The sequence below is a fragment of the Muntiacus reevesi genome, chromosome 3, assembly GCF_963930625.1.
Source record: "Muntiacus reevesi chromosome 3, mMunRee1.1, whole genome shotgun sequence".
Lineage (NCBI taxonomy): Eukaryota > Metazoa > Chordata > Mammalia > Artiodactyla > Cervidae > Muntiacus > Muntiacus reevesi.
This window is the reverse complement of record NC_089251.1, coordinates 239,313,092-239,457,270: the sequence shown is the minus strand read 5'-3', so window position 1 is coordinate 239,457,270 and position 144,179 is coordinate 239,313,092. Positions and strand designations below refer to the sequence as shown.

The window sequence follows — 144,179 nt, the reverse complement described above, 5'->3', positions numbered from 1 at the left end:
TAACTTTTCATTTTCTGGAAAAAATAGGAGGGTAAATTATCAAGTTAAATGTTAATTGAGAGAGAGAGTGTGTGTATATGTGTGTAGGAGATAAAAATAATAGAGTGGAAAGAAATCTTTATCCTAAGTCAAGTAAAAATATGTGTCTCAAAAATAAGCCTTATGAATAAATGTAGTATTGTATAGTTTGAAAACCATATTTCCATTTTCTTTATCTTGTCAACAATCCTGCGAGGGAAGTGAGACCATAAAATTTACACATTTGCAGTTGAGCCTGAAAAAGTTCAAGTATTTTGCCTAATACTGCGCAGATTTTTATGTCACTAGGACTGGAACCTAGGGTTCTTTCTGTGTTCTAAAAGAGATGTTGATCTCGATGCAAATTTTCAATGGAAAATTTCTTTAATAGCATTAAACAAAGGGGGGTTTTTTGTTTGTTTTGAGAGACTAGCTTAAGAAGCTTGAGCAAATACACATGAATTATTTTACATTTGTAAATAATGTTTGACACTTAAAAACACATGGGTCTACAACTGTCAGGAAATAAAAAGTTTAATTAAACAGAAATCTATGGGGTTTCGGTGGATGATTTGTCCAGCAGCCACTCTCACTTCTAATAAGAGAACCCCCCAATTTCCCACCTCTCACCTGCCCTCAGTCCACCTGATTTGGGTGAGTTGACTCCCTCTCTTTCTCTAAAGGTGGCACCTAGCCCATGTTCTTTTCTCTAAAGGTGGCACCTAGCCCATGTTCTTTTCTCTAAAGGTGGCAAGTTTGATCTTTTGAAGCAACTTATTCTCTTGGTCTCTGTGACTCATCAGGGTTGGGCACTTGACCCAGTCAAAGGTCATCAGAGCTGATCCTGGGGTTTTTGCTGGTGCCCTTGGGGATGAAGTGTACTCATTCTCACTCTTCCTGAACCTGGCGGGTGAAAGCCAGGTCCTGCAGGACCACACCATGTGCAGACAGCCTGAGCAAGAAGGAAGCCAGTGCAGAAGAAAACTCAGCCAATGAGAGAGGAAAAGGGTCCAGAATCATATTTCAGGACTTGAATCCAGATGTGCCCAAAGCTCCTCTAACTCCCACAGTTTTTACTTTGTGAGCCTATTATTGCTCCTTTGAGGCTTCCCCGGTGGCTTGCTCAGTAGTAAGCAGTCCACCTGCAGTGTAGGAGACATGGGGGAAAATCACACGGACAGAGGAGCCTCCGGGGCTACAGTTCATAGGGTCTCAAAGAGTCACACGCAGCTTAGCGACTAAACAACAACAATTGCACCTTTTGTCTTGAGTCCTTCTAATTCAGGATTCTGTCGCTTACAATGCAGAGAGCTCCAAAATGCACATGGTGTCAACAGAGCCATATGATTTCCTCTGGAGTCGTCTTCTAGGAGCACTTGTTAACATACTTCACAGAGACCATTCTGTGTGAACTGAGTGACTTGGGGACATTTACACATCATAAAGTCAGCTATCCCATTTCTAAAGTTGCTCTTTTTTTTCTATTTCACATAAAAAGTGAGGAATCATTCTTCTCAGAGGGAAGGTTTCAGTCAGGAGTCCTGCAGCATCTGTGTGTACCCACCTCTGCAGGTGTGTTGAAACAGCTGTGTCAGCAGTTTCCCTCCCTAGTCCATAAGCTCCTTCAGTCCAGGGACTGTGTTTTATTCTTACTCATTCCCACCATGCAGTTTCTTTTTTTTTTTTTTTTTTTTTTTTATTTTATTAGTTGGAGGCCAATTACTTCACAACATTTCAGTGGGTTTTGTCATACATTGACACGAATCAGCCATAGAGTTACACGTATTCCCCATCCCGATCCCCCCTCCCTCCTCCCTCTCCACCCGACTCCTCAGGGTCCTCCCAGTGCACCAGGCCCGAGCACTTGTCTCATGCATCTCACCTGGGCTAGTGATCTGTTTCACCATAGATAATATACATGCCGTTCTTTCGAAACATCCAATGAATACTTGTTAAGAAAATGAATGATTCCAACTTCAACATTTTAAATCATCAAATTTACTGTCACAGTTCCTGAGATTCTCCATCTCGAGGCATCCTTTAACAGTGTTACTACATGATTATTCACATAAAACACACTGAGCATGTCCCTAATCTATCATAGTAATCAGTGAGCACAGGTGAATAACAAAATTCTCACGCTGAAGCTTCTACCCCTAAGAGAGAGAGCTAATCAGGCTGCAAACTTCTATCTACGTGCCCGAACCTACCCATGTCAGAGGACCTGCAGCCTTGCTTTCATATGACTGTGACTTCTTCATCTGCTGTGCTCTTAAATATAAATAAATAAATAAGGGGCTAGAGGAAGTAAATGAGTAGTATCTACCTGAAGGCTGGGAAACTGACACTCTTAAAACAGTGAGAATAAATCAACAACCAATATTTATCTAAGTGCTTACAATTATCTAGCTCATGCAGAGCACCTGCCTTGGTGTTAACCAGCATTTAACTACAGGGTGTGTGGCTGCCAGGCTCTACCTACTGCTAGGAATTATTTTAGATTCTAACGTCTGTGTTTGCATTATCAGCCCTTCTATTTGACTGCCTCCTGAGCCTACCATAGCCCATTCTAGCCCACTCACTCTGTGAGGCTGCCCGGCACAGGAGCACAGCACCGTGTGAAGTCCATTCATGTCCCATGGGACAGTCCACCTCATCACACCTGCTCCACTTGAAGCTGAACAAATGGGTCCAGGTGTGCACTGATCCATAGCAACAGGGACCAAAGCCAGGGCCACCTGCCTGTTGGGTAGCAGAGGGAAAGATTTTTCTAGAAGACTACACATTGCCAGTTTGCAGCAAATTAATATCTCTAGATGGAAGAATTTTTTGCCCAGGGAAGTAAAGGTAATATTCTTTTCCAGATAGAGATATACACAATGACAACTTGTGTTGCTAGAGGTACCTTATTGCAAGAAAAATACGAATGCAGTTGCCCTGGAAAAGACTTTAAAATATAGTTAACACTAGTTATCTACCATATAAAAAATAAACTCAGAATGGATTAGAGACCTAAATGTAAGACCAGAAACCATGAAACTCCTAGAAGAAAACATAAGTAGAACACTCTTTAACATAAATTGTAGCAATATTTTTTGGATTTGTCTCCTTTAGGAGACAAAATAAAAGCAACAATAAATAAACGGGATTTAGTTAAACTTGGGGTTTTCCAGGTAGTGCTAGTGGTAAAGAACCCACTTGCCAATGCAGGGGACATATGAGACACGGGTTCGATCCCTGAGCTGGAAAGATCCCCTGGAGGAGGGCATGGCAACCCACTCCAGTATTAGCTGGAGAATCCCATGGACAGAGGAGTCTGGTGGGCTACAGTGCATAGGGTCACAAAGAGTTAGATACGATTGAAGCAACTTAGCACGCATGCACAATTAAACTTAAAAGTTTTGCACAGCAAAGGAAACCATCAACAAAATGAAAGGATGACCTACTAAATGGAAGAAAATATTTGCAAATGATGTAGCTAATAAGGGGTTAATATACAAAATATTTAAATAGCTCATACAACTTGACAGCAAAAAAAAAAAAAAAAAAAAAAACACACACAACCAACAACCCAAATAAAAAGTGTTCAGAAGACCTGAATAACATTTTTCCAAAGAAGACATACAGAAGGCCAACAGGCACATGAAAAGATGCTCAACATCATGAATCATCAGAAAAACACAAATCAAAATCACAATGAGATATCACTTCACACCCCTCAGAACGTGCTCGGTCCCTTAGCCTGACTCTTTGTGGCCCCATAGACTGCAGCCCACCAGGCTCCGCTATCCATGGGAATTTCCAGGCAAGAATACTGCAGTGGGTTGTCATTTCCTCTTCCAGGGGATTTTCCTAACCCAGGGATCAAACTCATGTCTCCTGCATCTCTTGCATTGGCAAGTGGATCCTTTACCAGTGAGCCACCTGGAAAGCCATATATATACATATATACGTATATATATATATATATACACACAATATATACAATGGAACACTACTCAGCCATACAAAAGAGTGAAATTTTGCCATTTGAAAAACCGGAATGGACATGAAAGATGTTACATTAAATGAAGTAAGTCAGAAAGATATCATTTCTATGTGGAATCTAAAAAATAAAACTAGTGGATATAACACGGAGAAGGCAATGTCTCCCCACTCCAGTACTCTTGCCTGGAAAATCCCATGGACGGAGGAGCCTGGTAGGCTGCAGTCCATGGGGTCGTGAAGAGTCAGATATGACTGAGCGACTTCACTTTCACTTTTCACTTTTATGCATTGCAGAAGGAAATGGCAACCCACTCCAGTGATCTTGCCTGGAGAATCCCAAGGACGGGGTCGCACAGAGTTGGACACGACTGAAGTGACTTAGCAGCAGTAGCAGTGTATCCACTGCTAACAAAAAAGAAAGAAACACAGATATATAGACAAACTTGGGGAAAGGGATTGAGAATAGGGGTGAGGGATTACAGTTATTTACAATTACTGTGTATAAATTAAGCTATAAGGATATGTTGTACAACACAGGGAATGTAGGCAAAAATTTTAAATAACTATAAATGGAATGTAACCTTTAAAATTGTGAATCACTATGCTGTACATTTGAAACATACAATATTATGTATCAACTATACTTCAATAAAAATTGTTTTTAAAAAGAATACTTAGTGTTACTTATTGTAAGTAAATATGATAAAAATGGCTTAGCTACATGCATACAACTGAGTAGATCTATAGTAAATTATAATTTTCTTCCACAGAACCAAATTTTGTATACTTAAAATAACTGCTCTGTTTTTCCATTCCTTAGGCTTAAACATAGTAACACAATTAACATTTCCCTATGGTCCATGGGGTTGATAGAGTTAGACAGACACAACCTAGTGATAAACAACAATGGAATTTGTACTCTCACCAACTGTACCACTGCTGCCCTTTTCATTTGGGTCAGTTTTGAGAATCATTACTCATAAGTCCTGTATCCTCCATTTTTATTATTTGTCTCACACTTGGCAGTGAAAAATTTCTGATGTGAGCACTCCTGCTGTCTCTGGTTCTTCATTTTAGCACTTTTTTTTCCCAAGTTGCTTAATTAGGTTTCAGATTAGAAATGCTGCAGCATTACAAAAAGGATTGCCTCTTTTGTTATCAAAGAAACAATCATTTCTCTCAGAGATATTTTATTGCAATTTATTACATGGTTTTGTCCAATTTGTTTTCATCATTATTTAATACACAAACTACTGTGTACAAAAGACCACATCAGAAAATTTAGAATTATAAGGCTATGCAAACTATTTAAGCACTGATGAAACTTACAAACTACCAGGTGATCTAAGTAAGATATTTAACAATTATGCTACATGTATACACATAACAAACACCAAGAGAGAGCAAATCAGCTTTCCCACTAAATCCTTTACTGTAAGAAGAAAGCTCAGGAATCACAAATATTCTCATCGCAAATTTACCACATGTATGATCTTGGTCACATTCTTTGACCGCTTGAAACCTCAATTTCTATATTTTTTAAATGAAGACAATTCCAGCACTTAACTCAAGAGTTGTGAGAATCAAATGGGAAAAAAAAAATCCATGTGAGGCACAATACAGTACCAATCCCTGCGCCCATTAAATGTAAGCCATTCCATTTTTATGGTTATATATTTGTATACCCAAATATCAGAGAGGTGAAAGGACAGAGAGACAAACCAATGAAAAATTAAGATGTAAATTGTTCGGATAGGAGACTAACGATGTTGGGTAAGACCCTGAAAATGTCACTTCTGGTGATGGGGAAGGGAGGAAATAGGCCCTGAAAATGACCATTTGAATTTCCTGCCACTTCAGTGGGATGAAGCATCAAAATCTAAATAGGTTTGTAGAACATAAGGAAACATGGTATTTCCTAAATGCCTAGGCTGTGGACTTGCAATTTAGACTTACTCATATAGTCAAGGCTGATGCCATGGAGAGCTAACTCCCTACACTTCTAGGTTGCATGGTCTGGCCACTCAGCAGCCACTCAGAAAAGTAGATTCCCACACCTTGAATATTGCATTGTTTGTTTCTGAGTCCAGAGAAGGGAAACCTGATCCAGGTAAACATCAGGCAAGAGAAAGAAAGGGATGTGCATGGGACTCTGAGAAAATACACAAGGTTAATAGCAAATGGATCCCAAAACTTGTCCCAACTACCGAAGCTGGAAAACTGAATAGAAAACAGTGGATTATAGAAGTTTGGTGTGAAGAAACAAGTAAGGGTTTGAAAGAAGAAAGAGAAAGTTAAGCAAGAAACACAGAGATTTCTGTAGTAATTCCTCAAATTGGTACACAGATTGAAGCAGGACTCTGAGTTCTCTTCTCTAGTACCTAAGGGACCAAAACCTTAAAAAGGAATGCTGAATTTTACAGCCAAAAGATGTGAACCCAATCAAGATCCCCAGCCTCATAAAAGATTCTGACAAATTTGCTAAAGACATGACTCATTGCATAAATATGATGACTTAAATCTTTCTATATGATCACCCAACTCAAAACTGCAAGCAAGCACCCCATCAACATTTTACTCCCTTCTGCTAAGTTTAATTTTAACTTCTTTACATAGCATTGATCATCTTCTGACATGTTATAATTTACTAACTAACTTATTATTTATTGCCTATATCATCTCCATCCCTAAAACATAAGCCTTATGAAAGTGGAGGTCTTCATTTTTCTTCCTGATTGATATGTTTTAAGCACCAAGAACATTTCCTGGCAAATAATAGATCCTCAATAATATTTGTTGAATAAATGAATCCTTGAACTGTTCACCTCTATCTTCTGCACTGATCCTACACAAGAGTCTAGAACTTTGATATGATGGGTGGAGGTGCTCTAGTAATTATTAAGTTGAAATTATTATCAGCCTGTAATTTTTCATATACTTGGATATAGATGAAAATCATATATGAAACATAAATTTTATATTTCAAATCTGTATCAGTCAGTTCAGTTCAGTCGCTCAGTCATGTCTGACTCTTTGTGACCCCATGGACTGCAACACCCCAGGCTTCCCTGTCTCTATTTCCACTTCCATCAGCCTATGCATATCATCATCTTTCTCCCAGGTTTACAACAATAACATGCCATGTTTCTCCCTGACTTTCCTCTTGGCTTCTTTCTAGTAGATGCAGTTCCTTAAGAAAGCAGCCCCTTGCTTTCTTTCCAGCTTCTCCTTCATCCGCATCTCCCAATTCCTCCCACATTCCTTGACCTTCACATTGTTTTCAATGACCCTTCTTTTCTGCCCAAAGCACTTTGCAAAGTTTCATTAACCTATTTATCTTTGCAAACTTAGAGTAATTATTTTCTGAAGTATAAACACAGTAATTTCAACCGTGATTAATTTGACTAAAAAAACAATTCTTCTCATCTCGTTTCTCCACTAATTAAGTGAACTTTCAAACTGCAATGGACTTTTTTTATCAGCTAAATTCACCTCTTAAAATCAATAAACTAAATAAAAATACATCTTACATAAAACAAGCTTTTCAAAGGCCTAAACCCTCTACTTAGACATATAGTCTACAAATACTTTGCTATCTTATTGTGTTAGCATTAAATAATGCTAGGGACAAAGAGCAAAAATGTAAGCTCAAATAAATATTTTTAAAAATAGTATATTAAATAAAAAATTTAATTCTTTTCCTATTGATCTAATCTTGCATAGATTGGCGTGTAGTTACTTGCATGCACTAAATTTCAGAAGGTAGAATGAGGAATTGTATAAGGGAATTGTCTAAGAGCTTGCTTATAATTAGCAATAGACATAAAGTCTCATGGAAAAAATAATAATGTATTTTTCCCTCTAGCTTAGCTGAATCCACAGCATGACAGTGTCACACTAACAAAGTTTGTGTAGGAAAAAAAAATCGTCTGTTGCTTAGTCACAAATCCACAGAGCAGAAAAGCATGTGTGCATATGGGTAAATACAGTATCCAGAGATCTTTCCTGAGAGAAGCAGAGCGTATCTCCAAGACCTGACCTTATCTGCTTTGCATCTGTCCTTTCCCAGTGAAATCTCCTGGTAAATAATGGACATTTACAAGAGTCTAAGAATATTTAGTCATCTGAATGGATGACACATTCTCACTTCTGACAATATGTATGCTAGTATGAAAGGTAACATTGAAAGGTTATAGTGAAGTTAATGCCTTGCATTTAAATATAGGTCCCCACAAGTTGTTACCAGGAGAGGTGAAGTACATTTGCTTACTTTCTAAAAATAGAGTAGATTCTTATATTAGATGGCAAAGCTTTTCTCATTACTGGTTTTCTAAATGAAAGAGGTAAACAATATGCCAATTTATACACAGTGACAAAATACCATCCTAGGAAAAACAGGTAATTATTGAATACCTACTTCCTGCCAAGCACTGTGTTAAGTAACAAAGAAAAGGATATAAAGAAGTAGAGTTCTTGCTCTCATGGGACTCACAGTCTGTCTAGGAGAGGTCTGAAGAGGAAGACACACCACAACTAAGCCACCATTGATAGTGCAGTATGAAAACTACTATCAGAGACTATGAAATAATAAAGTACAACCATATAATACAACGCTACCCATAATCTGGGAAAAGCAGAAGAGGGTATACAATTCATTTATGGGGAGAGCAGGACAGGATATCAGGTTTATTATCCTGAGTCTCCATGAATAAACAGCAATTGTCCAGGTGTTAGAAGGCAAATGGGGATGAAAAGAGCAACAATGAAACGCAATTTCAAACTGAGGGAATAGCAGTTAAAAAGGCACAGTGGCCCAAGACAGCTTCAGATAATTGTAATCACATAGCTGTATAGCTACAACATGGAGGGTAATCTATATTTGGAAATCACCTGGAAGCAGAGAATGTCTTCCTCCATTATTCTTTTATAATAACGATAAAAATATTTTAATATTACTGAACTGAAGCACACTTAAGTAATATTTTGACAGTTGTTACATCTGGAATATTTGAGCCCATGAGATAAAATCATATTGTCTACTGAACAGACTTGAAACTGACAATTATCCTGTTTTTCAGACTGACTTTTACCACCATGTAATTTTTGCTTTTCTGTACCAATTTTTCTCAGTTAACAAATGTGAAAAAATATCTACACTTCTCAACTTCTAGAGGTGTTATAAAGAAAAAAATATGTAATAAATGTAAAAATATTTCATTATTTTCTTTCAGAACAAAGAAATTATTTCATTCTGTAATTTACAACACCTTGTATATTAAGCACTGGGCAAAGTGAACTTGTGTCAATATTTACCACCAGGAGATTCTGATATAAAATGGACTACAGAAGTATAAAAGGATAGCAAATATAATGTAAATTAGTCTAAGTTTTCACAAAATAGCAATTAGTAAAAATAAATGCAAGCAGAGTGGTAGGTAACTATACTATTAAGGTGACTAAAGATAGAGGCACAGAAGTTGAGCATCAGTATGAATGAGGATGTCTTCTTTTCAAAGAAGACATGTTCCAGAATCTCTTTGAATAGCAGAAGCAATCTATTCTAAACCCAACTAAAAGGGAACAACTGAGGGAATAATAAATATGAAGGTACATATTTAGTGTATTTTTAATATTTTAAACATATTTTTAATTGCACTGGTAATGCACACATATATAATTGTACATGCTTCAAACAGAAAAGAAATACACACAGCAAATCCGGAAATTTCCATACATTTACCCTTCATTCCCTTCCTCCCCTAAAAATGACAGCTGTTAAACCCTTGAAATTTGTCTTGTACTGTATGTATTTGGTATTTTACTTTAGGGATTGGTGCTTCTTTCCTCCAGTACATTTTTATATCTTTATGTTGTATTCAACTTTCTAAAATATGTCTTTATTTTCTTTCAAACTGTCCAATGATTTCCCCTGCTTTATCTATTATATACTTTATGAGCACTTTTTATTATATTATTCCCCCAAGGTATCCTACTCTCACCTCATAGATGCGTCTAGGATATTAAATATATTCTTTATATATTTATCTTAGCTCCATGTATTGTCCTGAATTTTTCAGATTTACAAGAGTTTTGCTTGGTCCAGGCCCAGGGAACCACCATTCCAAATTGTAAGGTAGCAGAGGAAGGCAATGAAAGAGAGATATCTAGGAAAATTTAAAAGAAAAATGCTAAATCAGGTTTGCATGTTTGGAGAATAATTGTTACTCATTGACAGACCTAGTGGAGCAATTAAAACATTAGCAATGATTATGTGAATCAGATAAGACAAATAATTCCATGATAATGTATGAATTCTGTCTGTAAAATCTGGAATAATTTATAGTCATTCAATATAATTTATATTCAGTAAGAATGATGTAATTCTACTATAATTATAATTCTGTCTGTTGATTTGTTACAGAACTTCATTGCTTTTCTTTTTCTTCCCCCAGATTTTATCCCATGATAATTCCCCCTCAATGTCCTAAGAATAGGGTTTATACTTTAATGTGTATGCACACACATACACACACATACACACACAGCTTAGAATCAGCTAAAATAAAAATCAGTTCCCCAGAAAACACTACCAGGAACTCTCCTGAGCAAATGGATACCCAAAAGTGGACATCAGAATGAACATACTTATAAGTGACATTATTAGTGGAAAAATTAGTATGGCACGCTAGGGACTGGCAGTTAATAAACATTACCAGTTGGTGCTAGTGGTAAAGAGCCTGACTGCCAATGCAGGAGACATAACAGATGCGGGTTCAATCCCTGGGTTGGAAAGAGGCCTTGGAGGAGGGCATGGCAACCATTCCAGTATTCTGGCCTGGAGAATCCCATGGACAGAGAAGCCTGGCAGGCTACAGTCCATGGGGTCGCAAAGACTCAGACATGACTGAAGCGATTTAGCACGCAGTGAGGGGATAAATTTGTGACAAGAGAAAAAAATAAAAGTTCCTCAAAAAGAGAACTATCTCACGGCAGAAAATGTATACGACAAAATGGTAAATTGTTTTGAATATTCCCTGAATGTGTGAGTAGCAGCGGTCTAAATTAGTGGGAGTTCATTTCCTTTCTGCTCCTCCAGCACTTGGTACATATTTGTATCATAACAGTTATCTTACTAGATTACAATTGCCTGTATGGTTAAGATATGCAAAGTGCTAGCTGATATGCTTTTACTTTCTTCCACATTTTACTGTTTCATCTGTAAAATGTATGTAGTAATACTTTCTATGGGTGTGTTAAATGAATATATGTAAAATGCATAGAACAACATCTGGCACAAAGTACTAAATAAATTTTGGGTTTTGTTATTGTTATTATTCAATTTCTTCACTATTACCTGAGGCTCTTCTCCCAGCCACTCCCTAACATTCTGGTCAGATATCAAAACTATCATTCCCTATGTGGAACTGTCATGGGAAACAGAAAAAAGAATCATCAGATACTTGTGTTTTAAATTTATAAGGTGTTAATCTAAGTGTATGAGTTGAACTGCATCCACATATCTTCAGAAAAAAAAAAAAAAAGACTGTTGAAATCCTAAACTCAAGGGGCTCAAAATATGCCCTTATTTGGAAATAAGGTCTTTATGAAAAAGAAAGTAAAGTGTTGGTCATTCATTTGTGTCTGATTCTTTGTGACTATAGCCCACCAGGCTCCTCCACTCATGGGATTCTCCAGGCAAGAATACTGGAGTGGGTTGCCATTCCCTTCTCCAGGGGATCTTTCCAACCCAGGGATCGAACTCAGGTCCCCTGCATTGCAGGTGGATTTTTTACCATCCAAGCCAGCAGGAAGCCCAGGGTCTTTACAGAGATAAGCAAATTAAAATGAAATCATTATAGTCGACCCTAATACAAAATGACTTGTAACATTATAAAAAGGAGAAATTTGGACATGGAGACAGGTGTGCAGAGGGAAGACGATAGAAAGAGATGCAGGGAGAACACTACGGAAAGACGGAGACAAGGACTAGAGTTCCAGTGTCACACACCAAGGAACATCTGGGCTACCAAAAGCTGAAACACAGGGGGAGGACGCTAGTGTTCAGAAGATGCAAGATCCCGCTAACACCTTGACTTGGGACTTCAAACCTCCAGAACTGTGAAATAATGAGTGTCTGTGGCTCTGAGCGGATTAACCAGTGTGATCCTTTGTTGTAGCAGCAAAGTATCACATCATGTATAAGACAGAAGGTTTCTGAGGAAAATTTGGGGATCCAGTTTACTACTGGCGCAGAAGGAAGAGATTCAAGCTACACTCTTTGGGGGCTGGAAAGGAAGTCTGTGAGGACGCGAGACCCAAACCAACTGGGGTCTCTGATAAGGACCTCCTACATAGTTTGCCTTCCCCAGGAGCAGCTAAAAGGCAGAAAGATAAGAAGCTGAACTTTTCTAATATGGCAGGGACTGCGCCTCATTTTTCTGAAGCCCACAGAGCTTATTCTGCTCCGTGGGATGGAAACAGGAGAAGAGAGATGGCCGTGTGGGGTGCCTGGGACATGGGACCTATGTCAGCTAAGTGGCCCTGGAAAGTTGCTGCTTGCTTTTCTTCCCTCCTCCCCTAAGTACAGGAGCAAAAGTTACCCGAGAGAAAGAGCTGGCAAAACCTGAGGTAGCTAATGGTCATGAAGAGGGGATGCTGCCATGCAAAACCGAATCGATGGAGCCTCTGGGGCCAGACGGGAGTATAGGCCCATTTGGCAGGTGTCTGAGTGAAGGGGCGATGACCTCCCAGAACCATACAAGATTCTCAGTCCAGGCGCCCAGTCGTGTCCGACTCTTTGCGACCCCGTGGACTGCAGCTCGAACAACCCACTAAACAGCCACATAGAGAAGTGGGAGGCCGGGGATCATATTCCAGACTGCGATCAGTCCCCGTGAGAAGAGCGGAAGCCTGAAATCACTAGAAAAATCCCCAAGTGACTCAGTGCACCTGAAACTGACAGGTTTATTTTTCTGCCGTTAGGCAAAATGGGGGCTAGAATTAAAAAACTAAGTAAACAACACTCCTTGAGCACATAGTAAAAAAAAAAAACGGCATCCGTTATATTTCTCTCTTCATTATACATAAGTTCCTTGATGACAAGCGCTGTGCTTTCATCTTTGTCTTTTCAAAGCTAACATAGAGCCTGACGTATATTAAGGTGTTCCCTAATATGAACATATTCAGTTAATGAAAAACTAATAAAATTATAGTTGCTTTCTCTAAATTAAATTGAAAAGTCAAATGAAATGAACAGCACTTTGATTAGTTAAGAAATCTCTTAATAAACTGATAAAGCCATTTTGCTTATGTATTGCGTGCTTCAATATCCTTATAAGCCATGTTTTCTTAAGTGCAATATCTTAAAGACATGGATTATAATAATATATAAACTTTGATTATATTATCACATGTAAGATGAATTTCACCTCTTCCTCCTGTCATATACATAGAACTCATAATCCATAGATCTAAATTACATAAGCCTCACTGAAGTTAAAAATACTTTCCCAGATACTACTACTTATAAATGTTTTACAAAAAAGCAACACAAAATGACTGAAGTTAAAAATACTTTCCCAGATATTATTACTTATGAATGTTTTACAAAAAAGCAACACAAAATGACCAGTGAATGACTATTACCTTGTTCTTTAAGGAGACAGATTATTCACTCAGAAAGAATTCATCCAGGGGGAAGATAAAGTTTTCAGAAGACTAGAGCAGACCACAAGAGAGATTTTGCAAAACTCTACATGTAGTCCATAAACCTGATTTTCAAACAGAAATTTGGAGGGTTTTTAATTGTATTCATTTATGGTTGAATCAATATTGTAAACTTATAAAATTTAGAAAAGTATACAATATCAGAAAACTGTGCATACTCCCACAATTTAGTATGCAAAAGAATATTTTTTATATATTCATGTGTAGGGCATAATAAGTATGATAAAGAATAATGGGGATGTTTTTCCTTTTGTTCAATTTTGTGTGTCTGCCAGTAGATGGCGGTACCATGTCGAGTGCTGTCAGCTTTTTTTCTTTTTTTTTTTCCCCCCTCAAAGCTGTTTTCTGATATATGTTGGGTACCATAGAGTGAATCTCAGAACAGGAAGCGGAGGCATAAGCAGAGAGGATTCTGGAAAGGTTTCTTTGTTTTCTTGTTCAGAGAGAAAGCAAAGGGGAAAAGGAAAAAAAAATTGTAGTTAATATGTAAACCTCTGTGGCCAAAAATCTGAATAACTGCAGGGGAAGCCTCTTTATACTCTAACCATCTTGGATGCGGGCTTTGTTATGCTGTGATCCATAAGGCTCTGTTTCATCAGGTAAGCTGGCAAAACATTCAATTATCTGAAACATAGAATTTAACAGCCAGATCATTGCTCTTATTTTAAATCATCTTCATGCTGCTATTTTTAACCTAATGTTGTTTTAATGTCAATTACAAGGACCAAAGGCATTGTTTGATGTGTAAACTGCTTACTATTCCTTTATCTCAAAGGAAGAGCCTCTGTCTAGAAATGGTGACTTATGGTACAGACTAGGCATTACTGAGCTTGTATTTTTGAAACATGTAGATGCTTATGATTCATTGTAGTCAAGAGAAAATATTTTTTATTACACAAAGCTAACCTAATTGATTTTGTGGCTATACTTTATCTATTTAAATGTCTAGTGTGTGCCTAGTATTTTTTGAACATAAATGTATAGTGACATTGGGACTATCATTCTCGTGCTTTAGTCTTTTTGTAACAGCTTTGGGAGGCCATGCGTATAGGGAATAATAACAATATAGAGGTATATAGCTGTTTGAAAAACATTATCATTTGTCTGTAAAATAATCTATTCTCACCAATACTAACCCATTAAAATGAGATTTAACCTTCTAGTAATAAAACTATCCCTAAATACTCCACTATGTGTTATTTGTTTAACATACACATTTTACATTATTTACCACTTTATTTATTGATTTAAAGGGTATTGTACCCTCTTGATGAGTTATAAGCTTCATATATTTCTGTATTTTTTCTGTGTATATTTTAATAACTGGTTATTATTATCATTATTGTCACTATCAAGGAGGGCTACTTAGACAAAAAACAATTATTTATTTTACAATCTATATTTCCTGCAGTTTCTTTAAAATATTTTATAGAATAATCATAAAGATTGCATTCAATTAGCAATCACATAGAATAGAAAATTATTGGTAGAAAATCTATAGGTATGCATTTAATGAAGAGTTTTAAAAATCATAGAGGTTTTTTAAAAATACAACAGGTGGTGTAATGTAGCATATGGAGACAAAGATAAAAGTGTATATGCTTAGAGGATTATGCATGAAAACATTTCATCACAATCAGTCCAAGCAGTGAGTGCCCTGTATGGAATAAAGACCTCTGGTTTCAACATGGGTTTCTAGTTAGTGCTGGTCAAACCAGTCTAAAAATAGAACTTGTGGCCTCTGCTTTAAAAACAACTATAATCTCTAATGATATGGAAAAATACTGATTTCTCATCCAAGATTTTACCTTGGCTAGCAATAATACTCCCCCTAAAAAATTACAAAATAGTGGTTGCCTCAGAGAAAGTCCCTAGGTCTTGTATGTTTTTGAGCTCCTACCATTGGCTATAAAGAAAACTGTTTCTTTGAAAAGGGTTCCCAGAAATGGATACTAATTGCCTTGAGCATATTGTATACTCCAAGCTTCACTACAGGTGACTGAATGTAACTTTGTTCTGTGTAAACACCAGAGCTAGTCTTTCTGAACTGTTTTACATTTATGAATGGATGGTTATATTTTGTTCCTATTAGCAATATTTTTATTAGTATAGTTGCAAGAATCTCTTAATTCTTTCTATATATGTAGTAACCACGCGAAGAGCAAATGCATACAGAGTTCTTCACCAAATGTGCTCTTTGAAAATTGTTAGAAATCAAACATGTTTTGATTAAATGATATATCAAATACATTTGGTATCTTATTCTTAAAAAGAACTAGTAGTGACTTCATTTGATTGATAGGTCAAAAATAATACTGTAATGTACTGGTGTGGTAGAGAAAAATAGGTTGAGCACTGAGCTGGAAGTCTGGACTTCTGATTCAAATTCTGCTACTAATGAGTTTGGTTGCCTCAGAAGGGACACTTGTAAAAGATGGAAATGGAAATCAAGGATATATAAGGACACTTTTCATTCATTGTTCTAATTTATCTGGATTTTCACCAATTGATTTCTCAGCTTAGCTGCAATCTGATATATCTCTGATTTTCACTGAGTTTTATATTACCATTAATCTTGTGCTAAGCATGAGGATAGAGAAATAGAGATGTTTAAAGGTGCTTAGCCAGTTCCTTCTGTGGTGGGAACAACCAGAAAGCAACATGAAGTGGTTAAAAGCAATGGCTAGCGGAATGAATCTTATGTGTGTGTGTGTGTGTACGCGCTTGATTCATATACATGATTGTGTGTCCTTAGTTGCTTCAGTCGTGTCCAGCTCTCTGCAGTCCCATGGACTGCAGCCTGCCAGGCTCCTCCGTCCATGGGATTTTTCAGGCAAGAATACTGGAATGGGTTGCCATTTCCTACTTCGGGGATCTTCCTGACCCAAGGATCGAACTTGTGTCTCTTTCGTCTCCTGTATTGACAGGTGGATTCTCTACCACTGAGCTACCTGGGAAGTCCCAAATGAATCCTAGGTCCACTATTAACTAACAAAGATATAATAGAGGCTCAGAACGTTTCAATCTTTGTTAGTTAATAGTGGTCCTAGGATTCATTCGGGACTTCCCAGGTGGCTCAGTGGAACGATGATGCCGACATTGCAGGATTGTGTAAATAAATATTGTCTGTACAGTGTTTATTACATATCCTGGGGCACAATTAAGTGCCAAGCCATCCCTCCTTCCCTGTTCACCAATGCTTGCCAAAAGGAACAGGTATTATTTTTTAATGCTGGCGATGGTAGTGCATCTTCTACCACAACAGGAAGAATACAGTGAAATTGCCAAGAAATTCCATAGTTGAGAAGGGAATAGTTCTTATCCTGGAAGCATGCCCTTGCTGAAACAACAAAATGTGTTCTCTATAATAATATCAATTAGTGTTAACATCCTGGTCATTTCCTGAATTGCTCATAGAACTCTCATACCTTCTAGAAGACCACTCTTTTGCCAATGATACATTACCATGGACCCCACTTCTAAGGCTTTTTTCTTTTTAACAAAATAGGGGCAAAAGGCTTTATTTCGTTTGTGCTTTAATCAATATAACTATTAGACAGAAGGCTTCTGTGAAGAGTCACAAAAAAAAAACCTATGTTTAACCAAGAATTAATTTCCACTATGACCATCAAGTTAAAGAACCTAAATCCCAGAAATGACTGCATGTGTGGGCTATGTGATCAACTCAAACTATCTACTGCTTAAATAGAATTGATGGTGCAATAAAAGGTGGAAAGTCAAACTGTGCCTGACAAAACTGTTGATATACAGCAAAATCTCTGCTTCCCTACAAAGGATTTTTTTCTACAAACAGCTTCATGCTCTTGACAGCTGTGTGCTCCTGGGATCTTAGGGAGCTAGAGCTGGGAGGTCTTTTCAGCACCCCAGGCCTCGCAATCCTTCCCTTCAACCACCCTAGGCCTCTTTAAACTGACTCAAATAACTGTGATGTCAGTTTCATCTTCATGGCAGCCAAGATGACTTAATGGGCTCATGATTAGACAGCTCTGAGATGGCCTTGAGTTTGAGAGTCTTCAAGACACGAGGGGAAAGCTTCTCAATTAGACAGTGCCCTGCTTAGTCCATCTTCCTGATTCCAGCTCATTCCCAGCTCTTCTGATTCCTTATTTTTAGGGATTAAATAAAAGCACCCATAAGTGTAAGCATATAAAAACAAACATTTTTTTTTCCACTGAGGAATGAAATGTGACTAGATGGTGAAATGTCTTTGATTGAGTGGCTGTGCAGATTGCTTTCTTTCTCATTATCATTCATGTATAGGAACACTGTGAACTCACTGAAGATTGGGAATGTTTACCTTGTCATCTAAAATATATTATTCATTTTACCTTAATATTGATGATTGTTTTACCAGTTTTCTAAAACTTGAGCATTAATTTATCCACCTACTCCTGAAATAAGGACTTCCCTATAGCTCAAACGGTAAAGAATCTGCCTGCAATGCAGGAGACCAGGGTTCAATCCCTGGGTGGGGAAGATCCTCTGGAGAAGGGAATGGCAATACACTCCAGTGTTTTTGCCTGGAGAATCCCATGGACAGAGAAGCCTGGTGAGTTACAGTCTGTGGGGTCACAGAGTCAGACATGACTGAGCAACTAACACATACACATAACTCCTGAAATATAATTCAGGATATTAACAGTACACTTCTGTACTAGGGATCTATTTTAAATTTTTATTAACTTTAATCCTAAATTATCTTTACTTCCACTTGTATTTTACACCATAAACACCTTTAATGGCAATCCAGTGTAGAACCTGGTATCCAAACTACAAGTTCTTGAGGTAGGTTGTTCTTTGAGGTAGTTATAAAAGCTGGGAAGGATAAAAGCCAATTGTATTGCCTCTTGGGTTGCAAGTTCATATATTTATCTTTGATTAGAAAGCTACACTTTAGTTCAGCTTTATTTGATAATATTTTTCACACTGGGGTGAAGTTAATACATTCTTTGCATGCATTTTAATGGGTTTATGTGTAGAGTTAAGAGCAGAATAGTGTTAATTTTCTGTTAATTTTACCTGAAAGTAAGTTAATAAAGAAAATCTTACTTTCTTGCTAGCAAAGATGTGCTTGCTGGCCTGTCTGACGGGTACCAGCTCTGTGGATATCTGAAATCTGAATCTATGTTCAGACATCTAATTAGCCACAATAGAAGATTTCTTTAAATTTTATATGAATACCTACTCAACTGCATAACAGAAGTTTTAATATGCCTCCTATTTATTGAGTGATTCTTATAATACTCCACCTCTTTTTTCCAAGCTTTGAAGTAAAAAAGGACTTTATAGAGAGAACTTTAAAGAAAGTTCTGCTAAAGATAAATGAATAGAGAGTAACTGCAAAGTAACTTATAAGCATGCTTACAAATTAAATCTACCTATTAAACACAAATACAGTGCATATAAACATATGCTAGGTGGTAGCTGTATTAGGGAATTCTCAGGGGTTGTTTCAGTTCAGAATACCTTTTAAAAGTCTGGAGTTATTTCTGTAATAGTTGAATTAGGTTTTCATGCTTTTGCAGATTGCATATAGGGAGCCCTGCATGTGATTAAGCTCTGAGCTGGAGGAAAGAGAAAGAAATGATGGTTATTAAATTTTTAAACAGTAGTTTAATATTGTTTTATTCAATGGGTGATTTCAAAGATGGGAAGTCACTCCTTAAATAACCTTGGCCATTTTCTGCCAAGAAGCTCACTTTTGGGAAATTTAATCTCCTAATATTCAGAAGATACTCTATTCTTACTTGGGTCGTACAGAACATTTTGTCCTTTTCTTTTTCCAAGAGCTTGAACTGGAATAATTCACTAAATCCCAGCTCCTGTTATTAAGTGACACTGCACTTCTGAACCAAACCCCAAATATTCATGCAGAGCTTATTAATAGGACACATTTTATGGGCTCAAGCCTCTGTTTGAGAACCAATCACCTGTTTGTTAGCTTCTCTGTGTCCTTGCTGCTTTTGCTTGTAGCATTTACTTTTCTTTATGTAAGTTGCTTTTGCTATATCCAAAGCATTCTGACGAGACTGAGTACACTCAGAGTGGTAGGGCCGTAGACAAAGTATTCTGAGCAATTTCTTTTCATGGAACTTACACCATGGATGGACATAAACTTAAGAATGAATTCTCCAAGAAATAAGCCCAAATTCCTACATACATGAAGCAGGTGAGAGAAATGAATAAAGCAAGTCAGGTTGGGACTAAAAAACTCCACAGCCCATGTACTTTCTAAAGAGCGGATGCTCCTAAGGGCCAGACTATCAGACTATTGAGTCTGATGATTTTTTCCAAAGAAGCTTAAAATCTAGATTTCTTTTTTGAGAAACGTCCCTCTTGTTAAATGTTGTCATCTATTTCAAACTGTTTACAATATTGGATAGATTCCACAAAGCATACCTACAGGCCAAGCATGCATACAGGATATGGCCAAGGGATTTTTGGCCAGGTATTTTTTCCTTTTGCCAATCCAACCAGTATTTTTACCAAAAGGGTAAATAACCTTCATGGAGAAGAAACAGCTTGACTGTATTTGGAGGAAGTGTCACACAGGCACTAGTATTTCCTGTCTGCGCCTCCAGGCTTAACTAACTGCCCACCGTTTTTCTCTTTCATTTCAAATCCTTGGATGTTCTACATATTCCCTCCCATAATTCTGTTTTTACTGCTGCTAATTACATCACTGAATTTTATCTACTTAGATTCTTTTACTCCCCTTTTTTTGTTGCTATTAATACTTCACTTGCTATGGATATCTTGTTACGGCTATGCTAGTTGATGAAGTATGTAATATCCTCATTTCTATACTGTTCTGAAATTACTGAAATTTGTAGGAAAAACATGTCCTTTAGCTGAGAAAAGATAAAAGATATCATTAACAGAATATGTACATGTCCTTGAGTCAACATGGTCTCAAAGTTCTAAAATATCTTATTAAAGTATCTTTAGTCATAGTCATTAATGATTACAACTCAAGTAAATCCATTCTTCATATTAGTTTTCAACAATTTTATTGGGCTCTACTATCAATCTTAATATATCAATTCCAAAAATTAAAGTACATTATTGTATTAGCATTGGAAGAACAGACAAAAGTATAATACACAAATATATTGCATTCTTTTTCACTGAAGTAAAACTTGGTGGTATTAGATAAGAATAAAAATCAAATACGTATGTCTGGAATGAGAACTTCTTCACCAGTACATGGAAAATTAGAAAGAAAAAGCAAAATGAAAACTGAAAAAAAAAGAAGTCAGATTTTTTAAACCTCAGTAATAATAATAACAGGAGGAGGAAAAAAACAGTTTAAAGGAAATAGATATGCAAACATCTGAGAGAAAATGGAAACAGATAAAATATGATGAGCTTATTCAGAGAGTGGGGCACAGCTCTGGCTACACACTGGAATCACCTGGGAAGCTTCAAAAAGAGCAAAGCTAAAAAATTTTTTTAAAAAGAGTAAAGCTTGCTCCACCTTGCTGCTGCCGCCAAGTCACTTCAGTCGTGTCCGACTCTGTGTGACCCCACAGACGGCAGCCCACCAGGTTCCCCCGTCCCTGGTATTCTCTAGGCAAGAACATTGGAGTGGGTTGCCATTTCCTTCTCCAATGCAGGAAAGTGAAAAGTGAAAGTAAGTCGCTCAGTCATGTCCAACTCTTAGTGACCCCATGGATGCAGCCTACCAGGCTCCTCCGTCCATGGGATTTTCCAGGCAAGAGTACTGGAGTGGGGTGCCATTGCCTTCTCCACCTTAGGCCAATTCAATTAGATGTGCGGGGCTGAGCCTGGGCATCAGTGTTTAAAAGTCCTGCAAGCATAGTTCAAATACGCAGTCAGGTTTGAAAAGCAATTGGCTAAAGGAAGATGGAGAAAAACAAGAAAAGCTAATGAAAGTTTGGCTAGAGAAGTGAAAGACAACTGAGAAATGACTTTTAGAATAATTTCAAAATTCTAACAAGTGGGCACGTGTTAAGTAAAAAGACTATGCAAATACTTAACGTAACAAAAAAGTGCATTCGTGTCCATTTCCGCTTCGGTTGAAAAGGCTGGTATTTATTCTATATGTTTAAGCAGTTTTATATTTCAAATTGGTAATTTCCTACCCTTACCTCTATTAGAAAGTTGACTCAGCTGCTGGTTATGATATATTTTTCAAACTAACAATACAATTGTGCACACTTAGACATAAGCATCCATGAAGTTCAATTTGTACAACCAGAGATTTGCCCTCTTTTTATTCTGTACCCTGTAAAATGTTCCTTTGAAAATTAAATCTTAAAATCAAATAAGAGTGGTCATTGAAAGATATTCTTCAAATGGCCAGTTCATTCAGCTGGAAACAAAACATTGATTTCGAATTATTGAAACTTCAATTGTGGCAGATTTAGAGGTAAAGCAGATCTGTAAACCAACAAGTTATTTAAAGCCAAAATTCACTTAAAAATGTATTGTCAGAAAGTGGCATTTCTGAGGAAGAAGTGAATTAACCTAATAGTTAAGTGGAATTAATAATGAACTGATTTTCCTAAAACAAATTCTATTATGAAGGTGAGTCAGCCTTTTCAACATTTTCTGGGTTAACATCACAGTTGCTTTTCCATGCTGAGTTCCCACAATCCTTTCCACAACTAGGGAGAGTCTGTGTTAGCCTCTATAAAAGCAATCCTCTCCACCCTTCAGAGCAGATTATATCCTAAAGTCTTTCCTGTGGAGAAACATCCTTTAATATTACTACTTAACTATGCTTTCTTCATGGCTTCTACCATTTTGTCAACCAGGTCACGAAAATTATCATCCTATATGAAAGAGCTGTTAAATCTCATGATGAGAATACATGTATTTTGAAACAGGAGACTAGTGATTGCATGGTGAACAGAAGTAACACTATATTATATCTGAGACTCAGTTTATGGTAGACGCCGATGAAACGGTGCTTGGGTTCTCAAACTGGGATTAGATCACTGATTTTTTTTAAAAAATGACATCCTACCTTTATATTCAAAGTACTTAGATAGTCTACAATAAAAATATAAATAACAAACCAGTAAAATATTAATAAGAATGAAAGCCCGAACCAAAAAGAAATATTTTTTAATGAAGGGTAAGGACACCTTAAATGAGTCAGTGTAGAGAGCAAAAAATTTACGGTTGATGTGTCCATTTCCTCCACCAACACAGTGACAACTGTGAGAAATGACTTGATTCTTTGGGGAAAAGAATTCTAATTTGTTATTCAAAAGCATTAAGTATATTTTGAAAAGGGGAAGGGTAATACTTAGGAGTAAATGAAAAGTGGCAGAGACATCCAAATCATGATGCAGATCTCTATGCAAATTAGCACGAGTTAAAATACGCCCTGGACACTGCAGGAGTAAGCTCTCTCATACATTTGTTAAACTTGTTTACTCTGTGTCTCAAAATTATCCTGAGTCATCGTTAAGACACATTTCTTTTAAATACCCGTTAAATGTACTATAACTGTATTACGTTTTAAACAATACTCTGTGAGACAGATGTAACCATAAAATAATACTCACTTTCTCCAATAATCCAGACCCCTCAGGAAAGCTGAATTTGGGAAACTTTATGCATAACAAAATACTTTCTATTTATTCTCAATTTCTTCCTGAATAAAAAGTTTGAAAACTAAATATTTAAGACATAAAAAGGCACACTTGGTTTGAAAACTCTGAACTTTTTTTTCCCCAACATTTGATAGATATTTTATGTTTTCTTGGATTTTTTTAAAATTGAAGTATAATTGACGTACAACGTTGTGTTAGTTTCTGGTGTATAGTAAAGTAATTTATATATATGTATATGCAATTTTTCTTTTTCATTATAGATTATTATAAGATACTGAATATAGTTCCCTATGCTATATAGTAGGCGTTTGTTGTTTTTTTCATATATAGTAGTTTGTATCTGCAACTCCTAAATTTATCCCTCCCCTCCCCTTTCCCTTTAGGTATACATAAGTGTGTTTTCTGTGTCTGTGAACTTTCTATTCAAGTTTTTGGTAACCTAGAACCTCCCTAAAAAAAATGTCTATTATTTTTTTAAAAGGGAAAAGACATTTGAAGAATAAATGAATTCAATGCCCAACTTTGCACAGGCAGTTTTATCAGAATCCTAAATTATCCATGCCCTTGAATAGTTAGTTCAAGTTCTATACATGGAACACTGTAGAAATGCCACAAATTCCAGTTCTGTCCTTCCTAGCATCTCCTCTGTTCAATGCTTTTTTTTTTCTCCTTATGATTGCTGCCCTCTCTAGCCAGAGTCTTGCCAGATCCTGCATCCTGGGAAGGGCCGGGCAGGCTATGCCTGTCTTGACTCTAATTAGCATATTGATTGCTGCAATCTCTAAAGAAAATTTTGCAACAAATGTAATTTTCTCTTGCCTGTGGCATTCTGGTTTCCTTTAGCCCCCAGAGAATTGAGCTCTAAACAGTATCCCTCCTGTGTTTACATGCAGAGACCTTCCACTGTGTGATCCTGCTGCAATTAAGTGGTAATGTGGGTGCGTGCTCAGTCACTTCAGTCATGTCTGACCCTTTGCAACTCAATGGACTGTAGCCTGCTAGGCTCCTCAGTCCATGGGATTCTCCAGGCAAGAGTACTGAAGGAGGTTGCTATGCCCTCCTCCAGGGGATCTTTCAAATGCGGGTATCGAATGTGTCCTGCTTTACAGAGGGATTCTTTACCACTGACCAACAGGGAAACCCAAATAAATGGTAACATCTACACCTAACTCAGGCAGCACACGCAAGTCTTTGCTCTATTTTGGTACCAATGATGTGCTAAGTGGCTGAAGGAAAAACATAGACTCTCTATGTTTTCACATTTTCTTCAATGACTGATCGTATTTCACTGAAACCTAGACTCGAGGTTCTGTTAGTTTTTTTTTTTTTTTAATTGTTATTTGTATAGAAGATTTTTGATATCACCAATTTAGGAAGAAATTATGTGTACAGAATTGAGTATCTAAATAGACAGGATATGAGAGACAATTCTTTTTGGCAACCAACCCTCCAGCTTTACTCTTCTCAAAGTATTCATAATATTGATTCATCAAAAAAACACAGCTCAAATTTGAACAAGCACATAGCCCATAAAGCATTCTGAATATGAAGACAGACTCTCAAAGATATAACACAGCCAACCCCAGTTACATCATTAGTCAATGACCCTTTGAGTTCAGAGTATAAGGTAACTGTTGCACCCTCAGATTACTGTCTCTCAGAAGGGATGAATGTTGGAATACACCAAGCACAGAGTTCTAGTGCTTTAGAGATAAAAGAGGCACTACATATCAACTAGTCACTTCCCCCCTTCCTTCTGCATCACAGATGCGGACACTCAACATCAAAACCCTGAACATTCAACATGTCACAGCAAGTGACGTCACAGACAAACCTGGAACTTACAGATCACCTGAATCACAGGTTACATCCCCCTCATTCTGTTTTCTTCTGTCTCTCTTAGGGGCAGGCCATGTCTTCTATTGTATTACACTCTCCTCTGCATCTCCTCTCCATCTTCAAGGTGATCAGACTCCACAACATTGTAACCATCTAGCTGGGATGGGGTGGGGGTAGGATGGGGATGCTTAAAAGAAAAGCTGCTCAGGTGTCTGGGTTCTGGCTGGGGAAGAACCACAGCAGAACTGCAGCCACACCTAAATAAGTGTGCGCCAGTGGAGTTTACCACTAGCGCTAATCTGAAGGCAGCTTTGACAGCCTCCCTGCTCCATGATAGATAACTCTCAAGTCCTCTGTAGGTTAAACCTCAAAGGATGCAGGTTACATGTGAAGTAAGCACCACCATCTTGAAGTGATGCAAGTTGTACCTCAAGTTCCCTTAGGTTGCCAAGTGAAAAAGGCAATCGACTCTTAACGCTGGATTGTGAAAACACTGTGCTGTCATTTTGATTACAGTTAGTAAACAGTCTGTGGTTGCCTGGAAAGAAACAGCCTAAAGCACAAGGCACCAGCAAGCAGCAGGAGAGATGGAGCTGGGGGTAACTTGCAGGGCTCTCCATTACGGCTGAAGCAAAACTGACGTTACGGTAGGAGAGGACCAAGGGCTGTTTACCGGGCTGAGAACTTTATTTGCTTTCTGTTTGCCCTGATACCAATTTACTTCAAAATAGAAAGCTTCCTATAATTCTGGTGATATTCTGATTTAGATGTTTAAATGTGTTTAAATGTCACTTTCCATGTTTCTCTCTCTCACACACACACACACACATGCACACACAACGTTCACTTTTGTTTCTTGGTCCAAAATCCTAGGAATTAAAGACAAAAACAACAATCTAACCAAGTAAAACAGAAAAATGATACAGAGAGAGTGTGCCTCTCCCTTTTAGAGCATCTCAGAACAGGGGATTGCCCGCTTTCTTAATTCATTTGTTAGTAGGTTTGATCACTTGGTGGAGGGAAAAGGAATAGGGGAAAGGTATATACTGAACCAGCACTCACCACTACAGATATGAAATGAACATATGTACTTTGAAAATTCCTAGATACTAATGTTAAAAAAAGACAAAAGAAACAAGTGAAATTAATGTTACTAATGCTGATTTTTAAAAAATTTTTTTAATTTTTATTTTTTTGACTTTTTAAAAATTTAAGCCAATACCCCCAAAATATTATCATTTCACATTTGGCACTAGCTATATTTTAAGGGCTCAATTCCTACATGTGACCAGAGCTAACACACTGGATACGGCATTAGCAGAATTTGTTTTAGGTAATTATATTCAGAAGATATCTAATAATATCCTGCTGACTGTGGTAGATAAGCAAGAAAATCTTTATCTTCAAGAAATTTAAAATGTAGAAGCAAGAAGGCACATCCTTAATAAAAGCAGAAGCCAGAGTATTATAATTATTATAAGAATTTTAAAGACAATATGTGTAAGCTGTTGGAGCTCGGAGGAAGGCAAAACAACTTTTGACTCAGAATTTAGGTATGATGAGCCTTGCAGTATAGTTAGAATTTTAACAGGCAGTCAGTCATTGGTGGTGAGTGATATTTCAGGCAGAGGGAAGGTTTCTGAAAGTCAGAGGCCAGAGACAGGGGACTTTCGGGGAATGGCAAACAGAAATGTTTGACTAGGGAGGAGCACACATGTAGGAGAGTATGTAAGATGAAGCTGGAGAAACAAATTAATAAATTATATTTTAGGGAGAGCCTCTGATTCTTACTTTTTCTAAGAAAGAAAAGACACTGGATTTGGTGGCATGATTACTAGCCATGTGACTTTGGGCATGTTACTTATCCTCTCTGAATCCTATTGTTTCCTTATCTGCAAAATGAGGACAATAATCACCTTAATCTCACAGAGTTACTGTCAAGATAAAAATGAGGTAAACAGTGCCCCGCACAGAGCAAGTCAGTGTCCTCTATTATCATTACTATTTCTTCTCTAAGATATTTCGAAGTGTGGAATTCTTTGAGTAAAATATTCCTTCCTCACTTTGCTTTGTATTAAAGAGGGTCTGATAAACTCAGCATGTTGTCGTTTAGTCGCTGAGTCGTGTCCGACTCTTTGAGACCCCATGGACTGTAGCCCAGGCTCCTCTGTCCATGGGATTTCACAGGCAAGAAAATTCGAGTGCTGCCATTTCCTTCTCCAGGGAATCTTCCTGACCCAGGGATGAATTGAACCCGTGTCTCCTGCACTGGCAGCAGATTCTTTACCCCTGAGCCACCCGCTAAGTCCCTTCAGTCGTGTCCGACTCTGTGCGACCCCATAGACGGCAGCCCACCAGGCTCCCCCATCCCTGGGATTCTCCAGGCAAGAACACTGGAGTGGGTTGCCATTTCCTTCTCCAGTGCATGAAAGTGAAAAGTGACAGTGAAATCGCTCAGTCGTGTCCGACTCTTAGCGACCCCATGGACTGCAGCCTACCAGGTTTCTCCTTCCATGGGATTTTCCAGGCAAGAGTACTGGAGTGGGGTGCCATCGCAAGCCCAAACTCAGCATACTTAGTCAATAATCTTTGAGGTAAACAGGTTCTGAATATATGTATGTGATCTAGAAGAAATACGACTACATAATCAGAAAACATTGTGCCTATAGAGAATTTGGCTTTTGTTGCTTTTCTATGTTTTATCATCTTCATGGCTGTATAACACAAAACTACGTTGCTTTATTTACCTAACCAATCCCAAATGAGTGGATATTTCAGTTTTTTTCCAGACTTTGCTATTATAAAATATGCTGTGTTAAATAGAATACAAGACTTTCTATACAGTAGTTGTAGGCTGAATTTGAAATAGCAAATCTAAGTAAAAAGTTTAAATCTTTATAAGAAACTAACATTAAATAACTCATTTATTCAAAAAATGTCTGTTGAGCACCCACCATGTGCCATGCACTGTTCGAAGCACTTGGGATTTACTGGTGAACAAAAAGGAACAAGAAAGGAATATTCCAGCCCCTATAAATCTTATGCTCTACAGAGGAAAAATAGAAAGTGAATAATAGACATTATAAATCAGTTAATTATATAGTACATAATAAGGTGATAAGTGCTTTGGAAACAATAAAGTGGGGTAAGGAGATGGAGAGGGAAGCACAGAAGGTCTCTTTGAAAAGGTAAACTTTTGACCAAGACTTGCAGATGAGAAAGTTAGGTTATCTAGAGGAGAGAACACTACTAGGAGAGTGAACAGTATATCTGTGTTTGACAGGTGCAGAGGACAGCCAGTAGCCAGTGTGACTAGAGGGGAATGAGAAAAAAGGAGAGCAAAGAGTTCAGGATGAGCTCAGCAAGGTAACTGGGAAGCCATTCATAAGATCTCAGAGGCAATTATAAGGAGTTTGGCCTTTTCTCTGGGTAGCTCCTGCAGGCTCCTGCACAGAGAAATAACTCGATTTGTTTTCTCTTTTCCCCAAATCACTCTGACTGCTGGGTGAAAATAGGCTCCATGGGAGTCAGGCCGGAATCAGGGAGATGCTTACAAAGCTACTGCAGGCTTCTATGAAATATTGCCATAAATCATTTTAAGCTTCCAGGTTCAGAAGAATTACACCACAGGACATTAAACAAATGAACAATGAGACTGAAGAAGCCATGACTCTTATCTTTGAGAAATCCTAAAAATGAGAGCAGTATGACGGGTGCATATGCTTCTAAGTTCAACAACAACAAAAAGCAGAACAAACAAAAAAAAACAAAAAATTTCTATAAGCCAGTCATTGTCAAAATGTGATTCCTGGGCTAACATCATCAGCATCCTCTGTGTGCTTATTAGAAACACAAAATTTGGGGCTACACCTGTATCTACAAGCAACTCTGGGGTGGAACCTGGCAAGCTGTGTTTTACTAAAAGTCCCACAGAGTGATCCTGATGCTAAATTTTGAGGACCACTGTCAAAAACTCTAATGGCAAAACTAGACAGCAGAAGGAGCCTTTTTAGTTTTAGAATACTGGACTTCCAAGTTCCAATAAATCTTTTAAATCATGTATTTAGAGAAATTTAACTTTTATTTATGGAGAAGGAAATGGCAACCCATTCCAGTATTCTTGCCTGGGAATCCTACAGACAGAGAAGCCTGGTGGGCTACAGTCCATATGATCACAAAAGAGTCAGATACCACTTGGTGACTGAAAAACAACAGCTCTTTGTTTTTATTATATTCTATCTTTTATAAAAAAAAAAAATGAAGTAAAATGGTACATTATTTTTTCAAAATCCATGAGCAACTGGCAGTTGAAGACGATGAAAATGGAGAAAATGTAGGATGATTAAACCTGTTCAAGATTGTGTGTTAATGAAGTCACTGTTGTAGAATGTACATTTAACTCCTGCGTCTCAGACTCAACATTTTTAGAGTAAGGCAGAAATGAACTTAATACAACTCAAAGAAAGAAATTCCAGATTTTAAGTTAACTGAGACCCTCATTTAGTCTTCTACTGGTCAAATTTGATTCAGGAGAATCTGAAGTACCCAGAGAAGTAGATGTATGTTTTTCCTTTCTAGACAAAATTCCCAGTATATTACTTCATAACATCTTGGTGATTTGACCATTTGAAGTTATTTACCTGATAACAGTTTCAAGTCCTAAAACCAAAGGAGCAGCTGGTAGGATAGGGCTGTTACAGACACTGAAGTGCCAACCAGCAATCCCGTCCAGATGGAAGGCTGCCCCCTCCCCTTGGGGAAACGCTGCCAGGCACCTGAGGACAATAGTTGTGAATTCCTCAGTGAGTGGCTTTGGATTTACTTCAGCCCCTGCACAAAGAGCTAACTGAGTCCCCAGAGTTTTACAGTCGAATGCCTGCCAGAGATGGTTTTGATCTGGAAAATTCTGAAGCAGGTACATTATGTCAACATAAAGGAGGATAAAATGGATTGAAAGGAAAAAACCTGCATAAATGGCTAAAAATAGCTAAGTGAAGTGAAAACCAAGTCAGTCATGTCTGACTCTTTGCCACCCCATGGACTGTAGCCGCCAGGCTCCTCTGTGCAAGGAATTCTCCAGGCCAGAATACTGGAGTGGTTGATATTTCCTTCTTCAGGGGATCTTCTTGAGTGAGGGATTGAACTTGGGTCTCCTGCTTGCCAGGCAGATTCTTTACTGTCCCATGAGTCACCAGGAAAGCCCCCAAAATAGCTAAAGGATAAACTAAAGAAGCAAAATAAAGGTTAAAAACAATGGAGCTGGAATAAGACAAAAATTAAACACTGGACTAGAAAAAATTAAAGGATAAATCAATTGTTAGGATAAACTAACACAAAAGGAAATATAAACACACTCATCTCTAGAAAATTCAACTGTTGGTATTAATATTACAATTAATAATATTAACAGTAAAAATAGAAATGAGCTAAGAAAAATAAAATTAAAACAAATTTGTCCAAAGTTCCTCAGCTGGTGACACCGATCCTTTTTATTTTTTTTTAATTTTTTTTTTTTGTGTGTGCAATAGAGTTTATTAAAGTATAAAAGCGATAGAGAAAGCTTATGACATAGACATCAGAAGGGGGTCGAAAGAGTACCCGCTTGCTAGTATTAGCAATGGAGTTATATACTCTCCAATGAATCCAAAGAATGTCTGGAGGTTGTAAAGACCTCACCAGACCTACTCCCATAATTTACATTTGAAGATAACGGGATTAACCAGAAGGTTTAATCCAGAGACCATCCTCAGGCAGGATACATTATTGTTATATAATCCTAAGGAATGTAGAGGGGGGAAAGTTTGTCCTTTCTTCCTCGTTGAGAATTCCGGACCCCTCTCTCCTTGGGAACCCCTAGACTTCTTATCAACCTACCTAGGAAATGGCTCTCCCATTTCCCCCTTTTCTTTTGGGAGAATTATGTTGCCAAGGGAAAGGGGCGTTGTTTTCATTCCGTAACTATTTCCCGCTGTTTGGGCATGTGGTCCCTAAATTGTTGAGGCAACATATTCTCCTAACCCTCATTTTGAGGGTCTCTGATCCAGGGGCCCGAAGTAACAGTTGGAGGAGGCTGTGGCACTTGTAGGAGCTTGGACAGCCATTTTTAACTTAGAGCTTTTAGATGGTTAGAAAACCCCATTATACAGTTACAGACACAAGGCAAAATAGTCATTAAACCAAGTTAAAATCAAAATGAAAAGTCACATTATGTCCATAGTTACATCAGTCCACCTTAAGGTTGTTAGATGTTGTCAATTTAAGAGGTATCACATGTGATTGTTGTTGAAGGTATTTGCAGATTTGAAGAAAGTCTTTTCCTTGAAGTGGGATGTCTACCATGGGAAGCCTTTCACTGATGAAGAGGGGAGTGCTCCAAAGACCCAGCAGTTAGACTGATTGTGGAATTCAGTGTAGGAATGAGCCCAGGACAGGAAGGCATTGTCTTGAGGATCAAACGGCAGACTCAGGATTTTTGGAGTCAGCAGAAGTAGGCTCACATAGATTATCTGGCCCATCTTTTGGCTCATCCAGACAGTCCCATTATAGAAGCGGATCAGGAAGAAGGTGGGCCAGGGGCTTCAGTAAGCACAGAGTAAGTTGCCCCAGTATCTAAAAGGAAATCGACAGATTGGCCCCCCACAGTTATTAATACCCAGGATTCTTTAGGTGTAATTAAGATGGGAACTTGTGTGGGGTCCCCCGGGCACCTTTAGTCCTGATTGTATTGAGAGTCTGACCCCTGAAACCTATGCCTCTGGGGGCAGTCTCTTCCAGTGTGGTCCTTTGCAGACTGGACATGGAGCTGGTGGTGGCTTGGATGCCTGAGGGCAATCCCGCTTGAGGTGCCCCTCCTTTCCACAGTAATAACAAGCCCATCCCTTTTCACCTGGGTTCCTCAGGGCATTTTTTTCTCAGGCTATTTAAGAAGGTTCTCATAGCCATTGTGCAGGCTTCCTGTTTCTTTGTCTTTTTCTGCCTTTCTTTCTTTTTCCTCATATTCTCTACCAAAATAGACTGTCTGAGACACTTGTAACAGATTAACTGTTGGTATTAATATTACAATTAATAATATTAACAGTAAAAATAGAAATGAGCTAAGAAAAATAAAATTAAAACAAATTTGTCCAAAGTTCCTCAGCTGGTGACACCCACCCTTTTTAGAGTAAAACTTCTGTCACACTCTTTGAACAACGACTTCCTCATCCACGGTATAGAGAAATTCCCCTTAATTTCTGAACTGCTAAAATTCTTTTAAGATAATTATTCCCCTTAATTTCTGAACTGCTAAAATTCTTTTAAGGTAATTTCAAAGGCAGACTATCCATTTTGGGGGGATCTGTAGGTCTAATATTAAGTAATCTGAAAGTATAGTTTCTAAATCATCTTATCTCATCACCATCTTAATGGAATTCACTGAGTTCAACTATTTTAACCATTAGTATAAGTCTTATTAGATTAAACCTTGTATGGGTTTTCTGTGAAATTAAATTTAAGACATCTGCTAAGCATGTTATTTAGTGTCCCTTGATAGCAAAACTTCTTCCCTCAGTTTGGTTCTTGGAGAAAGTTTGTCGTTTTATACATAGTGTTTAAGAATTTTTTGTTTGTTTATTTTGTTTCTTAAAGTAAAAATCAGATACATGTGACTCTGTGTACTTCCACTTTTTCTTACCTATGGGGAACATCAGGGCTAAATTCCAGCCTTGTATAAAGTGACCATCTCATATTCATAGTAATCTCTACTCTTTTCTTTCGGATATCTATGTGCCATTTCCATCAAATTAATCTAAGGAACCGGTTTAAAATGCAGATCCCTGGGTCTTGCCCAAGATCAGCTTTTTCAGAATCTCCAGAGATTGAACCCAGAAGTCTACAGACTTCATAAGTAGTCCAAGTGATTCTTATGCTCACTTAAGTTCAGACCTGATTTAAAGAATCTTCATTCTCTTCTTAACTCAAGTAGTCCTATTTTATCTTACAATTAATCTATCAACCATGGTCTACTTTCAATGATGAGTGAGATAGAGATCTTATTAAGACATAATACAACTCAAAGTATTGGACCTAAATTGGAGTATGAAACCATATGTAGAAATTACTATTTCCCATATGTCCTTGAGACTGAAAAAAATCTCTCCCATTTGGAGCCCAGGCCATGAGATATGTTTTGTCTGATCTATGAATCAGTGATTTTCACAAGGGGAGGGTGAAGAAGGAGAACTCGAGCAAATCAGAACTCGCTGGCATGCTTTTTCAAACTCTACTCTTCTGTTCCTCCTTAAGTTCTTAGTTCCCCTTTGATATTTAGTCCTCCCAACTTCACCCCCGCACCAGAGAAAAGGCTGCAAATAATTTAGAATATCTAAATTTGATATTTTAGTTATTTAATACCATGCTCATTATAAGTCAGGATGGAGTTCAAGGTATTGAAAACTCAGTTATTTATGTGCTATGAAGGAGCGAAGTAGTGTTTATTAGCCTGTGACTATAGTAGAAGGAACTAACATTTATTTAAGGACTATAAATTTAACAATTTAATGCTTGAATGCAATTTAATGCTTCAAGCTCTGATGATGGGTATTATTAAAGTAATAATAACTATAATACTGTTATTCCTACTATTGCTACTTCTATTATTACTAAAACCTCCAGTTTTTATGGAAAACCTACTTTATACTAGCTATTGTACAAGTGACTCTTGTGAAAATCACCAGTGTGTGTGTGTGTGTGAAGAAGATCATTTAATTCTAACAACAACCCTCTTTCCAAGGGTATTAGAGTTTCCATTAACAGAGTGGAAACTAAAAATTGGACTGGTCAGGTAACATGTTCAATGTCAAACAGCTAACAAATGGCAGGGCCAGGTCTGTGTTGCTACCCAGCGAAAGAGAGGAGAGACAAAGGCCAGATCATAAAGGTACCTGCATACTTTCCTAAGTGACTATAACTCAGTGAGAAGCACTGACAAATTTTAATAAGGATAAGATACATATTTTAAAAAGATCACTCTGATGACAGATTAAAGAAGAGATTGGTTGCTTAGGAGTGAGTTCTCCTCTGGAGATGAAGATTAAAAAATAAAAACCAACTATGTATTAAATAAAAAGGAGACATTTAATGGGACTTTTTTTTTTTTTTACAGTAAATTGTAAAAAGAGATTAATTCATGAGGATACAGACTGGTTTGCCATGTAAGATTTGTATATGTGAAATGAAATATTTCTTAAAACAGTAATTGCTGATTTAATTCAGGGATACTGATTGGGTATCCCTGGTGGCTCAGATGGTAAATAATCTGCCTGCAATGTGGGAGACTTGGGTTCGATCCCTGTGTTGGGAAGATTCCCCTGGAGAAGGAAATGGCAACCCACTCCAGTACTCTTGCCTGGAAAATCCCATGGACAGAAGAGCCTGGTTGGCTATAGTCCATGGGGTCGCAAAGAGTCAGACACAACTGAGTGACTAACACTTTAACTTTCATATATCATCCTTTTAAATAATCATTGGTTTAACGAGACTTAGCCATTGCTAATGGTTATAGCCGGAAGGAATATGACATCAGATTGATATATATTATGCCTTGGTTTAACATGCTGGTTTTTTCACCTCTGCTTATCTAAAATTTATTCTTAGAAGCCATTGAATAAAGTTTATTGGTCTTATCTTAGCAAATAAAATGGAATTTTAGGTGGAGAGGAAAAGGAACTAGGATAATAACACATAACCTCCATGTGTACCATAAACTCAAAGGGTCTACCTCTTTGATCTTTCTGGTATTTGAAGAAAAGAAGCAAAGGGGCAGTAAAGAGAGGAGAGGAGGGAAGGAAGTAGGAGGTGAAGAGCAGGCAGATGCCCTGGAGCTCCAGTCTGTCTTCGGAAGGACTGGAATCAAGGTTGCCACTGAAGGAGGTGAGTCCCATGCCCACTGCAGGATCCTGACAATGGTTCCTGGTCCCATCATTCCTTGAGCACACAAGGGCATGCTGCTCACAAGGCTCAAACAACATGTTTTGTGTCAATCCTGACTTCTTGATCTTGAACTATAAGTAAATAAAGTGCATACAAAATCCAGATCCAGAAACAGAGTACCCATATCAATCCAAATGCCAAAGGTGCTGGATTCGCTTCACCTGTGTTTTCTTTCTTCACAGATCATGGAGCAAGGAAGGTAATGTCAAGCCACATCAGAGTTCATCAGGGATGAGATACCTGTCAAGGATTTGTGGCAGAGTGGCATACTGGAATAAAAACACAGAATCTCTTATAAGGGTCGTATAAGAACAAATGAGATAATTCCCAGAATTGGCCTGGAGTTTTTCCGGAAAAAGGTGCTGTGACTATCTAAGGTACCTAAACTTCTAGTGGGTCTAAATCGTGTTTGTGCAAAGTAAACTAAAATCTAGTAAACTAACAATGGCAACAGTTTCGGGACAAAGAGGAGGCAGAAGAGGGATTTCCTGCCTCCTTGCTAGTTTGTTTCTCCTAAAGAGAAAAACACTCAAGAGACATGGCAGAGATGACCTCAGGGAGTGGAAAGATCACAAAGGCTATTGATGTAAGTAAAGAGAAACTAAACCAGCATTTTCTTTTTCTCTCAAGAGATACATTCATCTCATGTATTCAGCAAATTACCCAGGATTGTATTTAGTTGAACTTTATTATTTGGTAATTGGTTCTGTAGGTCATCTATTTGTATAGGATAAAGGACATCCAAATATGTAGTCAGAATTGGATTGTAAGCTGGCTCCTGGACTGGCCAAGTTTTTGAACCTAGTGAGGAGTGTTTATTTGTTTGGTGTATCAGCTGCAACTAATGAGAAAAGCTGTCTAAAATTATCTAAGTCAAGAAGGATGTTTATTGAACCTAACAAGCAGTGCAGAGGCTGTTTGGGTCCAGGAGGTGAGGGATCCATCAAGAGCCCAAGGGCAGATCTGTCTCTGTGATCCGCCACCCTCACTGTGTCAGCTGTGCCCTCACAGTGGCATCCCTTCTGGTTTTAAGTGACAGCAGTAGGACCATCTATCATACCCTGATGCAACAATGTCCATGGGACAGAGAATTCTCTCTCCCCCTCAGTCTTTTTTGAGTGAAGAAACCTTTTACAGATGCCAGGCTGGCAGACTTGCCCTCATCTTGTACTGGCCAGAACTGGACCAAATGCCTAATCCTTAACCAATGACAGGCAAGGGGTTTGAAGGAGGATTTGAAGTGGAATGGTTGTTGGGGAGACGAACACAAAATTTACTTCAGTCTGAAAACACACAGTAGGCAAACTGAGGAGCTGATAAAACCAATGACGCTGATTTTTTTTATTACAATGTTGGCTTAATTGTCATTATTAGTTAGCAGTTGTCTCTCTGAGCATATATCTATCTAATAATGACAAAGTCACAGGCAACATCATCTCCTAAATGATAATAATTATTTCCAAGACAAAAACAGTTCTGAAGCCAGAGATGAACTTTGCTTTCAGATTCAGCTATTTTTTTCAGATGCCTGACATTAAGTCCAGGTAGGAAAAGACAAAAATAGTTCTTCTATTTAATAAATAATAATAATATTTATGTATGGACAATCATGTGTTTATCTGACAAGAAAGGAACAATAGTAGAGAAAGTCTAGATTTAATTTGTATTTGGCCATAGTACGGTGATATCCACACTACAGAGTTACTTTCTCAATAGATTTGTCCAAGTCATTAGTAATACTGAATTGCTTGACATCACACTAAGAACAAGAAATATGTTACATAGATGAAGTAGCAAACTCAGACTTTTAATTTACCTTTAAATAGCTCCCAAATATTTAACATACATATGAACAAGTATCTATTAGATGTGGGTTTTATGTTTATTAATTCATTCCTGTTTGTTTTGTATTTTAAAGCAAAGTTGAGGACTCTGTTGCTGTGCTTCTTAGGTGGTACCATCCTACTCCTAACATAATACATACATAACAACATCTACACATAATAACCTCCTAATAATGTAGCTGACTCATCTTAATTCCAATTCTGAAGACATGAACTAAAATTCTTCTCATTTTGCAGGCTTGGGGCCCAGGCTTAATCCCAAACTATCTGTATTTAAATCCTGACTGCTTATTACTTTTGTAACTTGGACAAGTTATCCAACCTACCTACACCTAGGTTTTCCGATCTGTAAAATGGGGAAAATAGTAATAGTAATACCGTCATAGGGTTAAAATAACAATTAAATAAGTTCATAAATTAAATAAGTGTACATAAATTACATGACAGAATATCTGAGACATAGTGATTATTCAATTGAGTTTTATCTATTATTATTATTTTATCCTCAAAGTCACTTGGTTAGGTAGGCACAACAACAAAGCAATAATTTCAAAACTTTTAAAACATAGACAATAATATTTTATTCAGCCTTGGCGAGTGCCCAGTGATTATTATTATAATGTGTTGAATGCTGTGTGTATGCCTTTGATAAAATATGCTCTTGGTCACACATGCCACCTGAGGATACATGTAAATGTTAGACAATCAAGAGCCCTAAATGAAAATTCCTTTGGAATAAATAATAACTTTCTTTAGTAGGAAAATAGTTAATTGGTCCATTCTATCTTTTAGATTATGCCCTGCCTATTTCTTTTGTTGATACCAAGAAAACACAGACAGCATCCTATTCTCAGTAATGAAACCAGTCCTTCCCTGACAACTCTCTCTCTTGTCATCAAGAACATGAAAATATATTCAGATGTTGTTTTTTTCTTCCCTGATCGCTCAAGTTGTATGACACAGAACAACTTTCCTTCCTTGAAGATGGCAAATTTACAGCCTCTGACATAATTCAGTTTCCATGGGAATAGACCAGAACTAATTGATTCTGTCTGTAACATAATTATAAAAATCCCTACAGAGAGAAACAGAGAGAGACTATTGATACTAACAGGCTATAGACCAATACAATTCACCAAACTGTCTTCTGTTCTGGAAAATTAGGCAAGATGAGAATTCACGGGCTAAATGACTAATGGAAAAAATACTTTTGTTTCTGCTGCAGTAGTGCTACAGCATATCCCAAATATTTACTGTGCCATTTTTCTCAGATTCTGATTAATTAACAATTATTAATTTTGTATTTGCTGTATTTGTTGGTTTTACATATTTTCAGCAGCTTATGTTAGTATCACAGCATACAGATATGTGAACCTGGAAAACTGAACTGGGTTACATGAATCTATTTTTCTGTATTTATATACAGCTTACATCTTTAACATAAAATCACACAAGAGTAAGATTCAAGATTTAAAAAAATGTCAACAATACTAGGAAAAATCAGTCAAGAACAGAATGTATGGAAAATGTGTCGCCTTAGGGCAACAATCTGTGTTTGTCAATAGACAGGCACTTCAGTGAAGATTACTTTCCTTCTCTGTGCCTGTTCCTCATTTATTTTAAAGGCAGGGAACTGGACTATTGTCACATCCAATGCATACCTTTTAATTAGCTTCTTAGAAATTCCTCTTTTGGCATTTATATAACTGTTATAATTTCACTAATACCTCTGTGTTCCCTCTCCTTAAAAAATGGTATTCGCAAGAGTCCTGCCTCTTCATGTTTCCAATTTTTTTCCTAAATAATGTACTGTGTATTCTTCAGCTTTAACTGGTGACTCCTTAATCAACATTTACCCAGCCCAGACAGCTTTCTTGAGTCTCAGATACATATACACCCAGTTGTCTCACAGGCATCTCAAAGTAAATTAAACTCAAGCAGCATTTATTCCTACAAACCTCAACTTCTCTGTTGGGTTAAACTTGAGGCTTAAACCAGAAATCTGGAGATGAACTTAACCTTGTAACTCTTCTTTACCCTTTGTATCAAATCATCATAAAATCTCATTGGTTTTCTCTTCCTAATTGTGTCTTCAGGACAAACCTCCAGCCATGGTTTGTTTTCCCTCTAACTTATTGAAAACCTTCTATCTTCCAGGCAGTTGCTCACCTTTCAGTGAATTTTCTCATTTAAAGGTTAACATCAACTCTATGAAGTATGTGCTGTCATTGCTATCATTATCTTCATAGGGAACCTGGAGAGTATGAGGAATAAAAAAAAAATTTTTTTTTATCACATTGCTAGAACATAGTGGACCCAGGGCTTGAATGCAGTCCTGACCGCCAAGTCCACACCCTTAAGTAGTAAAGCTACAATAAAATTCTCTTGCCCTTTGCTTTAAACCACTGGTGTCCATCTGCTTCCTTGTAGGGAGGCTGTTCTCAAAGGGTGGTTTTCAGACATGGAAGTGTTCCTGAGTCCACTGCAGGGTGTCTGTGAGGTCTAAACTATTTTCTTTAAAAAGTACCAAATTGTCATTTGCCTTTTTTCACTGCTCTGACATTTGCACCTATAGTGCTAAAGTCAGGGAAGTAGAACTGCTAACGCCTGAGCAGGAATCAAGGTAGTGGCACCAAATCATAGGAAGAATCTTTGTTTTCTTCACCACCATTTTTGGTAAGAAAAAAAATGCAGTTCACATAAGAACATCTTTGATGAGGCAGTAAAAATTATTAGTTTTATTAAATCTTGACCCTAAAGAACACATATTTTTAATATTATGTATGATGATAGGGAAAGAATACAGGAAGCATTTCCACTGTGGACTGAGCGCTACAGCTGTCTCAAGGAAAAGAGTTGTGTGACTGTGTCAGTCAGGAGCCGAATGCACAGTGCTTTTTCATGGAACACCATTTCCACTTGAAAGAAAGAACTGACAAACTATGGCTATTCAGACTCGGGTATTTGGCAGATATTTTCTCAAAAATGAATAAAGGAAAAACCTGTCATTTCAGGGAAGGCAAATGATAGCATTTGTTGTCGATGTTAAAATTGGAGCTTTCAAGGGGAAATTGAAATTCTGGAACTTTTACCTGAAGCTGGGAGAACTGATTTATCTAAAAAGACCCTGATGCTGGGAAAGAGAAGGGGACGACAGAGGATGAGATGGTTGGATGGCATCACTGACTCAATGAACATGAGTTTGAGTAAACTCAGGGAGTTGGTGATGAACAGGGAGGCCTGGCATGCTGCAGTTCATGGGGTCGCAAAGAGTCAAACATGACTGAGCAACTGAACTGAACTGAACTGGGAGCTTGACAGTCTCCCAATATATTATGATCTTCTCTAGAGACCAATGGTGATATTAACAAATGCTATTTTTGAATGTTACATAATAAAATTTGTCAAAATTTGGAAAATCTGCATAGCAATGTGCTGATATTTTCCAAATGATCTATGCATGATGGTACAAAATCCATCCAAAGGGCAAGATCAATCAAAAGTTCACTGATAGACAGTTTCAGATTCCACATTGAAACTAATTTAAGAAACTACCATTTGTAGAGTTTTAATGTGTATCAAAGAAAAATATTCACAATTGCTTCATAAAGAAATTGAAATACTCCCTATTTTCCAGCTACATATTTGTGAGGGGATTTTCTTCTTGTACTTTAATCAAAACAACATATCTCAACAGACTGAATTCTTAAGCAGATATGAGAATCTAGCTATATTTCATTAAGTCAGACAGTAAAGAGATTTGCCCAAATGTAAAACAAGTTCATTCTTCTCACTCAATTCTTTTCATTTTGAAACATGATTGGTATATTAAGTCATTTTCATTAAAAATCTATTTTATATATAAACATTTTAGTTAATCAAGACAAGTTTTAAAATTTTCTATTCTAATTTTTAGTACAGTAAATATGGATAGATAAATCTCTTCTTAAACAAAAGCTCTTTGAAGTCATCTATAATTTTAAGAGCATTAAGGGATCCTGAAACCAAAATGTTTAAAAACCATGGCTCTAGGATCGCTCCCTATCTGTCCATCCTTCATACTGCCACCATCTTTCCAATCTTAAAGTGATCATGCATGTCCTACCTACAGCCTTCCTGAGCGTGCCGAATGAGGCCTTTGGTGATCTGTATCCTGCCTAAATTCCATTCCTTCATTTTTCCACTCCCTTTTAGGCAGGTTGATTTCCACCCATAATGAACTTCTTATAGTTCTTCCCAAATAATCCATGCTCTGTTATTTCTGGGTCCTTATACGCGCTTCCCCCTGCCTACCTAATAGGTCTCTACTGATATGGCTTCTTCCCAACCTAACCCCATCTACCACCACCACTACAACTAGCTGGTCAAATTCCAAACAGTCTACAAAACTTACCCTAATATCACTTCCTTAGGAAAACTTGTCTTAACCATGCCCTTCCCTGGGTAGAATAAACTGCTCCCTTTAATGCAGCTCAGATAATAACCAGTTATATAAGATTATATTATAACTATTAGTATAAAATCTGTCTCTCCCAATGGACAGTCAGTTCCTTAAGGGCAGAGACACAGTGTTGATACAGAGTGGTCCCTCAATAAATATTTCCTAAATAAATGACCCTAAGTTTCCTTCCAGGTTTGAAATTCTGTCATCCATCCCTGTAATAAGATATTTTGAACCACAGTCTTTCTTGATTACCAGAAGGATGCATTTGTTTTATTGACACACATTAACAAACATAGACACTTGAGTTTTTAATCAAAGAGATCAACTCCTCAGATCTTTTCTGCTTTTTTGTCCTTGCAAGGACAGTTCTGGAGAAAATTTGGTATGTTAAATTTGATGTGTTTTAATAAATTATAATGCACATATACTCATTAATAATATATATTTCACACCAAGGCATCAGCAGGAATTAATTTTTTAAAGTCTGTCCTAATAGGAATATAAAATTATGTAAGAGCTCAGTGTAATAAGCTCACAAAGAACAAGAAAGAATAGAAAAAAATTAAAATAGAACAACTAGAGAACTATGAGAGGTTTCTAAACAGCAACACTATAGATGAAGCCCCAAGAAACTCTGTTCACTATAATCTTTAATGTCTCAGCCTATCCAAATACTGAGCAAACCCTAGGTCTCCTAGCAGACAAAAAGCTGAGAGTCTAGAATTGGACTGTCTTCTCAGGATTTAGAGACACCAGCATGGTAATTTCAAAGAGACGTCTTTACTTCCTTTTGGTCAAGACTCAAGATCTTTATTCTGGCCCCTGATAAGTGAACGAAGGTAAAGAATTATTTATTTTTTAAAATAAATGTTCATGATTTTGTGATGGTACCTTGTTTTGTGTCATCTCAGAGAAATCGAAGTCATTTATAAAGATTACTGGAAGATTTCTACATTAGATATGTTTAAAATCATTTCATTTTAAAACTTAGGAGCCAGGAGACTCCAATTAAATGAGTAAAATTAGTTATTTCCTTATGGAAAAGTGTTGCCACATATATGATAAGGTGTTTCGATGACAATGAGGTTGCTTCCTTGTATGTGCTCAGTTGTGTCCAACTCTTTGCAACCCCATGGACTGGGGGCCCTAGCAGGCTCCTCTGTCCATGAAATTCTCCAGGAAAGAATACTGGAGTGGGTTACCATTTCCTACTCCAGGGGAGCTTCCCAACACAGGGATCAAACCCGCGTCTCTTATGTCTCCTGCATTGGCAGGCAGGTTCTTTAAAGAGGTTGAGGAAGATTAAATGACAAACTCAATACCACAAACCCAGTACTCACAGACTCATTGCTAATCTAGGTCTCTGAAACCAACTGCTGCAAGGTTTTCATTCCAGTGTCAATAAAGAAACCAAGATCAGTTCAAGTAAATGTTTAACTACAAAAGTAACCTTTCTTGTCCCTTAAGAGAGCAGCCAAGTTCCACAGAAATTTTTAAAGATATTTTTCTCATGCTTTGTCATTTTCATTTAGCACTTGGTTCTCCCTTATTCATTCAATTCAGGACAGGTGATAAGAGACAGGTGGATTACACATCCCTGGTTATTTAAGGCTTTCAGTTAAAGGCAGACTCCTTCCCCGCTAAAAAGTACAAAAGTTGTGATTATTCCACAGCTGTCTAGAGTTGAAATGACTATGTCACCATTGAATTTAACATAAAATGGCTGAAACCATTAACTCTACTTTGTGCCATCTACCATGAATTTAGAAGGCACAAAATAGATGATTGATTTTTAAGTAAAACAGAATAACTGTCCCCAAACCTTCTGATCCATATACCACTTGATGGAGCATAAGAAAGAGCCTTGTCCCATCACAAATCAGAAGTTCTTTTTTTCAGAACTAGTAGGGGATATGGCACAGTTTTTTTGACAAGTCTGATAACTTATAGCTTATCTGGAATATACCTTCATAATAGCAGGAAATATAATGATGGTATCATACAATGAATATGAATTCAATGGAAAGACATAGGTTTTAAAATATTTTTTGTCACTGGGACAGACCTGGGAAGCAGTAATTCAGATATACACAAAAAACACACAGTATTCTGTATCATTTTTCTTATGTCACTATAAGATATAAAATATCTCCTTCTCTGGAAACTCACTATCTCCATGCAACAAACTGCCAAGAATTAGAATGCCATTTAGGGATAAACTACTATGGTGACTACAGTAAGTGTGGGGGCAGAGGAAGGTGGGTATCTGGGGATAGGGAAATGTCACAGCTGACTTCCATGATTATTCTGATGCCATGGTTGTAGATCGTTCTATAAGATGACTGATGTACTCATTGCATTTCATTGTTATTGTTTCTATTTTCTATATGGATTTTTAAAATGAGATTCTTGGCACAAGGCAAAATAAAATAACTGCCAACTCATGTTTCAAATTGTATGTAGCTGATTTCCTGTATTTCTGACAGTTTTGTCACATTTCCAGCAGATAGAATTTCTTCCCTCCCCTGGGAAATTGAGCAAGTCCACTCCACATGTCTGTCTGTCCTCCATTCCTCTTCCACCCATGGGGTAGGCGTGTGTGAATGCGCCCCTGTACTCTGCACATCCCAGTCCCTTCCTGAAGCTCCACAGTCAGCTGGAGTTCCAGCAAGTTAGGATCTTATTTAAAGAACAGTGGCTTGAATTGCAAAGATGCTTGAAACCACAACAGAGGAAAGGGTTGAAGGAACTAAAGATAATCAGATTACAATCACTGACACTAACACAGTGCTTGCTAATTCTGGAAACGAGTCTAAATATTTAATGCAAATTAATGTATTAATTCCTTACTAACCTGGGGGATCAGTTCTCATATTACTCCCATTTTATAGATGAAGACTGGAGCACTGAGGGGTTACATTTGTAAAGTCATGCCGCTCAACAGTGATGGAGCCAGGGTTTAGAACAGAAGGAATCTGGCTCCACAGTCCATTACCTTTACTACCCTACATCAAATGAAAGATTCAGGAAGAAGATGAAAACTGTCCTGGAATACTTAAAGAGGAGCAGACAGGAAAAGTAAATACATTCTGCATTGCTTCAGAAGATACCTCAGGAGGAAACTAAGTGAAAAGCTAAAAGGAAACAGCTTTGACTTCTCTGTCGATGCTGACAGTCAGATCTTGCCTTAGAACCAGTGTTTAATGATGCTGGTAATTAGAACAGTGGTTGGGTTACACAAAATTCTTTTCCTACCCTGAGATTTTATGAGTTGGTGGTATACCACTGTATTGTCACTAAGATATTTTTCTTTGGAGTGTTAGTAAGATATGATAAAAGGAGGAAGGAGATTAATAATGGGCCCCTAAGTAATTTTATCGACACGCATTCTTGGCACTAATCTTTACCAAATGTTTACTCTACTTTGGTGTAAAGGTATCAGAACAGACATTTGATAGACATATAAAGTTGTCTTATTGAAAATTAGATTGGATGATATTTCTAAGTTAAAATTTGTAGTGCAGCATGAAAAGCACTAGTGTTTATATTAAAATAATTAATACAAGAAATATTAACACCTTGGTTGATTTTCTTAATCTCTCTCATCCTCTTGCTTTCCTAACCCTCATGCATTTTTTTTTAATTGCAGGCTATTCTTATGCAAGAAGCTAAACGTAATTAAATGTGCAGGATGAAAAGATGGCACAGGCACTGTTGGTACCCCCAGGACCTGAAAGCTTCCGCCTTTTTACTAGAGAATCTCTTGCTGCTATCGAAAAACGTGCTGCAGAAGAGAAAGCCAAGAAACCCAAGAGAGAACAAGACAATGATGAAGAGAACGAACCAAAGCCAAACAGTGACTTGGAGGCTGGAAAGAATCTTCCATTCATTTACGGAGACATCCCTCCAGGGATGGTGTCAGAGCCGCTGGAGGACTTGGACCCCTACTATGTCAACAAGAAAGTGAGAGTTGATTTTATCCTTCCCATAAGTCTTTACCTTGGAACTTTAATATACTTTTCTGGGGCTCATGGATACACTGCACCATAAGTTTTCTACTGTTTAATATTTTACAATACTTATTTCCGCTTATTTTTAAGTACCATATAATCAGCAGAGACATAAGAAATGAAGTCAAGATCTGGCCAAAGTGAAGTGATACAGAGATGAACCATTTCTACAATTTCACAGTCACTGATATTGACAAAATTAAAATTGACACCAATAAAGCAAAACATATGTTATTGGTGATATATTTAAACACATAGTAGACAACAGAATAACAGCTATGTGAAATAAGAGTTACAGGGTATATATCCTTATTTTTTAGTTCTTTGACTTGAGGTTTCTTCATGACAGATTTGTATTCTAGGGGGTAATAAATAATCTTTTATTTAGCATCCTCCTATAGGAAGACAGAAAAAATGTTCACCCAAAGATACATTTTTTGGGTCCAGTAACCTGATTGGGAGTTTCTCTTAAACTTAATCTGTGACAGGTTAGATTTCAGAACACCTATATATTGTTAAAACACCACTCTGAGAAAAAAATATCAAGAACAGAAGACAAAAAAAAGAGAAGCTCAAGTTTTTCCATCTATATATGATTTAAATCAACAATTATGACTATGTCTTTCTAATACTATAATAACCATATAATTCTGTCAGAATCAGCTAGTTTTTGATGTTAAACCAACTGTGCAGTGTTTTATAGGAAGTATAAAAAATAGATGATAGATCCTGTGTTCTCTAATTAGCTATTTTGGCAGCTTACAACCATGATTTATATTTCACATTCACAGACATAAAAACTGGCCCATGTAGAAACTAAAGAAACATTAATATCACTAAGAGTTATTGGCTTACAGATTAAAGGAAAAATTGAGCACTTTTATTAGTCAGAGTCAGCCCTTTTAAAAGGAATGGCTAAAGAAACTATTCTTTAAGCAGCATACAACTTATAAGATCAATGATGGCTAAAGGAACTGACAACCATTCAGGCCTGGAACTAGCCCTATTGCTCTGAAGGAGTGCTTCTGAAACTATGTACATATAGAGGATAATATTAAAATACAGATTATGATTCCATAGACCTGGGGTGCGGCCATGGAGCCAGCATTTCTAGCAAGCTTGTGAGTGAGGCTACTGCTGCTGGTACATGGGCCCGCTGGGAGTAGTAAGCATTAAAACGCATTATTTAACGTTACACAGCCAATTAAAATAAATAGTTCCTTTCTGTTTCCTTTTAAACTAGCTTCATGAAAGGTGGCATATAATATATATTCATATAGTTCTAAAAGTAATTTATTCCAGTACTTTACTATAGAATTGGTAAAGACAATTTTGAAATTTAGTAACTGTACTATTACACATGATGATGAAAGTGAGATATTCCCCAAGAAACTAGAAGAAAATTCTCCTCTGGAAATTATTGATTCAAACTATGTATTTGCAAAGATGCCTTCAAGAGATGGCGGTATGACTTATACTCTAACATGATTAAAAGTATTTGCTACTTAAAGAAAGGAAGTCACCTTAAGACAGGGAATTGGTAAAATTAAGGATGGGCAAAACAGAATAATGAAGAAAAATATTATATTTTCTCCGGGAGATAGATTTTCAGTTAGTAGTAGTCCTGAAAGTACTTTCCTCTCAGAAAGTCACTTCATTGGTGAGGGCCTACACTGTGCTACCTAATCGAGACATCATCAAACATCCATATTAATTAATTCAGTTTATTTGGACTCCATGCTCAACAAAGAGTATCTTATTATAATTCATCTTCCCATTGATCTGCCTAAAGGAAAGAATGTGCTGGCTATGCTACAGCAATTATTCCAACCCGTGTGACAGTGATCTATCTGGTTGTATATAAATAGATTGGCATTTTAATTTTATATCAGGCTTTCAAGCTTGGTTAACGTGAGTCTGCCGCTAGGAAACAGAATTGCTCTCTATCTGCTAACAAAGTCAGTTTTTATTGCCCTGTCTGACAACAAGAGTAGAACCCATATTTATTCATAATGGCCATGACTCATCTTAAGAGACATCTAGAGTATATGTATACTGTTGTCTGCCCTGCTTTCCGTTATGAAGAGTCTATAAGGATGAAGACTGAGGGGCTATTGAAGAAAATAGCTCTTGGGACAGCAGGAGCTGATATAAGAAGCTAATGGAGAAGCTCTGGAATTTAAAATATGATATAGAGCTTGTTAATTATATGGAACAATGCAGGTGAAAGGCGTTTTAAAATTATAAAGCATTATGAAACTTTGGTTCCATCAATTAATGTTACAATTTTACATACCTAATTGAGTCATATAAGCAAAATCACAATGTGTTTTAATGGCATTCAAATAGACTAGATAAAACTTGAGAATAGTGACAGTGATTGTAGTAACAGCTAAAATTTGCTATGTTCATACTTCGTCAGGTATTGTTTGAGTGCTGTAACTCATATAACTTATGTAATATTCAACGAAAGACAAGGCAGGTGCTAGATTTACCTCATTTTATAGATGGGGAAGTGAAGCACAGGGAGGTTAAGTAACTTGCCCAAAGTTACACTCCGTAAGTGATAAATTAGGATGTGAACCTAGGCAGTCAGGCTCCAAAACCATATACTGTGTTTATTATATAATGAAAGAAAATGTTTTTAAAAACTAGTTATATAATTTTGAATTCTCTGATAGATACGGTTCTGCTCAGAGAACTTATTCTTGCCTTAAGTAGTAAAAACTTTAGTGAACCTGTAAGATGGGCATTTACCTGGAAAAAAGAAGCAAGCACCATTCCAGAGTAGATAATATCCAGTTTAACATACTTCCAGATATAACATTCATCACCTTAGTAGCAATATATAGTACTATTTTCTCAAGTCACATCATTACTTATCACTTCTTAGAGAACAGATTTTGGAATTGGCACTATTGATCTCTTCTCTATCATTCTCTCAAATAATTTTCAGTTTTGATATATCTCTCAACAAGAGAGCCCCAAATTTCAAATGCCTTTCTTGTCATTTGTTCACCATACAGGACAACAACCTTTTATTCTTCACTTCTCAGAACTCAAGGTTTTCTTTCTGTTAGGGGTTGTTCTCTAGAAATAAACTGGGATTGTGTTCTTAAGGTCTGCTTTATTCCAGAATCAGTAAATTCACTGAAGATGCCCTAGGCATGTCATTTTTAATCCCATTAGTACTGCAAAGGCTAATCTTATGGGAAGAGGCAAGGTGTCCATGTTTAAAGAAACAGTTCATTTCTGTTCACTCTGATCTTTGAGATTTTTCAAAATAAAATCCTCTCAATGTTACATTTGGCTTTTCCAGGGATATTGTTTTTTAAAAAATGAGTAATTGCACCTTAAACTGTGGTAAACTTTGCATGTCACTTGTCATTTAATGTCTAAACAGACCCAGATTGCTTGACTATAATAATAAATGATTTAATCCTATGAATTCAAAAAATCCTTTAATGCATCTGTGTTTCAAAAGCAGGCATCCCAGTGCCCACTCTCCCTTGTGAATAATCTCAGTGCTAGTAAACAACAGCTTATTTGCCCTCATCATAGCATTTTTCCAATCTATAGATTACAGTTCATAGAAAATAGTTAGTTAGGTCTATGGTCTTGAATACAAAAAGGCAACGTGCAGAGAAGTCGCTTTCTCTACACTTTATACTTACATATAAACATTTTTTATTCATTAAATGTAAATATTATACTCACAATATTCTATTCAAACAGATCATGTTGTCAGTGAACATGAATGTCTAGGATACAGTCCTTAGTTAATTTAATCACACAAGCAACATCACAATGCATTTTAATTGCATTCAAATTGATGGTGTAAAACTTGAGAATAGTGAGAACATATTCATAACTAAATGGCTATATAGAATAGATATCTTAAAAGTAAATAGTGTCTTAAAGGTAAACTCACATTTAATTGAAACAAGAGTTTATTTGCAAACCAGGCTATTAAATGCTGGGTAAAAACAAAATGAAAGAAAAAAAGTAGCTAACTGGTTCTTTATGTTCAATGACATAACAGCTTCTAAGCAAGTCCTCAGTGGAATGAACTCTACAAATAATTGCTGCTTGACTATAATTACAAGCAGCATGCCAATGTGTGTATATTAATATACTAAGACTTACTGGAAAAGGGAAACAATTGGGGAGTGATCAAAAGGCAGTGTGATTTATCTGGAACGACATAATGGTGGAGATGATTTTGACAGCTGAGGACATTCCTGAATAGTAGGGATTTTCAACCCGTGGCTGCATAAAGAATCACCAGGCGAAAATGTCTAACATACCATTGTCTATGCCCATCCTCCAGAAATTAATTCTGTTGTTTTCTGGTGGATCCCACATAATAGCAATTTTAAGATCACCCCAGGAGATTCTAACATGTGGACAGGACTAAGAACATTTGATATAAGAGTGGGTCATTGTAGGTGGAACCTTACTGTCAGGTCTGTTATGGACCTGAACAAAAGTAAGTTTGCATTACATGACCTCTCAGGTGCCTCCTTCCTCTAGGATTCTATGACACTCATCTTGAGAATCAGAGTAAGAAGTTGATACTAAGTGGGATTGACAAGTGAATTGAATTGGCTGGAACAAAGGTGCTTTGGTGGGAAAAGAAAAGATGATTCCAGAGAGACCTAGTAGGTAACCACCATCTGAGCCACCAGGGAAGTCCCAAGAATACAGAAGTAGGCAGCCATTCCCTTCTCCAGGGGATCCTCCCAACCCAGGGATTGAACCCGCATTACAGGCAGATTCTTTACCATCTGAGCCACCAGGGAAGCCCAGCTTAAATGCTAAATTGATGACTATAGGTTTCAGGTCATAGGAATTTAGCGACAGAATGCCCTTTGAAATGATGTTGCTGCTGCTGTTAAGTCGCTTCAGTCTGTCTGACTCTGTGCGACCCCATAGACGGCAGCCCACCAGGCTCCCCCGTCCCTGGGATTCTCCAGGCAAGAACACTGCAGTGGGTTGCCATTTCCTTCTCCAATGCGTGAAAGTGAAAAGTGAAAGTGAAGTCGCTCAGTCGTGTCCGACTGGTAGCAACCCCATGGACTGCAGCCCACCAGGCTCCTCCATCCATGGGATTTTCCAGGCAAGAGGACTGGAGTCGAGTGCCATTGCCTTCTCCGTCAAATGATGCATTTCAGCCTAATTCTTAATGTGGCTGGTCCTTTTCAGTATTACAGCAGATCTATAGAAGAAGCAAAACCAGTTTATTTAGCCTGTTTGAACATTTTAAAGTAGGACAACTACCACAGGGAAAATAGCTTCATAAACTTTGGAGTTAAAAGATTTGATATAATTAAAATATTTATAAAAGATCATTTTAATAGCAGTATGTACAGAATAATCTGAAAAGTTACCAAAACTGGGGACAGATGGTAAGCCTTAAATAGAATTACAGTCCACAAAGTTAATTTACAACTTGATACAAATTTTGTGTAGGATCGTTAGTGTGTATTGGGAAGTTGATACCTGAGAGACAGATTAGATAATAGTACATTGTATCTTTATTTGTAGTTAAATGTTAATTTAGGGGAGAAAAAGTGATATCTAATATGTTTATACTTATACAAACTGGCTTAAACAAGTTCAAACAAATCAGGTAAAAATTTTTATGTGTGTAAACTCTTCATATAAGCCACATGTCTAATCTAGTAATTTTTTCTCATGTGTTCTTTTTCAGACTTTTATAGTATTGAATAAAGGGAAGGCAATTTTCCGATTCAGTGCCACCTCTGCCTTGTATATTTTAACTCCACTAAATCCTATTAGGAAAATTGCTATTAAGATTTTGGTACATTCATATCCTTTTTATGTGAATTGTCTAAATGTTGTTTCTAGTAGCTGATTTTATAAAGAATGTCATTCTTTTTATAATATATATATATGATTCTTTCCGATTAATTGGTAACTTTGTTGTTTAACCTATTGTACTCATTGATTTTCTGCTATTTATAACAAGAATTATGTAGATGACAATTATGATTCTAGGAGTAAAAATACAACTATGATAGTAAATGAAACACACTGTGTCACAGGAACAGCAACAAATCTCCTTCAAACTTTTATTAACCTCAATTAGACCATATATAACCACCATTAAAGAAGCATAGCCTACTGTGCTTAGTATTATTATCTGTATTCCAAAAGTTCAAATTTTTGTGTCTTAATTGGTTCTGTATCATCATCACCTGGACTTCCCTTCCTTCCTTCTTTTCTTCCTTCAGTAAATATTTATTAAACTGCTATGTATCTATGCATCTGATTGATAATATCTATTTAAAAATCATTGAACTTAAAACTACTTACAATGACAGTCAAAAACTATGTAAAATGACATAATAGGTGTGGATTTCAAGAAAACTCTCAAGAACTGATAATAAACTAGAAAGGTGATCTTCAGAGATGCCAAAATAGGCACCTTATACAAACTGATTCAAAACAGGTTAACATAAAAACTAAAAGAGAGACAAAAGAGACAGGGTTAACCTAGAGACAGGGAAAAGAGGACTTTTGAATTCTCCCATTCTATGGTTTGATATTGGAAAATATTTACATTTTAAAACAGAAAGATTTACTTCAAAAAATGTAATTATAAGTTTTCTTAGGGTGAAGACTGGGTTGAAATTCTAAGAGAAACAACCACAGCTAATTCTTAGAGAGGGTTTAAAAACAGTGTGTATTTAGGTATGGTATGGACAAGATACAGAAAGATAATTAAATGTCCTGATAAGTTCCTGTACTCCCAAGTGAAAATTAAAAGTTAGAAAATAAAACTAGCTCATTAGCAAAATTTATCTCTCCCTCTATTCTTATGTGGTGAATGCTAAAAGAACAAGTTCCATCACTGTAAGGCTACTAGAGTTCCTAATTACAGTAGAATCAATCAATGTAATCCTTGAATACACAGGGCTATGCATTCTCAGGCTTATTATATTCCATTCATTAACCTTTTGTCCATCAGTGGAAATTTTAAAGGGTATCTGAAGTATAACTTTTAGACTTACACTAGAAAATTCCCATTTACTTCAGAGATCTCTTCCTATTGAATTCAGTTTTGTGAGGGAATGATGCAAAATAAAAAAAACAATGAACCAAGAATACAAAGAATATACGACAGACTTTGGAGTTTCGTTTTTTTCTTTGTCATTGAATTAAATCAAATAAGTAAGATTAATTTTACAGGTTAACTTGGTTACTTTGTATTGGATTATTTGTAAATGGCCACAATATTGTACTAGCATTTATTCCTTAACTATAATCTACTTTATTCAGCATGCTTATCATGTGCACTATCTTGACCAACTGTGTATTTATGACCTTGAGTAACCCTCCAGACTGGACAAAGAATGTAGAGTAAGTAAAAATGATTTCTTAGAATGAGAAATGCACACTCAAATTCTCTAGCAATCTCTTAACTATGGTCTGACTTATGGTTTCCACTTTTTGAAGTCAAACTAAACACTTCTAAGAAATGATTATTTGCGTAATATGGAAAAAACAAGGGAAGTTTTTTTTTGAGGGGGAGACGTATTTCTCCTATGAGATAGATATTTCTTCCAACAAGTGATAGCATTTGATTAAGAAAGGTTATTAAATTATATATACTAGCTGGTAAGCTAAATAATCATTTATCATAGAAGTTAAGACTGAATCACAATTTTGCATTTTAGATAAAATACAATGATCATTTGAGCATAAATAAAATTATCTGATTCTAGTATATTACTACTATTGTTATATTCTGATAAAATTGATTTAGGTGTTTAGCTCTATATCACTAGGCAATGCAGTTATACACTATATCAGTATATTAAAAGAAACACTTAGGTGTTTAAGTTATTTTGATGTTTAGTTATATTTAGATACATAGATTATTTAGATACAGCATATGTGCTAGAAACATCACAAATCTGTAAAGGAAACAAAATGTCTTTGCAAAACCATATTCAAATAATAACAAGGCTTAAGGGGAAAACGTGATTATGGACAGATCTCTCATAACTTTTAAAACTTTGTCATTAGAATACTAATAGAAAAACATAACAATCCCAATAAAAAGACACTGGCCCAGTTAAATCTCTGTGGACATTTGTACCTAAAGTCTTAGCCAGCAACCTCTCTGCAGTCTTAGACCTGGGCCTTGTCCTTCCTCCCTTGAAATGGAGACTCTGGCAATGACATCATCAAAGTAAAACATTTGATTCAATATTTTAATACAGAGGGAAAGAACTAAGCACCGTATTTTGGGCATGTTAAACTACACTCTGCTTGCACTAAAGAAGGAACTTCTGTCAATTTTTCTGCAATAGTATTAAGGTCTTTTATTGCTTAGGATGTTTTATATAAGTGTGAATGAAAAGGTGCCCCTGATTATTTCAAAACACTAATATGCTGAGAAAAACTGTGTGTGAAGGAAAAGCTGCCCCTGATTATTTTAAAATATTAATGTGCTGAGGAAAACTGTGCTTTAATTAAAAATCTTTGCATTTTAACAGCATTATTCCCCAATTTGTCAATCACATATAAGATTATTCGTGAAAGAAACATGCCTTTTTTTTTTTTTTTTAGTGAAACAGAAGGTATTTAGCTTAAACAGTCTATTTATGTAATAGGCTAATACAATGACCAGGTATTTATTTTAGTGAAAAAGAAAATTGTATGTTCTTACTGTTATATTTTTAAAGTAATGTCCAATAGGAGATAAGCTATTATAACAAATACTGACACTTTCATTTCTGTTTTTTATAGATTTCTATGAGAATTTACAGAATCATTCTAAGCCGTCATTCATCAGTGATTTAACAAATTAAAGACTTTTTTGACAGTAGATTGAAAAAGCTCCCTAGAAATCATTTTAGTAGAGAATCCAGTTCTTATGTTGAGGCAATCCATTTAACAGAATTCTCACTTACCATTTACAATTTGGGAGTAACAAGTGGGTATACCTGTATAAAACTATTCTGTATGTATTTTTCCCTGCAGAAATTATTGACATACTAAAACATGTATGAATTTATTTATATAATGTTATTAAAAGGCAGGTAAAGGGGACACAAATATTATTTGAGTATGCAGTTTTCTTTTAAGTTATTTAGAGATGCCTATATCCATTATGAAAAGTCAACTTTACAAAACCTTTTGACTTACACTGTTTAGTTGGAAAACTTTGCACAGGTTTCCTAATCAATTATCTCTAGTCATCTGACAGCAAGGCAGCAGGAAAACAAGCAAAATATTAGTGATTACAGTAAAAGAAACAAACAACAAAAACCTTAAAAAAACAGAGTCCAATGAAAAGTCAGTTTTGACAGGAAAATACAAGTCACTGATAGCAGAAATCTTCCCTATCCAAAGAGATGGCATACCGAGGACCATATTATATAGTGAGAGTCATATTATGTAAGGCAAATCATTTCTATAGATATCAAAATTACAGGGAGAAAACACCTTGTAACAGAATCAATAGCATGATTAAGGACCTAGTGGTGTCAGAGCCAGGAAAAATCAAGGTCCCCCTTGATTCTCACTGACCCATTCAATCTAGTTTTCTAACAGGTGTATCTGAACACCTGTTCTGTGCAAAGCTGTCTTAAATGTTAAGCTCTAAGACCCTCTTCCTTGGATAGCTATCAACCCTCACCATATATTCCAAATGTCCCCACAAATTGTCTTCCTTTCCCAAAAACAGAAATAGGAGTAGGGACTGTAATCTTGCTCCTAACAACCCTGTAAATAACTTAGAATTGCCTAAGCATAAACCATAGTGCACTATCTATTAATATGATAAACAGCATACATTGGGAGCTGTCTCATGGTCTTTTGCAATGCTAGGAATCTCTCCAAACAGAAATATCATGGCGATTATATGTAAATATACAAAGATTCAAACCAAAACACAAGTAACCATAAGCTTGGCATTGGAAGTTCTCTCTCTTCCTAATAAAATCAGCTACTTCATAATAAGTAAAGACAGCAATTATACTTACTCTTCATGAAATCAACTGCATTGTTTAAAAAAGAGAAAGAACATTCCTAGGAAAACTAGACATGAAGATTCTGACATACATTTTCCTGTGATTTCTTTGCTCCCTCATAAGAGAGAAATTTCTACAGTAAAAAAAAACCAAAAATAATTTCCCTTTTTTATGTAAAAAACACTAGTAGACTGGAAAATATAGTGAATTTTAATAAAAGTAAATTCAATCTTTGTGGCTTGAGTGAAGTATTCTGAAGAACAAATTTAGATTATACTTTTTAAAAGGAATACAATGTTGAAAAACAAATACTCTCTCCCAACTATTTTTGGAAGACACAGAAATAACTTATATTGTCAACATTCAAAGGAGAGGGCTGGTAATGCTCTACCAAACAGCAAATAGAAAAGTATTTCACTATTTGGGGGATTGAAATTTTAATTTGAGCATGTTTAAATAAGAGTCCCTTGGACTGCAAGGAGATCCAACCAGTCCATCCTAAAGGAAATCAGTCCTGAATATTCATTAGAAGGACTGATGCCAAAGCTGAAACTCCAATACTTTGGCCACCTGATATGAAGAAATGACTCATTTGAAAAGACCCTGACGCTGGGAAAGACTGAAGGCGGGAGGAGAAGGGGACGACAGAGGATGAGATGGTTGGATGGCATCTCACACAATAACATGAGTTTGAGTAAACTCCGGGAGTTGGTGATGGACAGGGAGGCCTGGCGTGCTGCACTCCGTGGGGTCGCAAAGAGTCGGACACGACTGAGCGACTGAACTGAACTGAAATGATTTGGCCCAAGTGCATAGAGATAGTAACTGATGTGAGGTTAGATTCAGGAATTTTGTTGTCCCTGAATTTTGGTAGTTGTGTAGACACATACACATAGAATACTAATGAACTGTAAATTTTTGGTGAACATATGAGAGAAGCAGATTTACAGCGTTATGCCTGAATCTTAAGGATATAAAGGGGAAGTTCATTTTTGATATTAGATACATAAAATATCTTCCAAATTATTCTAATCATTAAGAAGTCTGAATGAAATGTTTTATTATAAATAAACAAATCCAATAAATGTTACCTCTAGAGCTATACTGTCTAGTGAGGGAGAAGGTAAACACATGCAGCTTGAAATCTGAAACTTGAAATGTGGCTACTTTTAATTGTTGAAGAGATAGCATTTTAGACATATTGGTTTAAATAAAATATAACATGCAAATTAAGTTTACTCATTTCTTCTTTTTATTTGGTTAGTAGAAATTTGAAAACTATATATGTAGTTTGTATTAAATTTCATTTGAACAATGTTACTCTAGAGGATCAAGCCTGATGATTATCCATAAAACACATGAAACTATTACCATCAAACCTAAATATTTAAACAAGATCAGATTATTAGTAGAAAGTATTATCTCTTCAGTTTAACCCTTTACTCATAAGCCTAAACTAGTAGATTTTTTTGTAGGTGGGAACAAGGAATTCCATCTTAGTGAACTGAAAAACCACAAAAGAATCAGATTTGCTATATTTTAACGTTTCAAATGAAATTGTTAATTTTTGTTTGGATGCTTTTCCTAGGTACACATTCACTGGAATCTATACCTTTGAGTCACTTATAAAAATCTTGGCAAGAGGGTTTTGCTTAGAAGATTTTACATTCCTTCGTGATCCATGGAACTGGCTGGATTTCAGTGTCATAGTCATGGCGTGAGTATTTTTAAAAGCATGTTAAGCTCAAAGGCATGAAACAGTTGTAGCACAACAGGTTGTTGTGACATATTTTAAATGTAGAGTTTGCTTGTTAACCAAATTAACTATATGCCTCATATATTTTGAGAATACATATTAGAATATATATTGCAAGGTAAATGTATCTGATAAATGAGCAATAAATGGAATTACTTTAATGTCATAGTCTTCTACTTCATCAAAATGAAGTTATTCATTGACTATAAATTTAATACCACCAACTGTACTTTAATTAGTTTTTCAAACAAACGTTCATATTAGTGAAAACTGTACTGAAATAAAGCAACACAATTTTATTCCTTAATGGCAGCTTTTAGCACAGGACACCCTGAAGTCTAGCATTTCTGTAAAATTCAAGGGGCTCTATATGCCAAACCAACCCACTTTTCATTCTTTATTTAGTATAAACTTTGCCAAAACTATCAGTAACTCTGATTTAATTCTACAGGTATGTAACAGAATTTGTAAACCTAGGCAATGTTTCAGCTCTTCGAACTTTCAGAGTCTTGAGAGCTCTGAAAACTATTTCTGTAATTCCAGGTAAGAAGAAACTGGTGTAAGATGGTAGGCCCCTTCTATCTCCAACTTTTCTGTTATTGTGTTTGTGTGTGAATCCCCCATTACAGATATGTGACAGAGTTTGTGGACCTGGGCAATGTGTCAGCGTTGAGAACCTTCAGAGTTCTCCGAGCGCTGAAAACAATTTCAGTCATTCCAGGTGAGAGCTAGGTTAAACACCGAGGCTGACTTTAAATACACTGTAATAATACTGAGGTTGAAAGTACACATGTAATATTAGCCTTCTTGCTTATCATGTTTGTTTTTTTTTTATCTTCAAGAATGCCAAATGAAATTACATGGTTATTTATAAAGTCAGCCTTTGAGTTTAACAGAGAATTGCATGAGGTGTCCATACAAAATACTAGTTTTGCTCTCTTTCTCACCCACTTTTTTGTGCATTTATGATGTAATGCTTTCTTTTTTACATCCTATAAAAGTTTTGCTATCATGGCTTTACTAACTGATTTAGATTTTACTGTTTACCACAGATATATTTGAAAGTGGATCTCCTCTTATAAAGGAGAAAAGATTATTACTGAATGGCATGGGATGTTAATTATCTTAAAATTCTTTTCTCCTCTAAACCACTGAAACTTGGAAAGCTAGTATTAAAAAATGGTTGGAGAGAAACAGCCTCCTGAAACACAAAATGTGAAGTGAAAAACTGCAAAATGTGAAGTGAAAAATAACTGAAAACTTGTCTTTACATGTTCATAGCAGCACATAAAACTACACATTTAAAAAAAAACAAAAACTTCCTGCCTAGATATTTATCCCTTCATTTTAAACCTCCAAAAAGCACAGTGCTCATAAATAAAATCTGCTCTTCATCCATTTCCCAAACCATCTGGCTGCCCATAAAGCTTTGGTGTCTAAACAGAGAGGCAACTGTTTGTGGGGAAAGAGAATGTATATGACTCTTAAGAAGACTCTATGGCTTGTGACACCCTTCCTCAGCTGACCTCATTCTCTCTCCACAGGTTTAAAGACCATCGTGGGGGCCCTGATCCAGTCTGTGAAGAAGCTTTCTGACGTCATGATCTTGACTGTGTTCTGTCTGAGCGTGTTTGCTCTAATTGGTCTGCAGCTGTTCATGGGCAACCTGCGGAATAAATGCTTACAATGGCCCCCAAGCGATTCTGCTTTTGAAACCAACACCACCTCTTTCTTTAATGGCACAATGAATTCAAATGGGACATTTGTTAATGTAACAATGAGCACATTTAACTGGAAGGATTACATTGACGATGACAGTAAGAAATATTGCTCCATTGTTAATCTTAGTGTTGCTGAATGAGTTTTCAGCTATAAATAGTTGAGGCTGTGGGCTTGAAGCCATCTTTGTAAATTACTTTTTTGGTGACCACTTTGGAAATAACAGATAAACAAATTCTATTTTTCCCTAATGTCAACAGGATTGATATGAAATAGTTTATTCTTTATATTAACAGGTCACTTTTATGTTCTGGATGGACAAAATGACCCTTTACTGTGTGGAAATGGATCAGATGCAGGGTAAGGAAATTTTCTTTTAAGATGTAGAACACTTCGGGAAAAAGCAAAAGCAAATAGGAAGAAAATATACATGGGTAGCCTTGCATGTGTATAATAAAGAGTGGTGCTGCCTACCTAGGAAGTACTTTCTCCATCTTTTGGGATTGGTATTTATTCTAAACTCACAGTCATTAAAATCATCCCTTTGGGTGAAGACCTTTTATCCAGAATTCCGCAGATAAGATGTACATGAATTTTTCCTTCAAGAATGAAGGTCCAGTGTCTGTCTTATCTGTAAACCCATCAGAGACAGTTAAGAATTACAGGGAAGGAAAAACAAGATAGGCACATTTTGACTGATGTTAGGATGTGTTGATGGGACAGGTTTTGCCCTTGTTGGAAAAGATCCAGGCTGTAACATGGTCATCAGGGTGCAAACCCAGTTGGAAAATGCTTTGAGAAACTCAGATACTCTTGAAATTGGATGAAACCCTGTATACAAGAGATCCACGTGACAGATGTATGTCAAAGGCATGTTCTGGTCTGCATCTGCATATTTTATAGTTCTTTTCTGTCACAGTACACAATAAGAGATGCTGTAATGTCTTAGTCATCCTGCTAGTCTCTCATACTTCACATATTTTGCCAAGAGTACTGCAAATTAATTATGTCAGGGTGCTGTACTGTGCTTAGTCGCTTGGTCGGGTCTGACTCTTTGTGACCCCATGGACTGTAGCCCACCAGGCTCCTCTGTCCATGGGGATTCTCCAGGCATGAATACTGGAGTGGGTGGCCATGCCCTCCTCCAGGGGATCTTCCCAATTGAAGGATCAAACCAAGGTTTCCCACATTGCAGGTGGATTCTTTACTGAAGTCCATAACTCAGGATATAGAGTGAAATTTTTTAAAGCCAAGGGATAGCAATAGTGACTCTTAGATCACAAAACTTACAGAGAACATATTTTGAGTCATCCCAGAAGACTGGAGAAGGAAATGGCAACCCACTCCAGTGTTCTTTCCTGGAGAATCCCAGGGATGGAGCAATATGGTGGGCTGCCGTCTATGGGGTCGCACAGAGTTGGACACGACTGAAGTGACTTAGCAGCAGCAGCAGCAGAAGATGAGAAACTGGTGTGGTCATAAAGATCTAAGAGGATTATTAAAACCATATACCAGTAACAGAGATAGAATTTGGGGGAACTTTTTTTCCATGATAGTTTTCCCAAACTTTGGTAGGAGAGGGTGGAGAACAGGAGCATAAGTTCCATAGTTCATATACATGAGTGTGTGTGCTAAGTTGCTTCAGTCGTGTCCGATCCTTTGTGACCAATGGACTGTAACTTGCCAGGCTCCTCTGTTCATGGGATTTTCCAGGCAAGAATACTAGAGTGGGTAGACATTCCCTTCTCCAACTGTTCATATGTACCTGGGTTTATATATATATATCTGGGTTCAAATCCTAACTCCACCATTTACAAACTCTTGACCTTGGAAAAGAGTGAAACTCTCTGTATTTAAGTCTATTTATTTCTAAACTGAAGAGTAATATCATCTCTCCCTTCAGGTTGTTATGGAGATCAGTTACTTAATACATATAAAGCACTTGGACTAACACCTGGTCCATCATAAACATTTATTGCACATTAGCTATTGTTTTTATTATTATAGTTAATGTAAAAGCCTAGATAAAATTTTGGATAAGGTTGGTTAATGTATACTTTATCTCTATTAAACCATAGTAATCACTTCCCTTTATTGAGTGTCTGTATAGGTCAGGTAATTTACACGGTAAAATTGATGGTCACTCTATTGTTAAACATCAAATAAAATTCTAAAGAAATCTACTCCATTTTAAGACTCCCTATAAGGCTATAGTAATGAAGACAATATGTTATTGGGAAATACTAGATATAGATCAATGAAAGAGAACAGAGATTCAAAAAAACAGACTACAAAAACGTAGTCAACTAATTTTTGACAAAGAAAATGCAATTCAATACAGACAGGGAAGTGCTTTCAAGAAAGAATGCTAAAAGAATTGGAGACTCATGTGGAATGAACTTAGATATAGCTTTATACCATACACAAAAACCAATCATAAACCTAAATGTAAAACACAGAAAACTATAAAAATTCTTTAAGAAGACATAGAATAAAAGCTACATGACTTCAGATTTTGTGATGAGCTTTGAAATATAACCCCCACAGCAAATACCTGAAAGAAATAATTTATAAGTTGGATTTAAAAGCTTCTGCTCTGCAAAGACACTGTAAAGGAAGTGAAAAGACAAGACACAGAGTAGGGAAATATTTGCAAAATACAAATCTGATAAATGATGTGTACCCCAATACACAAAGCACCCTTAAAATAAAAAAAAATAACCCAATTTTAAAATGGGCAAACTGAACAGACACCTACAAAAGAATATAACACAGATGGCTAATATGGATATATAAGGATGCTCAACATCACTTGTCATTAGGGAGTTGAAAGGTAAAGCAATAATGAGTTACTATTATATATCCATTAGAATGACTAAAATTACAACAACAACAACAAATCTGACAATATCAACTGCTGGTGAAGATGCAAAACAACAGGAATTCTCATTCATTCACTGCTGGCTAGAATGCAAAAGAGTACAGTCACTTAAAAGACAATTTGGCAGTTTCTTACAAAATAAACACAGTCTTACCATATAACTCAGTAATTACTCCACTAATTATTTAGCTAACTAATTTGAAAATTTATATCCACACAAAAGCCTGATGTAAATATCTATTTATACCATCTATATTCACAATCACAAGAAACCAGAAGCAATCAAGTTGTCCCTAAAGAGCTGAAAAGCTGAAGAGATAAACAAACTGTGGCATATTCATACAATGAAATATCATTGAGTAATAAAAAGAAATAAGCTATCAAGCCATAAAAATATTGATGAACCTTAAATGAATCTTAATAAGTAAAAAAAAAAAAAGGCAATCTGAAAAAGCTACATTCTATATAATTCCAATTGCATGATATTCTGGAAAAGATACATAATAGAGATGATAAAAAGATTAATGTTTTCTATGGGTTCAGGGTAGGGGCTTGACTGGGTGATGTATAGGGGATTTTTTAGGGTGGTGAAATTATTCTGTATGATTCTGAAATGGTAAATATTAAGTATTTGTCAAATTTCCAAAACTTTACAGCACAAAGACTTAATACTATATGCAAAATTTTTTTTAATCGTGTGAGGACGAGAGATCTCAAGTTGAAACACAGAATGTGACAAAGTATCTAAATACATTTAAATAATAAACTGAAGGAAGGGAATAGGTACTAATCTAAGTAACTTTGGAAATGAATGGAGCCTATAAAACTAAAGGCAAAAGGAACTATATTCTTTATCAAGAACTATACTCTTCTTGATAAAGCTGTTTCCCATCACAGTATGGATTAACAATCCAGAAACAATTATGCATGTACACTGGCACTGAATAATTAAGTATATAGATAGTAGATGACAGAACTCAGGTTTCTCACTTTCGGAGTAAGGGGTTACAGATAAGAAAAGGGAGGAGTCTGGAATGATCCAGTAATAATGAAATAAAGTTGGAGAAATGGCTATGACCTCATGTTTAGCTTAACCTAGGCAGAGGTGGCTATTTGTATAGTATTAGAAACCAAGATCTGGGTGCCATGTTTATTGCCAAGACAATGTCATTGCTTCTGGGCCCTCAGTTGGCAGGGCGAGGAGAAAAATGTGTATACACAAGCACAGACACACATTTACCATGATTTCTAATGCCATCTTCAATAAAAGAGCAAAGGCTCCTTGGAGAAATGATTGATTCTAGGACTGGGGCAGGAAATATAAAAGATGAGCCTGGACCATGTCATGGTGCCAGAATGTAAGAAAGTGTGGAAAAACAAACAAAAACAAAATACATACCACCATGGGTTATGGCAAAGAGATACAGGAGTCACCTGAAAATCTCCCAACGGCCAAAAGTGGAACAATGCAAGCAAAACTATACGATGATATTATACATATAATTGCATTATAATTCAAAGTATAAAATGAATATCCATGAGTATATACTCACAAAACAGATTGAATAATAGATAAATAAATGATAATAGATAAATCTCATGTAGAATTCCAAATAAATTTCTGCACATAACTCTACTCTTAAGAAGGTAGATCACAACTCCCTGCTCTGTATGTGTAGGCAACACATAATGACTATTTTAAAGAGAACAGGATAGAAAAAGAAGGAAAAAAAGAGTAAATTTACAATGGAGAAACCGGACAAACACTATCTCAAGTCAGGTGATGAAAGTTATCAACAGTGATGTTATATTGATAGCATGTACTCTTGATATGATATAAGGATAATGATAATTTACACCTGTGGTCTTCCTCCCCCAAAATCCATAACCTCAATATCTATCATGAGAAAAACATCAGACAAATCCCAACTGAAGGAAATTCTTCAAAATACCTGACCAGTATTTCTCAAAAATGTCAAGGTAATCAAAAACAAGGGCAAATCTGATAAGCTGTCACAGCCAAGAGGAGCCTTAGAGCGACATGTTGACTAAATGAAATGTGGCCTCCTGGGTGGGATCATGGAATGTAAAAAGGATATTAAGGAAAAACTGAGAAAATAAGAATGAATGATGGACTTTGGTTAATAATAATGTATCAATATTGATTAAAACATACCAACGTAAGATGTTAGTAATACCAGAAACCAGGCATAGGACATATGGGAAGTTTCTGTACTCTGTAATTTTTCTGCACATCTAAAATTATTCAAAGTGGCTAATGAAGTAACTCATTAAGCAGTTCCCTATCTTTTGGCTGTTTTCTGGGTTTTCATTTTTAATCATTGATTGCTGCCACTTTGAAAAGAGAGGTGTCAGAGGCAAAAATGTGTGATTTCTGCTCTGCCATGGTAAACGTCTATAAATAGGACTCCAGTGCACCTAAGTTTTCTATTGGTTTTCCTGATAAATTTTATCTGATAGCAGTTTCACTGTGAGCAATTACCTAAAGCGTTCTGGATATGAAAGCAAGAAAATTCATCACAGACAGCAACTCTGGGTTTTGACCATTCCTATAAATCAATATGGATTCAAATAGCTATAACTGCTCTGCTGAACCCAGCTCCATTCCTCTCTCTTGCAGCCAATGTCCAGAAGGATACATCTGTGTGAAGGCTGGTCGAAACCCCAACTATGGCTACACAAGCTTTGACACTTTTAGCTGGGCTTTCTTGTCTCTATTTCGACTCATGACTCAAGACTACTGGGAGAACCTTTATCAACTGGTAAATGTCTTTGTCCTTTTGGGTTGCAATAACAAAATGCCGTAACAGAAATATATTTCTCACAGTTATGGAGGCTGAGGAGTCCAAGATCAATATACCAGCATGAGTGCATTCTGGCAAGAGCCCTCTTCCTGGCTCATAAGCTGACACCTTTTTGCTGTGTCATCACCTGGAGGAAGGGAGTAGGGATCTCTCTGGAGGCTCTTTCTATTAGGCACTAATCCCATTCATGAGGGTCCCACTCTCATGACCTAAGCACCTCTCAGAGGCCATACCTCCTAATACCATCACATTGTGCATTAGGATTTTAACACATGATTTGGTAGGACACTCACATCCAGAGCACAGCAGTAAGGTTCAAAATAACATGCATAGAATTTAAATTTATGAGCATATATGAAATCACAAGTATAGGCATTTGTCTATAATACTCTAAAATACTGAGAAGGGTCCATCTTAAAGTGAGTGTGCCTAGGATCCCAACTGTTCATTCAGTCAGTACACGTATTTTGAGATTCTTTGTTGAGAAGCATTCTGCTAGGGTCTATGGAGGATGCAGAGAATGTTCATGACTTGAGCTTATAATATAGTTGTGGATGTAACAAGAACATGTAAAAAGATTTTAAAATTCAATTATATAAAAATTTCAAATTCAACTTAAGGTTAATTGGCACTAGGAGGCAAGAAAGATGTTATCTATAGATAATGTGGAAAGACAGTGTGGACTGAGTAGTAACTCCACTGAAAGGAATTAAAAGTGTTCTTACTTGTAATATTTCCCTGCATTATAGACTCTAAGAAAAAGCATTTTAGTAGTCCTCAAATGTATATCCAATATGTACAAATTTAAAATGTGTATGCTTACATCAAATGAAACTACAATCAACTCTCAAATAATTTTACGTGTGTTTGTGTGTGCATTTTAAAATAAAAAATAATCTTGGTCAAATACATTGAATGCTAATAAGCATCCGTCTTCTGACTATCTAATGTTAGTAAGCAGATCTTTATTTGGGGACATTTTATAAAATATTGTTGAGATTGATCTTTTTCTTCCCCCTAGACATTACGTGCTGCTGGAAAAACATACATGATATTTTTTGTGCTGGTGATTTTCTTGGGCTCATTTTATCTGGTGAATTTGATCCTGGCTGTGGTGGCCATGGCCTATGAAGAACAGAATCAGGCAACGCTGGAAGAGGCTGAACAGAAAGAAGCTGAATTTCAGCAGATGCTTGAACAGATTAAAAAGCAACAAGAAGAAGCTCAGGTACTAAGTGACAATAAGCAAAGCTGCTTTATTATTATTATGATCACTGTTATTGTTATTTAGTTTAAAGTAGGCATATTGTACCACAGAGGTAAAATTGGTACTGGCTATTCACATGGTACACTGGCATTGTCACTAGAAAAGAGAAAGCTATTGGAACTTGAAATTGTTTCCTAAGTTAGGGTCAAAGTAACTTTTTAGATATTATATATGAGGAAACTGAGGGCTTCCCTTATAGCTCAGTTGGTAAAGAATCTGCCTGCAATGCAGGAGACCCCAGTTCTATCCCTGGGTTGGGAAGATTTGCTAGAGAAGGGATAGATACCCACTCCAGTATTCTTGGGCTTCCCTTGTGTTCAGCTGGTAAAGAATCCACCTGCAATGTGGGAGACCTGGGTTTGATTCCTGGGCCGGGAAGATCCCTTGGAGAAGGGAAAGGTTACCCACTCCAGTATCCTGGCCTGGAGAATTCCATGGACTGTAGATGGGGTCACAAAGAGTCAGATAGGACTGAGTACTTTCATGTTCACTTTCATGAGGAAATTAGCTCAGGTAGAAAACATATTCAGGATGAGGTTAACTATGCAATTATCTTATGAAATCTCAGGGAAGGACTTTATTTTCAGTTTAATACAAAAAAAAAAGATACACAACTGGTATTTCCAAATATTCCTATTTCACCCCTAATTACACTTGAAGTTTTATTCTGTATTGATTGATCTCAAATTTTGAACTCAACACTTCATGTCTACCTACACTTAATCATTCTTCAGGATTTCTATAGCACAATAGGGTATCAGGATATTTGGAAGGCATCTGGTATTAGAGGCCGACTTTAAATTTTCGTTAATATTAAAGGCTGTTTGGGCTAGGGGCATAGAGAATGGGGCATTCATGTCTTGAAGAAAAAAGAGAGAAGAACAATATTTGATTACAAGAAAAAACATAAATTGAAAGATGAAAGTCATGGAAAGACAAATCAAAATTCAATTCATGTCAGTGAGAATTATATCCTTTACATCTTCACCAACTTTGGTATGGTCAGTCTTATTGACCATTCTCTGTGTGTGTTAGTTGCTCAGTCATGTTAGACTCTTTGCAACCCACAGACTGAAGCCTGCTAGGCTCCTCTGTCCATGGAACTCTCCAGGCAAGAATACTGGAGGGGGTTGCCATTCTCTTCTTCAAGGGATCTTTCTGATCCACGGATCAAATCAGGACTCCTGCATTGCAGGCAGATTCTGTACTATCTGAGCTACTTGGGAAGCCAGTTGACCATTCTACTAAGTAGTATTTCGTTTCTGTCTTATTTTGCATTTTCTTAACAATTAGTTAAGCTGAGCATCTTTCCATGTTCTTATTTTCTATCTGTATGGATTCTTTTGTAAAGTGGATATTCAAAACTACCTTCCCCATATTTTTAGCTAGGTTGTTTTCTTATTGTTGAGATTGAATAATTTTTATGTATAAAAAAAATAAGTCCTTCATGTAACTATTCCTTGCATATATTTCCTCCCAATCTTTAATTTGTCTTTCATCCTCCTAACTACTTTTTAGGCAAAAGTTTTAAATTTTGATGAAGTACAGTTTATCAAGATTTTTTTTTCTGTTTCTTTGATCATGCTTTTGGTGTAGCATCTAAGATATTTTTGCCAAGTCTTCATTACAAATATTTTCTCCTAATTTTTCTTCTGCAAGTTTTATGTTTTATATTTAGGTCAAAGACCCATTTTAAGCTAATTTTTCTGTAAGGTGGTGTCATTTATGAGCTGAGCCTTTTTAAAAATTTCTTGTTGTTTGTTGTGCTAGTCGCTCACTCATATCTGACTCTTTGTGACCCCATGAACTGTAGCCCACCATGCTCCTCTGTCAAAGTAATTCTTCAGGCAACAGTATTGGAGTGGATAGTTAGTCCAATCTCCAGGCGTTCTTCCCAAGCCAGGGATTGAACCCAGGTCTCCTGCACTGCAGGCAGATTCTTTACCATCTGAGTCACCAAGGAAGCCCTTTTTTGCATATGAATACCTAATTATTCCAGCATCACTCGTTGAACAAAATATTTTTTTACCACTAAACAGCCTTTGAAACTTTGGCAAAATCAATTGTCCATATGTGATTTCTGGATTCTATTTTATTCAATTGATTTCTCTTTACACCAAAACCACACTCTCTTAATCACTGTAACTACTGAGTGAGTTTTGAAATCAGATAGTGGTAACTCCCTAACTTTATTTTTCTCTCTCAAGACTGTATTGACTATTCTTAGTCAAATATATTTTTAAAATGTGTAGCTGCATATGAGTTTTAGAATTAGCTTGTTAATTTCAGTTAGTTTCTACTGTTATGTCTTCAAGTTTATCATCTTTTCTTATGCATCATCAGATTTGTCTTTGTCCCACCCAGGGTATTTTCATCTCAGACATTATAGCTTTCATCTTGAAAAGCTTGATCAGAATTTCTTTTACTTCTCCCACATAGGTAACATACTAAACACACACAATACAGTTCTAATAAATGTTTATAGAGTTCTAAAGTCCTTGTCTGCTAATTCTAACATCTGTGTCAGATCTTGATCAACTTTAATCATTTCTGTTCATTATTGATTATATATTCCTGATTTTTTTACATTTATGGCAAACTTTGATTAAATTCCAGACACTTGAAACTTAATCTTTTGGGGTTCTGGATATTTTTGTATTCCTATAAAAATTCTTGATCTTAGTTTGGGAACATAGTTAAATTACTTATAAACAGTTTGATCCTTTTCCATCTTCAAATCTTTGAAGATGTGTTAGGTATAACTTAGAACTTAGTCTAAGGCTAATTATTCCCTACTGCTATGTGAAAACCCTTCTGAAAACTCAACTCAATGCCCCCATTCATAATTTCTTCAAAACCATTGTTACATGTATCTAGGCTGCTTAGTGGCTTGTTTTAGGAGGAAGAGTGAATCAGATCTGTTACTATATCTTGACCAGAAGTAGAAATCCAAATAATTTTTGTGCATAGTGATTTTTTTTAAATGGATGTTCCCGAACATTAGAGGCATTATTTGAATGTCAGAATATCCTTGGAATTTGTGTGTTTAAAATTTAAATTTTTAATGATTCTGAGTTACTCTGAAGATGCACGACATACAGCAATAGGTACTTTTTACTGAGGTTTTTTTTTTTGGTGAGACAGATTTGACAATGAATTGCTTATCTGGTTACTCAGACCAAACATATACTTAGTAGTTGTTGAACATGCTGACTCTATTTTTCTGTTAACGCTGGGTACAGAGTAGTATCATGGCTACAGTTTATTGATCTATAAAAAAAGTCATAAACAAATTTGATGATAACTTGAGTGTAACTTATAAAGTATACCTCATGCTTGCCAGGAATTTCTCCTATATTTCAAGTGTTCAAGAGTTTATTCCAGATTGTTACAAATTCCACATTTGTAAGATGATGAAATGATAGCTATTTACAGGGCAAAGAATTTTTTCATTTCAAAGCTAAAAATAAAAGGTATAGGAAATAATATATATGTGTATACACACATAGACAGATACTACATACTAGTTGTATTTTAAAGCATTGGGTTATTCTATCATCATTTACAAAAACAGACAAAGCAATGTGCATGAGAATAAACCGACCTACAGTATAGGAATAAGAATGTATTCTGAAATGCAGCCATTTTAGGGTAAAATATTACATCAGTTAAAAGAGTATAATCTTTAAAATTTAGCAGTAAAAGTACACTATTGTCTAGCAGAAGTTAAAAGAATCTAATTATCTATATCCTAATTAGGTTAGCCAAAATGTCAGTTCTTTTCACTTGAAAGTTAGTTATTGGAGTCCAGAGATCAAATCATGATTTGATTCAGCTTTAAGTTCATTTACACAAAAGTTTAAACTGATTGCAGGGTAACTTATCCCAGTGTTTTAATATTGACAGGGATGGCACGAGTGCTGAGGTAATTTTACTTCCTTATTGACAATGCAGGTAACAGTGACCAGTAAATAGCCCGTGTTGACGGAGAGGTGGGAGGTGGGGACAGAAAGAGAGGGAGACAGTACACCCATGAGATCACTGGAGCTCCAGTGTAATATAGTCTGGTTATCATCTGTGGCTCTTCAAAAGCTGCTATCTAGCTAATGACTTCATGAAGTCTAGCATCATTTCCATTTTTACTTAATAGATATTCAAAGACCTCTAAGTGCTAGTCACTGTTTAGACATGAAAAAAAAGTCATATTCAGCTCACAAACCAAGTAGAACTTTATTTTTTTTTTCCAAGTGCAACTTTAAAAGACAAAGACAAACTGACAAAGAAAGAAATGTTTTGTCCTATGTCATCATAATTGTGTTTGGCATTTAATTTGTGATCTTTAAACGTCTAAATGCTCAGCGTAGCATATTCCACAGCAGTATATATTGGCCTGATAGGGAAAATTTAGCAGTAAACTTTGGGACAAAATTAGAAATAGTGACATTTAAAAGGCCCAATATAATTTGGAGTAGAATTGTAATAAGTATAGCTAATGTCTTGAGGTTTTAAAATGAGATTTTAAAACTGGATCTTCTGTTAACACTGAAGTATAATCACAGATACATTTTTTATTTTATTTTTTAAGGACACACAGATACAGTAAATTATAGAGCCTCTTTTGTTTCACACCGAGATAAGAAAAACAAAATGTTATTCCCTGTGGAAATATTAAGCACATATTTGTTATCTGTTACAATAAGAATTCAGCAAACCCACTGTGAAAGTAACACTATTAGCCTAAGTAAGCAGGACGTTGGCCATGTCACAGAGCTGCGTATAAACAGGTACACAGACACGGGAGGTGACAGGAAACATCTGCCTCTGAGGGAACTGGCAAATCCCTGGAAGTGGAATAAGTGACAGATTCGAGTTGACGAGTGACACAGAAAATGTGTTGTGTCGGGAGGTTACCGTTGTTGCCTTACAAAAATCTGTTTTGGTTTTGAGTTATTTCAACTGTTTACCCAGTCTAGGTAGGGAAATCATGTCTTATGCAAAACAAATTCTGGAAGTGATTTAAATGAACCTGAGTTTCGGACTTATGTCAAAAGACTATTACCACCACTTCCACTTCCTTTTTTCCTGACAACAAACAAGTGAATAAATGATTTGGCACTATGCATTGTATGTTTTTCTCTATACAAAGTGGAAAGGAAAATTAAGGACTTTATTTGGATAAAAAGAAATATGTATACATTCATTCTCTCAAGGAATGCTGTATATTATGTCTCTCCTATGTATCAAGCTATGCAACTATATTTAACTTGCTCAAATTAGTCCTTCATTTATCCACTTTATTTTATAATTTTATATTAAATTTATTCATATTTATAAAGGACCCTTAATATTTATCATCTTTCATTACTGATACTAAAAGTGATATCCATGATCAAGAATTTAATTGGGACTTCCATGGTGGTTGAATGTTTAAGACTCAAAGATTCCACTGCAGAGGGCACAAATTTGACCGATCCTTGGTCGGGGAACTAAAAATTAAGATGCTGCATACCACATGGCTCAGCAGAAAAAAAAGAAAAATTCAATCTAAAAAAATCTGGATATCTGATTATATTCATTCTATAAATATATAAATTCTGAATTAATGTTTCATTTAAATGTTAGGATTGTATTTTATCAAGCTTTTGATCTGGGTTTCTATAATGAATATAGCAATCAATATAAACATTTTACATGTTCCTTGGCCCAACACATATATTTAGTACTATACGTAATACTGTGGTTCCCTGGGGTCATGTTAATCCCATGGAATGTGTATCATAGTACCTTTAGTTTTAAACCTTTTAAAAAAATTTTAGTTGAGATGAGGTTCAGAAATGGGAGCTACTTAGAAAGGGTCTGCTTCTCAAGAAGGAGAAAACAAAGGAGAAAATGTTGTCAAAGCATTCAATATGAGTTTTATATTCTTTTCTAAAACATGTTTGTATTATATAATCTATTCTAAAACCTAGCTTTTATGAGATCTTGAAAAGTCAAGTCTGTCTTATTCTTCCCATAGCCCCATTCAGGATCTGAGACAACTAACAGTATAATGCCTTTTTTTACTCTTATTCACCAAACATTATCTGGGTCTTTTTTTATGTCAAGTGACATAATAGACATGTGCACACAGACAGACAGACACAAACACACATACACACACACACAAATGACAGAATTCCTATCTATAGGAATAGACAAGAATATGTCTAGTGGCGAAGAGAAGATAGAACAAATAGTAGCTGTTTTAGAGTTGTTTGTATTCAGTAATGACATATGTAAAGAGTTGAACCACTAGTCTAATATTTTAATCATCTCCATTTTGATGATTATGTTTATCAACAGGAATGTACTTAATGAGAATTCAGCTTTGAAATTCATATCCTCTCCGGTTAGTGGTTAGATCATTTCCCATCTAAAAATACCATTCACGTAAATAAAAATACAAAAGATGTGGCATGCCATGTTTCACCTCAAAGCGGCTGTCTTTCTTTAGTAGGTGCAGAAATTTAAAATGCTTAAGTAGTGTTTGCTTCAGCAGAACATACACTAAAATGCTGAAGTATACTCAGTGTTGAAATATGGAAAGAAAATATTTGAAGTAGTCATAATCCTTTGAATGATTATTTCAGGTATTTGTAATAATAATAATAATAAATAAACATTAAAAATTTTTAAGCTAAAAGTGCTATGCAATAAATCAATCATGTAGACTCTGGGATTAATATGACCTCAGGGATGGGAGGGCTTGCCATGTGGCTCAGTGGTAAAGGATCTGCCTGCCAATAAAGGAGATGCAGGTTCAATCTTTTGGTCAGGAGGATCCCCTGGAGGAGGAAATGGCAACCCACTCCAGTATTCTTGCCTGAAAAATCCCATGGACAAAGAAGCCCAGCAGGCTATACAGTCCATGGGGTTGCAAAGAGCTGGACACGACTGAGCAGATGAGTATGCACAAACTCAGAAATGCAAATAATAGTACTGAATGTGATTCAAATGAAGGATAAATTAGTCAATACATTCCCACTACTTCCCCCTAGAGGTAAAAAGTAGATACTTTAAATGCTTTGAGTTCACAAAAAAAGAAAAGTCTTTTGTCCTAGATTTAGAAGAAAAAAATACCACTCAGTTGTTCACAATCACAAGTGGGAGGAACAAACCTATGGATGGAATTGGAATAGTAATCAGACCAGACACCACCACTAAGAGAACATTTGCTTTTAAAGTGTAGAAGATATTTTTAAGAGAGCAGTTGTTCCCTGAAATGAAGCTAATCTCAACAGAGTTTTTAAAAAAAGACTTCAGAAGATGTGCCAAACCAGACTTTTCTAATTCATAAGCTAACATATTGCTTTATACTATGTAAAACTGTATCATTATTAAGTAAACTGTCTTGTAGTAAAACATAAAAATGACCAGAAAGACACAAATTTTCAAATATAGTTCATTGTATTAAATGGCAACATATGTACCGTATATGTACCGTAGTCAACTGTTTTCCAAAGCCGCATGTTCTAACAGCGCCTGGTTTTATTTACACAGGCAGTTGCAGCGGCATCAGCCGCCTCAAGGGATTTCAGTGGAATAGGTGGGTTAGGAGAGCTCTTGGAAAGTTCGTCAGAAGCATCAAAATTAAGCTCCAAAAGTGCTAAGGAGTGGAGGAACCGAAGAAAGAAAAGAAGACAGAGGGAGAATCTTGAAGGAAACAACAAAGGAGAGGGAAACAGGTTTCCCAAGTCTGAATCTGAGGACAGTGTCAAAAGAAGAAGTTTCCTTTTCTCCATGGATGGAAATCGACTAACTAGTGACAAGAAATTCTACTCCCCTCATCAGGTACAGCTTTCTACTAAGGATTCCAGTTTGTTTTGTCATTTCTGTATCTTCGTATATTTTTGTAGTATCTGATGTAAATGAGGGACAGGGAACTAACATTTAATGTGATTTAAATGTATATCATAAATTGTCTTTAAAAGATAGTTTTATTAAATCATTAATAACTTTTATTTTACAGTAATCAGTTTTAAGCACTATAGTATTTTGAGACCATTTTCTCAACCTGCTTTGTTGGGAGGTAGGAGGAGTGAAACCTATCTAATCAAACTTTTTTCTTCAGTGAGGCAGTTTTGTAATCTCTTGTTTACCTTTTCCATTTTGAGACCTCAAATGAACCTACCTTTTTTGCACATGGTTTTCTGCCTTTAATATCTGAGTATTAGATATTACTAATATCTAATGTATTAGATACATTACTGCAAGATATGTATGAATTTTGAAAAGAAATGTTTCTGGATTTTGTTTCTATCTTTTATGTGAGAACTGTACTGTCGTGATCTTCCATTATGCTGATATGGTGTCATGCCATGATACATTAGGATGAAATTATGACCCAAATTCTCTCGAAGAGAATTAAATAAAAAACGGTCTATTTTTGCTCTGATTTAATGCCAAGTACCCAATTCGTCAGCATATTTTCAAGCCAAGTAGGGTAAATAGTATCGACTCTATTTATAAGTTTTATCAGTTGCATAATGAAGAGTAAATAGTTATGAAGTCTGTGATAAGTACAGTTATAGCTTTGAACCCTATTTGGTTCCATTAGAATTTCATGTGCTATGAATTATTAACTCTTCTAATTATTTTAACCTGGGTCAGCCAACCAACAAATATTTATTGCTCACCTACTATGGTTCACAAGAGGAAAGAAACAGTTCTAGAAAAAAAAAACCCTCAATGAACAAAACAGTGTAATTCACTGACCTCACAGATTTTTATACAGAAGGAGGAGACAGACAATAAACAAGATAAGTAAGTCATAGACTATGTCAGAAAGTGATAAGTACAATTGGAGGGAAAAGGCAAGAAAAGAAAATTAAGCACACTAAGTGGTGGTTAAAAAAAATGAAATAGGATGGTTTGGAGAGCCTTGACTGTAAAGGAGACCTGGCAGCAAAGATTTTGAGGGGGCAAGAGAACAGGCTCTCTACGGAAGTGCACTTTGGGCTCAGTGAAGAGCAAGTGGAAGGCCCTGATGTGGTAATATGCCCCAGAATGTTCAAGAAGCAGCTGAGAAGCCCCTGTTGAGTGAACCAAGAGAAGCAACAGCAATAGGAAGTTAACTGAAAGTCAAGAGTTTAAATACTAAAAACAGAATTAGTATATACATACATTATATATAGTTCATTTCATATTTGGAGATAGTGAGACTGATAGTTAAGGAGATAGGAAGAGAGAGAGATGGTACGATGATAGGCAGGTAGACTGATAGATAAGTAGATAAAATAGACAATAGATGTTGCAAAGTAAAAGAAATAGCCTATTAGCATTGATAGTTACATACCCCAGTACAAATATGCAAAAAACATTAACGCAATCACAAGCAAATACATACCAGAAGCATGTTACAGTTTCTGGTTGTGTAAACAAACTCCTTTCTAAAAGGAAAGAGAATCAGTGGAGATAGTGGGAATAGGAAGCATAAAGTGGACATGGAATAATGTTCAAAACAAGTATATCTTTAAAATCGTTAAGGCCAATTAGCCATAAATGATGAGTACCCTGTCCTCTACTAACATAAATTTTAGATGTTAGTTTACATTTATTATATTATTTTATTCTTAAAAACATAGTACATGTTCATAGTACAACATGAAAAAGTACTTAAAGGCAAACAATGGAAAGTGAATCCTCCTGCCAAGATTTTATCTATGTTGTTTGAACACAAGAAAGCAATTATTTTAAAACAGAAGCTTCATAGCTAGAACCAAGTGTAGTTGTTGACTTACTGAAAACATTGATAAGCTACATACATTTAACTTGAAATGCCATGCTTCTATTAGAACATCTTCAAATTCTCTGTGTCTTCCATTCTGACTTCCCAATTCATTTCAAGTTCAGTTCTTGCATGCAGAATTGTGTCCTTACACCTAAATGCTTCAATTTTCCCTTTTGCTATTGAAAATTAAGAAAAAGAATTCAGATTTACCTTCTTGGAACAAGACAAAAAAAAAAAAAAAAAGATACCCAGAATTTATATTTTGGCATGCCTGAGGCAAAGAAAGATGGCCTTTTGGTCCTTAACGCATAAAAGCTTGTTTTCCCTAGAGAAAGGGCCGCCACAGCTGTGGGTATTCCCTGCATTCCGCTGCATCTTCTAGTGTGTTATTTTTGGTTTATTTTCTCTGAATACTATTTTTGCTATCTTCTTTTTTCAGTCTCTGTTGTCTTGAAAGCTGTGCTCACACCCATTATTATACTTTCCAAAGAGTGAACAGAAATTTCAAATAAACCCAAGGATTTGAAACGCCTCTGAAAACATGTCAACATAAAAACATTCAAACTAAAGGCATGTACCAGACACATTTTAGATGTACACACATACCACACACTCCCACCCAGTATTGTGTAGACAGACTTTAAGTTTCCAAAGACATTATTCTAACACAGGTATATGAAGATGATTGAATTGAACCATCTTAGGAAGTAGTGTAAGACAAAGCTGGTAATAGGGCTTCCATGGTGGCTCAATGGTAAAGAACTGCCCACCATGCGGAAGACGCGGGTTCAATCCCTGGACTGGGAAGATTGCCGGGAGAAGGAAACGGCAACCCACTCCAGTATTCTTGCCTGGAGAAACCCATGGCCAGAGAAGCCTGGTGGGCTACAGTCCATGGGGTCACAAAGAGTCGGAAAGGACTGAGCGACTAACACTTTCACTTTCTTTTCAAAGCTGGCATTCCTCTGAGTGCAGGGTGAGGTCCACCTCCATTAGAATCACCTAGAATGTATGTTTGAATTCTCAGATCCCAGTGTCCTGGGGTTTCCCTCATAGCTCAGTCGGTAAAGAATCTGTCTACAATGCAAGAGACCCAGGTTCGATTCCTGGGTTGGGAAGATCCCTGGAGAAGGAAATGGCAACCCACTCCAGCATTCTTGCCTGGAGAAGCCCATGGACAGAGGAGCCTGGCAGGCTATGGTCCATGGGATCACAAGAATCAGACATCACCACCACCACCACAGTGTCCTACCCTTGCTTACTGAATTCCAATTCCAAAAAGCTGGGACCTAAAAATACACACCAAGGTTTCAAAACATGAGTGTGGACATAAAAGTATTATATTGATAAATTTAAATTAAATGTGAGGAGATTAAAAACATCATCATTCCTTATTATTGAGGGCTAAATGAATGTCTTCACAATGTCTAATTTCTCGATCACTTTGATGACTGGAAAATCAGTCTAGCTACCGTCTGACATTGGGTAGACAAACCTGCTACATGAATTGAGTGTCACAAAGACACAGTCTCAGCCTGGATAAGCTGAGCAGTCATTAATTACCGTGACTATTTCTAACCAAATCCAAAGGAACAGCATATTTCTCAATGAATAGTATCTTTCCAGAATATCACTGAGACAGAGGGCCAAAAAAGATTATTCTAGTGCTTTGCAGTCAGGGAAAAGTCATAAGATAAAGGGCGTAATAAAATGGGGCATAATAAAATTGGCATGACCTAATTAGGCAGAGGGACCAAAAGTAAACTTAAGGGAGTTTGCCTTCTTTATGGTTTTTTCCTGCTAAAATGACTAATTTTGGTTTTACATTGAAGCTTCGTGGAAGAAAGGAAAGGTCTAGGTGTATTTCCAGCTGCATGTGGCTATGTATGCATATGTATGTGTATATATTTACATATGTTATCCAGCCATACAGAGACTTAGAACAGGTCATGAGAGGTCGCTGGGGCAGAGAAGGGGACAGAATATGGGAAATGCCATTGTTAATGAGGAAGAGAGTAAATGAAGATTCTGCAGGAGACTAGAGATGTTTTTGAAAACTATCATCAAGGCTAAAACAAAGAGTTATTTGGTGCTACCGATTTAAAAGCCATTCAAAAAATGAAAGAAGGGACTTCATGGTAAATTCTCATTTTTCAGTATCAGAAACTGTCTACTTGATTTATTCATAAATATGTGTAAGTTTTAAAGTTTTTAATCATCCAGCTCCTTTTAATAAAATTAAGTTGATATTAGAAGGATAAGCTGTCCTCTCTATCACCCTTATCAGTGAAGACATGTATAAGTATTTTTAAAACTAGTGTTAAATTTTAAGTAAGAATAGTAATTTATACAGCAATCTAGGAATTCTCTCTGTTGTGTTTGCTATGGCATATATTCTCTCAAACAAGGTGAATCATTAGTAGCCATTTGGAAAACTTAGCAAATTTAGAAGAGAGCATCATAGATAAGTTTTGTGGCTTTTATGCTCATGTGCAAAAGACAAGAAGGTCCAGAAAATAACAGTAATTTCCTTTTAGAGCTCAAAAAAAAAAAAAAAGAATGGAGAGATAATGCCTTTGTTTTTAAATCATTATCCAGAAGAAACATAGTTGGTCCAGACATTTTAAATTCAAGCCAACAGTCTGCCTTGAACTGTAACTTATTTTCCAAGTTGTATGCCCTTTCAGATTATAGCATTTAGGAGTGAAAGCCACCTACCAAAAAGAATCATCAGTCCTCTCCAGCATCAGGTTCCCCACCTAGAACATTACGATAACAAAACCCACCTCACAGGACTGCAGTGAAGATTAAATGAAGTGGTCATGCGCTTAGGAAACTGCATATTAGAACTCCTGATCAGAAAAATTACTTAAATTTGTATTGTGATCTTTAGTAAAAGTATCAAAACATACGTGTTCTCTGTAAATTTGATACACCCAGAAGCAGGTAGATTTTGCAATATTAAGACTTTCATTAAAGAGCTGTGTCCCCTGTCCCCGTTCTTTCCTTCCTTGCTCTCTCCCCAGTCTCTCTTAAGTATCCGTGGTTCCCTGTTTTCCCCACGACGCAATAGCAAAACCAGTATTTTCAGCTTCAGAGGTCGGGCAAAGGATATCGGTTCTGAAAATGACTTTGCTGACGATGAACACAGTACATTTGAAGACAGCGAGAGCAGGAGAGACTCACTGTTTGTGCCGCACAGACACGGAGAGCGACGCAACAGTAACGTTAGTCAGGCCAGTATGTCATCCAGGATGGTGCCAGGGCTTCCGGCCAATGGGAAGATGCACAGCACTGTGGATTGCAATGGTGTGGTTTCCTTGGTGGGTGGACCTTCGGCTCTAACCTCACCTACTGGACATCCGCCAGAGGTGATAACAGATGATAAATCAGCTACTACTGACATTATACACCAATTGGAAATGACCAAGGCCTGGGTGGTTTAGCCTGTCATACTATCCTACTTCCCCAAAATGAAAGTCCTTAAAAATAACATATGATTTTACTGAATGAAAAAGGCAATAGAATCTTGAGAACCAACTGAACTGTATGGGACCATGAACTGTCAAATGCTTTAGGTTGAAAGAGCCTGGTTTTTAGAGTTTGGGGTGAAAATTCCTATCTGCAAATTCAACACAGAACAATGGGCACTGTGACAACCTATTACAGATGTCTGTTCACCCAGAATTGTATAATAATCTATTCATATTCTGGAAATTTCATATACCTAAAATTAAATAATTTAATGACCAACATATTGATAACAGGCAGTTTCGGTACAACTGCCAATATTTTACAGTGATTCTAAAATGTTCTGGTGTCTATTAAATGACTTTAAAATGTTTTGATTTCTTGTAGGATGGCACATGGAAATAATTTTAAAAATCTCAGGAAAGCACACACATTTCATTGTACATCTGTGTTTGTGCATAGAAAAAAATCGGCCCATATGTGTCAATATTTTCAATATAGCCTCAAAGAAAACAATTCAGCCTTAATATTAATATTACATAATACTATTATTTGTTTTGGGGGAAGACTAATCTGATTTTTAATCAATGAGAAAGCTAAAATACTTTTCATTTGAATTAAATGAAATAATATATGATTTATGAAAAATTTCTCTGGAAATTCCAACAGGTAAACTAAAATATTTCTGCAACATAATTGCCTTATACAATTGCACCCAACTGGTAAATTCATGTTTTAACTCTGTAGGGTATCACCTGTGATTTTTTAAGTATTTATAACTTAATAATAAATTAGTATTTTATTATTACTTGAAAATTGTTACTTGGGAAAACTGCATGTAGCATGACTTTCCAAAGAAATGCTAATGTTGTGTTGTATTACTCACTGAAAAGGGTGGTTTGAGCCATCAGTATTTGGTTTGCAGGGTACCACCACTGAAACGGAAGTCAGAAAGAGAAGGCTAAGTTCTTACCAGATTTCAATGGAGATGCTAGAAGATTCCTCCGGAAGGCAAAGAGCCATGAGCATAGCCAGCATCCTGACTAACACGATGGAGGGTAAGAAGGCAGCCATGGGATAGTCAGCTTTCTATGATTATATAGTTTGGAGAACTATTACTTATTCCCATGGAATTACAAAAGTCAATTACCCAAGGTCAGAACTGTATAATGGGCCTAAGTAGATAATATATGGAATATACTATTATCACATTGATTACAAAACTAATATTGTCTCTATTTCTTTTTGATTCCAATTCTCATCTGCCGAGTGATTATTTCACCATTTGATAGCTCATCAGTGAGGATTTATCCTTATGCTATATCATCCTTAAGCAATTAGAGCAAAAACTTCTCTTTTTAAGTTTTGTATGCAGAAGCACAAAGAAACATCTGTAAAACTTCAACCTGTTCTCCAGGCACAGAAGTGGTGATGGGTTTAGGAGGCATATGGGTTGAGTTGGAGAAATCAAAACCTGTGTTCCATTTCCACAGGACCCTAAAAAAAGATCTTTCCTCCATCTTCCACATACACAGAAACCATTACATTCCTTTAATGAAGATATTTGTTGATTTTGACACACAGGAATGGACAACAACTATTACTTCCTTGTTCATTCATTAAAAAGTCCCCATTTCTTCAAGTTTGGAAGAATATTACATCAGTACTGTAATTTTATAAATCAATCAGAATTCATATCTAACATAAATTCTTTAGAAAACTTCAGTTATATTTTGTACCTTAGTCTATTGGTATATTGGATATGCAAATAGGCATATATTTCATATATATTTCATCCATTAAATTACTAGTACCCATTAAATTACTAGTACCTTTTTAATAGGCTAGAATTCTGAAAAAAAATGAGTAAATATGAATAACAGAACTAGATTTGGGGCTGAATCTATATTAAAAAGAAAAACATACCATATGTCGATGTGTAAAGATCAGTGCTATTGTGGAGACAGAGAGAAGAAAGGGTCACACATATTAATAAGGATCACAGCTTTAGAAAGTATTCTGAAAAAGCTCTTTCAAAAGAAACTAATTGATACGTTTAATAGTTCTCTAAAACTTACTTTAAAATCCTGTTTTGATAAAGAAAATATAGCAATTTAATAACCATTACCTAATTAATAGGTAATTTATTTAAATTGAGGCAAAATATTGAATTTGAAGCATTTTTTTCGGCTTAAAGACATTTTTCATAAATATTTTGTAAAAATATTCAATGGAATTGTCTTCTCAAGTCTGTTAAACTAATATGAACTTCTGTCCCCAAATAAAAGTATCAATTTTATCAAACAATGTATAATCTACAACAGTAATTTGTTTATATTGTTATTTACTATCTCATTCTTTATTGTTCCCCCAGAACTTGAAGAATCTAGGCAGAAATGTCCACCATGCTGGTATAGATTTGCCAATATGTTCTTGATCTGGGACTGCTGTGATGCATGGTTAAAAGTAAAGCATCTTGTGAATTTAATTGTTATGGATCCATTTGTTGATCTTGCCATCACTATTTGCATTGTCTTAAATACCCTCTTCATGGCCATGGAGCACTACCCAATGACTGGTCAATTCAGTAGTGTGTTGACTGTAGGAAACCTGGTGAGTTCATTTGAAGTTTACTTATTTATTTTGTCAGAAATAGAGCGGATAGACCAAAGAAGAAATCCATTTGTGCTATGCATATGCAGACCCCCCAAACTATACCCTCTTTCCTCATAGGAAGAAATATCTAAAGGAATATTGAAGGGATTCTCAGGGATAAGGTCTAGAATTCAACTGGTATGAATATTGACTGTTGAGATCAACATCTGTGCTGATTGATCATGGTGTTTTACCTTTTGTAAACTTGTTAAAATCTTTACTGTCGATCTTGCTGGAAAAAAACAGAAATCATGAGGTCTAATTCTGGCTCCATAAGCATGCAGTTTTAACACACACAGCTTATGAAGAAATAGTTCTTTGAAGGGAATACATAAAGATTGATTTCTGTGCAAATGAGGGCATAGTTGTTTCAAATTGAATTGCCTAATAAAATGCTTCAGTAGAATTCATACAGAGAAGAAATAGTTGATAAAAATGCATTTGTAATTTAGCCACAGTCTGGTTCATGTTACTTGGGTAGACAACTGTCTATGTGTATGCCGACATTTACATTTCTTCCTTCTATATGAAGAAAATGAAATGGATGAACAAGTAAAAAAAGAATTTACATAGTTTATTAACCAAGACCTTTATTTCCAGCACAAGATAGAAACAGAGTTCAATAGCATAAGAGGGAAATAAAAAGACTATCTCATGAAATGGAAAGAAAAAGATGAATTACCAAACCATATGAGGATAATTTTGCAACTAGGCTTCAGGAAATGCTTTAACCAAGGGATTGGATGCAGCCCAGCCATTCATTGCATCTTTTGTCTGTAGGTCAGGAAATAAGATCACCCATACCTTGTTGGTTCTAAATCTTGTAACCTCTGCAATGGAAAAACACTGAATCTCTTTTTCAGTTCCAGTTTAAAGACTCTCGTGATAGGACTCTGTTTAGCATAGCTTGGATCATATGCTCATCTCTGGTTTAACCAACATTGGTGAAGGTAGATTCATGTGAAAATTGCAGTTCTGAGGAATTACACAGGTGGAGGATTAATTCCCAACAGAAAGAAGAAAGGGAATACTGGGCAAACAACTATCTTAAGTGTCTACTTCAATAAGTGATCTCACCTTCATATATTATTTGACTCAGTATAACACCCATCAGATTCTTGAGACTTTCTTCATCTTTGGCACCTGTGATTTTTTTTTTTTTGGTCTGCTTGGCTCCTTCATCTTTCCAGTCACTCTATATTTCTGCTTCCTTTTTTGGACTTCTCTACTTTTGCCTATTAAGGCTATGTTTTTCACTCAATATTTGTATGTACTCAACAATTTTAGGTATTATCTACTCATAAGTTGTGTTCTATTTCTGTATTTCCAGCAGTTACAGATTATTGACCCAGGATAACTTTAAACATCTGAAAGATGATCTTTCTCACAGTTTATTTAAAGCCCTAAAAATTTCAAGTTAGTTTTGTATTACCTCTAGTAGTAGCCTTTCAGTTTCGAAGAGGCTTCCAGCTTCAAAATAGAAACCTTTTATTTCTTATATACAATTTTATATCAAGACCCATTGTTTCCTTTTTCTAGGTATCAATTTTTTTACCTCTATAGCTACCATTAAAATTGTATTTCTAGTACTCTACACTCAGTTTGGCTTTCACCTTGCCAAAGTATCTATTGTCTATATTTGTGGTTCAACAATCTTACCTGGTTTATAACACTCCCCCTCTAATCCCATCCTTCCTATGACATCTTATTTTCCATTGTTTCCTAACCAGTCACCACCAATCTTCTCAGAACAGCCTTGACACTATAACCCACAAATGTTTATATGTTTGTATATGGGAAAGTAGTTCACTGTTCTCAATATTCATATTTAAAGTATCCTGACTCAAATCACTTCATCTCAGTTCTTCATATTCTTTAAGGTCCAACCACAGCTTCATCTCTCCTCTAATATGACTCTCAGTCCATACTGAGCACACTATTCTTAACTCCTAATGCATTTCTGTGAATAGAACATGGTTGAACATTAAACATTTTATTGTTGCATCATAATTCTTATTTTTCAATTCCACTACATATTACTCCATGACAGAGATCACTCCCTACTTTTCTTTTGTATCTCTCAGAGTGTTTACATGGTTGTAAATGGTTGATAAATAACCAACTGGTTGTTTCCTACCCATAAAAGAACATGGGCTTTGGAATCAGGTAGAACTGGGTTTGACCTTATTAATAATGTAGCATCTGGACAAGTATGATAAAAAATTTTGAGTCTTTGTTTTCTATTATTGAAACGGATATAATAATACTCATCTCCCAGAGTTGTTGTGAAGGTATAATGAGATAATGTGAAAACACAACACTTTGCCTGGCATCTAGCACGTGCTCAATAAACAGCTTCCTTCCTCTTACGTACTCTATTAACCTTTCTTTGAAATACTGATGGAAAACAGTTCTGTTCTAGCTCTGTATTTTTCCCAGGACAGTTAGGGAAGTTGAACTGTTAGGAACAGTTTGGGAAATTTGTCAGAGTGATGCAGGAAATTGAGGTCTTAAAGAATTTTGATGTTGAAGCAATGGAGTTCAGAAGCACAGGATAAGAGATGTTGGATTATAGGATGATCAGACGGAAAAGCACTAGACTAAAACACCAAATTTGGGTCCAAGTCCAGTTGTCTGTGCTAAATATCTGATCTTGAAAAAGTCACAAATATTGTTTTCTCATGAGTACAATGTATTGGGACTAGACGGTTTTTCAAGTCTCTCCTCACGCTAAAAGCTATCACTTTGAGTATCAGTGGAGATAATGAGGTAGAGAAGTGAGGTGAAAAACTGATCAGTGGTTGACTGTAGCAGAACCATGGGTCAGCTGAGTTTAGTGTTAGGGAAACAAGACTCATGAAGATAGCACAGGTGACAGGAAATACTTAACTATTTGTAACCATAAGAACAGGCGAATGTGTAAACTGTTACTACTGGCTAAAAGATCATTAATATTCTCTCTTTCTCTCTGTGTGAGAGAGAAATATTGCTTATATAATGGGTACTTAGCTGACTTTAGATCTATGTTATATACCATAGATGGGTGTTGCATTGCATATTTTGTGAAGACTTTATAGTTTTCTTATTAAAGTCAATTTAAAATTTCTCTGGACTAGTTTATTACTATTCAAATTATTCCATACTGCCTTATAAATAAGGAAATTGAGTTTCTGGTTGAATTAATAACAAAAGAATGTGCCATAAAAGAGTTGTGGCACTTTTAGTCTTTACTTAGATAAACGTGCTTTTTTGTATCCTCCTTCTGCTGAAGCATATAAAAATTCTATCATTTCCCTGTTGATTACACTGATAGTTTAAGTTTAAAGAGACCTCAAATCTCTATTAAGTTTCTCTAAGATTCTGTTTTGCCTTTGTGTTTCTTTGTTTGTTTGTTTTAATGACTATTAAACACGTGCACTCATTTTACTAATTCTATAAGCAAAAAATCTTCCATCAAACATAGTAGGTTACATAATTCCTTCATCATATAAACATTTCCAACTAACCTGTAACTTTTTCTTCACGGAATATCAATAGAGATCTGTAGCTCCTACTCTATTTGCTTTTCTTACTGCAACTCTCATAACTAGAGATTAAAGATTCGTGATATCCCTCTATTATGCTAGACCCAGATGGGAACTTAGAAAATGATACCTGTTGTAAGGATTTTATAGGCTATTTTCAAATAAAAGCCTAAAGAAACATGATTAGCAAACTATTTTAATTAAATGGTGTGGTTTAGAATATGAATACAAAATCTTAGAAAAGGGACATAATTCTTTGAAGAAAAAAATGGCTTTGTTTATTGAAAGATAAAATCATTAGAAACCAAATTCAAGAACTCACCTATGAAGCCTCTTGCATCAATGAAGAAGTGCTATTTGGCTACCTAATTCCTTTCCTAGTATAAGAGAAAATTGATTATTGTCCCTTACTAACCACTACTAATAAAATTGTTATGTAACAATAATTATGGGTACACCACAATTTCTAATAAAATTTGCTAAGCAAAAATATACTGATAGAAATAGAAGAATATTAAACACAGACCTGATGAATCATCTCAATATCCTCATTTGACAGATGAGAGAAAAGAAAATCATAAATGTTGACTGATTTCCCATCATTTTTCTTTAAATATATTTCAATTTCATCCTCCAAAAAAGAATGAACAACAAATATTTAAAGGTACAAATCAAAAAGGCATGGGTATGATAAAACTAAAAGTATTAAAACAAGAGGTTAATAGTAATGGAATGAAAGGAGGCTATAGGTATGTCAAATTCACTACAAAGAATGGAATGTCAGTCTGGACAAGTAGAGATCCTGTGGAGCAAACTGACCAATATTCAAGCTTCAGCCTTTAGAATGAACATTTCTATCTTTTTAATGTATGTATCAACAGAACTTTCCTAAGTAAATACTCAGTAAAGAAATGTTCCTATCCCTGAATTGAGACCTTAACCCCTAACATTTGATCATCCAAACTTAAGTGTCCTTCAAAACAACCCAAAATGCTCACAATTTATTTACCCTTGGTCCAAACTCTCAGGCTGATTCTCATCCCTATCTTTAGTGCTTACACTTTTATTAATTGTCCTGTTTATTATTAATTGTCTCCTTATTAAAGAAGCTGCTTAGGAAACCTATAAATGTATTGTCCATAAGAAATTTATCAGCCTAGATGAATTGGGTTTGCAATTTCAACTTTTATGTCCTAATTAGCACTGTATTTATTTTCAAAGCCTAAAACAATGTCTAGTAAGTAATTAGTAATTTTTTATGAATGAATGAATGCCTACAGAAGCATGTAATCCAAACTTTCAAAAAACAAAGTTTCAACAGAAGACAAGATATAATGAGCTTATGTCCAAACAATAAACATTTGATGATTTTACTAACTGTCTTAGTCTTCTCCTAACCACTAACAATGCTGAACTAGATTGAAATGTAACAAAAACAATTATCAATGATTTTTAGGGCCTAAATTGAAACCATTTAAAGAGATAAAAGGCTATGACATTAAACTGCAAACTGTAATTAAAATGTTTTTAAATAGAAGTTTCATGCTATAAACTTCATGATTATAAACTTATAGGAATATCAATTTAAGACATTCCTTTTATAAATTTAAAAGGAATTGAAATTTAAGGGTTTTTTAAAATGCAGGACATCTTCATGTCATTTCAGAAGAACTAAAAAGTTCACCTTTATGATTTTCTACAGGAAGAGATATTTACCTGGATTGTTTCTAACTGAATTTAATTAATATATTTCTATAATTAGGCTGTTTATTTAGATAGTAGCTGCTTCTAAAACTTCAAAATTTATTTAACATTAACCAGGGAAAAAATACTCCAGGGGGAGTTCTTATATAAAATAAAAGAGAAAAAAACACTTTTAATGTGCAGTGTACCACATATCTGGATTTTCATGCAGTAAGCTTACTTGAATTATGTTTTACTTCTATTAGAATGAATGAATGATAACTGAAGTTAAGTTATTTTTTTCTGGGATGGGTATTTCCCTTAGGTTTTTCTGTGATTGGGGAAATGAGATGTTAGCTGCATTTACACATTTGTAAGAGTGGATCAAGATTTCCTTAAGTTAATATTTTAGGAAACCAAATAATCTTGATACTGTTATTTTGATAAAGTTCATTCAAGGTAAAGGCTGATTTACTTGCTAAGTGGATTGCTTTAGTCATAATATGCAGCTTTTATCTATAGTTAATTAAGATAATTGCTTTAAAAGAATTTTTCCAAGAGTAATTTCATAGCTCTTCATGTCCTTGGGTGTCTTAGCCTGTGGTTTTGAGTTAAAAAACAAAACCATTTTCAAATAGACATTCATCCAGCCTCTCAAATAATTTATTAATCCTAATTGTTGGTGTATGCATACTGAAAATGTTCTCCTACTGCTTTCAATTAAATCTGCAGTTCCTTGCTCTATTTATCAATTAATCTTAATTCTGAGGCACAAATCCAGAGATAATTATTATAGAAATATTTGTGGCAAATTCACTCTTATTTCAGAAATGTTTATGAAATTATAGAAATAAGAATGGTGTCTCATGAATAAAACAACATAAAAATCAAGAACAAAATATGGTTTTTCCTGATTTGAAGTAATTTTTGAATGACTTTCAATAATACATAGATTTGTTCTTACTGCCATATTTTTGAAAAATTGGTTGTGATCATGGTAGAAGCATAGGGTACAAAATAGCTATAAGTAGCTATTAATAACTATCAGTACTAATTATTTAATTTTAGATTTCAAATATGGACAACAAAATGTTATAAATTCAGCATCGTCTTGGAAATCTAGCCAATTCATTAGATAACACAAACCCACTTAAAATATTCCCCAGAAAAAAAAAATGCTAAACTTGTATATCCTTTTGTCACATTTCTTCACTTTAAATTTTAAATATTTTTACTCCTAACAGTTTAATATTCTTTACAAATTCTCAGTGTTAAAAGTTTGTCAATGCTTGTGAAGTACTGCTCTCTATGTTACTTTAGGTCTTCACTGGGATCTTCACAGCAGAAATGGTCCTCAAGATCATCGCCATGGATCCATATTATTATTTCCAAGAGGGCTGGAATATCTTTGATGGAATTATTGTCAGCCTTAGTTTGATGGAGCTTGGCCTGGCAAATGTGGAGGGACTGTCTGTACTGAGATCATTCAGACTGGTATCTGCTTAGACTATGTTTACATTCTATCTTTCATTGGCAAAACATTTATTTAAAAAATGAATCAGTGTGATTGTTTTTCAAGAATGATGAAAAATGGTTGAAACACTTCATAATTATTAGCTGTGTAAGACACATTTTAAAATACACATGTGCTTCTAAAATTATGTTTTAAATGCATTAAAAATATTTTGCTTTAAAGTCTATAAAGAAATGCAAATAAAAAGCTTACACACAACTAATCTTTTTATCAACTTATATTAGTAAAGGAACACAGAAGAAAATGTGTTCCCATTAGCATTTTAGAAAATGGTATAATGAATTGCTGAATTTGGCAAAAAAATTATTTAAAAATATGCAAACTTTTATAGGAAATTAAGTAAAATGTATATTTTTTAAATTGATACAAGCTTTTTTATGGTTAGTTTTCTATGATTGTGGCTTTCATTCTGTCTGCCCTCTGATGGAGAAGGATAAGATGCTTATGGAAGCTTCCTGATGGGAGAGCCTGACTGAGGGGGAAACTGGGTCTTGTTCTGCAGCCCATGGGGTCGCAAAGAGTCGGACATGACTGAGCAACTGAACTGAAATTTTTATGTTTACCAAAATTAGTTCATGTACTTTTATATTTTAAATGTAAACTATTAATACACTAAATAATACATTAATACATTAAAATATATAACTCATACTTTTAATACTTCTTTTTACTCTCTAAAGTATAATCAGAAGTGACATTAGTTTGCTAAATTCACAAATGTCTGTAATTAAAATATTAATTTGTTTTTATGGACATATCTGCTGATAAATCAGAAATGTTTTATCGTTTCTGAAATATTTGCTCTCATTTTTGCATTTAAATGATATTATGATTTGATTTACAATTCCAATTAACTTTTTTTATGGATTTGAATTAGTATGCTTTGAAATTTTATATTCCTCAAAGGTGGGTCTACAGGGTAACATACTGATAAAACGATGTCTAACTTTTAAAATTATGTTGTGATTACTACTAAGAGTACATTTTCACTTGACTACAGCTTCGAGTGTTCAAGTTGGCAAAATCCTGGCCCACCCTGAATATGCTAATTAAGATCATCGGTAATTCAGTGGGAGCTCTGGGTAACCTCACCTTGGTGTTGGCCATCATCGTCTTTATTTTCGCCGTGGTCGGCATGCAGCTCTTTGGGAAGAGCTACAAGGAATGTGTCTGCAAGATTTCCAGTGATTGTGAGCTCCCGCGCTGGCACATGAATGACTTCTTCCACTCCTTCCTGATTGTGTTCCGGGTGCTGTGTGGAGAGTGGATAGAGACCATGTGGGACTGCATGGAGGTCGCCGGCCAAACCATGTGCCTTATTGTTTTCATGCTGGTCATGGTCATTGGAAACCTGGTGGTATGTGTGAATTACAAACACTCATAATTAAGAACAAGATCAGACAGTAGGTGGGAAGGGGGCCTGATGCAACAGACATATCTGGTTTTACTATCAACAACGTACACTCAAATCCCAGTACTAGGACTCTGAGCAGGGACAAGTTACTTAACCTCCCTCAGGCTCAAATTCCCAACTATGAAACTGGAATAACAAAACTGAAATCTTGTGCTTTATGTGAGGATTACATGAGGTATATATATCTGTGAGTCGTGGGACAAAAATATTAGTTTTCCTTCTTCGAAGAAATGTTTTTAGCATCAAAACTAATTTGTTCTAATTTTATTTTTATGGCTTGAATTATTTTTTATTCTATTATTATTTTGACAAGATAATGATCTCCAGTAATTCTACACTGAAAAAAAGACTATTCTGTGTTGAAATTGTTCTTTACACATACATAGTTCATATTGTTTGTTTACTCAGAGGCATATGTTGCAAATCACCAAATTTTAAAGACAAATTTCAATGAAATCTTAGCTCTGTATTGTAATTATCCAAAAAAATTGGAAGGGGACTAAATATATTTTTCCCAGAATTTGTTTTATTAAAGGACAATTAATTATTGTAGTTTCAGTTATACACATATATAAACATTGACCAGATTTAAAGAGCTAACTTTTAGTTCTGACTTAAAAGCACTAATATAGAAACACAATTTGTATGTTTATGTGTTTTAATGCTTACATTTTTCAATTATGCACTGTCAGAGTATTTCTTTATGTCATCATTCTGAACCTTTCCTTTGAGAAGTACATATCAAATGAGATTTCTCAAAAAATGGTTTGTGGGATATATGTGGACATGCAACTTTTTTCAGAATTGTAAATAAGGAAGTTTTAGATTCTGAACAAATCTTATACAAAAATAAGGAAATAAACTGGGGTTCTGGCTAAGTTTGTGTCTTCCTAACATGTAACATTTTTTGAAATTCAGTAACTACATTTCAAGCTAAAAATATTCCTATAAATTTTCTTTTGCATCAGTCACAATGAATTATTCCTGCATTAATCATATTTTGCCAATTAATTGGATAATATTTTCCTTCATGTATCCCAATGATATACTGAGATTTCACCACATTTTCTGCAAAAAAAAAAAAGGAAAAAGAAAAGTAATTTACATTATATGGGTCTAGCCTAAACCCTGGAATAATTTTAGACTTTTCTCCATCTGTTGAACTATTTGGACACATATACCTCAAAGTATATTGATGGGAAATGTGTTAAACCTTATATAATCTGCCTTTAGGTTGCTCTAAAAGTTTTTTGTCATTGGAATTTACATTTCAAGTATATTATTTTAATACAATCCATCAGGCTATTTAATAAATAAATTCATTATTTACACACACAACACTAGATATTCCCTAGACAAACTGGTAAAATGACTAAAATGAAAATATCCCATTTTTCCTCTTTGGCCAAAAACCACAAAAATGGGATTTTGTCTTTTCACTAGCAACTGTAAGTAGACACAATTTAAATCTCAGAAGCTCCAGTTTCCTGGTTGTCCTCTGTTTGAAAGGAAAATCATTTGTTTTACCATTTTGCCCTTTGAACAGGTAGAAGATACCAGATTCTTTAAATAGCGTGTGACTAAGACAAGGTGTCTGAAATATAGCAAACAGTCAAGAAGCATTTGTTGAATTAATTTTAGCAAAGAGTTGTGATTCCTCTGTTTAAACTATTATGTTTATACATATTTCAATATTAATACAGCAAAATTTTCTTTTTTTCTTTTAGGTTCTGAACCTCTTTCTGGCCTTATTGTTGAGTTCATTTAGCTCAGACAATCTTGCTGCTACTGATGATGATAATGAAATGAACAATCTCCAGATTGCAGTAGGAAGGATGCAAAAGGGAATTGATTATGTGAAAAATAAGATACGGGAGTGTTTCCAAAAAACATTTTTCAGAAAGCCAAAAGTTATAGAAATCCATGAAGGCAACAAAATAGACAGCTGTGTGTCTAATAATACTGGAATTGAAATAAGCAAAGAGCTTAATTATCTTAAAGATGGGAATGGAACCACCAGTGGTGTAGGTACTGGAAGCAGTGCTGAAAAATATGTAATTGATGAAAACGATTATATGTCATTCATAAACAATCCCAGCCTCACTGTAACAGTGCCAATTGCTGTTGGAGAGTCTGACTTTGAAAATTTAAATACTGAGGAGTTCAGCAGTGAGTCAGAACTAGAAGAAAGCAAAGAGGTAAGAATGATTTTAAAGTTTTTCTTGCATTCCTTATAAAAACCATGTACCACAGTTACTAAGAATTTTTATTGTGTTTATAGGCATTATTAAAAAGTATATTAAAAGCCATATATATAGTAATGTTGGAAAACTATCAGATATTCTTTTTTGGGAATTCTGTCCATTGAAATTCCAACTTTTCATAGGAAATCATCATTCTGAACAGTTAGTATATTCATCTTCTTGATACTTTAAAGTCTGATTAAAAAATATGGCCTTCCAAAAAGGAGATTTTATTTAACACATTCTTCTATACACTACATTATGCTCTTTAGAAAAATAAACAAATCATATTTTACTGATCATTGTGAAAGTGTCATCTCTTTACTTTCTATAATACATTAAGTTTTGCTATGATATTTTAATGTGAATGTTTTGTGCAGTTTTGTTCACCTCTGAACCTTTTATTGACTACTGATAAGAGTGTTGTTCATTTACGAAAATTGTATACATATTAGGAAAATAAGAGTAGTAATGATTACATTTTGACCCAGTCAAGGAAGAACATATTTATAAGGTCTTCCAGATTAACCTAGAAAATACTAAGAACTATTTGGAAAAACTCCACTTAAGGATTACAGCTGAACTGTAGACTGAAAAGCTATTCTTACTGTCATATTACTACTTATTTAAAAGAAAAGGAAAAAGGAAAGGCAATGTTGTTCTTGCAGGATTAGAATTCACAGGAGTCTATGAGAGTAGTTCAAGGCTATTAATTCTCCAATTCTGTGTTGTGGAGAGCAGGATTAAATTTTTTACTATTACTTATTTATAGAGTTCTGATATGCTAGTAGGAAGTTAAGTCTAGCACAGAGTTATAAAGACAGGGTTTAACTTGAAAGTATAAATGGTGACACCATAGGAATCAGACAAATGACGTCTGATTCTGTGAGCATATTTGCATAGTTTGGAACCTTCTTTTTTTAATAACAGTGGCAACAGAATTTGTATAAGTAGCTGACAGTGTCACAATGCACATGCCTTTTTTCCAGGCATTTCAGAGCTTCTGAGATATATTATAACAGTAAATTTGGAAATATTTCAAAAAAGGTAAAAATACACACAAAATGAGGTATAATACCGTTTCTCTGAAATTCCATTCAATGTCTGCTTAATGAGTTCAATTCTAATTTATGTGTTGCTTTTTCTGGTAAGATAAGAATTCAATTCGAATTTCATTTCCCATCACTGGACAAAGATTTACTTAAGAAAATCATCAATTAGTTAACAAACATTTATTGAGTACTTCTGTGAACTCTACACTCTGCTGGGCAGTAAGGATAAAGGAAGAGATAAAGGAGAGATTCATAATATAACCCTCTTCAGGGAATTCTCAAAATCTCCAAGGAAGCTAATACTAACTCACAAAATCATTTAAGGCCTATTAAAAAGTTTAATCCTAAAGAACTGACCATAAGACTATAAAGACTATAGGTATTGAGAACAGCAAGAACATAGCAAATTGCTAAATGAAGAGATAAAATTGAAGTATGCCTCAAAATGTGGATCAAATACATAAACAGAAAGCCAAGGCAGAAAACTACTAAACAAAAGCCAGAGTTAGAGTGAGCTTGGTAGTTAGGTGCAGCAGTGAAATAATCAGTATGAAAAATGTATTGGTTGAGAAAGTGGAAAAATATGTTTGAGTGAGTAAGGTAGTTTCAGATAATACAGTCTTGAAAATCAGCCAAAGAGTTTGGAATTGGCTACATGATCAATAACGAGCTATCTGTTCTGAAGCAGGTGAAAAGCAATAGGAAACTGATGTTTTAGGAAAATTTATTCCATAGTAATGAGTAAAGCAGTTTAGAGTGAGGGATAAGGGTTATCTTGGGGAATAATGAGGTAACAATCATTTGATAATAATGAGGTGATAGAAATATGGGCTATGGTAATAAGTATGGCAGATGAGACTAACTGGCAATTTGACAAACCCAGTAAAGAGTCTAAGAAATTGGAAAAATGGTAATGCAACTGTCTGAAATGATCTTTTAGGTTACCAGGTTTATGGGAAAAGAAGGAATTCAACTGGGATATACTGAATTAGAAGTGGGATATAGTGGGAAACACAGCCTGGATGAGCAGTCAGGGTTTAAAAATAGATATAATAACACAGATTTCATCATTATCTGATTCCTTAAAAACAAAGGAGTTCACCACAGAAGTAACTGCAAAGAGAAAACAAGGGAAGACTAGGGACAAGAGTAGCTTGGGGTCAAGAAGAGATAGAAAAGTCAAAGAGGTTGAAAAATTTTGCTACATTAATATTGTAGGTTTCATCTCACTGCACTCTTGGAAATGATATATGTTAATTTTTGTCTACCAAAAAGTTGGTTTCCAGAGTACTTCAAAAACTATGATGTCTGCAGATATTTCAAATGACTGCTTTAGAAGACTTCCACCTTATTAGTATATCTTTTTAATAGCTAAAAAATCATAAATTTGGAACAACGAAATATATCTTTATTTTCAAGCCATTGAAAACATTTTATTATTGGAATAAAATTTCTTTTTTGGGTGAATTTTTAAAATAATCATCTGTCCTCTTCCTAGCTAGTTTTGGGTAGGCAGAATCCAGTTACCAAATTAAATTGTTTAAAATATACAGATATAATAGAGGGGAAATACTTGCTAATTAATATAAAATCAAATACTTCTATAAAGTTAGGATAAAACTTCAATTATTTTGCACAGTAAAATTAAATTCAAGCATAAGTTTTATGTGGATGAATCTTTTAAATAGTACCAGAAAAACCTTTAAAAATAATAGGGCAATCCTCATATATGCTCACACAAAGTTTAAAAGTACAGTTGGCCACTGAACAACACAAGAGTTAGGGGTGTCAACCCTACACCCAGTTGAAAATCTCAGTACAATTTACAGTTAACCTTCCATATACAAGGGCTTCCCTGATAGCTCAGTTGGTAAAGAATCCAGCTGCAATGCAGGAGACCCCACTTGGATTCCTGAGTTGAGAAGATCCACTGGAGAAGGGATAGGCTACCCACGCCAGTATTCTTGGGCTTCCCCTGTGGCTCAGCTGGTAATGAATCCGCCTGCAATGCAGGAGACCTGGGTTTGATCCCTGGGTTGGGAAGATTCCCTGGAGAAGGGAAAGGCTACCCACTCCAGTACTCTGGCCTGGACAATTCCAAGGGCTGTAGGGGTCGCAAGAGTAGGACACAAAGCGACTTTCACTCCATATACATGGCTTTGTAACTGCAGTTCCACTTCAGCAAATTCAGCCAACTGAAGACCCTACAGTACTGTAGCGCTTACTACTGAACAAAATCTGTGTGTAAGTGCACCTGAGTAGGTCAGACCTGCATTGTTCAAGGGTCAACTGTACACTGTTTTTAAAAACAAAAGCAAACATCAGCATTATAGAACAGATTTAGATAAATTCCAGCAAATTTCAGTTTTGATCTGAAATCTCTGAAAACTACTGTCATTGAACACAGGTCACAAGTCAGATTTATATTTATGTTGGCTGGGTTGTTCTTTTTTAATAGCTATAGCACATACACACTCATACGTACACACACAAATTAAAAATAATGTGTCCATAAAATAGCATTTTGGTTTACGCTTATTAGCTTTTAGAACACAAGTAGAAAAAGCACATTGGGCTGTGCTTTGGGGGACACAAAATATCTTTTTGCCGACAAAGTGAAAAATCATACAAGTTAAACCTAACAGAATGATGTATTTCAAAAGAAAAGAAAAAAATTTTTTGCAACATTATTTGTGCTTTAAGAAGAGGCAGTAAATTAATCATTAATTTAGATAGTACTTAAAAATTCTACTCTATTACTTCCACTCATTTTCATAATAAAGTATATGCAGCTATACCACAATTGAGGGGAAATGATCTCTAGAAGTTTTTAAAAATAAAAAATATGAATTGCTATTATATTACAGAATATAAATTTTATATATGTGTATCTTTCTATGTACCACTAGCATAAACAGACTGGTATAGAAATAAACATAAAGCTTTGCATGAAAAAAATTTAAGGAAATTGAAGGCATGGATTTCAAAATAGTGATCTTTTTATTTTGGCAAACTTGGAATTATACCTGTCTTGTGACAAGATTTAATGTAGAATTTTGCTTTTATATTTTTACAGTTCACATAAACATAATTTCTTGACATTTTTATGTAACTATGGATTTTTACAATTTAGTTCTTAAAAGGTTTCATTGTCTTCCTAGGTGAAGGATATAGAATAAATGCTCTTAAGAATCATATTTGAAGTTGAATTCCATAGCACAATCTAGGAATATCATCCTGTGACCTTCACTGCTTACCATTCTTACTTCTCACAGGGGTAAAATCAAGCTGGAGCCATCAAGAATGAAACTCTGGTGTTTTTAAACCAGCCAGAGGCTCGTGTCACCACTTTTACCCAGGTTACCCAAGCAAGTTGTACATGTACAATCACTTTCTAAATAAATTTTGACTGGCCTGCATGCTACTCAGCTGTGTTCCTTCCCCTGCCATGGCAAGGAAGTGCTAGACGTGCCCAGCTGCTGTCTGCTGAATCGTGTTACATATCACAGCATGGTCAGGCAAGACGGGCAGTCCCAACACCACATCTGATTCTGCTAATGACTCTCCAGTTTAGTCTTTTTAGGCTTTTAAAAGCAATAATTGCATGCTCTATAGGATTTACATCTATTTTAAAATGATAGAAATGTTTCAAGTTCAATTTGAGAGCATGCACTTTTTTTCCGCTTTTGTTTCATTAAAATAAGATCACAACTTTTTGCTGTTGTTGATTCAGCCCTTATAAGTAAATTGTATTACCAAAATGAGGCTCGCAGGTTTTTTTTTTTTAAATAGTATTGCCATTTTCAGATCATTATATTCAGATCTGTGAATACAATTTTCAACCCATCCAATTCGTGTGCTCCAGATGGAAATGTTTGCTTTCATGTTTTGGGGGAAGCCTCTCTTAAAAAAAAAAAAAATGAATAAGGTGATCATGAATTTTTGGATATGAAGGGCCATAGTCTGTATACATTTGGGCACCACATATCTTGGATTTTCATGTAGTTTGGAAAAGTTGTTAAGACATGTGTCTGCAGAACCCTAAGCAATCATTATAAAGTAATTAAAAGATGAAGAGCAACATGATACAGGCTAGGAAAAATGCACTGCATCATGATCATTAAGTAATTGGTTCAGTGTACCCGTTAGGTTTTTTTCCCTGATCTACATTAATTTCTCCCTATATGTTCAACCCAAAACTGAGCAGGCAAAAAGGAGACTACTTTTGATTATTATTAATTATTAACTATAGTTTTACAAAGAGTAAAGGATATTTCCAAAAATTACTGTCGGTTTGTGGATGAAATAAATCTTTAGGTAATTCTCTTGACTCAACTTTTCCTGTTACTGGAATATCAGCCATAGTGAGTGTTCTTGAAAGGAAATTGAAAAGCAAAAGTGAAAATTTTATGAGGATTAGCAGTTTTTAAGGCTTTTGGTGGGAAAAAAAAATCTAACTAGATCTTGTGGTTTGTCTCCATACTCTCTTCTTCTTTAGGAATAATTGAGAATTAATTGTAAAATGCAACAAATTCAGACATTAAATTATTAATAAAAAATAGAAAAAAATATGGTCCCTGGTGATTTATGTAATTTTACTAACAACAACTTTTTAGTTTTAGGAGTAAAACAATATATTATTAGTCATTGAAGAAAATCTGATTATTTTTCTGCACAAGCAGGGCAGAATTAAATGGTATTGGAAAATTACCTTTTACACAATGCTTGTAAAGATTCCCTCTTTTTCAAAGTCATTATGGAAACTTTGAAAGTGATGCTTGACCAAAGGTCCCAAGCACGTACGTACCTGTCTGGAAAAGGCCCTGCGCTCTGTTTTCAGAATCTGGAGCGCGATGGGAGAAAACCTCTAGCTTCCCATTTCTGTTGGGTTCTCAGTGCCTTCCAAATGTTCTTTGTGAAATTGAATGTGAGACATTTCAAACCTATCTCGACCTTCGGGGAACGATTTTGGTGCTTCAGTTTATTTCTGCTAAAATAAAAAGTAAGGCAAGTTTAGATGGAAATTTTTGTATATCTTCCTAAGATAAACCATCTTTTCCTTTGCCTGCTGGATGCCCCTCTGCCTTACCCTTCAACCACCATATAATTAATTTCAATTTCCTATATTGTGTTCTTAGCAAGGTTCTTTCAAAATAAAAGGAGCATCAGGGTTGTTGCACAAAATATGCTGAGGTCAAACCAAAGAGAGTTGGTTTACATTTTGCACTATTTAGTGAGTAGTCCAGAAAAAAGAGTTGTTAGTTTTAGTCGTGTTCTTCGTGCCTTGGAATAGCAGCCTCATGGCCTCACTGTGTGGCTACCTGTTCTTCAAGTGAGATATCCCAAGTCAAGATATGGATATGCATATCCAAAAGATCAGACTAAGGCCCTGAGAGATTGTATAACCAAAAGATTGCTTCTACTTGCAAGACGAAACCCAGAAGTTTTGAAAGAAATGGCTAGATTTTAAAGGCAATCTGTAACGGCTGAATCTTTTATTTTTGCCTTTTGAATCATACAGCAATTTGTGAGAGTCAAACATTTGATAGCTGATTGAAAATAAATGAAATGTGAGCGCATTTCAGTGGAAGTAGGCCAGTTGCTAACATTCTCTTCTATTTCTGAAAGTTAAATTTCACTATTTAATTGGATAAAAATTAAGAGCCATATTTGCCATAAGGGGGAATTTCTAAATAAGTTCACGTTATCAGAGGGGAAATGGCCGTTTTGGGGGCTGATTCTGTCATTTCCTATGAGTTGTATTTGCAGCTAACCCTGAAAACTTGACATTCAGGTACCATGTCTTTGAGGACATGGTTCTTGGATCAGTGTGCAGCTTCCACAGCATTGCGCCAGGCTTCTGCTACAGCCAGGCATGTTTTCTGTGGCTGAATTAGGCCTGGAGAATGTTGCATCTTCAAACCTGCTTCCCAGTGTGCATTTGTAGAGCATAAGCCATCATCCCTCTGTAGCCTCAGTAGTTTCTACAAGGGATGGAAGAATCTACTTTAAGTGTCATAACATATTGGACGGGTAGGGAGAAAATAGTACAAGAAAACAAGTGATGAGCTTGTACTATGTGGCTTTATATGGAAGCTTTCTACTGTTATGCCTATATACCTCATTACATTTTTCTGACTACTTTAGAACAAGTATTAATTTTAGTTATTTAGTATAGTCACCAAGTTCCTTAATGTGGAAAACTTCATTTCAGGTTTCTTTGGTTTTTTGTTTTTTGTTTTTTCTTAATCATTGTAGTATCACAGCTATGGCAATTTAAAGAAAGTAAGTTATACTTTGTATTTATCATTAGTCACCTGCTTTTAAACTAGTTACATGCTTTTAAATAAATTTGGAAGTCATTTTGGTATGGCTATGATAAAATATATCACAAATTACTCTCTATCAGAGTATGAATGCCAAAGTGTTGAATTTAATTAGAAGTGTTTAGATTGTGAAGATAGTATCATATCCATGTACAGAAATTTAAATGCTTAAGTAGTTTTCTAAGATATAAATTTTAAAATTTAAAAATACAGGAGTAAAATTCTGTATGTTTCCAGTGACTAAAACATATCAGGCAGTATATCTTAATTTGTAAGTTGCTGCAACTTAATAAGAACACAGTCTAAGTTTTAATTTATAAATGTAGATAAATTCACAACTTTAAAATGTTTATATAGTTGATACAGTATTTTTATAACTTCATAGGATAAAGTGTATGTACTTTCTTATGATAAAAATGGGGCCTAGGGAGACTATACCATGAATAAGCCTGACTCTCCAACTTTATGTCAATTTCCACAGAAAAGGAGCCTTCCACAAAGGACTTTTTAGGGACAAGAACACTAGCCTGCCAACTATTTTTTAAGCTTTGGTGCATCAAGTCTCTGAACATTCCTTAAGGAGTTTTCCAGAGCATAAGATTGATGAGTTAATACTTATACTCAGACAAACTCCTGGATAACAGTGAAGCAATTCTTCATGTAAAATGGGTTTTGCTCATTTGAGAACAGAATTTGTTGTTATTGTTTAGTCCTTGTCTGTTTCCAAAAGACATCCTATGCTTCATAATGCCAGGCAGACAGAAGTAAACTAGCTCACACACTAACCATCTCTGCTTTACCCTGTCCATAACCTCCCCACACATTGAGAAAATTGAAATTATTTATATTCAAACATATATTAACCACATTCACAAAAGTTCACAATCTAAAGACAATACCAACAACAAAGATACAGTCAGAGGTCAATATTTGGTAAACAGCAGAACTGTCATTCAGATTAATGGCTACCATTACTTGTGCTGTGAAGGATTTGCTTTAAATAAGTAAATTGTATTTAAATATAAGACTCTTGTATAATATATGACAGAGAATTATAATGCAAAAAATTGAACATTTCACAACTGTATTAACAGTGGTAAAATAAGAAGTGAAGGGTGAGTATATTTTCTAAAGTTTTCAAATGGAAAAGTATATGTGTATTTTTGTGTATATACATATATGCTTATTACTTTCTTCCTTCACATTTCTTTATTGAATGTCTGCCAATATTTTAGAGAAACATTTTGGAAACATGCTTTTATCACTAAAATATCATTAATTAAATAATTTTTATTCATTAAGAAAATGCATTTTCTAATAAAATTAAATCTTCTGTAAAGGCTACAACTGAGTTGTGTATCAAAATGAAGAGATCAAATTATCTAAACACTATAATTCTCTCTATAAGAGTAATAACAAAATGCATTCACTCATTCATTTATTCATTTTTCATAAATTCAGCCTATTTAGTGTCTATTCTATGTTTGGATCTTTTGGTGTATATATATGTGTGTATGTGTGTATATTCTAATATATATGTGTATATATGTACATAATTATACAATTTATGTATATATATAAAATACACATATATATTTATGAGAATATTTGGTCAAAGCAAACAAGTATTATGGACAAAATGTTATATAAAATTTAACATGGAGAAATCATAATAAAGAAAAGTTTCATGGAGAGGGGATCATGACCAGGCTCTGAATAAATACTTCAGCTTGGGTTGGCCAAGAGGAAGAAGAAACTTTAAGCTTTTGATAACTAACCTCAAAATAATTTTGTTTCTTATTGGTTTTATTTATACAGTGGATATTATTGCTGCCACTCATGAAATGCTATAGTGTCCAACCTATAAATCAGTAAAACTGAAAGAGAAGAGTTATTTAGTATTTTCTTGGATTTACCAGAAGCTACTGCAATTCTATTCAGCAGTAGCTTTCCTGGGATTTTCTTACAAAAATAAAGACATTCTGGCTGTAAGAAGCAGAAAAATTCTAAGGGAAGAAAATACATCTTGACCTTTCACCTCTACAAAAAGTAGAGGATTTTAATGGTAAAACTTTTTTACTATAATGATCCTAAGAACCCATCAGCCATAATTGATGGCTTATTCTCTCCTTAGCATACTTTGGACATGGAGATATTTTATTATAGAATTATATCTTGACTTAGGGTAACTTTCATAATATATTTAACTGGACATAGTTAACCTCATCCTCCAAGTAATACCACCGAAAGTATCACCTGGATATTCCTCTTCAGTGTTTACATTATAAAGTATTAAACAAGCATTTGCATGGTGATTTCAAAAAGCGAAGAATTTTGAGACAGATACACTCCAATATAACCTATGTTTAATGGTCATTCTGGTATTTTTCAGTAACATGTTTAACTCTTTCAGAGGGCTAGGGCAGAGTGACCCTATCTCTCAGTTACTAAAGTTAAGGGGGCCTTTGAAATCATTAACATGTCCATGTTCTTTCATTCTAAAAGCTTTACATTGCCTGGTTGTGCTACATGTCACATCTTTGCATCACTTTTCATAAAGAATTCCACATCCATATTGTCTTCCCAAGTGGTATTAGAATTCTTATAAGATATTTCTTCTTGCAACACTAAAGTGGCTCTTCCTAGCCATGTTGCATGTCACAATGATTTATTTAAAGGAAAAATTCACAGCCTGATCACATGTTGAATTCAGAATATGCTCCTAGTGAAAGTCTATACAGATTCTGAGCAGTGTCATTCATGAAGAAATTTCCATTTCATTTAGAATTCTTTGGCAAGTACTGAATAAATTTACGCAGTTCAAAAAAAGAGAGAGATCCATCATTTTTCAGCTTGTAAAGTAAGAAGAAAATTATGTAAGCCAGAGAAAAATATAGCACAAAGTTGAAATATAATGACTGTGACTAATGTTAATCTGCTGCTCTTCCTTTCTAAAATTATAGAAACATGGACTGTAGTTATAGACAACTGGTAATGTTCTTTGCCCTCTGAAAATTTCCATTGGAAGAGTGGAAATAACAATTTGACTTGAAGCACTTTAATTAATATAATCAGTTGTGAATGTCAATATACCACACTTATCAAACTATTCTCAATTTGGCCTGAGTGTTAATGTATTAAATTATTTTCACATGGCATCCATAGACAAACAGAGATCATGAACAAGTTAATCAATATAATCGCTCCTTCCAAATCACCCACACTGAATGCTCTCTAACCATTTTCCGTCTGAATCAAGTTAGTAGTTACATTGTTTTGAATAATAGGATTTTATGTTAAATTATGAGTACAAAATTATCAGTACTGTTAAGAGAGCCAATACTATCACTACCACCATTTTTTTCACACCATGTCAGAGCATTTTCAAACTGATGGAATAAAAGGGGAGAAAAATCACATTCTTTGCAATGGGGTTTTGTTTCCAGAAATTAAATGCAACCAGCTCATCTGAAGGAAGTACAGTTGATGTTGCTCCACCTCGAGAAGGTGAACAAGCTGAAATTGAACCCGAGGAGGACCTTAAACCAGAAGCTTGTTTTACTGAAGGTAAACAAGCTCTAATATGGTTAAATGCCATCTCCCCTCTTTCTTTACAGAGACTAAATATACCTTACTTGAACGAAATATTTCAAAGAAATAGTGAAGGCATATTTATCTTTGTTTTGCTCTTTTTGTCCAAAAAGTTCATTTATCTGTATTTCCTGATTATACTATAGCAGTTACTGTACCTGGACAATAAGGTAATTTGACATGTCCTTTTTTTCATTCCCCAGAATGTGGAGAAGTGAACCCTAGGAGATAAATGGTATTCTGGAACATCTTCTCATTATTGATAAAGCAATCCCTTCAGACTTCACTGGCAATGTTGTGATTTGGTTTATAGATGCTGCAATAACTATACCTCATATCTTACCATTTCAAATGTGGTTAATTTGTGCTGTGACCAGAGCTGTTGGGGGATATAGATGCACTGCAGAGCCTTGACAGGGAGACCAAGTCATTCTCACAGCCACCAGTGTCCAGCACACAAATCAATAAAGATTTGCTGATTCAATGTGACTGGACTGAATCCCATAAGTAGTAACTCAGACAGTTAGAGTCTAAGAGTGGATGGAAGTTAGAAATAACATGAAAGCTAAGAGGGGGAGGACAAAGGAAGAGAGATACTGACTGACAGGATGAGTCATAGGTGTGACTAAGAAAAGCTCTGAGGTGGAAAATAAATAGCTTGGAAAAACTGACAGAGGATGATACCCAGGAAGACAGAGGGGTTTTCCATGTGAAAAGAAGTGAGTAAAAATCCAGGATCACATCAAAAAATGAATAAACAATTTGAACATGCAGTTTTTCCCCAAACCTCAGCGGTGTCCTTATGTATGATTGGCCTTGAGGCAAAGAGAGATCCTATGCAGTGTTCAAGAATGGAACTGTTTATACTCAAGTAACTCTCGGTAAAGTAATTCCTTGAATTCTAGGTAGCTGGCTGATATGCAAGTTGGAGAATGATTCACTACACAGGAGGGATGCTGAAAATAACTATGGAATTAAGTAGCCAGTTACTATATAAAATGATGATATGAGACTAGGATGGGGGGAGCAGCAAAGTTAATTTCTTCCTACAGAAGACAGTAATATATTTTTCTAATTTATTACAATGTATGCTATCTTTTAGGATGTATTAAAAAGTTTCCATTCTGTCAAGTAAGTATAGAAGAAGGCAAAGGAAAAATCTGGTGGAATCTTCGGAAAACCTGCTACAGCATTGTTGAACACAACTGGTTTGAGACTTTCATTGTCTTCATGATCCTTCTCAGTAGTGGTGCTTTGGTGAGTATGATACATATTGGCAAGAATCAGGTTCTAGTGAAATAGCTTTACTCCAAAAATACCAGAAGGATACCCTTAGTTTAAGGAGCAAAATAAGAGGTACATCTACACTTTGCAGAGCTTGGCAGCCAGGGTTTAACTATACAAAATTCAGTAAGGAATAAATCAGAACCATGAACAGCCAGATGGAATTTCTCATCTGCTGTTTTTCTAACAGATGTTTTCCTCACTGAGGCAACCGTTTATAGGGATGTTCTGTAACTACATCACCTACCATTTCAAATCCCATCCAGTTCTCCCTAACAGTCACAATAACATTTATGGACTAATGGTGGATTCTTTTTATGTCTAATTAATTTATTCTCTCAAAATGAGCCAGATTTTTCACAGCATCAGTGAAAGTAAGGTTAGAATAGGCCAAGTCTATCCCTCATTAACAGAACTTCTAGTTATTTTCTGAGTTTACATTGCTTCTCTAAAAGCATGTCTTTGTAGTAGTAATTGAGATAGAGATTATGGGGTGAGAGGCAGGGAAGAAAGCATATACTAAATCAGTAAAGATATTGACATTTCCTTGCCAATATTTTCCATTAGCTTCAGGGTTTAGATTTTGTCTGGTTCCATGCCAATCTAATATTAGCCAATATTTATCAAATTAGTGCTTTGTGACAAGTATACTACTGGCAATTTTATCAAGTATTTGGTACAGGCAAGCCATTCAAGTAAAATAAAAGCATTCTTGATTCACAGGCTTTTGAAGACATATACATTGAACAGCGAAAGACTATTAAAACCATGCTAGAATATGCCGACAAGGTCTTCACTTACATATTCATCCTGGAAATGCTTCTCAAATGGGTAGCTTATGGATTTCAGACATATTTCACTAATGCCTGGTGCTGGCTAGATTTCTTGATCGTCGATGTAAGTATCCCAAGTGATTTTTTTAAAAATTATTTTTAAAAAGGCAAGTTTGACATTTATTTCTATAATTAAAACCTTGACTTTAATTAGAACCTAGTTGCACTAATTCTGCCACAATTATGCAACTACCTTTTAAAAACTACAATAAATACAAAAATGAGGAAAGTCTTATGGGAAAGCAGTAGAAGAGGTCCTAACAATATGGACAGTGGTAAGAGAAAACACAGACAGAGTTTTCTATACCACAAGCAGACAGCTCTTCTTTTTGTGAAAGTTAAGGGTCTCAAGGTAAGGAATATCTAACAATCTGTTAATTGACAGGTATAGCTCATTAAAAACTCAATTGAAAAAAAAAAAGTTTCTCTAGGTGGTAAAATCATGACAGCTTTGGGGCCAGGAAACTGTCAGGATTGCATTTTAATCCCTTACTAGAATACATGTTGCTGAATAATGGTTTAATAAATAGGTTAAATAGGTTTAATAAATAGGTTAAAATAACCTATTTACTGTATTCATTCAGCCACAAGTCTACAGAGACAATAAAATGTATTTCCATTCTTACACAGGTAGTTAGATATCCCAGTAGCTAATGGAATATTTACCAGGCAAAGAGTTAGGTGTAGAAGTCCTGTTCTGAATCAGATTACCATGAAGTGAGTGGTCGTGGGAACTGTATCAATAATGAGACCTGTCTGACTTGCAGCCTACTTTCTTACTGTAGCAATGGAGAGGCATTGGGGCAAAATTACAGTCAGCTCATCTTTTGTAGTCTGTGATATTCCACTGCACAAGGCTTCTCAGTCTCCCTCCTTGACCCCCAAAAAGGTGCTTTAAGCACTATCTCTAGCTGTTTCCCAATGATCATAAAGCACCTTATTTTTAGTTCTAACACTTGACACTGTGCATCAATGATTGCTGTATCTGTTTATTCATTCTTTTTATCATCTTTGGCAAGTGTGGGTCTATCTAAATGCTACTCCCCTTGCTTCCCACATATACACTCACAGTTCTATAACCAAAATGCATGTTCAACCCTTTGAGTTGAGAAGAAATCTGCAGTCAAGTCACTATTAATAAATCAGAAATGACTTCCAATTTTTCATGTCTGGTCTTTAATGAATAATAGAGAAGAATCTCAGTGTTGTCCTGAAAAGTTTCCAAACAGGGAAGTTTAATATTTTTGTATCTTGCAGCTGGAATGGACCTTAAAGAGTATCTAGACTTTATTTACATAGTTTTCTAAATAGTCTATTGTAAATCAAAGCCTCAGTTTAAAGAATTCTCCTAAAATAGCACAACTACTTAGTAACAAAGTTGAGATTAGTGCCTTAATTTCCTAATTCTCAATTCAGCGCTTCGCCCTGTAGATTTGTCATCTAACTAGTACAAATGCTATATTTATATCTTCATACTGGCTTTGGAACTCAGCATTTATAATCTCCAGCTTTTCCCTGAAATGATGGAACACAAAATATATAAGAGTCTTCTCCAGTTCCAAAAAAAAATTTGTCATGTATGAAGATCACTTACAAATATGACAGAACTTCTCCAGAAAATACTCAAATTTCCTGAAATATTTCCATTTACTGAAAAATTTGTATTCTCTGAAATACTCACTACACTGTACTTTATTTCCATGTATTTCCCTCATATGGAAAGAGTAAATATAATGCAAAAATCTATCAAAGTCTTGTATCATATTTGAATCCTTAGAAACCTAATATAGACACTTAATTATCTAGTGAATAATGTCAAAGAATGGTGACCCCAAGTTACCTCCCTTTTAGTACATTTAAATTATTAATAGTAGAATGGAACTGGGTACCTCTGGGTAAGTTATGTTAGAGTAAATGAATCTATTTTCTTCTTTTTCCTGAAGAAGGGACTAAAATGCATGAATTAATGTAACCTCAACTAATAACTTAATCTCAGACCACTGGATCCAGTAAGCTAAAGTAAATGTAGAGTTAAAATAGTTTTTGAAAGTACAAGTAAAACATGCTTAAAACAGTTCACAATCCATCATGTATAATGCTCTAACAGTCACAGAAGGCTCAATAGGAAACAAAGCAAAACTCCCAAAACTGAAGTATATGTGAAGTAATTTCAAACTAGAAGAAACAGGCTTTTAAACTTTGAGAAATTTATCGATGTACAAATGTAATCTCTTCAATTCCCTACCTCCAAGTAAAGGTAGTATGCATTCATTAACATTCATTCATTTATCTAATAAAAGTTCCAAACACTGGTCCACAAGCTATTTTAAATAAAGGAGATATGAATAAGATAAATCAAGCTCTATTACATCTACAGGATTTAACATTCTAGAAGAAAGTGAAATAGACAGTAAAGATGTAAACAAATAAAATCCAAAAATAAGATAAAAGCAGATGATGATCACTGCTATAAAAGAAAACAGGGTAATGAGATAGAGAAGGACTACAGAATGGGAGCTGGAGGAGAGTATTAGCCAGAGTGTCTATGGAAGGCGTCTTTTGGGAAGATAAATAAGAAAGAGTGTCTTAGTCCATTTGGTCTGCTGTAACAGAGTATCATGGCTTCCCTGGTGGTGCAGTAGTAAGAATCTGCCTGAAATCCAGGAGACATAGTTTTGATCCCTGGGTTGGGAAGATCCCCTGAAGTAGGAAATGGCAACCCACTCCAGGATTCTTGCTTGGAAAATTCCATGGATAAAGAAGCCTGATGGGTTACAGTTCATGGGGTCACAAAGAGTTGGACGTGACTGAGCACACATACGCACTTAACAGAATATCATAGATGTAGTGACTTACAAACAGCAGAATTATTTCTCACCGTTCTGGAGGCTGCAAAGCCCCAGAAAAAAAGCACCAGCAGATTCGGTGTCTGGTGAGAGCTGACTTTGTGATTCATAGGCAGCAGTCTTCTCACTGTGTCTTCACATGGAGGAAGGAGCAAACACACTCTCTGGAGTGTCTTTTATAAGTAGAGGGACTCATCCCACCCATGAGGGCTCTGCCTTCATGACCTAATCCCCTCCAAAGACTCTCCAAATACCTTCAAATTAGGTTTCAACATATGCATTTGGGGGGGACATGGACATTGTCTATAACAATGGGCCAGTCATTTGAATACCTGAGGGAACAGAAAAAAGCAATCTCAAGGTCCTGAAGTATAAGCCAAGGACACTCAAGAGACAGAAAGAAAACTGTTGTGCTTGTGTGTGATGAAACACAGGCAATAGTAATAGATGCTGAATTCAGAAAGGTACCCAAGGGTCACGGTAAGAAGTTCATGTTTTACTGTTATTTAATGTGTGTTTGGTCACTTAGTCATGTCCGACTCTTTGCAGCCCCATGAATTGTAGCCCGCCGGCTCCTCTGCTCATGGAATTTTTCAGGCAAGAATACTGAAGCAGGTTGCCTTTTCCTATTCCAGGGGATCTTCCCAACCCAGGGATCGAAACTGTGTCTTTTGTGACTCCTTCCTGGCAGGTGGATTTTTTACCACTGTGCTACCTGTGAAGCTCCAATACTATTTCATAGCCAAAAGGCTGAGAATGTAATTTAATGTGTACTGATTACAGTTACAATGAGAAACGCAAGGGAGGGATGGTGAGCATGGATCTGTTCTACTGTTTTTAAATGATCACATCTGGCTATGAAGAAGGAACAGCGAAAAAGTCAAACCAGGGAGACCAATGACGGAACTGTGTTAATGGTCTAGGAAAGAAGATTATGTCTTAGACTAAGGTGGTTAAGACTTACTGGTGAACTGGATGTTAGTATGAAGAAAAAGGAGATTCGAAAAAGATTTTTTTCAATCTTAACAAATGGGTGGAAGATGAAACCATTAACTGGAATCAGGAAGACCAGAAAACAGGCTTGACAGGGCAAGCAGATGGTAGGTGGAAGAGGGATGCACTAAGCTTGAGATGCCAATTAGACATTCAAGAGTATATGGTGAGGTTTACACAAGTCTTGGGTTCTGAAGAGAAGTTAACACCTGATTATGAATTGAGAAGTCGTCAGGAAATAGATGGTTTTTGAAGTCATGAATCAACTGGATTAGCTCACCTAGGCAGAGAATGCAACATGACAAACACAAGAGTCCAGACCAAACTCTAGGGACACTTCAACTTTTGGAAGTTACACAAAAAACAAGGAACCAGTAAACTAGATTGAGAAGTAGCAATTAGAAGAAAAAGGAAAACAGAATATACATGGTATCATAGGAGTCCAGAGGATCAATTTAATCAGAGACTGTGAGGAAGGCAAGTGACATGAGTACTGAGAAATGACATTAGATTTGGCAGAATGGACGTCATTGGTGTCATGGTTAAGAGATGTCTCACGGAAGTGATGGGAATAAAGTACTAGAAACATTGGGAAAATTGAGGAAAGAATGGAGGCGAGGAGACAGAGACAGCAAGTATGATAATTCTGGTTGGAATCAAGTCGGACAACTTAAACCATGTCTTTCTTTGCCAGAATGCCATACTCGATGGACAACTTTTTCTGATTCTATATAACTTTCTTTTTTATTCTGTATAACTTCTTTCTCCTATCCAAAGGCCAAAAGATACTATCTTCATATGAAAACCAAACTATCCTGTATTGTAACTATACAAGCTATATTTTAGATGCTATTATTATCCACAGAATGAACTGAACATGTATTAAATTGATCATAGTTTATGGGGAAAAAAATCACATTCTTATACTCCTTACAGATTATTGCATAAATTTCATCCCTAAGAAAATATACTGGGCATCTATTGTGACAACTTCAAATTTGGTTCTAAATTATTCTAAGCTGTTAAGTGTCCAAAACACACTCCAGGTAAAGATTCGACTATCATAAAATATTAATTGCCCACAAGTGATTTCCACTTTACAGACAGCACAGGTTGCTGATGTGGCTGAAATGGATGCTTGGTATCTGCTACTCAGACATCCTGCTTGCTCAAGTGCTCCTTAGAATCCTCATCAGCTGCTCTGATGAAGTGAAGAAAAGCAGAACAGGGACATTTTCTGATTCTAATGTGTATTTTCAATTGTCATCAACATCTAGAATCTGGTAACCCTCGCCTTAGTTCTTAACATTTATTTTTGACATCTCAGCACCCTCAATAATGAAGCCAGAATTGTTACTGCTATTAGCAGTCACAATAAGATGCCTAGCCGTTCCTGTGGGAATAGCACTGATTAAGAGCCTTACCTAATAATAGAGAAAATTGGTAACTCTGATTTAATGCTTATTGTGTACAACTGTTGCTAAAATCACTTTGTATATGTTAATTCACCTAATCTCCAAAACTCTGTAAGTTAGAAACCATAATTAGTCTCATTTTGCAGATGAGGAAACTAAGGCAAAGAAAGGTTGTTGTTGTAAACACAATAAATAAGAATGAGGCTTGGTGGCTCAGATGGTAAAGAATCTGCCTGCAATGCAGGAGACCCAGGTTTGATTCCTGGATCAGGAAGATCCCCTGGAGAAGGGAATGGCTACCCACTCCAGTATTCTTGTCTGAAGTGGACAGAAGAGCCTGGTGGGTTACAGTCCATGGGCTGCATCCACGTGGCTACAGCTATGAGAGTTGGACACGGCGGAGTGACTAACACCACTAAGAAAGAGGCTAAGCTGGTTTTGTAACCAAGGAGTCTGGCTCTAATGACCCTGCCTCCTAACCCCCTACATTACAAATCTCAATGTCAGTATCTCTTTTTAGTAATATATTATTAATCCTCAACAATCCTGTGATATAATTCTTAATATTACCTCTACTTTGCTATTAATAAAATGAGGTTTATAAAATGAAATTTAGAGATGTCACACAGCTATAGGTAACAGAGATACCTCCATCTAGCACTGTGCCCCTTCTTTGTTCTGTGTTTTGCAACAGAGCCCAGATAAATTTAAAGGTCAAAAAGTTCGCACTAGTCAAAAAGTTTGCACATTACACTCTGAAGATGGCTGCCTTTGGTAACAGTGAATGAAAACAATAAACTGTCTTATCAATACATACCCACCATGAATTTTACCTGCGGCTATTGTGGAAAGATTTAATTAAATCAAAAAAACTTTGAGATAAAAGAACTGGATAGCTATAAATACTGTCATTTCATATCAATTTCTGGTCTCTCAGACATAGTTCTATGTAAACAGTCTTGTATGTGCTTTGGCTTTTTCTCCAAATGCCTCCTAGTAGGAATTACTCACTTTGCTCCTTTTTGGGAAGTGTCTAATTCATTTACCATTATCAATGTATTAATAAGAAAAAATTTTTCACTGGCTAGGTTTAAAGAAATAATCCTATTAACAGCATAAATTCTGTGTTCCATTTTTTAAAAGACTATGAGTTTTAGCACAATTTCTGGTCTTTCCTTAAACCCCATTCACATTTCTAATTGCCTCCCAGATAATACCTACTGATACTCCTCCTGACAGTACATTCATTACTTTTACCCTACAATCATGCATTTCTTCCTGAATGTCCTATTTACTCTGGTAGTAGTGTTTTTATGAAGCTAAGCTAAATGTCCTATCTTCAACCTCTCCCTCTCTTTTACCCTTCACAGTCAATCAGCAAATTCTACTCCAGAATACTAACTGGAAAATGAATTGGAGGTCTGAACCCTTCTTTTCAACACCATACCAACACCACAATGACTAGTTGGACCAAGAAATGGCTTCCTAGAAAGATGCACATGACTCTTTCTTTTTCTAAAAGCATTCCCGTGAGAGATTATACTACCTCATCACTGCTAAGATTCTGAGCATGAAAATGAAGGCAGATAAGGGTTCTCATGTACAATATTAATAATGACTAATCTTTGCCTTAATTCATTTAGCCATCACAAGCACCACTGAGGCATCCACCGTTGTGATCTCAATTTTATAGATGAAGAAATTGAGATATGGAATAATTCCTTACCTATTAACTTATTATATATTGGGTTGGCCAAAAAGTTCAATCAGAAAGTTCATTCGGATTTTTCTGTATAGAAAAGTCCGAAGGAACTTTTTGGCCAACCCAATAACATATGTTCGTTATGTAAAATGTCAAAAACAATTCTTATTTCCCTAGAAAATAATGATAATTAAACCTAAGGATAGATTCCCAATTATTAATACATACTCCATAAGTAATCATGCTATCAATCACACCAGCACTCAAGTATTTTCCCAGCAGAGTGAGTACTTGATTAAAGATTAGTAGATTAGATCCATTAGTAAAGTTACTGTGATTTAGCTTTCCAACATGAATAACATATTGTGTTATATTGCTTTAATCATCTTGAAATTACTGAATCATAGCATTCCAGGCAAGAAAGCAAACTTAGGAATCACCTGACTAAAAATCCTCATTTTATTAAAATAAATGGTGTCTGGAATATTTAAATGAAATTCCTACGGAACCCATGGTATCTATATTCCATGGTGCAGTTCAGTGATGTACCACCAGAATTTACTCATCCGTTCTCCAGGAATGAGCGCTAAGGTTATCTCCAGTTTCCCTCTGCCATAAACAAAACCATAATTACTGAGATGCCTTTACATGTCTGGTGAGCACTGTCAATTTCCTGTGCTTAGTCGCTCAGTCAGGAGAAGGCATTGGCACCCCACTCCAGTACTCTTGCCTGGAAAATCCCATGGACGGAGGAGCCTGGTGGGCTGCAGTCCATGGGGTCGCTAAGAGTTGGACATGACTGAGCGACTTCACTTTCACTTTTCACTTTCATGCATTGGAGAAGGAAACGGCAACCCACTCCAGTGTTCTTGCTTGGAGAATCCCAGGGACGGCGGAGCCTGGTGGGCTGCCGTCTATGGGTCGCACAGAGTTGGACACGACTGAAGCAACTTAGCAGCAGCAGCAGCAGCAGTTGCTCAGTCATATTTGACTCTTTGCAATCCCATGGATTGTGGCCCACAAGGCTCCTCTGTCCATGGGGATTCTCCAGACAAGAATAGTGGAGTGGGTTGCCATACCCTCCTCTGAATTTCCAAGTCATGTAAAAAGCTATAGACAAATAAATAAGCTGCAAAAACCTACAATAAAAGTAGAAAAACGTCAAAAGTAAAAAGCAGCCCTGAGTTTCAAACACCCCTTATATAAAAGTGTAAGGACTCTCATTCCTGACTGATGATGCATACGAACTGCTTTTCATTTCTCAGACACTGGATGGTCTTCACTCCATTCCTACTATAGACATTACCCATTGCAGCTAAAGAATCCTGCCCTCTCCACTATCCCCAATCTCCCATCTTTGCCAAGAGCCCTCTGCCATCACTTCCATGGACACTTTGTACCTGTCCCTCACCATCACCTGAGCCCTCTTTAGAAACTGTGTATCTGACAATAAACAGGACTGCTCTGGGCTGAAAGGGAGGAGATATGCACCTAGCAATCTGAAACTTTAGGTGCCTACTCTCGGAAATACTGAGTTAGTCCACAGACTGTTTAAACCCTATGATAGTATTAATGGAAAACTCTCCATCGTATGATGTATTAAAGAGGCTTTTGTGGTCTAACAGGGAAACCCAATCACAGTGCAGATCATTGTTGCTATGTTCTGACCTCTGTAGCAAATAAGAGATTTTACCTTGTAAGCCACAAAGGAGTATTACTCCATTCTGCTCTCTAGCAGAGCTGGGGAGAAGTGGATGAAGGCAGTCAAGAATGCCCAGCTTCCCTAAGTAGAGACTTTGAATCAGTTCCGTTCTCAGTGCCACGTGTTACCCCTGTTTTAGGAGAACATGGTGCCTCCAGGTCCAGAACCTTTTCAGAGCCCACTAGAAAAATCTGACTGACTTCTGCAGGCACTTGTGTTCCTGCTGCTGCTTTTGCTCTGTGGAGAAGGTGATCATTCCAGTGCACTTTATTTTTTTTAACTACAGAACTTTTTAAAACCTCCTTCCTTCTCATCCCTTTGTTTATTCTCTGTGTATTCTTTTGCTTTTCTTCTAGTTGAATTTCAATAAGGAGTATAATAAACAAATGTGCTGGTCAAACAAATATATTAAAATGAAAGTTTAGAGGGAATTTGTATGCTATGGTTAATGACCTTTTTGTTACTGATTAGTAGGACTTCTTCTTACGTTAAGGAAGTTTACTACTTTGTCACATGTGGTATGGCTATTTTGCTGACTTGCACTTTTGTCTTTTGAGCTTTTTTTGTCATGTAAAAAGGTTTTCATATTGATTTAGTCAAATATATCAGCCTTTTTTCCCCCCCTTTTTGGCTTTTCTTATGCTTATAAAGACCATTTGCTTTAAGATTATTAAAACATTTTCTCATGTTTTTTCTCTCAATTTTTTTCAGTTTTGTTTCTTTATTCATTTTTATGTTTTAATTTTTGATCAATCTAGAACTTATTTTGGTGTAAGGTGTGAGGTAAAGCTCCAATTCTATTGCCCTCAAAATGATTTCAACATTTTAAAACATTTCAAAATGTCCCCCTTGTTTCTTTCACCTCTCATTTAAAATACTATGATTTTCTATACGCTAAAACTTGGTATGCCAGTATGCCTTGGGTCCAATTTAGATTTGTTTCATTCACTTTTTTGTTTATTTATATGACAGCTTTAATTATTGAAGATCCTATAGTTAGCTTTAATATTGGGTGGAATTTGTCCTTTCTGATTGCTCTTCTTAAAACAACAATATTTTAGATTATTCTTATACTATTTTTTCTTTATAATATTTTAAAGTTTGTGCAGTTTCAAAAGACATACAAACTTAAAAAAATTAATATAAAATATATTAATCATAACCTAAAATAATTATATTATTGTTTATAATAGTTTTCATTTTATTCTGATTTTTTAGGTCAACATTAACATATATGTAAATAATGACTTCTACTTTTCTAATTGTTTTAGCTCTTATTTCTTTTCACAGAGTGTTTAATAATAATGTTGGGGAAAAATAATGTTTGTAGCTGGCATTTTTTTTTTATTTCTGGTTTTAATAGAAACACTTCTAAATTTCTCCATTAAAAATCAAGCAAGCTTTTTACACTGAAATGTATCATCTCAATGTATGGAGGTGATCCTATGGTTTTAATCTTTTAACTGCTTTTACTGAAGTTAAAAAAATTATCTTTAGCCATTTTTAAGGGAAACAATGTCATATCACTTGGTTCATTAAACAATCACAGGACTTCCAAGGTCTTCAGAACCATCAACTCCTTCCTGCATTATTCCTTTTGTTCTCAGTCTCAACTACCACTGGAATGTAGAAGGTGTGACTGACAACTAAACCACCCCCTGAAGCCTCTAGCACAGACAGTTTCATATATTTTGTGGATAGTAAGGTACCTAGAGCCATGTAAATTTGTATTAAAAATTCAGTTTTTGGTAAAGAGGTTCTGTTACACTTAGAATACCTTAGTTAGAATGCCTTTTGTGTTGAGCATAAGAGACTAAAACACTGTATTGAAAGGTCGAGTATGAAGTTGCTGAGGTGGGAAACACACTGGACCTGAAAACAGAAATTCCAGTTATGTTCTTGCCCCTTGCCACCTTTTCTTGGACTAATCATTTGACTACTCTGAGACACAGCTCAAGAATGGAAACGATCATTGTAAGTTTTACAGCACCTTACCAACTGAGGAGCCCAGTGGGCTACCGTCCATGGAGGGGCAGAGAGCTGGTCGTACTGAGCATGCACACGGGCACCAATATTAGGCATCATCTTCCAATTTTAAGAATATTTCAAATCTTTAAAATTAACTTCAAAATTGAGTTTAAACCATATTAAGTTTTTCACAATGATGAATGCAATAAAATGAGTTTTTGTTCTACACAAAATGACATAAGGTGCATAAAAAAGGGGGGTTCACTAGTGTTCAGCTTCTCTGTTAATACACAGAGCCACCCCAGTGTGATGGGGTAGTTATACGCAAGTGGTGCCTCTCAGCTCTGAAGCCACAACTTGCTGTCCTTCTAGAATCTCCTGGCTCTAGCCATTGTCTTTCTTTTCCTTTTAAAGCATGAGCTTCCTTACTTCACAGTCTTGAGAAATTTCCTGCCACTTCCCTTTAAATGGGGCTTCCCTGGTGGCTAAGATGGTAAAGAATCTGCCTCCAATGCAAGAGACCTGGGTTTAATTCCTGGGTCAGGAAGATCCCCTAGAGAAGGAAATGGTAGTATTCTTGCCTGGAGAATTTCATGGACAGAGGAGCCTAGCAGGCTATAGTCCATGGGGTCGTAAAGAGTCAGATAAGACTGAGCAACTGATACTTTTGACTTTCTCATTAAATGCCCAGGTCTCAGGACCTGGTTGGGAAGATAAGTCTTCAGAAGCAGCTGCAGAAACTTAAAGAAGTTGTGAATGCTTCCTGAGGCAAATGAGTCCAGAATCTAGAAGCCTGTGTGTTCTCTAATAATAACCTTCCCCATCTTCCCAGTCTTCTGTAGCAGTGAACACTAGACAGAAATTAATAGCTCAATAAATTATACTGCCACTAGTCAAGTCTAACATTCAAGTCATTTATTTTTCTGTTCAATACTAATAAGGGGATAGTGGCTCCATCTGCCTTAAAGTCTCAGTTCTGGTTTTGGTGTCACCTTTACACCATGGCCCTGAGGCCATCCAGTAGATGTCTATAAATTATCCTCTCTCCCATGCATCAAGAAAAGGACTAGTTTTATATAATCCTTACAAGATATGAGAAGATAATCATTCAAGTCATTTCTTGAGTTTTGTGGTTCAGATTAAGAATGAATTTCTGGTAATGGAGGGAAAAGGTTAAGATACAGTTTTGAAGTCCAATCATTTGGGTTCTAACTTCATCTCTTTCTACCTGTACATCTTTTTATCTTTTTGAAGAGGAGAGGTGTGGGAGAAACTCAACTTCTTTATCAATGAAAATGCAAAAGTAATATGACCTACTTCTTGAGTTTATATGTGTAACACCATCAGAACAGAACCTAACATATAGTAAATGTTCAACACTCAATAAATGCTGGCTTCCCTGGAGGAGGACATGGCAATCCACTCTAGTATTCTTGCCTGGAGAATCCCCATGGACAGAGGAGCCTGGCAGGCTATAGTCCATGGGGTCGCAAAGAGTCAGACATGACTAAACGACTAAGCCAGCATATTAAAAGAAAATCAAAGCAAATAGTGCTTCTTCCTCCTAAAAAAGACATGTCTTCTTTAACCTTTCATATATTTAAGTAAAACTTAACATTTATGTAAATATCAGAAAGATATATCATCACTCTGAATGAGAGGTGTTGTATTCTAAATCATAAGTCCAATAGTTTAGATTAAAAAATTGTTCATTGTTATGAAACTATGTAGTCTGATAAAATGTTTTGCCGGTAATATTTTCTTCTTTGCTTATTTATCCAATATATACTGACTAAACCATATTCAACTAGGCATTATTAGAAACATTAAAAGATGAATGTTTCATTTCAGTCCATAAAAAGTTAATGTGACCTGGAAGTATGGTCAGTACCTGCAATACACATAACCAAGATACTGCAAAACTTGGAAATGAAGTATGATTATTAATCAGTGATGTTAAACACAGGTCTATGAAGGATATGACTTTTGAATTAAATCTCGAATCATCAGTGGTCCACGTCTGGGCTGAAAAGGGCTCCATGGGTAAAATATCTAACTGGAGGGCCTTATGGATGTTTGCATAACTGGGCAAGGACTCCAGTTTCACTGGTCAGAAAAGCAATTATGAGATTGGAAAGGTAGAATGAGCACACTACTATGCAGAAAATGAAGGCTGCCAAGGGATGTCTAAAGCTTTGTTTGATTGACACTAAAGAAGAGAGATTACATCTCATGCCTTTAGTCAATAGTTTCTTTCCTGTGGACTGACTGATATTTGTTTCTTCTTCAGGTTTCTTTGGTTAGCTTGGTAGCCAATGCTCTTGGCTACTCAGAACTTGGTGCCATCAAATCCCTACGGACATTAAGAGCTTTAAGACCTCTGAGAGCTTTATCCCGGTTTGAAGGCATGAGGGTAAGAAGAATAAAAGCTCTGATGATTCATATCAAAATTAAATGTAGGTAATGATTTAGATACAGAGGGGTGCCACACTCTTCTGACACTTCTTTCACAGAATTATACAATTTCAAAGTGGAAATCCTAAAAATCACTACACCTAGCCTCCTGAAACTAAAACAGGCCCTCAAAAAAAAATTTTTGTGGCAGTATTAAAACTAGAATCCAGGTCTCCTGGTAGCAAATCAAGGATGTTTCCACACAACTACAAACTCTGTGTTGCCATTTATTTCTTTTCACTGCTTATACATTTTATAATGACTGTTTACTACTGACATTCATCCTAGGAGGAGATATTCTTCCTTTCAATAGGTAGTTTGGTTTCTTAAAAATAACTAGTAATGAAATTTTTGTGTGCTCTACTTCTTCCATTAATATTGGTAATAAAAAGTTGTTGTGCAAGAAAACAACACTAAATTGTAGCCTCTAACAAAATCTGCATATCCTAAGCAACCAAAGTAGGGGTTAGGATAATTAACTAAGCATTGCAGGCAACCCCTGGGGTTTGTTTTACAGATCTCCCTTTTAAGTGAGCATTCTGAATGAGGTTCACTTTTTCCATTAGCACTTGTAGTTGCCTCTCCATCTCTCTTCCTTAGTGTACATTTAATGCATCTAAACATAAAGTACACAATATTAACATCTACTTGCCACACCCCTCAAAATACTAGTTAGGACTAAGGCCAGCTTTGTTTAATCCAGCTTGCAAATGCACATGGATATTGAATTTCTTCTAGGCCATAGGGCTTTTATGTTAGGAGGTGGTTTGTTGAAGCAGTAAAAACACTTCAGCCTTGATTTTGAGATTCACTCACCAGGAAGAATGAAACCACTCTCCAGATGCGCTGTAAGCAAGGAAATACTTAGTGTTACATTATAATTTTACTTCACTGTTACTTGAGAAATAAACACACAAGATAAAATTTTTAAAAATTATTATGTAATTTCAAGCTTTTTCCATACCAATCTTTTAGTATTACTGACATTTAAGCCTTCATCTGATTGCATGGCTTCATATCAATAATTCATTTTTGAGGGCAGACAGCAACTGAATAAAATTAAAAACTTCCAAATTTGCTCTAATCTGAAAACTATTCTACATTAACATTTTTAATTCTCATAATATGACAGAATTAATATTCTAGGTATAAAATATGGTAAAAGGTACCATGCATTTACTTGATAAGAAAATTTATGGGAGGTCATTTTACACAAATTTTAGAGCAAAACAAACTGGTTTTGGTATAATACACATGACAATTTCTATAAGAAATAAGATTCAACTAGCATATGAAGTTTTTACATATTTGGATTTCAAGTTTTGATATTAATTTATAATTCTTTGGTGTTGATTTCTAAAATAATGTTTCAGGATTTTAAAACAATAGTTTCACTTATAAGTGCTTAACAAAATAGTCCCAATTTTAATTAATTAGATAAAACTGGTAAATTAGATAAGAAAACACACAAACTGCTAGAGATTTGAAAATACATATTAATCTCTTCTGAATTTAATTAGAGGAAAGGTGATGGAACTTCTCCTTCATCAAATAGGTTGGCCTGGGTTGGTAAAGTAACAAGTGCCCCGAAGTAAACCTTTAAGAGATTTGGAACAATAATAATGGGAATACGTTCAGTACTTTTATGTCCAGAGATAAATTCCATCTTATTTCCCATCTTAATTTACTTTTTAAAAAATTAGGAATTAGTAGGGGAAAAAATGACCTTGCAAATTTCTAATACTATTCTTCATCATCATCAAAAATTAGGTTGATCTGGGGACATAGATTTAAGGCATTATCATTACTTTGTTTCTTTGTAGTGGGCTTGTTTAACCATGTTTTCAAGCCAGCAATTACTCATTAATACCTTTGAAAATTAAAATGAATTGCTGAATGATGATTACTTCTTCTGTTGGTATTTAATACATTTTTTTCTTTTTTTCCCCAGCATACAAACATTTTCTGACTCCATCTTACTCTATCAGGTTTTTGTTTATTTCTTTTCATACTTTGGAATATTTTGCTTTCCTTAAATCCTTTAGCTTTTTAGTTGTGTCACTGTCTGTTTTCCCTTACTGAATATGTTCTAGAAAATATCGGAAGAAACAACTTGTCCACCTAGATTTTTATTTAACTCATTAAACACCCATTTTATGTTAACTATATAATCGAAGAAATGGTTTCCATTTTAACAATTTGTAAGCTGCCTATCCTTATCTCCTCTTCTAGGTCGTTGTGAATGCTCTTGTTGGAGCAATTCCTTCTATCATGAATGTGCTATTGGTTTGTCTCATCTTCTGGCTGATCTTTAGCATTATGGGTGTGAATTTGTTTGCTGGCAAGTTCTACCACTGTGTAAACACAACAACGGGTAACATGTTTGATGTTAGTGAAGTTAACAACTTGAGTGACTGCCAGGCTCTTGGCAAGAAAGCTCGGTGGAAAAATGTGAAAGTAAATTTTGATAATGTTGGAGCTGGCTATCTTGCACTGCTTCAAGTGGTAAGTACCTACCGTATGAGTTTTGAAAAAGATTTCAAGTAAATCATTTCTCTGATGTTCTCTGAGTGATTAATATCTGACAGCACAAAAGCAGCTGATGATAACAGCTGTACTCTAATAGCTGCACTATCAGCTTGACTTGACTGTAAAGAAGATACCTTGCAGTGGTTTTAATGTATTTCCCCCAGTGTTCAGTTGTTAGTGTTTTAATATGATTTCATATTTCTGCTTCCTGTTTTTTTCTTATTCTATTATTGATATCGCGCTATTACCATTTTTAGTTTTCTGTACCAATAATTGCTAAAGAAGCAATTTTCTGTATTAAAATAGTAATATATATAGTAGTAATTAATTAAATGTATAGATTATTAGCCAGATAATTAAGTATCAACATCATCAGGGTTTAGATCTATTAGGGATGGAAATGCAAATCTTTTGGCGTAGATTTCAAAATGTGTAATATTTAATTATTTTGACTTAATTCACAATATATTAACTAATCAAGAAATTAACCAAAACAGTTGAGTGCTTAAACACACCAGAGGTTTGAATGATAGAGCTTAGCTTCTGAAAGTGATTTGAGACTGAGATTCATCTAGTTAAATGTTAGTGCAGAAAAAAATAGAATACCTTCCAAGACAAAACAAGTTCCAGTTTTGAAATAAAATCCTATTCAATTTCAGTTTCATTGAAATTTCAACTGCAGGGCTTCCAGCCTCTTTGTAAAGTATTTCAAAATATTATACAAAAATTATTTTTAATAACTATCATATTTTAATATTTAATAACTATCATGCATATGGTAAAATGCATACTGTTGGATTAGGTTTTTATGCAGAATTCAAATATATGTTGTTTAACAGGCCACATTTAAAGGCTGGATGGACATTATGTATGCAGCTGTTGATTCACGAGATGTAAGTATCACTCAAATACTATTTATAGTTACTAGATTTTTCCATAGTGAACATTTGTGATAATTTAACTGAAAGGCCCAGAATATTATATTAGAAGCCATCAGAAGACTTACAACTGCATGTAGAGATTCTCTTTTTAAGCCAATTCACTTCCATGTAAATGATACTTTGGTTAATATATGTCTGTTATATATCTAATAACAGGTCAGTCAGGTCAGGCCAGTAAATGAGACTCTTAAGTTTGGGAAAACTGCTCAGGCGGGAAGGAACTAGTCTCCCCCATCCCTGGAGAGTATGATAAATCAGAGTCTGTGACGCGGCTCCCAAAAATATCATGATAAAAGTAAGCAAGTTTCAGGGAAACTCAATTTAGAAAACAGAAGTAAAAACAGTTCTTCAGCACACATCTGTTTATGCCGAATTTTCCTCTTAGAAGTCGATGTTCTGTTATTAAAGCCTTATCTCCAAGATAAGGAGTTATCTTGGGTTTCAACTCCAAACCCAAGTTGAAAATACTGCAGAAGAAAAAACAATTATAGTAAGACAAACAGTAGGTTCAAAATGTTTGCCTTGTTTATACCACTGTTATTTACTCTAAAGAATATGTACAGGTAAGCCCCAATGGGAAAACAGATTTAAGAACAATCATAAAAATTACAAACTTTCAATATACTAGTAGTGTTTGTCACTCAGTCATGTCTGACTTCTTGCGACCCCATGGACTAGAGCCCACCAGACTCCTCACTCCTTGGAATTCTCTGGGCAAGAATAATGGAGTGGGTAGCCCTTCCCTTCTTCAGGAAATCCTCCTGATGCAGAGACGGAGTCTGGGTCTCCTGCGATGCAGGCAGATTATACTAGGTCATGCTAATTTGAAAAAAAGAACTGCTTTTGCAGAACAATATCTCAGGTCAAGGCAAAAAATAGCTCTATAGAAAGTAATAACACTCACCAAATTTTTAGTTTAGCCCAAGTATTTATTGTGTTTTTAAATGTTATTTAATATTTTCAATATTATTTAGGTTAAACTTCAGCCTGTATATGAAGAAAATCTGTATATGTACTTATACTTTGTCATCTTTATCATCTTTGGGTCATTCTTCACTCTGAATCTATTCATTGGTGTCATCATAGATAACTTCAACCAACAGAAAAAGAAGATAAGTATTCCTCAGCTCTCACCTTTCTCCATTCTGAGATTTTGTTTTTTTACATCCCAATAACCAGGACACTCATAGTCAAGACCAACTTAGGTCATTTTTATATTCTTTTTCATTCACTATGTGGTCAGTTCAACTGCAGAGGATTCCAGCCTCTAACTGGTGGCTCCTCTCCAGGTTCATCCTCTGCAGATCTGCTATAGTGTCATTCTGACTTAGAAATATGACCATATTGCCTCAAAACATCCAGTGGGCCTCAATGCTTTACCCTTGCTTACAGAGCCTTTCAGGAATGATCTCCACCCAGTCTTCCAGCTTCATCTTCTCCTACACACTTGCTATATTCACTTCCCTCCTCCTCAGTAACCACCCACCCACCATTAACACTATCAGCTGCTACACACCAGCTACATGGATTTTCTGCCCTTTTCTGAACAAGGTATGCTCTTTTCCCTGTCACTTGACACAGCATATTTTTTTCCCCCTAAAATGCTTTGTCCAGCAAACCCTTAATCATACTCTAGCTTAAGGTCTAGCTTAAGCGTGTTAGTAGCTCAGTTGTGTTCAACTCTTTGCAACACTATGGACTGTAGTCCACCAGGCTCCTCTGTCCATGGGATCTCCCAGCCAAGAATGCTGGGGTGGGCAGCCATTCTCTTCTCCAAGGGAATCTTCCCAACCCAGGGATTGAACCTGGGTCTCCTACATTGCAGGCAGATTCTTTAACATCTGAACCGCTCCCCTATATAAAGCCTGTTTCTGAATCCTGGAGTTTATTGTTATCTCTGCAGTGATGGGTTGTTTTATTTGTTTATATATAGGTGCATATAGATACATGTAGATGTAAATCTATGTAATTCTGATACTGGGTACATTGTCTTACACACAGCAAGTGCTCAAAAAGTGTTGAATAAAAAAACAAAGCTGGCGACACTGAAATGAACTAAGAATTTTTTCCTTAATGAAAACATATTTGAGACCCCTGAGCCTCCTTCTAAACATAATATTATCAAATTAGAATCCTGTACTAATCACAGTTTTATGTGATTATGGGTTTTACATAATGTTAAGGTACTCAGAATTTCACATAAAACCAAAAAGCAGGATAAATCTATATGAAGTAGGGTAAGATCCATTTAAAAATTGAAAAGAAGGATTAAAGAAAAGACTCAGAATTATTTTTGTAAAAGTATTGCTGTAATACAGGCTGGATTGTAACCAGTTTTCTACTATGTCTTTACTTTGGAGGTCAAGACATCTTTATGACAGAGGAACAGAAAAAATACTACAATGCAATGAAGAAACTTGGGTCTAAGAAACCTCAGAAACCCATACCTCGGCCTGCAGTAAGAATTACTCATCTCCTTGAACATTCCAAAGCCCTATTTCCATATGATGAAACTGGGCAGTGCTGGTTCAGAACATATTAGGTGATATCACCAATATATATACTGTGATCTAATTGTAAAGTACATAATGTATAACACAATTTGCAAGTACTACACTCTATGAATTACTAAGTTCCTAAAATGAGGCAGTGTTCTTTACTGGTCAGTTGAAAAGTTCCAAGTCAGAGTTCCCAGTAACTGCTCCCAAAGCAAGCTCATGCTCCTGCTGCCACCTACTGCTGCCAACAGTGCACCCTTCTCTCCTTCTCTGATCTGTTACATGGCTCCCCTCTTGTCCTTTTAAGCAGATGAACTTAAAACCTCCCATTCAACACCCATAGCCTCCCTCTGTGCCATTTGTTCTCTCCATTGTTTTGAACAGAAAACAATTTTTCACCTACTTAGAAAGGAAAGGGTGTCATCAAAGTAGTATTGGTTTCAGCATACACACACACACACACACACACACACACACACACGAATGATTTATCTAGAATGCATACCCTGAATGCATGTAGAGCTTCCATACCATAGAATGCATGTAGAGCTTCATTATAGTGCAAAGACATAAAGATGGTGTATTATGTCCACAGAGTTGTATTCTAAATTATCTATCCTCTTAGATGGGTAAGGAACAGGAAACTAAGACCCAAGGAAGGTATATATTGTACCCAAAGTCACAAAGCCTATAATTGCTGAACTAGGACTTGACAAAGTCTCATGAATCTTATAAATGACTTCACTTTGCATAATTTTTAAGAGGGTGCAGGGGTGGGGCAGGAGGGGAGGGAGGAAGTAGGGCAGGATACACAAAAGGACATAAACCTACTTTACTGAATGTCATTTAAGTACTACTGTTAGAAGAAGCAGAATTAAATAAAAAATGACTGATATTTTGGATCATGGACAGACAGAAATAAGACATAATTCAAAATTCCTAAAGTGTTGATAAATCAACTGGCACATTCTTCCATCTAAAAGTCTGTCTACATTAACCTACTTTGTAAATCTTCATTGTTAGTTGTTATATTTTTTGTAAAAATTACCAGTTAGTAAAATCAAGCAAGGCCCATGCACATTATCAGCCAGTTGCCACCAATTTATGTCATTCAGCTTTGTCTTCCCATAGAATCTAAATAAAACAATTATGCTTTGCTTTTGTCATATGACATTTTTCATTTCCTTCTCTTTTTTTAACAGATTTGTTTCAGGTAGTGTGAGAAGGGTACACATCCAGTGGGCCATATACAGAAGGACTTCATCTGCAATTTTATGGATCATTATTTATGAAATATGCATATTAACCTTCTCGTTTTCTCTCTCTTTCTAGAACAAATTCCAAGGAATGGTCTTTGATTTTGTAACCAGACAAGTTTTTGATATCAGTATCATGATCCTTATCTGTCTCAATATGGTCACCATGATGGTAGAAACTGATGACCAGAGCAAATATATGACTCTAGTTTTGTCCCGAATCAACCTTGTGTTCATTATCCTGTTCACTGGAGAATTTGTGCTGAAATTGATCTCCCTCAGATACTACTACTTCACCATAGGTTGGAACATCTTTGATTTTGTGGTAGTGATTCTTTCCATCGTAGGTAAGAATGGTTTATTTACTGAGAAGTATAGTTGTTGAAAAAATCCCCCAGAGCCTACCACCTGTGTAACATGGAAATTAGATCTGAGAATTATCACGCGTACAGATCTAAAGTTCAACACTCTTGGTCATTTTCCACTAATTGAAAAATGACAGTATTCAAAAAGAAAGCAATATATTTGAAGATTTAAGAAACAGTCTTTGTTTGCTGTTGAAACATTTCATATATGAGGATAACTATTCTTAGTAATTGGGAGTATGTAATCTTAAAATTAGAGAAGGCAATGGCACCCCACTCCAGTACACTTGCCTGGAAAATCCCATGGATGGAAGCGCCTGGTAGGCTGCAGTCCATGGGGTCGCTAAGAGTTGGACACGACCAAGCGACTTCACTTTCATTTTTCACTTTCATGCATTGGAGAAGGAAATGGCAGCCCACTCCAGTATTCTTGCCTGGAGAATCCCAGGGATGGGAGAGCCTGGTGGGCTGCCCTCTATGGGGTCACACAGAGTCGGACACGACTAAAGTGATTTAGCAGTAGCAGCAATCTTAAAATTCCATACGAATATGTGAGATTATTTAATTTATAGGATTTTGCAAGGGTTCATATCGGTTTATGACATTATAGAATTATTAAATAAAACTCTATACTCTTTCATTGGTAATGTTAGGAAGTGAATCCAAATAGTAAAGATTTATACTCATGACAAATTTGTTGTTTTCAATAACTTCACAAAGAAAAAGCATTCATATAAGCCTATGAACATATACTCACTGTTTAGCGGTTTTCTGTATTTTTCCATAGGTATGTTTCTGGCTGAGCTGATAGAGAAATATTTTGTGTCCCCTACCTTGTTCCGAGTGATCCGTCTTGCCAGGATTGGCCGAATCCTGCGTCTGATCAAAGGGGCTAAGGGGATCCGCACGCTGCTCTTTGCTTTGATGATGTCCCTTCCTGCGTTGTTTAACATCGGCCTCCTGCTCTTCCTGGTCATGTTCATCTATGCCATCTTTGGAATGTCCAACTTTGCCTATGTTAAAAAAGAAGCTGGAATTGATGACATGTTTAACTTTGAGACCTTCGGCAACAGCATGATCTGCCTGTTCCAGATTACCACCTCTGCTGGCTGGGATGGATTGCTAGCACCTATCCTCAACAGTGCACCACCGGACTGTGACCCTGACACAATTCACCCTGGCAGCTCAGTTAAGGGAGACTGTGGAAACCCGTCTGTTGGGATTTTCTTCTTTGTCAGTTACATCATCATATCATTTCTGGTTGTGGTGAACATGTACATCGCTGTCATCCTGGAGAACTTCAGTGTTGCTACTGAAGAAAGTGCAGAGCCCCTGAGTGAGGATGACTTTGAGATGTTCTATGAGGTCTGGGAGAAGTTCGATCCTGACGCCACCCAGTTCATCGAGTTCTCCAAGCTCTCTGATTTTGCAGCGGCCCTGGATCCTCCTCTTCTCATAGCAAAACCAAACAAAGTCCAGCTCATTGCCATGGACCTGCCCATGGTCAGTGGGGACAGGATCCACTGCCTCGACATCTTATTTGCCTTTACAAAGCGTGTTTTGGGTGAGAGTGGAGAGATGGATGCCCTTCGAATCCAGATGGAAGATCGGTTCATGGCATCAAACCCCTCCAAAGTCTCCTATGAGCCCATCACAACCACTCTGAAACGCAAACAAGAGGAGGTGTCTGCGGCTATCATTCAGCGTAATTTCAGGTGTTATCTTTTAAAGCAAAGGTTAAAGAAGGTAGTGAATGAGTATAACAAAGAGGCGATCAAAGGGAGGATTGACTTACCTATAAAAGATGACATGATTATTGACAAATTAAACGGGAACTCCACCCCAGAAAAAACAGATGGGAGTTCCTCTACCACCTCTCCTCCTTCCTATGATAGTGTAACAAAGCCAGACAAAGAAAAATTTGAGAAAGACAAACCAGAAAAAGAAAGCAAAGGGAAAGAGGTCAGGGAAAATCAAAAGTAAAAAAAAAAGAAACAAAGAATTATCTTTGTGATCAATTGTTTACAGCCTAAGAAGGTAAAGTTTATGTGTCAACTGAACTCCCAGAGGAGGTCTATGCCAAACTGACTGTTTTAACAAATACTCATGGTCAGTGCCTATAACAAGACAGTGACCTCTCCATCACTACAGCTCTGTGAGTCAGGGTATCAACACTGACAGGAGGTTACTGTTATCTTTACCAGCTGACACTGCTGAGGAGAAATTCAATGGCTACCTAGACCATAGGGATAGTTGTGCAAAGTGATCATTGTAACCGCACCAAACACTTTTAGTACAGTACTTGCATCTACTCTATTTTTAACTTCCATATCTGCCATATTTTTACAAAATTTGTTCTAGTGGATTTCCCTGGTCGCTAATTCATAGTTTATTCATAATACTACGTCACTATTTTTGTAAATGAGCTTTAGGTTGAGAAAAAAGAATATAAGAGCCCTGTGTTCCTACTCCATAAGTTTCTCGAATCAGACAAGAGCTTCACCCAAGAGATGAAATTCTTGCTCAAAACCAGAAAAAAATTCTAACACTATCAGGTACTTCCATTTTCTAGACGACTTTAATTTTGAAAGTGTTTTAGTCTACATTTGTTTATATCTAAACAGTTATGTGCCTGTAAAGTCTCCTCTAATTTTTAAAGGATTATTTTTATGCAAAGTATTCTGTTTCAGCAAGTGCAAATTTTATTCTAAGTTCCAGAGCACTATATTTAATTTTGGTTAAATGCTTTCCCCAAAAAAGTAATCTAATAAATCTGTTCTAGAAAAGTGTATCTAAAGCATCACTTTAGAATAGTTGTTCCACTTTCTGCACAGTATTGCTTTGCCATCTTCTGCTCTCAGCAAAGCTGACATTTTATGTCAATTAAACACACCCTCTGTTATGTAAATAGTTATTTTATCCTGTGGGTGCATATTTGCAGAGATATATATATACACACACACACACACACATATATATATATCTCCTGATAAACAACTCCTATTAAATCAAATATGTACCACAGTATATGTGTCTTTTGCAAGCTTCCAACAGGGATGTATCCTGCACCATTCATTAAACATAAATAGTTTGAAGACTATCACTAATGCATGTTAATTGCCTATGCTGCTCTATTTTACACAATCCATTCTTCACAAGTCTTGGTTAGAAGTCACATGCTGGTAGTAGAGTGATTTCAACCTGCTCTATGTCTAGTAAGTCAAGCAGAATAGCTTGCAGTTATTTAAAAGCACTTTTCCTTTTCCATTTTTAATTCAATTTGAGTGTCATATGGTGTCTCTCTAGATTCAAGGAAACACACTGCATACTGCCTACTGTCAAAACATATACTTCGTATTTTGCTAAAAATATGTCCAAAACTTGTTTAAATATAAATAATGTAAAAATATGATCAATTTTATTTGCTGCATTTTATACATAAGATAATTATTTTCAAGTTGATGACATGGCAATTTATTTTACTTTATGCTTTTGCTTTTTATTTTTAATCACAACTCCAAACTTTTGAATCCATTAGACTTTTCAATGGATAATTTCCTAAAAGTTAGACAATGGGTTTTGTGGATTTCTTTGTTATAATATATTTTCTATCATTCCAGTAGGATATACATTGGTCAAATATTCAAACCTAGGTCATTTTCTACCAACTATGGTTGCCTCAATATAACCCTTTATTCATGGAAGGTTTTTTTTTAACTCAACTTTTGTAGTATTTGCTTATGCAGACTAGTCTTATTTTTTTAATTCCTGCTGCACTAAAGCTATCAGAGATATAACTTGGGCTATGTCCCTTTTAGCCATGAACATAGTGGCAAAGTTGTGCAATTACTTAACATGATATAAATTTTTGTTTTTGCACAAACCAAAAGAGTAATGTTAATTCCTTTTACACAACTATTTACTTGTAGTGTATTGATGAACTGCATGCAGGGAATTGCTATTATTAAAAAGAATGGTGAGCTATGTCATTATTGAGCCAAATGAATAAATATTTCATTTTTTATTGTATTTAATTTTTTGGCTTCTGTTTTTATTGTTGGAAGTTTAAACTATATATAATTAATGAAACCTGTATGTGATCTGACATTTGTATACATAAAAGTTCACATGAATTTTATAACCACCTACTGCACGATTTACCAAGAAATACTATAAAGTCAATTAAAAGCAGTTTTTATGAACTTTTCTGTGTGCAAAAGATCAAGCCCACCTATTCCAACTTGCAAGTTTAACAGCAATAATGGTAGCCATCTACAACAGTTATCAATTTCAATTAATTCTCTTGGTTGTAAACATTTTAATTTCAACTCCTCACTATGTAATCTCCAAATTTCTTGGTAGTAAATAAATGTTATAGTACATAATTTGTCACTTAAATTCATTTTATGAATTTCTATTTACACATAAAATATTAATGATGTAGTGACTGAGAAATTATATTAATCTTTTTTTTTCAGGGTCCCTTGGATTTATGTCAGGTCAAAACGAAATATTTATTCTCAATGGAAAATTCCATTTGTAACGCTTATATTTTTGATGAATTGAACCATATATGCACTTTACAATTTCTCCAATGTAGATGGATTAAGGTGACTTAGTTGGAATACATTGGCTTCTTTCTGTTCAAGTCAATTTTCAGATTTTGCCAACACCACAGAGAAGTCAAGTGTTACTATGCAAAGTCCTTAACCTTTTTATGTACCCCATTATATGATTATTGGCCAAGTATATCTATTGATATGTATTATATCTAAATGATCTTATGGTCAGAAGAGTATTCAGTTGTAAAAAATATATATTTTAAAAAATATACCTAGCTAAAGGATATTCTGAAAATGTTCAGAATTTAGGGTTGCTAATGTAATTTGACAGATTTCTGAAACAACTATTTTCACAAGAAAAATCCTCTTATTATTAAACTTCATGATATAATTTTGTTAAAAACAGAATTAATCAAGTTGGACACAGAAATAATACCAAGAAATTAAAGAAACTTAAATTCACCAATAAGTGATACTAAATCACAAATAAATGACACTAAATCACCAATAAGTGATCGTTTAGTAAAGAAAAATCATTTGTGTGGAGAGAAAAATGAGTATTCTGCATTCTACATTTCAAATACTATAGCTAAAAGATAATGGCTATATAAACTTATGCATTTTACTAATTTTCAAATAACTAGAATACAATAAAACATCAAAAATCATTCTTGTAAATTTCAAACTACTAGTAGTAATCATAAAGAATGTCCTTGCTAAAAACAAACAAAAAAAAGAATGTCCTTGCTGACCATTTTTTGTGGACATGGAAAATGTAAAACAAACAAAAAAAATGGATCCAAAGTTCTGATACTTGACATTTAGTATCAGTTCTGATATAAAACTAGCAGTGTAATCTAGGAAAACCAATTCTGGCCCCTCAGATTCCCCCTATATTTTAAAGGGGATGCTGGATTAGGGATGTTGTCTCTAGTAGTACTTTAATGCTACAGCTCTATGTTCCAAATCAAATTGCTACTCAAAATGAGTAATTTCCTTTATATGAGTAATTTTAATGAAAAATGTATATTGTCAATACACCATTTAAATGATTACTCAGACAACTTTAAATAGAAACACAAGGGACTTCCCTGGTGGTCCAGTGGTTAAAACTTTATCTTCCAATACAGGGGCAAGAGAGTGATCCCTGGTCAAGACCACATGTCGTGGGGTGTGGCCAAAAATGTTTTAAAAATAAATAAAAACACAACATTTCACCTTGACTTTAGCCCCATTAATGAAGAAGCCTCCTTGGCCTCAAAGATTTTATATGACAAAGGGGAAGAATGTTTTAAATAATTGAAAGCATGACTATTATTTCTTTCCTATAGTGTTACATATTTCTAAAAGACAACATCTGATATATAACATAAGAGATTAAAACAAAGGTATCATTAGTTGTACGTAAAACTGTCTTGAACTACAAATAATGACAACTACTTCTTTGTCACTACTATTTGCCACAAAACTTCAAGAAGTTGGGCTTATGTCTTATATTCCCTCAGTTCAGTTCAGTTCAGTCGCTCAGTAGTGTCCGACTCTTTGTGACCCCATGAATCACAGCACGCCAGGCCTCCCTGTCCATCACCAACTCTCGGAGCTTGCTCACACTCAGGTCCATTGAGTCGGTGATGGCACCCAACCATCTCATTCTCTGTTGTCCCTTCTCCTCCTGCCTTCAATCTTTCCCAGCATCAGGGTCTTTTCCAACGAGTCAGTTCTTCACATCAATTGGTCAAAGTATTGGAGCTTCAGCTTCAGCATCAGTCATTCCAATGAATATTCAGGATTGATTTCCTTTAGGATGGACTGGTTGGATCTCCTTGCAGTCCAAGGGACTCTCAAGAGTCTTCCCCAACTCCACAGTTCAAAAGCATCAATTCTTCAGCACTCAGCTTTCTTTATGGTCCAACTCTCACATCCATTCATGAGTACTGTAAAAACCATAACTTTGACTAGATGGCCCTTAGTTTGTTCAGTAATGTCTCTGCTTTTTAATATGCTATCTAGGTTGGTCATAACTTTTCTTCCAAGGAGCAAGAGTATCTTAATTTCATAGCTGCAGTCACCATCTGCAGTGATTCTGGAGCCCAAGGAAATAAAGTCTGTCACTGTTTCCATTGTCTCCCCATCTATTTGCCATGGAGTGATGGGACTGGATGCCATGATCATCGTTTTTGGAATGTTGAATTTTAAGCCAGTTTTTTCACTCTCCTCTTTCACTTTCATCAAGAGGCTCTTCAGTTCCTCTTCACTTTCTGCAATAAGGGTGGTGTCATCTGCATCTTCCAAAAACTGACTCAAATATCATCATCTTTTATGAGGTTTCCTCAGACTACCCTAAAACCTTTCTCCTCAGACTTCCTAATGTACATCTAGGATGGCATGAAACCATACTGTGCTATATTACCTCCTTTGCACTTATCTTTTCTAATAGATTGCAGTACATCCAAGGTATGGGACACATTTCATTAATTTTCTCACCCTTTTACCCTTTATCAGCAATGACTAAAAGATATGTGACTATCACTTTTCACATATATTACTAGAATTGATTCTTACAGGAACATACAAAAAAACTTAAGTGCCAAACAGTAACACCAGTAAATTTTCTTTCAGTCCTTATTGAGAATGACTCTCAAATTTATCATCATCTAAATTCAGATAAACCACTGTCACAATTAATTACAAGATATACAAATATCTCAGAAATACCATTTAACTATAGTTTACAAGTAATGCCAATTGCCTAACAAAAACTATTAAAACAAAAAAATTTTCATTTCCATTAATTCTGTCAGTGAAAGAATAGATTTCTTTAGTGGTTCTCAATTAGAAATATGTTGCATGAATAAAATTGTAGTCAGGTTTTATTTCACTACCTTAAGCATGCATATATTCTTCACTTGAATAACTCTTAAGTACTCTTATAATACACTGAAAACTAGGATTTTGGTTGGTGAATGTATACTTCCAGCACACAATGGGACAATTACCCTAAAACCTTTCCATCACAAAAAATCTAGAAACAGATAATAAAAATTTTACCAGAAAACAAGGGAAATTCCTTACAGGTGATAGTGAAAGGTAAGCTAGCACTTAAGTCAGCGGCTATTCTGTGGGCTTCTATTGATCCCGGTGACCTATAGCTTGGTTTTAAGTGCCTGTTAGAGGCAACAGAAAAGAAATATCTGGATCCAATGTGGATTAGAGATCCTGAATAAATTCAAGACCCACAAAAAGTTACACACTTAATGAAAGCATTTTTAAAAATCAACCTTGTAAACACAGATCAAAAGAAAACCTTAGCAAGCAAATGTTTCTGTCTGCTCTTAGCTCTGGTTTACAGAAAAAATGTCTCTCTAACGATGCAGAGTTATAAACCCAGAATTCACCTGTGTTTATGATCCAAACTTATACCATGTGCCTGGTACAAAAGGCAAGGCAAATATTCAATTTAAAGCAGACATAAGTTGCTGGTGGTCCCAAGATCCTGGTAGAAACTAACTGAAATCTTTTCTAAAAAGACCTGACCTCAGGTCAGGTCTCAATGATTTCCCACAAAGTCCCAGAAACATGAACTCACACTAGAGAAATAACAAAACAATAAGAAAACACAGCTACAGAGTGAAAGAGGGAGCTGAACTTCAGAGAGAAATTTACAGTCTTCCAAGTTGAGAGCACAGAGTTTGAAAGTGGAAAGTGACAGAACCATATAAATCTGGCTGATCCCTTAAATTTGCCCATGTGTGACAGATTTAAAGCAGTCATGCTAAGTCTTAAACATTCAGGGTTTTCAGTTGTTGCTCACTGCAGGGAAGATGAGTCTGGAGCTGAACTCATTGTATACTCTTCAGAGGAACAGAACAGAAGCCAGAGAATCTGCAAGATATCTTTCACAACACTCAAAATAAAAGGCATACAATGGAAGCCCAGGTGTTGGACTTAACAGGTAAAAATTCTGAAGCAGTCATACAGTTGTATTTGGGTCTGTAAAAGAACATACGCTTATCTCCAAAATAAATTAACTGATTAAAAAAAGAACATACACTTATAATGAATGAACAGATAAGAAATATTGAAAGAAAATTAGAAGCAATAAGATAAACCAAAAGAAAACTTGATAATTGAAAATACAATTATCTAACATAGAAATCTAATCCAGTACATTAGAAATTATAGAGGAGAATGTCAAGAACCTTGGAGATCAATAAAAATCATCAAATACAAAAACATACTTATTCATAGCTTAAGGATTAAAAAAAAATAGAAATTATTAATAGTTTGAGAATATAAAAATATCACACTAGAAACTGTGAGATGAAGCTAAAGTAGATAAATTTAAATTTACAGATAAATTTAAATTTACAGCCAGAAATCTTCTTACTAGAAAATAAAATGACTAAAACTTAGTGAGTTCAGGAGTAATTTAAAAACAAGAGAATAATTCCAAGGAAGCTAGAAGTAAGAAGACAGGTAAATAGCAGGAGGATAGAGAAGAAAACTTAATGAAATATTTTTAAAATGATAGAATAAAGACAAATTTGTGTCTTAAACTTAATGACTCTCACAAGACTGATCAAAAAAGTAAATAATATAAGGAAAAAATTACAGGTACTTCCAAGATAGAAATAATAATAGAGGATACAACAAACTGCTTTTATTCAACATTTTTGAAAAACAGAATGAATACATTCTGAGAAAAACAGCACACCAACACTGACAATAAAATAATTTTTAAAAATTGTTAAAATTTTTGAATTATAAAAATTTTTGAAAAATTATAACCTTTAAGAAAGTTAATCAATAGTTTTTAAAAAAGAAATTTAATCAATAGCTTTTAAAAAAAGAAATGCAATCAATGGTTAAAATTACACATCCCCATACAAAGAGAGACTAAACACACTTGGTTTCAAATTTCAAGCAAATTTCAAGGAAAAGACAGGCATATACAAGCTTTTCTACAGATCAGAAAAAGAAGAAACAATCCCAAACCATCCTATAAACTAAACTAAACCTTGATACCAAACCTAAACAAAGACAGTAACATAAGGAAAAATTACTGATCAATTTTACTCTTCACATAAGTGAAATACACACACACACACACACACACACACATGAAAACTAAATCTAGCAATATATTGTAAATGTAAAATAGGTGAATCTTCTAGAATAACTGAGTAAGAAACTCACCAGCAAAACAACTATTTAAGTGGTCAAAATTATTAAACCAATTATTTAAGGTCTCTGGAAACTGTCCTAATGGCACACAGCAAATGAAGAAACATTCCTTCAAGAAAATCTACTAAATATCAGAAAGATATGTGGGGGTGTGGCATTTGAGCCACAACTCCCTCTCTTCCGCTGCCATGTTCCAGGAGCACTTTAAGAAACAGGACTCCCTCTGCCCTAGTGCTCAGTCCCAGGAGAAACAAGCTGCCTTCATTTCTCATCCTCAACCCAGTCCCCACCCCCAGCCACGTACTGCAGGACTTCTGCTCCAGAGAGGCTTCCCTGAGAGGCCCAGGTGTCTCTTCTCTCACCCAGCCCCCATCTGCACAGCACAAATGCTGTCCCAGGTATGACAGACTTGAGGAATACCTGGGGTCCCAACTACACTCACTACAGCTCACTCAGAGGTCAGAGTTTCCGCTCCAGGAGTGGCATGCCTAGACCAGGGGCTATCACTCACCACCGAGTGCCCACTCCTAAAGAAGGAGGTCATCTAGAGGGAAGCAGGGCCCAACCTTCAACTCAGCAGCAGTGGTATGGGGGTTCTGTCCAGATAGATAGGCCAACAGGAGAAAAAGCTCTAGAACAGTTCCTGAGAAGATTAACATTACTTGGAACTGAACTCCATGTTGAAGGGTGTCATGGAAAAACAAGAGCTATCAAGGAGGAACATTTAGTTAAGAGGAGGCTAGTAGCTCCATGATACAAGCAGAACAGAGAGCAGCCATTAGTTTTATAGAGGGAACCAAGGAATGAGAAAGCCAAAGAGCCCTGCTGAGACCACAGCCAAGTCCATGGGTCAAGAAGGCTATATCTTTGCAGTAGGCCTTACCCAGTCAGGAGAAATCAGAACAGGACATGGGGCAGACATGGAAGTACTCTCTGAACTGCAGAAAAACCCAAAATAGGATGGAAGGCTCACTTGCATAAAGGGCTTAAGGGCCACCTTCAACCAAATATTAACTGAAAAATAAACTCCTCTAACCCAGAAGTGACTCCTAGGAGGCCAGAATTTTAAAAATTCAGACTCATCCCTGGCCATCTGAAAGACTGTGTGCATGTTCAAGGGTGTACTTCCTCAGCAGCAATCAGTTAGAAAAACTCCTAACTACTAGTTCCTGACTAAATGTGGGGCCAAAGTCCCTGGCCTGGGAAAACAAGCCTCCAAGCCAAACACACATCCACTGGTGAAGTGGGAAAAATTAACTGGCCAAGGAGGCTCAAGCAGAACCTTTGACCAATTAAGCAGCTAGTGCTGATGCTGACCCCAGGGTAATATCAAGTTATCCAGGCTAAGAGAGAAAAATAAGGGAAAACAACCTAAGCAGGGAAATTAGAGGCTGCACTAAGGAAATAGACTTTACAAAATTAGGTCAGCCAAATCATTAAGCAAATAAAAATTTAAAGTTAAAAAAAATCAAACAAGCAAATCATACCACAGCAAACTAAAGAATTAAAAACACAATAACTACAGTGAAAATTTCATTACAGGGGTTAAACAGTGAATTGGATCTGGCAGAACAAACAAGTCAACAAAGCTCAGGATAGAATGATAGAGATTACACCACTTGAAAAACAGAGGGAAGAAAAAATGAAGAAAAATAAACAGCCTCAGAGAAATGTGAGACACCATTAAGCACACCAACGTATGTGCAATGGTCGTATCGAAAGGAGAGGAGAGAGAGAGAAAACATTTGAAGAAATAATGGCCAAAAACTTTCCAAATTTAAAGAAAAGCATTAATCTACACAAGAAAATAATAAACATTGGCAAGCACGTGGAAAATTTGGAACTCTTTCACAATGCTGGTGGGAATGCAAAATGGTGCAGCTACAATGGGAAAGCAGTATGAAGATTCCTCAAAAAATTAAAAAATAAAACTACCATACGACCATCAATTCCACTTCTATTTATCCAAAAGAATTGAAATCACAATCTCAAAGAAATATCAACACTCCCATTTTCACTGAAGCTCTATTAAAAGTAGTCACAGTGTGGAAACAAATATTAATAAATGTGCATTGACAGATGAGTGGATAAAGAAAGTGTGGTATGCATATACAATGGAATACTATTTGGGAAAGAAGTTCTGCAATATGAGACAACATGGATGAACCCTGAGAACATGATAGGAAGTGAAATAAAACATTCACAGAAAAACAAATACTGTATAATTCCACTTAAAGGAGGTAGCTAAAGTCGGCAAATTCACAGATGCAGAGACTGGAATGGTGATTGGGCCAGGGGCTGGAGGAGGGGGAAATGGGAAGTTAAAACAGGCATAAAGTTTCAATTAAGCAAGATGACTATGCTCAAGAGATCTGTACAACACTGTAGCTACAGTCAACAATATGTTTGGTACACTTTAAAAATGTATCGAGGGTAGCTCTCAAGTGTGTGTACAATAAAAATTTAAAAGATAAAATCTTGCTGACTTACTTAGGAGATGGCATATAGTCTTTTTCAGTAAATATTCCACATCTCTTTGAAAACCATGTCTATTCTCCTATCGTGAGGTAGAGATCTATAGTGTTTAAGCATCTCTATATTTACCTCTTGTCTGCTTATTCTATTAGGAGAAAAGAAGGCTAAGGTCGCCCATAAAACTGTGGATTTGTCACGCTTAAATCTGGTCATATTTCACTGTGCACGCACCAGGTCCAAGATTCAAAGAAGCCAAAAGAGAAGATCCAAAGGATGAGTGGCCTGCCAGAGAGGCTGGCCCTGTCACACGAAGCCAAACACCGGCCTGGTCCAGGACCCAGAGAAGGTGAAGAAGGCGGCCAGGCGGGAGCTAGAGAAGTCGCAAGCCTAAGTGCTGTCCGCGGCCTAAAACACAAGCAACCACAGGCAACAGCGTGGCTGCTCAGGTTCTGCGCGCGGACCTCGCTAAGCGGAAGCCGGCCGCAAAGGGAATTCTGGGAAACGTAGTTCCCCTTATCTGAATTCCTTCCACTTGAAGTTCCCACACCAGGCTAAGTCTGCAGGACCCAAGACACTCTTAACACAAGAGTATTGATAATTTATCTGATTCGGAATCTGGTTTAAGCCACAGAACTGGAAGAGACTGCCTTGAAATAAAATGTAGAATAGTGAGAGGTTATGGTAGCAGCCCAGTACCTTTACTAGATAGAGCCACAGAGCAAAAATTTTAACTTATCTTCTTGGAACAGAGCTTATTTAAAGGAATAAGTATATATGTTAAATATTGCTGAGCATTTGTGGCAAATTAAATCAAATCCCCTAGTGAATTATTCTGGTAAATTTATATTTGAATAATATATATTATATATCACACATCTTTGTTGTCTAACCATGAAGTGATTTTTCCCCCCTGTGAGCAACATTTTAAAATTATACTAGTAAGTCTATCTAAACAAAAAGCAAAGAAAGAAACATTTTTTCCTTTCAAATATTCATAATGTTTAGCAACAATATTCCCAGGCTAAGACAGTTGTTTGACTTTCCTGTGATCATTAATATTTAAATCATCTCAGGGAATTGGAGAACTAGAGACAAGGTTAAAGGTAAGGCAAAACAGGGGAGGAGGATGTGAAACTATGTGCCAGGTGCCAGAAAGATCCTTGTGATATGGCTCTTTGTTTATGAAATCAGGTTTGGAGTGTGTGGTTTTGGGGTACAGCATTATGTAGAGACACAACAAAAGAAAGACACAATTAGACAATTGCGCTGGAAAGAGGGGAAATGAGGGGAGATTTTCGTTAGAAACGGCCCCTCCCCCCAACTCTCAGAAGGTGTTTCACTACCAGCAGCTTCCCCAAGGACACATGGTTGTCATGGAGACAGGAGAGGCCGCCTCCTCTGTCCTCTGAGAAGAAAGAGCAGACCTAGTTGGTACAAGCTTGGGCAAACAGTGGTGAACACTTTTGCTGCTTGCAGTGGACATCAAGCGATGACCAAGTACTTTGAAAGAGAAGGGGGAAAAAAAACAGTACAATGATATTAGGGACAAAAAAATACTCTTTGATCACCTATCTACTTCAATAAAATTTAAAAAGATCAAAGAGCTATTTTTAGAAAAGCCATTTATTTCTTCTAAGGTTTAATAAAGGCAAAGCTACTACTATTCCAGTGAAATTCAATTTCCTATAAAATAACAATGCTGTGTGCTTGCTGTTCTCAGTCACTCACTAGTGCCCGACTGTTTGCAACCCCATGGACTGTAGCCTGCCAGGCTACTCTGTCCATGGGGATTCTCCAGACAAGAATATGGGAATGTGTTGCCATGCCTTCCTCCAGGGGATCTTCCCAGCCCAGGAATCAAACCCAGGTCTCCAGCACTGTTTGCATATTCTCTACCATCTGAGCCAACAGGGAAGCCCTTACTAAGAAGTGCATTGGCTTCTGCAGGGGATCTTCCCAACCCAGGGATCGAACCCAGGTCTCCCGCATTGCGAGCAGATTCTTGACCAGTTGAGGTGCCAGGGAAGCCCAAGAATACTGGATTGAGCAGCCTATCCCTTCTCCAGGGGATCTTCCCGACCCAGGAATCCAACCAGGGTTTCCTGCATTGCAGGCGGATTCTTTACCAGCTGAGCTATCAGGGAAGCCCTAATAAGCATAAACAAATATTATAACCAGAGTATACAGTTTCTCCAAGAAAGTTATACACCAACTAAGTTACTGGACTATTTCATTAAATACCACTAATGTGTATAGAAAAATAAGAACAAATAAATATTTTTAAATTAAAAATGACTAAAACAGGAATAGAATATGAAATCTATTTACTACTTATAAAGAACTTCTGCTATTCTATAGAATATATTATTTATATTATAAAACAAATTAATTCAGCTAGAATTAAAACATAATTAAAAGTGAAAATGGGAGTCAGTGAAATTTAATAGCATTCTATACTTCAACTGTTTGCACAAACATTAATAACCTTTCTTCATTTATTCTGTAGTCTTATTAAATTCTAAGCAGTTTCTTTGTCTAGAAAATCTATGGTCACATCTTCAATATATGTTGACATCCTGTATCCTTTGGCAGAGAACGCAAACCTGAAAAAGCAGTATGTAAATGAAAAAAGTAAATAATAAAATGAACAATAAATTTACGTATAAACAATTTTATTATTTAATTACTGCAAGCTACTTTTCTTGAAAAAACCTCTAAAAGAAAATTGACTCAATCATATTCTTGGATTTTAAGTCCTTATATAAAAATATTGTGAATTTCTTTTGTCATATATGATTCATGAACAATATATAATACTAAAGTTACCAATTTTTAAAAAATTTCAGTTGGTGAATAATATAGGTAGAATTTTTTATCTTTAAATAAGGAAATAGGTATTTAAGTAGTTAAGACTTTATCCCTGTAGATTCTGAGAGCATAATCAAGTATATAAGCACAGGAATTTATAACATAATGCCACCACAATCCTTCCAGGAAAAAACGTGGAAAACCATAAATGTTATAAGAAAATGGATTTTAAAAAAGTAATAAAGCAAAATACACTTATTAGAGAATACTCACACTTGTCTTACATTCAGAAAAATGATGTCATGATCATAATTAAGCTCTTCATGACTCTGGTGATATTACATATTATGACAATAATGTTAATCGTTAACAATAAAAGATCAAAGATAAGTAGAAATAATGATGGCAATTTATCTTAAATTAGCTGATGTTCCTGGACTTTTATGAGTAATCTGGCTTTTTACTTTGAAACTCAAAACTATTGAAAAATTTCCTTCTATTTTTTTCCTTTTCCTCTCTGCCCCCATCCTTCTCTGTCTCTCATAAGGAGAGTATGTATGTGTATTTATGTATACATACATATTTATATAAACACTAAAGATACATATAGAGAAAGAGTAAATTTTAAATGTGTTAGTAGTATCAATATAACACACACACATATGCATATATACATACACCCACAAACACATGCTCCTCATGTTTTCATAGGGGAAATTTCCAACCCATTCTCCCAAAAGGAAAAGTGAGAAAAGAAGATTTCCAGGCTCTGTTCACCTCCTTATTCCTCCCAGGGAAGGAGTAAAGTCTCTTATTAAGGGTTTTAGTAGAAAGAACATGAAAACTTGGCTTCCACCTTCCGGGTTCTATTTCTGGATCTTCCTGCCTGCAGGGAGACATTCAGATTTGCTGTGAGCGGCAGAAACCCTTGTGGGCTGGCTCTGCTCCAGTGCAGACCTGAGCTTGTGCGGCTGTGGCTATGATTGAAGGGAATAAATTTGGCTTCCCCCAAATTTTAAATATATACATATATGTGTGTGTCACTGTGTGTGTAATTTTTCCTTTTCAAGTTTTATTTCAAGATGCTAACTCAACTTAAATATATAATGATTTCTCTGTTTGTATTATCATGCAGAAGACAAAACAGCAGAAATTAATCAACTCTCCCAGAATTATTTTAAGTAATTCTGAAACAGAGGATGCCATAAAAATTTGAACTCTAGAATTAGGCTATGTTTTTTGCATGTACTGTGTATAAAATTATTTTTAGTTATAATTCCCTCATTTGCATGTTGATGTAACGACAGAGTTCAAGAACCAGATTTTAAGACAACTCAATGCCAATTCCAGTCTCTACTCTAAATAACATGATTTCGTCAATACTGCTTAAAAAAATAAAAATGCATAGTTAAAAGATTTCTTTTCAACTTTAATACTGTGCTTTGAAAAGCATATCATATCATACAAGCAATCATTTACCTTAAAATAAAAACGACATATCCTGCATTCCACTTTAAAGTGGGCAACACTCCTTAACTTACATAAGTACTTTCTACAACTCATTTTGGAACTGGAAACTTTTAGTGACCACCTGATTAAAAGGAGGGTATATGCAGAATAGTATCCTCTTGACACTCTAATGCAACATCCAGATTTCTCCATCTCTGGACGTGGCAACATAAAATTCACTTGTTTACTGCATGCACTCTTATGTACCCAGAATTATAAAGACCCAGAGGCTTTTCCATTCATTTAAAAATATGTCTTTGGGGGCTACCCTGGTGGTTCAGTGGTAAAGAATCTGCCCGCCAATACAGGAGACACAGGTTCGATCCCTGATCAGGGTAGATCCCACATACTGCAGAGCGATTAAGCCCCTGCCCCACAACTATTGAGCTTTAGAACCTGGGAGCTGCAGCTACTGAGCCCACCAGTCCTGGAGCCGGTGGGCTGCAACAGGAAAAGCCACCACCATGAGAAGTCCTTGCTCCACAACTAGAGAATAGCCCCTGTTCTCTGCAACTAGAGAAAAACCTGGGTGGCAATGAAGACTGAGCACAGCCAAAAATAAATAAATAAATAAATAAATATGGTCTCTTTGTAAAAGAAAATAGCCAATAAAAATGCAGACATAATATATAAATGTATATATTTATAATGTATATATAATAATATATTAAGAACCTTCTATTTCATATTAATAAAGTCTATAAAGGATCAAAGAAAAAACAACTACTATAGAGCACTGTCCTATCTGCCTGGCATTTATAAAAATTTTAATTTATTTATCCTTCATAAGACTCCAATGAGATAAGTTTTACTAATATTTTTTAAATAGAGAAACTGAGGCTCAAGACCACAAAGTCAGTGGCAGAACCAATGCTCAAATCCAGATCTGGCTGGTGCCAAATCTGCCAAATTCAAGTCCTGTTTAGGCTTTGCCTCTCTAAAACTATCAGACATGTTAGCTATTCCACTTCAATATTTAGTCAATATTTTCTCTGAAATCACATTTTACATTACTTAATGTTTATTGAATATCCTTTGATGTAGGGAACCAGAAGGTGTGAGAAAATAGAAAACCCTGTGGTTCCTGCCCTTAAGCTTAAAATAATTTAGTTTCAGGACAAGTTGTTCTGAGTCTAAAGCCTTGATCACATGAACTGTTCTGTTCTGGACATGGAAAAAGATTGATTAAATAGACAATGTCTTACCCAATTAGGGTCAGGCGGCTCTGACGCACACACAGGGAAGAAATAATTAAACACAAGAACTAAAAAATGAAACAAAGCATATAAATAGCGACAATGGAGAAGTCAAAGCAAAATTCAGGCAAAATGATCATTGATTCAGCTAATATATTTGCTGATAACCCGCTGTCCCTGGTACTGTGCTAACTGTGAGTAGACAATCTCAGCTAAGAGTATACACTCTACTCCATGGAGACGGCAATGGCGACCACTCCAGTACTCTTGCCTGGAAAATTCCATGGACGGGGGAGCCTGGTAGGATGCAGTCCATGGGGTCACGAAGAGTAGGACATGACTGAGAGACTTCACTTTCACTTTTCACTTTCATGCCCTGGAGAAGGAAATGGCAACCCACTCCAGTGTTCTTGCCTGGAGAATCCCAGGGATGGTGGAGCCTGGTGGGCTGCCATCTATGGGGTTGGAACGAGTCAGCCACGACTGAAGCAGCTTAG

The 144,179-nt window shown here is 35.8% G+C and overlaps 1 protein-coding gene across 12 annotated transcripts; it reads left to right on the top strand.

The window, feature by feature from the left end:
- Positions 1 to 45,134: 45,134 nt before the first annotated feature.
- Positions 45,135 to 128,571, top strand: LOC136163454 (sodium channel protein type 3 subunit alpha). 12 transcript variants are annotated; one of them, XM_065927883.1, is made up of 27 exons: positions 45,135 to 45,398; positions 51,159 to 51,277; positions 52,742 to 52,831; positions 57,041 to 57,169; positions 57,838 to 57,929; positions 58,753 to 59,025; positions 59,224 to 59,287; positions 64,450 to 64,591; positions 65,655 to 65,861; positions 73,143 to 73,148; positions 73,440 to 73,730; positions 78,696 to 78,992; positions 80,066 to 80,198; positions 81,515 to 81,753; positions 88,323 to 88,496; positions 89,537 to 89,893; positions 91,678 to 92,148; positions 103,018 to 103,138; positions 104,265 to 104,419; positions 105,170 to 105,343; positions 118,196 to 118,318; positions 120,592 to 120,864; positions 121,728 to 121,781; positions 122,804 to 122,941; positions 124,183 to 124,287; positions 125,660 to 125,930; positions 126,736 to 128,571. In XM_065927883.1, exons 1-27 carry the CDS (start codon positions 45,135 to 45,137, stop codon positions 127,929 to 127,931), a joined length of 5,958 nt encoding a protein of 1,985 aa, XP_065783955.1. In that variant the 3' UTR covers positions 127,932 to 128,571. The 12 variants fall into 12 exon arrangements, with proteins under 12 accessions (XP_065783955.1, XP_065783953.1, XP_065783947.1 ...); XM_065927881.1 differs by having other exon boundaries at positions 78,696 to 79,040; XM_065927875.1 differs by having other exon boundaries at positions 78,696 to 79,073; positions 80,063 to 80,198.
- Positions 128,572 to 144,179: the final 15,608 nt, after the last annotated feature.

What these genes read in the sequence shown, in the direction of transcription:
- LOC136163454 (XM_065927875.1), top strand. Translation starts at nt 45,135, where the DNA reads ATGGCACAGGCACTGTTGGTACCCCCAGGACCTGAAAGCTTCCGCCTT. An exon ending in AACAATTTCAGTCATTCCAG is followed by an intron (nt 57,930 to 58,752) that starts GTGAGAGCTAGG and finishes CTCTCTCCACAG; the next exon opens with GTTTAAAGACCATCGTGGGG. An exon ending in ATAAATCAGCTACTACTGAC is followed by an intron (nt 79,074 to 80,062) that starts ATTATACACCAA and finishes GTATTTGGTTTG; the next exon opens with CAGGGTACCACCACTGAAAC.